Source organism: Colossoma macropomum, unplaced genomic scaffold, assembly GCF_904425465.1.
Source record: "Colossoma macropomum unplaced genomic scaffold, Colossoma_macropomum, whole genome shotgun sequence".
NCBI classification, from domain to species: domain Eukaryota; kingdom Metazoa; phylum Chordata; class Actinopteri; order Characiformes; family Serrasalmidae; genus Colossoma; species Colossoma macropomum.
The window spans coordinates 39,700,266-39,844,444 of record NW_023494803.1 but is presented as its reverse complement, the minus strand read 5'-3'; the positions used below and the strand labels follow the sequence as shown (position 1 = coordinate 39,844,444).

The 144,179-nt window shown below is 38.8% G+C and overlaps 4 protein-coding genes across 5 annotated transcripts in view; 3 read left to right on the top strand and 1 right to left on the bottom strand.

Annotated features, from left to right (window-relative positions):
- zgc:85722 (uncharacterized protein LOC407982 homolog) overlaps positions 1-51,826 on the bottom strand; it is a 61,023-nt gene extending 9,197 nt beyond the window's left edge. The window contains exons 1-15 of the mRNA XM_036593942.1: positions 51,391-51,826; positions 47,898-48,260; positions 44,697-45,188; positions 39,645-39,780; positions 39,221-39,402; positions 37,501-37,686; positions 36,108-36,230; positions 34,888-35,049; positions 32,226-32,347; positions 30,971-31,121; positions 20,587-20,799; positions 15,462-15,615; positions 9,877-10,004; positions 3,862-4,046; positions 129-275 (exon numbers count right to left, since the gene is read on the bottom strand). Of these exons, the coding sequence (XP_036449835.1) occupies positions 129-275; positions 3,862-4,046; positions 9,877-10,004; positions 15,462-15,615; positions 20,587-20,799; positions 30,971-31,121; positions 32,226-32,347; positions 34,888-35,049; positions 36,108-36,230; positions 37,501-37,686; positions 39,221-39,402; positions 39,645-39,780; positions 44,697-45,188; positions 47,898-48,260; positions 51,391-51,585 (2,939 nt within the window). The 5' untranslated portion in view covers positions 51,586-51,826. The remainder of the gene's footprint in view (positions 1-128; positions 276-3,861; positions 4,047-9,876; positions 10,005-15,461; positions 15,616-20,586; positions 20,800-30,970; positions 31,122-32,225; positions 32,348-34,887; positions 35,050-36,107; positions 36,231-37,500; positions 37,687-39,220; positions 39,403-39,644; positions 39,781-44,696; positions 45,189-47,897; positions 48,261-51,390) is intronic.
- Positions 51,827-59,854: 8,028 nt separating this feature from the next.
- si:ch211-266g18.6 (platelet binding protein GspB) lies at positions 59,855-84,639 on the top strand. Its single transcript, XM_036592651.1, is given in 16 exon segments — positions 59,855-60,060; positions 62,832-62,977; positions 65,559-65,637; positions 68,702-68,747; positions 68,859-68,901; positions 69,868-71,478; positions 74,577-74,656; positions 74,810-74,914; positions 76,518-76,616; positions 76,618-76,691; positions 77,963-78,059; positions 78,160-78,321; positions 79,875-79,953; positions 80,070-80,169; positions 81,615-81,820; positions 84,097-84,639. Coding segments are annotated over 16 exon segments (3,195 nt in total). The 5' UTR covers positions 59,855-59,932; the 3' UTR covers positions 84,237-84,639.
- Positions 84,640-87,846: 3,207 nt separating this feature from the next.
- On the top strand, positions 87,847-89,699 carry gja1a (gap junction protein alpha 1a). 2 transcript variants are annotated; one of them, XM_036593828.1, is made up of 2 exons: positions 87,847-88,001; positions 88,362-89,699. In XM_036593828.1, the coding sequence occupies exon 2, from the start codon at positions 88,414-88,416 to the stop codon at positions 89,491-89,493; it is 1,080 nt and encodes a 359-aa protein (XP_036449721.1). In that variant the 5' UTR covers positions 87,847-88,001; positions 88,362-88,413; the 3' UTR covers positions 89,494-89,699. The 2 variants fall into 2 exon arrangements, with proteins under 2 accessions (XP_036449721.1, XP_036449719.1); XM_036593826.1 differs by having other exon boundaries at positions 88,246-89,699.
- Positions 89,700-110,463: 20,764 nt separating this feature from the next.
- Positions 110,464-112,544, top strand: fabp7a (fatty acid binding protein 7, brain, a). Its single transcript, XM_036593744.1, has 4 exons — positions 110,464-110,625; positions 110,729-110,901; positions 111,909-112,010; positions 112,282-112,544. The coding sequence occupies exons 1-4, from the start codon at positions 110,553-110,555 to the stop codon at positions 112,330-112,332; spliced, it is 399 nt and encodes a 132-aa protein (XP_036449637.1). The 5' UTR covers positions 110,464-110,552; the 3' UTR covers positions 112,333-112,544.
- The last annotated feature ends 31,635 nt before the right edge of the window (positions 112,545-144,179 follow it).

Below are 144,179 nucleotides of genomic sequence, written 5' to 3'. Positions count from 1 at the left end.
GCTATTCATTTTAACACGATATGGGCCCTTTAAAAACATACATTTATGTACACATTCGATTCAACTAAATTCAATACATTCCTTTTTTTTCCCAGCGTAATCACAGATGCAGAAAAAGAGGAACTCACAGGATCTGGAGAGCAGAGATCTTGTCCTTCAGAAGCTCCTGAGCTTTGTTGAAATCTGAAAACATGATCTGAGTTTCTCTGTTATGGGACATGTTCAACTCCGCCAACTCCCTCTCGTGCCTCTTGGACAGATCCTGTTCATGAGCCCTGGAAACACATTTAACACAAACATCACTGTTCAGACCGTGAGGCAGGAGCGTGTCTATGGGCAGGCCCAGGAGGTCTAAACCCTTGATATTTCTGATCATTAAAAAAAGTTCCCAGAAGCCAGTTAAAAAAAGGTTGTTGTATTCTTATGTATGACTATTTTCCACCTTTAATAATTAAATGAGACTGAGAAAGTGCTCAGTGGACGCTCTCATCATGTTTACACAGCTGTTGGTTGCAAAAAAAAGCATGGAACCACACTTTTTACCAATAAACAAAGAATTAGCTTGCTCCACTGTTGCTTTTGATAGAGAGAACTTATGTGAACTGTACTAGTTCCTATAGGTTACTTGATAGCTAGTGAGTTGTAGTAGTTGACCGTGGTAAAGAAAAGATGGTTCAGTACTGTAAAATGATCTTCAATCATTCACCATAGACATCCATGCCTAATGCTGTAAAACAGAGTTCTGGTTTATTAGCCTTTACTAATTTCAAGGCAACCGTACAGGTTGTTTAACATTATTTTTTCTCTCTGATTATGGTAATGGGTGGGCAATTTTCTGCTGTAAGGAGGTTGTCTAGTTGGTGGTTGTCTCTGGGCCTTAAAGGGGAATTCCACCGACTATTCAGAATGTTGCATAATTCAATTCCTAAGATGTAAACAAAGTCATTAAGAGTGGTTTGATGATGGTTTTCTCTTCAATGATGGTGACAGGAACCAGAAAGAAGAAGCATTTAAAGCCTCTAAAAGCTCCTTCATAGAACGCTATTATATGAAATGGATATAAATATGCTGCCTGATGTCTGAGATATAGTTTTAGTAAATAAAATGTCTATATTTGTGTTGTAGTCATGGTGACCCCTGGTTCCTATCACCACCAGTGTATCACCATTCTACCTAATGAGGAAGTTGTAGCACACTTTCTTTAGATTAGCTACATAACACTGAGTTTGCACTGTGTTGCTGTGGCTAATTGAAACTAGGTAGGTTTAAAACAACAATGACTAATTTGCCACTAGGCAAACATTTTACTCTAAATGTAGGTATTGTGATATAAACTGAGTCTGTTCTACAGTTTCTCATTAGGTTGAATGAATAACTGGCTCTAAATGTAGATATTGTGATATAAACTGAGTCCGTTCTACAGTTTCTCATTAGGCTGAATGAATAACCGACTCTAAATGTAGGTATTGTGATATAAACTCAGTCCGTTCTACAGTTTCTCATTAGGCTGAATGAATAACCGACTCTAAATGTAGGTATTGTGATATAAACTGAGTCTGTTCTACAGTTTCTCATTAGGTTGAATGAATGACCGACTCTAAATGTAGGTATTGTGATATAAACTGAGTCTGTTCTACAGTTTCTCATTAGGCTGAATGAATAACCGACTCTAAATGTAGGTATTGTGATATAAACTGAGTCCGTTCTACAGTTTCTCATTAGGCTGGATGAATAACCGACTCTAAATGTAGGTATTGTGATATAAACTGAGTCCGTTCTACAGTTCCTCATTAGGCTGGATGAATAACCGACTCTAAATGTAGGTATTGTGATATAATCTGAGTCTGTTCTACAGGGATTTTTTTAATACTGTGCAGTAAAGTTTCAGTAGCTATGAAAAAACGAATAGGTCAGTCCAGCTCTGGTTCTAGAAGGCCTCAGTCAAACACACTGCTCTAACACATGTACAAAACCTTGACAGCGGTCAACAGTTTTGCTCAGTGGTCCAAACAGTGAATGTTTTTGAACATTTCCTTTCAACAATTACTGGGCCTTTATTCTTATTTCTTACAGTGTATTTCTTCCTTCAGCGCTCAGAGACGCCTCCTCATTGAAGAAAAGCTGAAGAAAATGTGTTTATTTGTCTGTGTGCTACACCTCCGCTGGCTGAGAGGATGTTGTGTGGTTTATTCTTATGAGCAGAGAGGGAGTCCTGTGTGTGAAGGAGGCTGCAGAGAGAGATACTGACTCACTCTGCCTAAGGGCCATGGCTTCTTTCGCCAGGAAATATCTCTTCGCCTGGTCTCCTGGTGCCGGCTAAATTAACCTCTACGACTGAGCGGCTGGAGATGCTTTCTCTTATGAAACAAATGGCCATTAAACTAAATAAACTACCACACTGAGGCTGTATGGCATAAATATTTTGTGAGTCCGGCTTTAACCCTCAAGGCTAGAGCATGCCAACCCAGTAAACATACGGAAAAAACAATAGTGCTGTGAATTAGGGGTTGGAAATATGGCAAAAACACGCATTTTCACTATACATATATACATAAATACACAATTTTGTTTTTTTTGAAGTTTGATAAGTTTAAACAGACTAAAAAAAAAACAATGGTGCCACATTTAAAAACATACTATGAAAAACTAAAAATACAATATTTATTTATTCAACATTTTACATGCTGTGCTGAACTAAATTCAATTAACCCAGGCTAAATATGACACTAATAAAGTCTGATACATCAACACAATTATTCCGGTGAACTGACAGACAGCAGTTCTGTAGATGCGACTTATTTTAGACATTTATAACCAGACATGACATGTAATGTCATTACTCACACTGTTCTAGAATATTCCTTCCTGTTCTCTACTGTTCTAGAAGCATCCTCCTCACTCACAGTATACTAAAGCTCTTGCCAATTCACTACGTTCTCCCCATTCACATTGTTCTAAAATGCTATCTCCTATTGTCTTCCTAATGTTCACCGTTCTAGAATGTTCCTCCCTATTCACTCTGCTCTAGAATGTTCCCCCGTTCATGTGATTTTAGAACGTTAGCTCCTATTCTTACTGTTCCAGAATGTTCTTCTATAATCACACTGTTTTACAATATTTCTCCCTATTAACCCAGTTCTAGAGGGTTCTCACCAACTCCCACTGTTCTAGAGTATTCTTTCCTGTTCTCACTGTTCTAGAAGCATCCTCCTCACTTACAGTATTCTAGAATGCTCTTGCCATTTCACTGTTCTTCCCATTCACATTGTTCTAGAATGTTAACTCCTTTTCTCAATGCTCCAGAATGTTCTTCCTTACGTACACTGTTCTAGAATGTTCCTCCCCATTCAGTCTGCTCTAGAATTTTCTCCCTGTTTATATGATTCTAGAATGTTCCTGTTCTCTCTGTTCCAGAATGTTCTTCTATACTCACACTGTTCTAGAATGCTTCTCCCTATTGGCCAAGTTCTAGAATGTTCTCACCAATTCCCACTGTTCTAGAATGTTCTCTCTCATTCTCACTCTTCTAGAAGCATCCTCCTCACTCACAGTACTCTAGAATGCTCTTGCCAATTCATACTGTTCGCCCCAATCACACTGTTCTAGAATGTTATCTCCTTTTCTCAATGTTCCATAATGTTCTAATAAGGCTTAGTTATTATTATCATCATACTGTTTAAATGTAATTTCATAATTTTGTGAATTTTGTGAATGATGGAAAACATTCTAGAACAATGTGAATGGGGAACATTGTAAAACAGGCTGAATTGGGAGAACATTCTAGAGCAGTGTGAATGGGGAGGAAAATTCTAGGTCAGTGTAAGCTGTGTGTGAAACTCCCGGCAGTGTCTTTGTGCTGACCTGATCTGCAGGTTGGCCTCACTGCGGATGCGCAGCACCTCTTTGCCCTTCAGCTCCAGCTCCTTGGTCAGTGTGCTGATGGTTTCGTTTAGCGAGTGGATCTCGTGGTCCAGGTCGGCGATTCGGTTCTTCCTGCAGTTCACCTCCTGATGCAGATCTGAGATACGACCCAGCAGGTCCTGCTCCTAAAACACACGCACGCTGTTTAGTGTCCGCACATTACCCTCTTAAACTACAGGCTTGGGACGTGTACCGGTATAAAAGTGACTGCTGTCTCATGATTTGGATTTCACCATATTGTGGACACTGTCAAGTCCAAAAGCAACAAAGCACAAACAGACTCACCTTCAAGACAAATAAACTTGAAGCAATGTTTGTAAAGTCAACAACATGCACAGCTCGTAATTTAAAACTGTTTACAGTGTTGACGCAAAACAAAAACAACAAATAATACTGTGCAAATGATGTTAGCTAAAGGTGGAAACGCCGGCAGCCTTTTCACCTCCTGAAAACCCTTCAAGTTACACTGTTAGAAAGCAGATACATTTCTGATTCATCAAGGTACAAACAGTGTAAATGTTCCCTCAAAGGTACAACAGTGGTTTTAAGGTCTGATTGTGAACCTTAACTAAGTTTTTCCTGGTGAAAAGTTCGTATTTGTACCTTTTCATAACCGAATGTTTTAAAACAGAACAGTAAAATAAAAGCCTGGAGACGAGACGGGGTGTGTGGAGTCAGTACAGCTTAGAACATATCATTTCAGTGGATTATGGTTCAGTTATGTTCCCTGACTAAAGGTACTGAGATGGACCCTTGAGAGTTCTGCCCCAGTGACAGTTTAGTACCTTTATTTCTGAGAGCGTACTACAGTGTTACTGTCTCACCAGGTTTTGTTTTAGAAAAGTTATAAACTGTATTAACTCTGAGGGTTTTATAAGATATGATTAATTTTGTTAATTAATTAGATTTTGGTACATTAAGATATAACTGATAGTTAAAAATACTATAATATACCCTTAAGTTCATTTCACTCACCCTTACATCTTATTTAGTAATAAAAACAATTTAAATATTAAGATAAATTATTAACATTTATGAATTACTCAGATCTACTTTTTGGGTGTAGGTGGATGCAGCCAAGAGAGCTCTCACATTGGTTAGGACTTCAGGAGTTGGACTGAAGGCCTTACACATTAGATTAACTACCAACATAACTGGGAAAGTGACAGAGGAATCAACCAATTACAATGAAACCAACTGGAACAAAAACTGCCCTTCTGGAAGTTCTAGATACATCACTGACTGTGAATACGAGCTGTAGTCTAAGCAGGCACTGGTTTGTTGTTAGGAATGGAAAACAGCGGCGGCAGTTCTATGTCAGGACTCTTTCCTGTAAAACTGATACATACAAGCTCTGATATGTGTTAATGTCTATTAGAAGCTTCAGATAAAACATATGGAATGTTTTTACACGCTTTAAATGTCTGTGTTTAATCTTAGCGCTAACATACCACTAGAATCTCACAGAGGCGCTGACATTATCGTAGGTGTTTTTTCTCATTTTTGACATTTATGGTCCGAACTGAAGGCCTAACTGTAACGGTAAAGGTTCATAGTTCTGAAAGTGAGAAACTGGATTTGCAGACACACATACAGAGTTTAAAGGGTTGAAGGAAACGTCCAAATGCTGTTCACATTGCTTCCAGAGATGAAAGACTGAGTGTCCAAAGTGAGCTTAGATTTGAACTGAAATGCTCAGTGCAGTGCAAATCCTTCCGATTTAACTGAAATGTTTCAGAATCTGCTTACAAAAGGCAGTGGTAGAGTTTCTGCCAAGCCCAGGGGCTTACAAAATATTTAACTAGGTCACATTAAAAGGAATACCATTGTGCTGTATTATTAACCGAAGTGAGCTGTACATGAGAGAAGGGAAGAGAGAGCGAGTGAAAGTGAGTAAGAAATGGGAAAGTGATATTAGAGAGAGAGAGAGAGAGAGAGAGAGAGAGAGAGAGAGATTAGGAGGCCACTGAGGAAACGGTGGTGTAAAAGCTTGAGCAGAACTCTCTCCTATCCTTTATTCATCATCTTGATCGTTCACTTTCCTGTAAAGTGCGACTCAACCTGCAGTGAATTCATCTCTGTCTGAGCTCCTGCTCTGCTCAGACCTTCCACTCTTTGCACCAGGAGAAAGCAGATACGTGTCGTCGCTTTGGTTCTTAATAAATTCAGCCAGGAAGACTCATATCTCTCCATCTCTGTCTCCTTCTCTATCTTCAAATCTGTCTCTGTCTCCAGAGCACAGATGAAATAAAGCCAGCCTGCAGGTCTTCACTTCTTCCACGCTCACTGCTGAACAGCACTTCTGTAAATGCTTTAACGGCACATATCACAGAGAAGTGAGAGCTGATGTACAGTTGTATGCGTAAGTTTAAACACCCCCTATCGAATGACATGTTTCGTTGATTTTCTAAGTGAAAGTAAGTCAACACATCCTCTAGCAGCAGTTGTTACGCCCATTCAGCCTACAGCAGTTCAGCCACACCCATTCAGTTTAGCCCCACCCATTCAGCCTACAGCAGTTCAGCCCCACCCATTCAGTTTAGCCCCACCCATTCAGCCTACAGCAGTTTAGCCCCACCCATTCAGCCAACAGCAGTTTAGCCCCACCCATTCAGCCTACAGCAGTTCAGCCCCACCCATTCAGCCTACAGCAGTTTAGCCACACCCATTCAGTTTAGCCCCACCCATTTAGCCTACAGCAGTTTAGCCCCACCCATTCAGTTTAGCCCCACCCATTCAGCCTCCAGCAGTTCAGCCCCACCCATTCAGCCTACAGCAGTTCAGCCCCACACATTCAGCCTACAGCAGTTTAGCCCCACCCATTCAGCCTACAGCAGTTCAGCCCCACACATTCAGCCTACAGCAGTTTAGCCCCACCCATTCAGCCCACAGCAGTTTAGCCACACCCATTCAGCCTACAGCAGTTTAGCCCCACCCATTCAGCCTACAGCAGTTCAGCCCCACCCATTCACCCAACAGCAGTTTAGCCCCACCCATTCAGCCTACAGCAGTTTAGCCCCACCCATTCAGCCTACAGCAGTTTCAGCCCCACAGCACAAGCAGCCTCACATCAGTTCAGCCCACATCCATTCAGCCTACAGCAGTTCAGCCCCACCCAAACAGCCTACATCAGTTCAGCCCCACCCAAACAGCCTACATCAGTTCAGCCCCACCCAAACAGCCTACATCAGTTCAGCCCCACACATTCACCCAACAGCAGTTTAGCTCCACCCATTCCCCTGACAGCAGTTTAGCCACACCATTCAGACGGCAGCAGTTTAGCCCCGCCCATCCAGCCTACAACAGTTTAGCCCCGCCCATTCAGCTTATAACAGTTTCAGCCCAGGCTGCTTTCTCAACAAGGTACAATACAGGGTGGCCAATCAGAAGAGACCTCATTTACATACAAAACTTGCTTTTCTCACTTTTTCAAATGTAAAATAGTTTGATGTAATATGTAAACATTGTTGTTTTCAAAACATACTGTTTACTCCACAGTCCATATATAGTTATGAGCAAAAACAGCCTGTTTTTCTTTTTGTGATGTCAAACCAGAAATCGAATCATTTACATATATTTGCCTATTCAGCCTTTAGCAGTTTAGCCCGCCCATTTACAGCAAAGCTACAAGAAGTGTTTCAGCCAGACTGCTTATTTATCAAAGCAGAGGTCAGACAATCAGAACAGAGTGCATCTACATAAATCAGCCTTAAAGGCACAGTAACAAAAACAGCCTGTTTAATTCTAAGGGCTATAAAGAGGCTGAAAAATGATCATAAAAATGATTTTGGTATATAAACCTTAAAAATGTTATAAGAGGAGGAGAAAAAAAAACAGAATGTAAAAAATGTAGGGTATGAGCCCATTTCATTGTTAGCAATAAAGAGAGGTTGGAATAAATTCCATGTAAAAATGAATCACAACTAAAACCACTGCAAAAAACTGTACAATATTGGCTCTTCAAACTGTACTCTTTATTCATTACGCAAGACAAACACAAGAGCAAATGTTTAGCACCCCTCCATGGTGCCGATCTACTAAACTCAAAACCCAACTAAGAACGAAGACAGAAAGACACTTTAAAAACTGCACTGAGATTTACTGCTGTCCCTGCATATGGAACACAGTGCTGATAGCAGGTATTTGAAGTATGAAATCTTGTTCAGGGTCAGAGAAACTGTTTAAAGTTGCAACGCGTCACTCGTCAGCAGTTTTTAATGTATTCCTACCCCCGAGTGTACGCTTTTAACTGATTCCCCCCGACCAGCACTCAGATATCCTGCCAAACAATGAATAAATCATGTCTGTTATGTCTTCAAGGAATGTGAGGGACCCACAAATACAGTATTAAACAGGGAAATTACAATGCAGAAGTGTTATCAAACAAAAAAATCATCAATACAGTACTTCTGTGACTGTAGTAGTTTAGCGTCTCTCAGTCCCGGTTACGGAACGCCACATGCACTCGTCACTTTAAAGATGCTCTCCAGCAGCAAATACTTCAATGGCGCATGATATCATGCACATTTTCAATGGATGCCTTTGTACAGTGCAGTGATGAGTAAGTTTTAATAGTCAGTTCTAATATAATGTTAAATTATTATATCATTCATATATATTCATAGGGCGGCACGGTGGCGCAGTGGGTAGCGCTGTCCCGGCCGGGTGACCAGGGTCGTTTCTGTGTGGAGTTGCATGTTCTCCCCGTGTCTGCGTGGGTTTCCTCCGGGTACTCTGGTTTCCTCCCACAGTCCAAAAACATGCAGTCAGGCCAATTGGACGTGCTAAATCGCCCCTAGGTGTGAGTGAGTGTGTGAATGTGAATGTGTATGTCTGTCTGTCTGCCCTGTGATGGACTGGTGACCTGTCCAGGGTGTATCCTGCCTTCCGCCCAATGACAGCTGGGATAGGCTCCAGCACCCCATCGCGACCCAGAAGGATAAGCGGTTTAGATGATGGATGGATATATATTCATATATATATATTCATAACTCATGAAGTAGAATTGTGTCCTAAAACCTGGAGAAACTGCTACGACATGTAGAGACAATCGACAGATTTTCCCGACTTAATACAGAACTTATTTCAGCAAACTTAAGCTTTTACTGTATGTGTTTGAACCTGTGGAGAGAAAGTGCAACTACTAATAGGACGGCATGTAAAGCGTCCAGTCATTTCATGAACTCTTCGGTTTTGTTTATGCTGTGAACCAGGTAGAGCTGTAAAATCAATCAAAGATCTACCTGTTGTGTCATTACAAAGCAATGTTTAACGCAGAAACCTTGTAATCTGTTTTATAAACAGCCTTTCACTGTCTGTTTAGTTACTAGAACAGTGCTAATTTCCGTTAGCATCCGTATAGGAACTTACAGTGTTGTTAGCGCCAAGCTAGCAGTGTTGTAATCACATTTTATGCCAATTCCAGGTAAATCACAGGCCTGTACAGTTTGTAACAGACACACAATTAGCACCTGTTTTACCGTGACTTTTCTATGACAGTCCATAACAGTCCTTATATATGTGATCTTATATCACATCTACGCTGCCTGTAAATAATGGTGTTTATCAGACTTGCTCTAGTGACTGGATCACCTGGCAGGTTCCTAGAGGTTTACAGAACTGGGAAATTCAGCTTTTACCATCTCTAACCATCTCCACTCAGCCTGCAACTGTTTTATTTGATGTTAGTTCTTTTACTGTTTTATTTTATTTTACTATTTTTAACATCTTTTATCTTAGTTGTTTTTATATACTATTTATGTGTTTTCATTCCTTTCTTATTGCTGTTCAATCTATCTTATTTAAGCTATTATTTATTTTTTAAATGTTTTTTTTGTTCATTAAGTCTTCTTTGTCTTGATTTGTTTTAATGTATTACATTTCAAACGTCAATTTCTTTAATTATTCCTACAATTCAAACAACAAGTTTGACTAAAATGACCCATAGTTACTCACGTGCTGTTCGCAGCGCTCCATAGTGTTGTCCAGCTCTCGCTTGGCCGCCGTGTTCTCCTGCAGGTGTACCTGTCGCAGGTGCTCTATAGCTGTGGCATGCAGGTGGTTCAGCTCAGAACGCAGGGAGGCTACAGCACACAAACACAGGAACAGCATCAAATAAACACTTCCGCACAGCCACATATTTATGTAATTTACACAGTCATATGAAAATGTTTGTGCGCCCCGGTCAAATTTCTATGTTTAACTGATTTTCTAAGTGAAAATAAATGAATACATCCTCTACTACTTCTGCACGTTTTAATGCATAATTACTCTTTATTTGCTGAACCTAACTTATTGGAAAAAAAAACAATAAATGTGGCCTGTGCAAACTTTATATTGTATATTTTATTATTTTCCAATATGTTAAACTCAGCAAATAAACAGAAATGGTGCCTAAAAAAAAACAGAATTTGATCAGGGGTGTTTAAACTTAGACATAGAGATGTTTACAGAAACATCTGCTCAACAAGACTTTAATACTTTTTATATTAATATTTTTAATTCTTCAAATGGTTTCTGCAAATTTGTTTGTATGCTGCTGCTTCTTTTATTTGCTTTTTATTTTTTAACCCATTTGAAGTCAGCAGATACTTTTTAGACTGTAAACATTTTATGGACGAACAGAAATGGTTTCTATTGGTCCATTTCAGTAGCCTCTCTCTGCAGCAATTTATTCATATTTATTTTCCGTAACTCTGTTAACAGCTGAACTGGGATGCTGTTGTCTCTCTCTGTGCAATGCTGTGACTGTGTTGAGCTGCTAGTGAGCAATGAGGGGGTGAAAAGGGTGAAAAACAATTCACACCTTTACACACAACTGCAGATTTCCTCGTATCACACAGTCATGCGCAACTGACACAATAAACAAACAGCATTTAAACACAATAACAACACTTTTAGAAATGTTGACCTACTTGGTCAAATACGAAGACAGTGTATCCAGTTAAATCATACTCATTTCCACTGAAGTATATCCCATCAACATTACTGAAGATACATACAAAAATGCACATTGCAAATGCTACAGAGAACACAGATAAATATGACATTTTAATGCAAATTTTAATGCACAATTTCTATTTATTTAACATGTTTAGCATAAAATGTAAAATATGGCACAGGCCACATTTTGTGTTTTACTTTTCCCCCAACACATAAAACTCAGCAGAGTAAACAGTAACTGTGCATGAAAGCATGCAGAAGTGTCTTCTTTGTAGAGGAACAAAACATTGAGCAGGGGTACCCAAACTTCTGAACGACTGATCATTGAAGTGAGGAATGCGTTTTCTTTTTGCTGTGAAGATACTGTCTCAGAGATACGAGGCTTTCTCACGACAGCAGTGATATGTGAAGCACTTTAAATCGTCGTTGGGTGTGAAAAATGCTATATAAATAAACCTGCCTTATCTACGGCGCGTTAGACTGACAGTGGACAGCGGTGGTTATAAACTCTCTTTAATGACCTTTAATGGCACTGGGTGAGTTGCCTGATGCCAGACTGTAATAGATTCTTGCCTTACACTCTGGAACCGTCCCATCCAAATTTCTGCCTGCCAACATCCTAATGAAGCTAATCCTTTGGGCAGAAACCTTGCTGGCTGGATTAGTGACGGCCAACTGTGGATCAGTCTGAGTCAGACAACAACAGTCACTGCAACACAGCCTCTCACTGGAAGAAGTGATGCACTGAGTTTAACTGACTGTAATGTGTCCAACATTTCTATATGAATATGACACAGTATATGTCTAAACGTCTGTAGACACCTGTATAATTTCATTCAATTTAAATTTGTCCCCCTTTGCTGCAGTAACAGCCTCTACTCTTCTGGGAAGGCTTTACACTAGATGTTGGAACATTGCTGTGAGGATCTGATTGAGCATTCGTGAGGTCAGGTACTGATGTTGGATGGTCAGTTCTGGTGACCTTAAATTAGTGGAATTCACACAGTACAAGAGCTGTCTGGACACTTTTGGACATACAGTGTATTTTACATTCACAGGAATTATTGCCAAAAGTAAATAAACCGATGCTATGCATTTTATTCATGTACAAACAATGTAGCATCTTTCTGACGTGTCAGTGGACCAATAACAATCATGGCTCTTTGGATTAACACGAGCGAAAGCATATTGAGAGGGCTGCATGGTGTAGCAGGGTGTCTGGCCAAGGCAACTAGCTGATCAGAGTGAACTTGGCAGCTGGATAAGTCTTCATGGATTATAGTCACGATTTCCACACGAAACTGCCTCCAGCTACACCATCTGGATACGACTCCCTCTCCTTTCATGCAACACTATATACAGACGACCCCAATCAGAACTGTGAGTGGGAGCATCACTTCGCATCGACCCCTAAGTTGCACCTACATGGCGTTTCCAATTTACATAATTTAACTGTGCCAACTGGTAACTCCAGAGTCCTGCTGGTGACATCGCGTATAAATAACGTGTGGCCACACCATATTAATGCATGGGAACGAGATCCTAATGCATGACCACGACTTAGTAAGGTGTGGGAAAGAGATAATTAAGTCATGGCCATGACTTAGTAAGGCTTGGGAATGAGATCATGCCTTATTAAGCTATGGTCAGGGCTCAATTATCTCGTTCCCACACCTTACTAAGTCGTGGCCTTGCATTAGGATGTCGTTCCCATGCCTTACCAAGTTGTGGCCACGCAGTGTCTCCTCATTTCCTAAACGCTTACAAAGTGTTGGTAAAAGAAGAGGTGATGTAGTACAGAGGTAAACAGGCCCCCGTCCCAACTTTTTTGGAACATGTTGCTGCCATCAACTTCAAAATGGGCATTTATTTTGCAAAAAACAATAAAATAGCATCTGATATGTTGTACTATTTTCAAATAAATATAGGGTTTAAATGATTTGCACATCATTGCATTTTGTTTTCATTTACACTTCGCACAGCGACCCAACTTTTTTGGAAATGGGGTTGTATCTTGTTCCCAAGTTGTGGCCACTACTTAATTATCTCATTCCCACACCTTATGACTTAGTCATAGCCATGCATTCATTTTATTTATTTTTTTAGATAATTAAGACATGACCACGATTTAGTAAGGCGGCGAATGAGATCATGGCTTATTAAACAAGGTCAAGGCCGGTGATCAAGGCTTAATTATCTCTTTCCCACGCCTTATTAAGTCGTGGCCGTGCATTAGGATGCTGTTCCCACGCCTTGCTAAGTCTTGGCCATGATTTAATTATCCTGTTCTCATGCCTTACTAAGTTGTGGCCACAACTTAATTATCTCGTTCCTTTACTTACTAAGTCAAAGCTACTCATTCATTTTATTTATACAGGATGTCACCAGCAGGGCTTCGTAGGTAGCAAATAAAACGTGCTACACTAACACAACCATGGCAAACGAAGTAAACTGAAGATCAGCAACTGAGCCAATATATGATGTTGTTGTTGGAGGAAAACCTTGTATCTCCATTTTTGACGTTTTTCAGTTTTTGACATAATTTGAAAATACCTGTTACCCTCTACCTTGTGTGCAAATTCCATGATGAATGGACTAAAAGAAACAGGCCAAAATTACTTGGTAAAAAGTCTGGTTCCATTGACTTACATTAAAAGTAAAGCAGGTTTTTTCCTTCTCCTGTAAAGTTACCATGTTGGGGATACGAGGTTTTCTTTCGACAACAGTGATATTTTATTCACGTCCAAGTGAAGTCAAAATGTATTAATTTAGCGCTTTTTACAACAGGAGCTTCACAGAAAATCTGAGCCCAAGCCCCAGTGAGCGTCGCCAAGGGCGACAGCGGCAAGAAAAACTCCCTCAGAGCAAGACGAAGAAACCTTGAGAGGATCCAAGACACAAAAGGGAGCCCATCCTCCTCTGGACCACACCGGACAGCAAACCAATATCACAACAAGAGCAATATGAATGGAGGGTAAGATTTTACAATTAATATACAATATTGAATATAGAGAAAAAGAAAAAAAGAAGCCAGCCTGTCACCGGACAGAAGTACATTAACCAATGATAACTAATGTTTCTGTTAGAGTCCCAGTAGTGTAACAATGAGAAACAAATCTATGTTAATATGTAATCAGTGAACACCAGTAACTACTGTCAGCAGCGTATCACAGTGAAAATGAGAGTTAAATCCATAAACATCAGGGGCTACTGTTAGAGGCCTCTCATGATGATCTGCTGGTATCAATAAGAGCAGAGCTCAGTGTGGTGAGGCAGGTGAGATGGTTCTAGTTTGAGTCTGTCCAACCATGAGAATCATGTAAATTTAATGCACCATTTATTTCAGTGCACTTGACCTAATGAATCACAGTCATTTGGTTCGTTAGTTAACCACATAAAGTGTTTGGGGTTATTGATAATTAAAAATCTTTAGAGCGTGGCAGAAAGTACGGCTTTACTGCGACGATACTGTTACATAAGGCAGTTATGATATAACTCGCAATACATTAAAAACATCAGCGGAATACCCAAAGAACATCTGTGATTGGTGAGGATGCTCACTGCTCAACAATGAAACGTTTAGTGAATGGTTAATCTGCATATTGTTGCCTCGTGCCATATCAGTAGGGTTGGAAAACACTGGAAGATATGATCACAGTACGACTGTACTGAAAATTTTAAAGATTTGCGATTTTTTCCCTCCATATCAGCAATGCGAATACCAACATCACTACAGCAATGAAGGAAAGATATACTGCGCAGCTCTACACTGTTAAAAATGAGAGGTCAGCTCAACTCAAAATGATATAGTGACTGATTACACGGCTTTTCTTGAGTCGACTCAACTTGAGGACACCAGAGTTCACCCAACTAAAAGTTCTTAGTTGAGTAAAAAATTCTCTAACTTTTTAGTTCCGCATCTCAGTTAAGTAAATAAAATGAATTTGTTTTTTATACTCAACTTCCCCACCAGCCAGGACTCTCTCCATCACACAATCCTGCTAGACAGCTTTCCTCTTCAGCGCGCACTTACGGATGGCTGTGGCATCACTGGGGCTCAAACTCACAACCTCCTGCTGGGGTGACGGCTTAGTCCACTGCAGCACTCAGGAACACATGAAGCAGCTCAGATTTAGTGTCTATAAATGTTTAAAACACTGGAAATTTGTTGTTGTTTTAGCTTTAAGGCATGACATCGTCTCATGTGGTGCAGCTGTCTAATAATTCATCACAACATCAGGAGGTTGTGAGTTTGAATCCCAGCAATGCCACAGCTGTCCATATCCAGAAGGCCAAGAGGGAAATATGCCAGATGGGACTGTGTGATAGAAGCAGCGCCAGCTAGTGGGGAAATGGAGTAAAAAAAACAAATTCAGTTTTGTTTATCTAACTGAGATGCAGACCCAGAAACAGTAGCTGGGAGAATTTTCGACTCAACCATGAAGTTTGAGTTGTGTGAACTCTGGTGTCCTCAAGTTGAGTCAACTCAAGAAAAGCCATGTAATCAGTGACTATGTCATTTCAAGTTGAGCAGACTTCTCATTTTCTACAGCGTGGAGGAAATCATGCTCACTAAGGTTTTATGTGATTAAGCTCACCCAGCATAGCTTTGCCTTCGTCCTCCAGCTCAAACCGTAGAGTCTGAAGCTCTTGGTCAGACTGCTGACGGAGGATCTCCAGCGTCTGTCTGTGGGCTTCTCTTAGAGCGTGTAGCTCTTCTCTCTGTTCCTGCTTCAGACGTTCCTCTAGCTCCTACACAAGGGACAAATGAAGAGCACCATCAACACTGAAAACAACTCGCCATCCATTTTAACAGAAACACCTCGTACTTCCACTCACTGGCCACTTTATGAGCTCCGTACCTTACAGGTCCACTATAAGGATGATTCTACTGAATTGGTTCAGTTACACATTTGGGACATTTAACTGATTTGGACTTTAGACTAAAATCCTTTTGCTTTGAGTGACCCTGTAACCTAACTATGCTTATTTTATTTACATAAATGATTGATCATTCCATTTTGCTGCTACCAAAACAATCATAACTCTACCCAAACTTTACCAAATGTTTCAGTAGTGACTGTTTCAGCAGTGACAATTTTAGCTCATTTTGAGCAGGACTCAAACACACAGCCAGTAGATGACCAGCAAACACAGCTTTGAACAGCTGTACACAAATTTAATCGTAATTTTTTTATTTAAACACAAAGCTTTGCTTAATTGCAAAATGAAATAATATCTAAGGTCTGAATACTTCATTATTTTTATTATTTTTTTTTACTGTGGGACCACAGTTTGAATTAATTTGGTAGAATGGTCCAAATATCTGCCGAAGCCAAAACACATCTATAGAATGTAGAAACTGGGATTGGAGTCACCTGATTTAGCCTTAAAGAGAAATATAATATTTCAATCTGTAGGGTTATAAATGCAATTAAATGAATAAAATTGAAAAATTTTTAGTGCGGTAAAACAGCATTGCCTAAACATTCTGCTCTACCGAGTACAATAAATAATATCATCACATATTGCATAAATATCTGATATGATACACAATACATACCACAATATTTTGACACAGAGACAAAATGTTCTAGTAGAGCCACATTTGAGTTTTTCTGTAAGTACAGATGACATCAACAACGGCCAGGAAAATAATACAATAACAGAATTTATCACGATAATGATAAAATATTGCCCACCACTGGGGAACATATTCCCTGGCCCACCAAACACATAAGCAATAAATGTAATGAAAACAAGACAAAAATGACCAGCGTAAACATAAACAACATGAACGGAACGGCTTCTGTACTTTTCCATTATGTAACACTGTATAATTTAGAGGGAACTGAGTGTGTGACCAATCCATGTCAGGTCACACGGAGCCACTCCTGCATTTCCCCCTCCAAACGTCTGCTGCATACCTGCCCTGCTGTATCGCAAACAAGCATAGCATTCCAACAGTCCACCCACAAAGCAGCCGTTCCACAGCTAAAGGCCCTCCAGCGCCTGTGTCATCAAATACATTCAAGGTCTAACATGCTGGGAGAGAGATGAAAGCCACGGCTCTTGTTTATTTATTTATTTATTGGTAATCCGAAGCGTGGCAAAAGCGGCTTAAAGAAAGGACTCTCTCGGCCACCGAGCTGGCGTTCAGGAAATGAGAAAAAGCCTGTTAGCCTCTGCGTGATGTCGGTGCTTCAAAGGCCGCGTCCTGCCCGCCTTCAATTACTCTCACTCCGGCCTGCCTCGCGAACTGAACTGCAGCGGCTCCGTTTCAATAACGTTTAATAGGGATGTAAATCTCTGACCTCACAACAATTCGATTAGATTCGACTCATTAGGAAATGATTCAGTGCATCATAAAATATATAATTTCACCATGATTTTGTTATTTTGGTATGGCATTATTTATATTGTAGTGGAACACAGACTATAAAAACAATACCCCAAAAGAATTAACAAAAAAGAAATAAAAAAATAAAAAATAAGTAAATAATGAGCGCATGGGTCAATATGATGTGATATTTTTTGTGTCCAAGTCCATAATTTTCTCTAAATTATTTAATAAATACATGACAGATGCCATATTACTGTACAATACCTCCTTTATGTGAATATATTTTCAGTATATCAAAATAAAAAGCGTTTATGTGTTCTCCCACAGTCTAAAAATGGTGTGGACTGTCCAACCAAAAACACATATATTTAGTAATTTAGTCATACAAAAATCGAAATAAAATAGTTTGATATCTATTTTTATGCTCTAAACCTTTAAAATTGTAAACATACGGCAGCTTTATAAGAATTCAACTCATTGAAACACAATTTCTCAAATGTCATGTGGCGCAACTGAAAACAAAGGACTTTTATTATGAAATTATTTTTATGAAGAGTGGGCAGGGTATTGCATCATAAAGAAGACATCCAGTGTGTCCCAATTCAGGGGCTGGATCCTTCGAAGGATGCGGTCTATGAAGGCGTGTCCTTCGAAGGCTGCTTAGACCCGCGAAGGCTGAACCGAAATGAAAATAGTTTTATTTTTTCATTTATTAGAGCTGGAGATGCTTCTCTCTGTCAGCTCCTTGCTCCCTAAAACAAAACGAAACGTTAGCGTAGGTTTTGCTTCGGACCACATTTACTGGCTTTTTTTAACATCTGTATCTTTAGCTATTCGAATCAGTTTAAACCCAATACATTCATTTAAACGTGTCTCCTCAGCCGCTTTTCACTTCTCTGTTGATGCCGCCATGTTCTCGAATCCTTGTCGGCACACAATGAACCTCAGGATAGGTTGGCTGTCACAAGATCCACCCGTGGATCCTTCATTGCCATGGAAAAGGAGGACACGTTTCTCGGCCCCATATGAAGGAGCCTCCGAAATGGGACAGTCTAGTCGCGCCACTGTGACGCAAACGGCCTTCAAACGCAGCCTCTGAAGGACGCAGCCCCTGAATTGGGACACAGCCATCAAGTGACCTTCATGGTGCACTTCCAAGGTCAGTAGCCATTTCACAAATTATGTAAAATTGATTATTTTTGTGTCATTGGTTAAGTTTGCCAGGTGGTGGGACTGCAGGAAAACCATAGTTATTATAATGTTTATGCATCTGTAAGAAATTTCTGTATAAATTTGAGTTTAAGGACAGTGAGTTTAAACATGTTTTCAGTAGCGGTAAAAAAAAATATATATATAATAATTCTTGTTGATGTCCAGTTGCGTGACGTTGTTGATGTCTAAGTGCTAAATTCCTTTTTAAAAATGAATGTATTCCTTCATAAAAGTATGAAACAAATATCAATACATCAAAAAGATTCTTGCAGATACAAAAATGCATTTTCATTTTGAAAGGCTTGTTTACCACTGACCCACATACTTTACCGAACATTCTTATCAATTAATACATTCCAAAATGCGACTGAATCATCACTGATGCATCATGATGCATTGATGCGTTCTTACATGTTAACTTCAACCTTTTGCAAGCCAGCTTCTCAAAAAGCATACAAATCCTCAAAGCTTTCAAGGCAACCATGCACCGAGGAACATTTAACAACGAGAGCCCAAAATCACCCACAAGCTTCCATTATTGAACAAATCAATTGGACAAATAAGAGCAAATTCGAGCTATTTTCTCTCTACAGTGCTCGAGTAAGAAGCTCCTTCTCAGACTCTTATTGTGCAGAACAGCAGGCAGCAGAAAAGCCTCTTTTAGAAACGAGGGTCATTTACCAGGAGCACTGTGAGCCTTACACGCAGCAGTGATTCACACAGAGCGGTCAGACACTGACATGGGGGAAAGTCCAGATAGTGACAATGAGTGAAAGGGGACCGGGGTGATTTCCTCGGCTTTGGGACCAGGATGGACAGAGATGGAATGGGAGTGAAGGAGAGTCAGTGAAAGCTTGTACATGTACAGTACTGTGCAAAAGTCAGAGACCATCCTACTTTTATTTTCCAATCAAAACAGCTATTGAGCTGAAGTTATTCATTTTTCAGCATCGTGAAAAAGTAAAAAAAACAGAAAATGACACAAAATCCTCAACAACTAAATTCAACATCATTTTTTTAGTATTTAGCACGTCACCCTCTACCTTTACTCCAGCTTCCATTCTTTTCAGGAGACTCACTTTCAGTTTCTTAAAGAATCTGCGGGGATATTGTTCCACACGTCCAAAGTTGGTTTAGCATTTTGTGCTTCTCACGGTCCAAATAATCCCAAACACATTCAGTGATGTTGGGGTCTGGACTCTGGGGTGGTCAGTCCAGTGTTCAGCTTCTTTGTTTGATGTGTCCGTCTCCTTTTGTCAGTGAGGTTCTTCTTGACAGCTACACATCCTTTCAGCCCCACAGCGCTGAGTCGTCTTCTCACAGTGGAAGGATGGACAGAAACACCTGTGGATGTTTTCAGATCTGAAGCAGCTTGATTTTCTCCTCTCTCTCAGAGATGAAAGCTTTAAGCGCTGTTTATCTGATGGGGGCAGTTTTGGGGTCTACCAGGTCTTCCAGGTGGTTGTTAGGAGCCTCATTTTTTCTGTAGCTTTTAATTATTTTATTTACTTACATCCTCCTTCTTTATGGAAGATAGATTATCTTAAATCTAATCTCCTCAGATCTCCTAAAATGAATAACTTGTACTGTTTTGACTGAAATTCATATAAGTGTATACAGTTTTATAAACCTCAGCAACAAAGTTACGCCTGACAGTGTCACTGCTGTGCTGAGAACCACCTAAATAATATCTGGTCAGTGGTGGTCCTATGGTGGTCCCTTTCCACTGATGAATGCAGAGGAGGGCTGATAAACCGTACAGTGCTAGGTGGGCTACACTCTGTAATTGTACAGGTATACAGTTCATCTATAAGGTAGGTGTTCTGATATAATGGCCAAAGTGTGTAGATTCAAGATAGGAATACCCAGTAAACTGGCAACTTGGTATATTTCATATATGACTATAACTACATATGTATTATTATGTATGTAAATTTACAGGGTCAACCCTAAATTGTGATTTGCTGGATTTGTTTTGTTGGATTACATCAATGCTTTTTTCCCTGAAAAAAACACCCACAGGAGCTAATCTGTGACAGGTAAGAGGGCTCATTTGCATATAGCATCTTTATATGATACCACTATTGCGAAGATCAGTACCATGATAATGATTAATGAACGATATATTGTGCAGCCCTGGTATGTAAGTGTGTGAGTGTGTGAGGTACCCTGAGCTCGAGCTGCCGTTCTTTGTCCAGGTCCTCCATAGCGCAGCAGTGAGCGTCCTGCAGGTGGCGCTCTCGGCGCTGGTGCTGCAGGGCCATCTCCTGCAGCTCCTGGGCCAGGTGCTCGCGCTCCTGAGCAAACTGAGCCTGCAGCTGCTGCAGCGCGGCCTGGGACTGAGACAGCTGCAGCTCCAGACTCTGCTTCAGCAAGGAGATCTACATAAACACAGAAAAACAGTGCCTCAAGACCCACACAGCGCTCTGCAGAACAGTCCCACAGTGAGGCCGAAACGAGGTAACCGTGGACAGCCTGGAGCAGAGAGATAAAGAGACAATGCTGTAACCACCTTGGTGTGCTGCGGAAAATGCCAAGCGCTGAGATGTGAAGCAACACTTAATGTGATAACTGCAAAAATGTAGAATTTACACAGTTTCCTCCCTCTTATCAAAAACGTAGTTGATTATAAAAGCAAGTGTTTGTGTCCTAGTGTTAGAAACCTCATAAACAGGTCTAATAGAGATTTCTCAATGAGAATTCCACCAATTTTACAATATTCCTGCATAATTAATTGGTTAAGATGTAAACAGAGTCATTCAGAGTGGTCTGGTGTGAAATACTCTGTTGTAGAGAAACTTACCGAGTCAGAATTGTTCACAGTGGTGGTGATAGGAACCAGACGTCCACCTCTAAAAGCTCCCTCACAGAAAGTTACTACATGAAATGGTTATAAATTCACTGCCTGATGACTGAGACACTGTTTTAGAATACTTTTGAGAAGGTTTTGGCATAAAACCTATTTTTTTAATCCATTCATGGTGGAGGGATACATGCAGGATGTTGTGAGGCAAAATATTATTATTACATTTTTTTTTTTCATATTTACTTCTATTTTACTTCGATCACCATTAAATTTAAAGGCTCAGAAGACACATGTGGGTTCACTGGTGGTTTTGGATGGTAAATAAAATGTCTATATTAGTGTTGTAGTCATGGCGACCCCTGGTTCCTATCACCACCACTGTAAAGACATCTGAGTCTCTACAATCAACCATTGATTTAGTTTTTGAAAAATCAGTGAAATTCCCTTTTGACAACTCCACAAGGTTTGAGTCAGTGTGTGATGATTTAGGCATGCAGTTAGCACGACGCCAAGTGGTGTGAGGTTCCGTTTCGTGTTGGCTACATTAACCTTTTAGCCTCAGTGCTAAGACTAATAAAGCAAACCTCAAACACCAAACATGTCTTGGCTAATCGACTACATTCAGCATTAGGAGAAAACTGTGTACTTTCGATTTTTGCCAAACTCTTGCTTTAATCTTGATCCCCGATGGCAGGAAAATCTAGGCTACAGAAATAAAAACTGCATAAACTCTGGATGACTTAAACCAAGCGGTCTACAACATGACTCATGCTGCCAAGGCTGTTCAAACAACTACAGCAAGATGAGCATCGTTTCTGTCCTTGAAGAAATCAATACACGCCCTGTGCTGCAGGAGACATTTTCCCCTCAAACATCTCTCTCCAGCACAGACTCCCTCAGACAGCATGTGCTTTTACAGATGTGGCATTTAGTAGAAAAATCATGTTAATGTGTGCATGATAGAAATACAATGATACTCGCTCTTAATCAGCTGAATTATTATGCAACGTGCAAATATACTGTTCTTCGTTTTCTATTCTTATTCTTCTGTTTTATTCTTATTTTTTTTTGCCAAATTCCTGTCATGTAACTCACCCCGCAGTTTTCGATATCAACACCATTCCAAATCCAGATTATCCGGTCTGACTGTGTGATTCGTACTTGTATGCAGCTTTTTGACCGGATGCACTTTGATTGTTTTCCTACAATCTTTGTTAAATTCCTAATTTTTTTCCAAAAGGAATGAATGGAGTGAAAAAATGCACAACAATCTACTGACACCGTTTCGCATATACTATTTCAGGGCAGGCCCCTGAGCACGAATTCAATGTTGTTCCAACCCACACTCATCCGTTTCTCATTTTTTTACATCCCTCATTTCTCCCATAGAGTCCCATTCATTTTCGCCACCACACAAACTCTATGTCTTCGTAGCCCTACAGCCACCAAACTACATGTACTCACTCAGGGCAGGTGCCCAACCTCTAATCCAAAGTCATACTGACCCACACTCCTCTATGTGTCGTTTTTTCATCCCTTGTTCCTGACTCCCATTCATTTTCAACAACACGTAGCTAACACCTGGCAACTCCCTACGAACAACTAAATACACACTCCATACACCATGGCAACTGCTTAGCGGCAATTTAGCAATTGTATGGAATACCATAGCAGCTGCTTAGCAACACCTTAGCAACCACCTAGGATACCATAGTAACTGCCTAGCAACAACCTATCAGGAAGTGCGAACCATTTAAGCTGCACAACCATTCTGTGTTTCCTTCAGGAAATACATGTTTCTAGTTTTATATATATAATTTTTATGATGTAATTGGAGGGGAATTCCACCAATTTTTTGAATTCATGAACAATTCAGTTATTTAGATGTAAACAGAGTCATTCAGAGTGGTTTGGTGTGAAATAGTTGATTGTAGAGACTCAGATGTTTTTACAATGGTGGTGATAGGAACCAGGGGTCGCCGTGACTACAACACAAATATAGACATTTTATTTACTATGCAGAACCACCAGTGAACCTACACGAGTCTTCTAGGCTTTTAAATATAATGCTATGATGGGAAAATAAGAAATGAACAAATACCATGAAAGGATTATAAAAATATGTTTTTATAACATGTTTTCATAAAGTTTTTATACGTAATGTTGATAGAGGAAAAAGGTAAATCTCAAAAAATGTGTTTTATTTGCTTTACATATGTTTTACACAAAAATTTATGTCAAGCTCTCGTAAAACAGAGTCTCACACATCAGGCGGTGAATTCACAACCATTTAATGTAGTAACTTTCTGTGAGGGAGCTTTTAGAGGTGGACGTCTGGTTCCTATCACCTCCACTGTGAACAATTCTGACTTGGTAAGTTTCTCTAGAACAGAGAAACCACTCTTAATGACTCTGTCTACATCTTAAACACTGAATTATGCACACATTTTGGAAAATCAGTGAAATCCCCCATTTTAATAATATTACACTAGGCTCCCTGGACCATAACCATTTATTATCAGTCCCCTATTTCTTTTATGTGAAATTAAAAGACATAATAAAAAACAGTTATGTGCACCTTCACTGCAGCAGGTTCATGGTCCTCTGAGGTCCATCGGTCTTATGAAATATTCACTTCATTCTTTCTGAAGCGCAGTGGCACTAAGACTGAGAAGCACTAAGATCTCCCTAAAATAGCTATAGGAACGTAATCTCTGCAGCAAAAACACAGAGAAAGGTCCTTTTGCCTGATCCTCACACAATCTGGAACAAGATAAAACTGGATTAAGGCCTGTGGGAACGTGGGAAAAGCACAGCTTGTTAATAACCTAAAACTAAATTAACAGAGAGCACTGTCCTGCATGCACAGAGAAGCAGGACTGAAATAGATCTGGAGGGAGGGAAAAAAAAAACAAAAACAAGGCCAATGCAGAGGTAGCTTTCTCTGCAGTCTTCTGGAACAATGCGCTTCAGGAAATATATCCCACCTACACTGCCAGAACAATGCACTGAATTTACCTAATGTACATCATGTTTTACATTAATAAAATACATTACATCAACGCAATCTGTCGTTCAGTTTACTTGGCATTAACTTGTAAAATATTCTGATAGTTTATGGATTTTTTTTGCTTTATTATTTATAATGTTCATATTGTTAATTTTGTGAGGATAGAGTTCATTTTTTATCTTTAGTATTATATATACACAGATCAGGCATAACATTATGACCACCTCCTTGTTTCTACGCTCACTGTCCCATTTTATCAGCTCCACTTACTATATAGGTGCACTTTGTAGTTCTACAGTTACAGACTGTAGTCCATCTGTTTCTCTGCATACTTTGTTAGCCCCCTTTTACCCTGTTCTTCAGAGGTCAGGACCCCCATGGACCCTCACAGAGCAGGTACTATTTGGGTGGTGGATCATTCTCAGCACTGCAGTAACACTGACGTGGTGCTGGTCTGAGTGGATCAGACACAGCAGTGCTGCTGGAGTTTTTAAACATACATGAAATGTTTCTTTTTTTGACATATGTTGGCATATCAGTATTTGATCATCAGCTAAATAGTATGTATCGATAAATCTTTCGTAATAGAACAAAAAACAAAGGAAATTAGACTTTGCTGTCATTTATTTAAACATAAATTTACTGAGATGTGTTTTTTCTGTTGAAAAAGTAAGTACACCCCAGTAACTGCTACTGCAGCAGCTATATGTAGGCGTTTCCTATAACTATACCAGTTTCTGACCTGTACTGGGAGAAATTTTTGCCCACTCCTTCATGCAGAATTGTTTCAGCTGTGCAGTATTTGAGGGGCTTCTTGCATGTCCAGCCCATTTGAAATGCCCCCCTACAACAGCAGGTTTACAACACCAAGCGCTGAAGTGTGTAAAAACAGCCTTTCTTCTGTTGAATCACTCACTACATAGTTCCAAACTGCCTCTGGTAGCAAGAAATGTGCATCAGAATATTCATGAAATGGGTTTCCATGGCCGAGCAGCCGCACACAAGCCTAAGATCACTATGTGCAATTCCAAGCGTCAGCCGGAGTGGTGTAAAGCACGTCGCCACTGGACTCTGGGGCAGCGGAAACATGTTCACTGAAGTGATAAATCACGCTTCACTATCTGGCAGTCTGATGGAGAAATATGAATCCAGCAAATTCAATACAATATTTTTTTTCCATGTGCTGCTGTTTGAATCATCATCTAAATGTAAATATTTGGGGGTTTAATTTTAGGATCAGAAGAAACGGCAGCGGGAAACAGAGTAAATATGTTTTGTTCTGTACTCTTGTCATGATAATTTGTGGCTCATTAAAGGTTTGAGAATCGTCTTTTGGTTGCGGAAAGTAATTAGTGGTAAACCTTATTCTCAAGGTGAAGAGGGAGAAGATAAAAGGGAACGTCAACTGTAGATGAACCGAAATAGACATCAAAGCATTCTGCGTTTTATATGGATGTGCAAAATGAAAAACTCTGGGGGTCTACAGCACTAAAGCCTCTATCTTTTAGAAGGCCGCTGAGCTATTGACAGATATTTAATGCTGCAGCTTTTCCAGGGCTCTGATACGAGGAGCGGTGATGCTCTTGCCCAAAGTGACAGTTAGACAGAGTGCAGCAGACGGCCTGTCATATTACTGCCCGTGAAAGCCACACCAGAGCCTGAGACAGCCGAAGACACGCCCAGGGCTGTGCTGCTTACGGCCTTGTGGAACTAGGAGTGGGAAATATGATGATGCGTTACAGTAATAGTAAATCATCGCTGATGGAGCAAAAACAATCTAAACTCTTAATGTAAGGTAATGATGTTATTCTAAGTTGTTCTGAGCTATTTCTGTTTGTCCATTAATTATGAAAGAGTGTACATGGCAAATTATGTAAAACGAACTGCAAAAATGAAGATACAACTTCTTATAGTATTAGTAATGTGTCAGAATCTTTGATTATACCATAGTTAGTTCTCACTTAACAGTGTGACATAGTCTAGCGCCCCCCGATAATGGCACTCTGAACTCATCTGTTTAAGGGATCTGTTCAATCCCCTTTCTTATTTTTACCCCTACCTCTTGTTTTGAGTGTCACCTTGCCCCTCGGAACTGAGTTACAGGGGGTAGTGGTTGAAATCTTCCCTCTGAAATGGGACCCTCAAATAAAAAGAGCATTACTTCATTAACAGCTACCAGCGCTGCTCTGTAGGCGACCCTGCCAGTCTGCAGTGACAGCAGAGGAGGGTAAAGTTCAGCTCCTCACTGCTGGGCTTTAGTTACATTTAGGGCATCATATGCCTTCAAAGAGGGGGGCAATTATTTATTATCACCCACCCCTAATTCTTCAGTGATATGAAGCTATTCGCCAGCTTCTTGTTCAAATTCTCTGTTTGACCGTAAATGAAGCAGCAGTTCTGACATCTGAGGCTCCAGAATGTAACTGCTGCACCATTTAAGGTGGAAAGGGAAACTTAGCTAGCTAGCTACTGAGACATCAGCATACTACTAGTGATTTTTTATGCTTGCTATGAAGAAAAGGACCATAATACATTTAAACAGCATTAAACTGAAAGATAATACAATAGTTATTGTAATTTTTAGTGGAGAAAATACTCAGATTTATGGGTTTCTTTGGTCGTTTGCGCTGCCATCTCTTTTTTCTTTTCTTTCTCGTAACACCCATTTAGAGTGTGCCTCTAAAAAACCTTGTTTGGAGGGCCTTGTAGTCCTAACACTTCACCCTACCCCTCCATCTCAACAAAAAATCGGGACACCCTAGACGTGAATGTGCAAAACGGAGGGATAAAGGCTGAGTGGTAGGGGTGAGGGGTGAAATGGGATTGGGTCTAAGAGTCACTCCACCTTATTTACATGTAACCTTGCAAAGACAATCAGCCATTCAAAAAAGTTAAAATGTTTCTGTCTAAGAGGAAAGCACTGAAAGACTACTGCAGCTGGCTAAAGGCTAGAGAAGCTCCACCGCATGCCGGCAGAAGGTCTCTGGCATCGGGTAGCAGATACTACAGAGCGCAGCTGGAAGTGCCGCAGAAAAGCACAGATCAACAAGAAGCTCGAGGTCTTTTTAGATTCTACTCATGCAGACTCATAAAAATCCCCATAGCAGTGATATCCTGCTGGCATAAGAAGCTACAGAAAGTGGCTGAAAAGTGCTGAAAGTGCGATTTTAGTGAAAGTAAAAGTCTGTAACTTGCCTGGGTGGCTGCAGTAGCAGTGGAGCAGCTTATGGACAATGGACAATGAGCGTAGAAACAAGGAGGTGGTCACAGTGTTATTCCTGATCGGTGTAAATATTAGGTTATTAACAGCTCTACAAAGCATCCACATTCAATTGTCAGAAAAATATGACATCTAAAGCAGATCATTTAGTTACCTCCCACAAAAATGTATCTCTCCCTTTGAGCGTCATTCAGTTTATACAGTAAACATTTTGCCTCATTCAGTAGCTTCGTAGCTAAAAAGCTAAAAATGTTCATAATAAAGACATTTAAAACAATTATAGAGAGCCTGTAAACATCAACAGTCAGTGTACAGTAACTGCATAAACTACACAGTAACATGTAGCTGGTCGGATAGTGGTACTCCATCTGATCAGCTTCATGTGATTATCTTATTTCTATCATTTATTTATTTCCTCCTGCTCCTTCTTAAAATGTCTTTTCCCAAGCTTTGAATAAAAATCACTGTTCTCATTTTTTTCAGTCCTGTTTGCAAACCTCAAAAAAAAGGAAATATTTTTGAAAATGCCTTAAAATTATGTTCTTTTTTTCGCTCACTCATGGAGAACTGTGAGAAATGTTTTATATTTAGCATTTTTCCCCACATTGAGCTTCAATAAATAAACAAATAAATAGATAAATTATAACACATAATCCGCGACAACATCAGAGCCCCAAATAGAACTTCATTTAGGATTAACGACTAAGTGATGGCTGAATTACAGCACGCTGGCTGTCGGCAGGCACCTAACGCAGTGTCCTCTGTTCAAAATCAGCAATGAGACAGAGCAGGACACACCGAGCCTGGACAGCGACTAAGAAAGATTTTCAAAAACCAATTACCGTTAATAGTCATTAATGACACTATTAATAATGTCCATCTATTAATGTCTGTGTAATTTGTCTCAGTGACGTCTGCACAGTTTGACATGGATGTGAAGGCCCACCGTTAAAGCAGAGCTGATGGATTCCTGTTAGCTGTAAATAATTGATGTTTATAGTCTGAGGCCAAAGCTGTTTTCTGTAAAACCCCTCCAATGACGGGGGCTGTGGACTGTATACCTCTGCAGGCTGGTCAGTCATTATTTAAAGCGATAGTCCTACTTACTGCAAACACAGTCAATCAATCAAGAAACTGTTACTCTACATATCCAAAAGGGTGTTAATAGTGAGTTTGTCTCCCTTTGCTGCAGTAACAGCCTCTACTCTACTGGGAGGGCTTTACATTAGATGCTGGAACATTGCTGTGAGGATTTGATCGAGCACTGATGTCGGTCAGGTACTGATGGATGGCCAGTTCTGGATCAGTCCAACTCATCCCAAAGGGGTGAGTAGTTGAAACTCACTTCAGAGAACGCAGCTCCACTGCTCCACAGCCCAATGCTAGGGGGCTTTATACCCCTCTAGCCCAAGCTTGGCACTGGACAAAGTGACCTCAGACTTATGTGCAGCTGCTCCAGAGCATCTCATTCTATTGGTCACTGCTTTTCTTTGGATATTATACAAGCTACCTATGCAGGCCTGGAATCAGAGGGTCAGTTAGTGGGGCAATGCCCCACCAACAAACCATTATGCCCTACTAAACCCACTACCTTTTATACAACAAACTAAATTTCAGATGCACTTCTACTGCTTGCACAATATTACTTTAGCCTTAAGCTCATGGGCAGCTGCTCTAGAGCATCCCATTCTATTAGTCAATGGTTTTCTAAGTGAACACCTGTATCAGGAATATTGTGTCCTTAAAAATGGACAGAAAATGCAGACAAAATTCAAGATTTAAGACTCAGGAAGTGCTGTTTAAGCTTTTTATAGACAACAGTGTGTTATACAGTGTCAGAAACCACATAATCAAGTCTCTCAGGCTACGTTCACACAGCAGGTAAAACTGGCCCAAATCAGATTTTTCACCAAACCGATTTTTTGTTCGGCTGTTCATGATAAGTTTTAAATGTGACCTGTATGTGACATCAGTCTGAACAGATCAGCTCCTAAACTGACCCACACGTGCAAAAGAACAGAGCGTCACGCTGCTTCACGGTCTCATCCAAAGGTAAACAATCGTGGCTGCCAACGAACGCCAGTCGCTCCCAGAGGGTTATCTTCACCAGCATCACAGGAGCCATCATGAAGCTTCACTGACTGACAGCTGGGCTCATCACCCAGAATGTGTTCGAGCCATAAAAAGGGCGCGGCCACTTCTTTGGTTCGTGTGCTCAGATTCTTTAAAGTTTGCTTTCAGACTTTTAACTGTTCTTTGACGCTGCAGCCTCGTTCTCCTACGGCCGCGTTCTGACATTTCTTTCTAAATCTCTTTGAACACAGAGGTGTTTTGGATGCGTCACGTCTAATTTTTAGTATACAAACATCAGCCCAGATGTTTAGGAGGTCTCAGCAGCACAAAGTCATGAAGAATGTCGAGTTGGACTGACATAAAAGTCGCATGAATTCCGATCTGGCTGTTCAGACTGAGTTGCATCACTGTATATGGGATACGGATCAGATTTCAGTACCACATACGAAAGCGTCTCAAATCGGAATTGAAAATGTCAGATTCAGTGTGTTTATCTGTTCACACTGACACACAGACACACATCTGTATCACATATGAAGAAAAAGATCGAATTTGGGCCACTTTTACCTGCTGTGTGAGCAAAGCCTAAGAGATACTGAACAACTCAACACAGATCGAAACAGGTGTGATGATTCAGCCATGCAGTTCGCATTAAGCTAATTGGTGTTGTATAAGCATTCATTATGTGTTTTCTACACTAGCTGTGTAGCCCTGGTGCAAAACTAAAGAAGAAAATTGCAGACAACCAACCTGTTTTGGCAGATTGTCTACATTTGCGGTAAGGGGGAATGTTTGGGGAGTGTATATTTGATTTTTTTAACCAAACTATCACTTTGAAACATACTAGAGGGATTTCTGTTTGCTGTAAATAATTGATGTTTATAGTCCAAGGCTGCTGCAGTCTTGGGCGTAGGCCTGCTTTTCTGTCGGCTGGTCAGGGTAAATATGGGAAGCCATTATTTGCAAGGTGACCTTACACAGCTTTGCAGCTGCTTTACAGGGCCCATAACATGAAAACAGTCGTCCCCCCTTTTTTTTCAACAAGAGTTTGTGCCATTTACTCCATACAGTCTATATGTAGAAATGAAGGCGTATCTGTGATGCCTCGAAAACCAGCACATTTACACATATCCACCTGCTCACCCTACGGCACTTCAGCTCCACCCATTCATAATGAAGTTTGCTCTTTGAATGAGGGCAGCCAATCAGAACAGAGCTCATTTACATATATCAGTCCTAAAGGCACAGTTACAAAAACAGGCTGTGTAATTCTGAAGGATAAAGAGAGATAATGTAAAAATGGATTATGACTGTTTTTGCTGTACATAGTCATACAAATGTCATAAGAGGACCTTAGTGAAAAATGTAAAATTCAACTAAGATGTATAATACGGGCCCTTTGAAGGCAAACTGCACTGTGTGAGGGTGGTCAGTAAACGCTACCTGTTCCAGAAGGTCCTCCACCTTCCTCTGCCAGCTCTCTCTGGCTGCCATCAACTCCAGATCTCTCTGCTGGGACACCTGAGTGAGGACCGCCTGTTTATCGGCCTCATGCTCATCTGTCAGCTCCTCTCGGAGGCTCTTCAGCTCCGCTCTGGAGATACAAACACAAAGAATCCACATGAAAATGGAAAATACTGCAGTATGTTGTCAATACATTTCATTGTATAAATATAATTAGGGCTGTCACTACCGATCATGTTAGCAGTTAAATAATCTAACAATATTTTTTGTAATTAATAGAGTAATTAGAGTAAAAAACGGACTTGGACTTTAACAAAGTTATAAAGAGAATATACTGTAATGCGCAGTACTGTGCAAAAGTCAGAGACCACCCTTTCATTTTAATTTCCAGCCAAAAGTACAAGTTACTCGTTCTTAAGGGTCGGAAAAAAACAGAAAATATATATTTACCAGAGAATTAAACAACTAAATATTGTTATTTTTTTTAGCATTTATTGTATCAACTCTTTATCTTTATTCCAGCTTCCATTCTTTTCAGGAGACTCACTTTCAGTTCCTCAAAGAATCTGCAGATCTTTCAAATCTCACATCCTTTCAGACCCACAGCGCTGAGTCGTCTTCTCACAGTGGAAGGATGGACAGAAACACCTGTGGATGTTTTCAGATCTGAAGCAGCTTGATTTTCTCCTCTCTCTCAGAGATGAAAGCTTTAAGTGCTGTTTATCTGATAGGGGCAGTTTTGGTGTCTACCAGGTCTTCCAGGTGGTTGTTAGGAGTCTCATTTTCTCTGTAGCTTTCTTTGACTTTCTCCTTCATATCTTATATCTGATCTCATAACTCTTGAAACGTGAATAACTTGTACTTAATGGCTTTTCTGACTGGAAATTAAATAAACGAAGGGTGGTCTTTGACTTTTCACAGCACTGTGCGTTAAACGTATTCCATTTTTGTATGGGAGAGAAGACTCTTTGGTGAATGCAGGTATTAACAGGCAGAAAAACGGAGCTGAGAAAGCAAACAAGCGGCGCACGGCACCACCCCCAGCTTAGCCAAACACAGCCGTAAGCCACTGTGAATATTAGACGCTAACCTTGTACACCTGTAATTAGCATATTTTAATCCACCTGCGAGCCTCAGCGATACAAGATTTGTCACGGCGTTTACAGCAGTGGAACCGCTTCTATTTCTGTTGCTCTTCTATTCAAATTACACTGCAGAACATCTTGTGCGCTACCTTAGAGCGTCCGTCCATTTGTTATCCAGCTCCTCTGTGATTTTATCCATTTTCTGCTTCTCCTCGGCTTTGATGGTGATGATCCTGGCCTCGTGGTGCTGCTTCTGGCTTTCTATCTCCTCCTGCGGAAAAGGTCAAGCAGAGGGAGCTCAAAACGGGTAAAACACAATCACAGCTGAAGACAGAGTGATTGGAGTTCGCTGTAGAGCTGATTACACAAAGCAGGATCATTAGCTATGCTTGCTCTTTCCGCGCTCCGCCTGCCAAGCCCACGCGCACGGAACAAAAGTGGCAGTTTGGGCAGCCTTCACAACTGAATGAGGCTTAATTTTTCTTTTAGCGCCCCTGCCATCCTGCATTATCCATCTCTCAAGGTGCTGAATTCCCTCATTTCTCTCATCGTGAGTGATGTGACATCCCAACAGTTACAGCCGTCCTTCTCTGAAAGATGTTAAAGCGCTGCTGATGTTCATGGGAGCTTTTGTACTTGCACAGTTAATCTACTCACATCTGTAGACTATTCACAATCCTATACACTATCTTTTTCCAACAGATGGATTCAACCACACAATCTGATGGGCTGAAAAGAGTTCCACCTGTGTTGATATATATGATAACAGCATGTTTTCATCATAAATGTATCATCCCACTGTCCACCTGCTGCCGTAAAACAATAATGGTTGCTTTACTCTTAGCTGTTGGAACTACTTTCTTAGGTGGAAGAAGCTTCCAATACTAAAAATATATATTTCAAACAATGTCGGGAGCAAATCTTAAATGAACTTTTCTCTTTTCAAATTTTAATTTTAAAATAGCTAATACACTTTTTTTTTCTTCTGAAAAAAAGGCAGTTTTAATGCATATATATGATGCTTATTTCACTGTAAAACATAAAAACTCTTGGTCACATATTTTTTCATATATATATATATATATATATATAAAATTTTTCAGTTTCTGACATAATTTGAAATACCTATTTACCCTTTACACTATGTGTATTTCATGAAGAATGGACCAAGAGAAACGGCCCAAAATGACTTGGGGAAAAAAGTCTGGTTCCATTGACTTACATTAAAAGTAATGTAGGTTTTTTCCTTCTCCTGTAAAGTCACCATTTTGGAGATATGATGATATATGATTTACGTTTATTTGCATTTATCTTCTAATGATATATGGTGTTTTTAGAATTAAAGTAAAATACTGCCAAAATAGTGCCAAAATAAATGGTTTTGAACAATGTGTTTAAATGTGTAATCATAGCTGTGTCATTCCACTTTCCACCTGCTGCTATATATCAACAATTACTGCTTTACTCTTAGCGGGTGGAACTACTTTCTTAGGCAGAAGCTTCCAATACTGAAAATACATGTTTGAAACAATGTTCAGAGCTTCTTTGCTTTACTTTTCTCTTTGCAAAATTGCCAAAAAAAGAACATAAAACATGGTAAATAACGATAAACATCATGGCCGTGATGATCTACTGTGACCAAATCACAGCGCGATGTTATTCGGTCATGTCTGGGTATTATTAAGAGCAGAAAGTGCTCTGTCACATTAGGGCTTTGAGAAACATCGCTGTCCTTACCATCAAAACCATTTCAGAGAAACAAGCGAGGACAAACTGGACCAGTGACATCACTGGTTCTGCATTAAACAGAGCAGTCAGGCTTTGCCTATTTTACAGAAAACAGGCTAAGTAGAGCTCTGCGCTGTTTTGGTTGAGCACGGGCTTGGCAGACATAGGCCCAATCCCATTTCACCCCTCGCCCCTACCACTTAGCCCTTACCCTCCATTTTGCGTGTTCTCACCTAGAGAAGGGTGTCCCATTTTTGTTAAGATAGAGGGGTGGGGTGAAGTGTTAGGGCTACAAGGCCCTCCAAACGGAGGTTTTTAATAGATACACTCCAAACAGTATTATGAGAAAAAAAGAAAAGTCGGCAAGACGGCTGAACAAGCAACCAAAGAAACCACAAATGTGAGAATTTTCACTGTTAAAAAATAACGATAACCATCGTATTATTATAGTTAATGTCGTTTTAGTGTGTTATGCTCCTTTTCTTCTTTTCTTCCACCTTAAATGGGTCAGCAGTTACATTCTGAGCGGAACGGGAAAATTCAAACAAGAATCTGGTGAATATCTGACTTCAGCTTCATATCACTGAAGAATTAGGGGTGGGTGATAACAAATAATTGCCCCCTCTTTGAAGGCATATGATTCCCTAAATGTAACTAAAGCCCAGCAGTGAGGAGCTGAACTTTACCCTCCTCTGCTGTCACTGCAGACTGGCAGGGTCGCCTACAGAGCAGCGCCAGTAGCTGTTAATGAAGTGATGCTCTTTTTATTTGAGGGTCCCATTTCAGAGGGAAGATTTCAACCACTGCCCCTTCTAACTCAGTTCCCAGGGGCAAGATGACACTCGAAAACAAGGGGTAAAAATAAGAATCAGGATTGGGTCATAAACGCCCCCACAAAACAAAGGAACTCTGGGAGACAGGAATAATAAATTATAGCGCCTATAATAAAACAGTTCATCATCTCTGCAGCTATAACTTTAAAAATGTCATGATTTTCTTACTGTTCGTTTGGTGGATTAGACACTGGGGTTAACTGCAGCTATTACTGACACCATTCTGAACAGTTTTCAGCACAAATCTTACCTGAAGATCAGTGAGGACATTGCTGGTCTCTCTCACTCTGGCCCTGGTGGCATCCAGCTCAATCAGCAGCTTCTCCTGGTTGTCTTTCAGACGGGAGATGTGGGTCTCTGCAGATTCCAAACTGTCCTCACCTTCCTTCACCAGTTCATTCAGATGAGACACCTCAGAGGAAGAAATATAAAAGGACATATCTGAGAGACACACAGAGATGACACGCATCTGAATATTAATCAGAGACCTGCAGAGGTTGCTGGATTGGATATTGGAGGAAAAAAGAACTAATGATGCAAAAACTCATAAAATAATGTTTAAAACTGTCTTATCAATCTGAACATGACGCTTTTAGATGACTGTATATAACACAGGACAGTAACACATTTTACTGTTTGATCTTATATACTATACTATTTCTATACTATAGATACTATATACTATATATTTCTATAACTATACACTATACTATTTCATTATCTTATTTTTTTTTGCTATATAAACAGCATTTATGGTTATTAGTTTTATATATATATATATATATATATATATATATATATATATATATATATATATATATACACATACATATACATATACATAAAAGAAACGGCCCAAAATGACTTGGGAAAAAATTATGGTTCCATTGACTTACATTAAAAGTAAAGTATGTTTTTTCCTTCTCCTGTAAAGTGGAAATACAAGGTTTTGTTCCAACTATATATATACATATATATATATATATATATCATATACATATATATATATATATATATATATATATATATATATATATATATGTGTGTGTGTGTGTGTATATGTACATATATATATGTACATACATACATATATATATATATATATATATACTTTTAATTACAATTAATCACAGAAAATTAATTCATCACAGAAAACATGTACACAGCCTTTTCTGTAGGTTTAAACAAACATTTCAGTAAAGCAAAATATAATAATATACACAATACTATATGTATGACTATTTGTGTATTGTGTATGACATATGCATTTATGTTTACTTGCATCTCTTCTAATGATATATGGTGTTTTTACTTGCTCACTGCCAAGAAAAATGGTTTTGACCAATGTGTTCAAATGTGTAAGACTTCTGCACATTACTGTATATTTTAGAAGATGTGCTCATTTGTAAAGTATTACAGTATTGCAGTGTCTCTCTCTCTGTCTCTCTCTCTCTCTCTCTCTCTCGCTACCTCTTGGTTGGCTATATTGAGTTTGGCAGTGAGCTCCTCGCGGAGGGTGTCCAGTTGCTGCTGTAGGTGGTTCCTCTGCTCCTCCAGTGAAAGGCGCCGAATCTCATACTGCTGCCTCATCTCCTGCACACACGGAACCAACAGGGCAGCGTAAGAACTTAATTATACCCAACATCCCACAGCGACAAGATCCTGACTGACAGATGAACCCATTTCTCATAATTCCTGTGAGTGAGATCCCACTGTGCTCAGAAATATTTTCAGAAAACAGAAGCGTGGGCAGGATTCAGAGCAGGCTGATTCACCAGCACTTCACAACGATGATGAATGCAATGTCAATACCCGACAACATAAGTCATGCCCTCTATTCAATCAATTACACCAAACACTGAATACATACATAATAATGTCATTAAAGGGCCCATATCCTGGATTTTTATTGTATTTATTTTCCCCTGAGGTCCCCTTTAATACATTGGGGTCATAATTAATTTGTACATGGCCATGTCCCAGCTTCTTTTAATCCCTTAAAATTAAACAGGCTGCTTTTCAGACTTACACAGTCGTATGCAAAAGTCTGCACACCCCCAGCCAAATTACATGTTTTGTTAAATTTTCAGGGAGAAGGTAAGTGAAAACATCCTCTACAGAGAACATGCTTCTGCACATTTCAATGCACAGTTACTACACAGTTTATTGCTGAATTTAACATGTTGGAGAAAAAATAAAACATAAAATGTGGGCTGTGCAGAAATCATCGCACATTTTATGTTTTATTTTTGAAACAAAGCAAATAAATAGAAACTGTGCAGTAAAATTGACTGACAAATGTAACATTTAAGTTTGTTCCCTGTTTTTTTCACTTAGAAAATTTAACAAAACATGTACAACCCCAATTCCAAAAACGTTGGGACGCTGTGTAAAATGTTAATGAATGTGAATAAAAACAGAATGCAATGATTTGCAAATATCATAGAGCCATATTTTATTCACAATAGAACATAGATCACATATCAGATGCTGAAAGAGAGACATTTTACCGTTGCATGATAAATATGATCTCTTTTATCTCTTAATTAGATGAACAGCGTGCAGACTTTCGCACACAACGCTATATGTAAACGATCTCTGTTCTAATTGGCTGCCCTGTTTTGAGCCTCATTCAAAAAACAGTCCAGACCGAATCACTCTTCATAACATTAGTGTGAATGGGTGGAGCTAAACTGCCATAGGCTGAATAGATTCACTTCACAAAAACTCAAAACCGGCTACTTTTGCAGCGTAGTTTCCATAAAAGGACTGCATGGAGTGGGGAGTGAATGGTACGTTTTAAGCGCCACCCGACCCTGCAGAGAATAACTCTACTGTGCTGTGTGTAAATATGAGCACTTGCGTTCAGTAGCTGGTTCTTCTCTCTCTCGGCGGTGGTCCGCGCGCTCTCCAGCTGCGCTCTGTGCTTCTCCATCAGCTCCTCCAGAGCCTGGGCCTGGCCTTCTTTCACACGGGCAGCCTCCTCCTCGTATTTGGCCCGGGCCTGAGCCAGCTCCAGCTCATAGCTCTGCTTCTCCTCGCGCAGGGACTGCCAACAGAGCACAGCTGGGCTCACACCGCAGGCAAGACTTTTACTGGCAGATGTGACAAACTGTGACAACCATGACACCCATGAAAACTGATCTTTATGAGTATCGGCCAAGGAAGGTGCTCACCCAAAACGATCTTACAATTACAGACTTTTTCCATATAAACACGGCAATGTACTGAAAATATTTAATGGAATATTTAAAATATATACAATTTATTACATACAACAATACAGATTCAACACCCCTAGCTAAAGTACACATTTTGTTGATTTTCTAAGTGAAAATTATCTTTTCAGGAAAATTAACAGCACAACTTTTGTTTATTTGTCGAGTTTAACATGTTGAACAAATAAAACATAAAACATAAAATGTGCAATAACTTTTGCTCAGGCCACATTTTTTTGTTCTCTGTAGAGGACGAGTTAACTTATTTTCACTTAGAAAATCAACGAAACATGTTGACCAGGCTTACAATACATTACTGCTGTCATATCAAAACCTCACAACTCTTTATTTGTTTACACTGTTTGAAAATGCCAGCTGCCCTTTACATTGTGTGGACACTTCAGAATGAATGGAGCAACAAAAAAAATGTAGGGCTCTGTGAATTCTGAGACGCATGAAACTGAATTTAGGCATAAAGAAGGAAATGTGCAGTTTTATTTAGAGATTTGGGGGAGATTTCAGATCTTTGCCTTCTCCCAAGTGTAACTGGCTGAAAAAGTGCGTTCATGAGATCCTGCTGGTGTGGGTTCGTACTGCTTTTCTCTACTTCTGAGAGGCACACAAAACCATTCGAGTGCTAACAGCACCCCCATGTGGAGAATCTTTAGGCTGCGACATAAGAATGAGTGTCAGTCCTAAAGGAATTTTATGGAGCCCTGCTGGTGACATATAAATAAAAATAATGCATGGCCACAACTTAGTAAGATGTGTGAACGAGATAAATTTGTGGTTACGACTTAGTAAGGCATGGGAACGAGATCATGCCTTATTAAGTCATGGCCATGCCTTAGGATCTCATTTCCATGCCTTACTAAGTCGTGACCACGCCTTAGGATCTCGTTCCCACCCCTTATCAAGTCATGGCCACGCATTAGGATCTTGTTCCCACATGTTAACACAGTGTGGCCGTGCATTATTTTTATTTACACAGGATGTCACCAGCAAGGCTCCGTAGAATTCATTCATCACTGCATGTTATTTCATTAAAATATAAAAGTATATATTTGAGTTAATATAGTATTTTTGTTCTTACTTTCTTACAGATAAATGAGTAAACATCTAAAAAAGCATCCTAATTAAAGAAGTAATTGTTTGTTAAGTTCGATAAAATGAAAAAATACAATTTTACACGATAAACAGATTTCATGGGGCACTAGAAATGGTCAAAAATTACTTTTCATAACGTTAAAATTAATAATTTTTTTTGCTTATTAAATAAAGTTGCCATTTTGGAGATAAAAAGATTTGCGACAACATATAAATTTGCTTGTAAAGTGACAGTAAAACAGTAACAAAGCCACATACTTTCTCCAGGTTGAGGATCTGCTGGCGCTGCTGCTCCTCCAGTGCCTGACTCTGGCTCTGCAGCCGCTCCTTCTCCTCCTCCAGCTGGACGATCTTCTCCTTCAGCCGACTCTGCTCCAGGTGCAGGTCTCTGATAGTGGCCTCGTGGCTCATCTGAGTGGCCTGCAGGGACCCAATGTGACCTGGGAGACAGATATCGAAGGAAATCCATCAAAACCATAACAAAAAGGCTCTGTTGGACATTTTAATGACATTAAATCCCTGATTTCCTATCAGCCATAACAGGGAGTTGATGATAATCAAGCGACAATTAAAAGGTAGAAATGAAGGAGTAGTAATTGGGCCATCCATCTTCTCTCCTACGAGATAGAGCGGTTCAGTGTGCGTGTGGGGATGTAATTGCGTCCCGAGGCGATTCATTTACTGGCTTTGTGGAGGATTTCGGTGGCCTGCTGCTGTACTCGATCCCTGCTCCCCTCCAACTCGTACTCGGTATCTTTCAGCTGCATCACCCAAATCTCTCCGTCCTGTATGGCCTCCTCCAGCTGCTTGTGTAACTCCTGTTGGGAAAAAGCAATTTTAATATCTCTCTGCTTCTGCGGACTAGAGATTACACTCCGCTGCCAGGGTTTTAGATACGTTCAACCTTTACTAAAGACTGTGATACAAACATATTTAAGATTTTAAGCTCTCTCTAACCTTCTATTTTAACGTTTAAAGCAATGGTTCAGCTAGAAATCTGTTTTCTCCCTACAGCAAACGTAGCTGCCAAGACTTGTTTGGTGTCTGAATTTGCTTCTTTAATTCTGCAATAGAGGCTAGTAAAGCTAACAAGTAATGAAAACTTACACTCCAACAATTAGCATGGTGCAAAGTGCACACTTAAACCACATAAACCTAACCCTAATCTGATTATGTGGTTTCTGACAATGTATGACAGTTATCCTGTGTGCGAAATGCCCCCTGGTATTTGGGGGGGTCCCATGTTGGCTGCTAACTCACTCACCATAGCGGTGCTGATGCTTCAATTGCATCAAAATGTTTGGTTTAACAATTTGGAAATGCTCTTTCCCAGTTTGGTAACGCAGTTGTCCACACATTGATTGAGATCTTACACATCTTCTCTTCTGTCTTCAGTTTGAGAAATGAGGAACAGTCACTCTTGCTGCGGCATATTGTACAGTTTTCAGGGTTATCCTGGGAATATAGTACGTTTACATGCTCTTAATAATCCGATATCGGCAGAAAATCAGATTTTTGTCAGTATTTTGATCAACACATTTACATGCACTTAAATAATCAGATAAAGGGAAAACTCCTGGCCTATATGAGTCAGACAGTAATCGGATTTCTGCTTTAGCAGCCAGCCAATAAACTCACAGAAAAAGACGTGACGTAAACATAATGTAAAACTCAAACTTTCTAGCCGCAATTTTTTTTTAAATCATCATGCCGCTTTACCTGAAAATATGAACATACATCATCTAGAAGACAAAGAATATTTAAATCCATAATTTCGTCAAGCATATAGTTTGTTTCAGTGTCGCTCCAAAAGTGTTTTGCTATGTCTTGCGGTGACGCTGCCCGCTTATTTCTGGTACCGCCGTCTGTTTTCACACATGCGCAGACTGAGAAATCCGAAAGAAATCAGAGTACGAGTTTACATGCACTGAGAAATCTGAATACTGAGCTAAAATCCAGCTCTCTTTATCAGATTTCTTTATCAGATTTCTAGACCTCACTCCGATCTAGAAATCGGAGTATGGTGTTTATATGACCATTTGAATAATCGGATAACTGCAGAAATCTGATTATGGTCGGATTATTGAGTGCACGTAACCACACTCACTTTCACAGTAGCTAGGCTATGAAGGACCAACTGGGTAAACCAATTTACTACAGCGCCACCCTGAGGCAGAGCAGTGCTGCACCTCTAGTTGGAAAAGAATATCAAAGACAGAAGCTCGCCGATTCGTGGATGAAGCAGGCTGAACAATGACCTTCCCCTGAACTTGTATTTGAGCCTCTATTTTACCCCTAACGAAGAGCATAATATTGTTTTCAGGAACCCCCAGAATTTAGATTTTGAGACATTCAGGGGGTCCAAGAGGTTAATTGGAAGTCCTGGACCCCCGGGCCACCTTTACTTCGAACCTTGCTGGTATCTATAAACATGGACTAAAGTATGTTGCATAGCCAGTAATAAATACAGCAGGGCTGCCCAAAGTTGGCTCATGAGGATGTTGGATTTGGCCTGACAGAAAGTTACTCTAACTCATCCCCCATACTCAACAAGAGAACATGGATATTTTATTCAGGCTGTCAAATGATTAAAATCAGCCAATCAAACCTTAATTAACCAATAATTAATAATTCATTTGTATTATTTGCTTAAATGTGATGCTAACGAAAGATTCAGTTTCAATTAAAAAGGCATACATTTTGTAACAGCTGTACGAGTGGACAAAATAATCCTCATCCAAACATATTTTTTACGTTCCATAATTTCAACAGCACTATTTTCATCGAGTGAACACAAAAACTAAGCATGAAAATCACAATAATATAATGAATTCATTTGTACTATTTGCTTAAATTTGACCCTAAAGAAAGACTCTGTTCTATGGATTTTGTTATAGCTGTACAAGTGGACAAAATAAGCTTTGTCTAAATTTATTTATTACTTTCAATAACTTCAATAACACTGTTTTAATCATGTGAACACAAAACCTAAACATGAAACTCATGTGAATGAGTGAACGGCTCATGTGAACGGTGTCTGCACGTTCCAAGCATTGAGTGTTTATGGATCATTCTGCCAAACGTCAATTTTGGACTTTTAGACTACAATTTACTTTAAGTGACCCTAAATCTTAATTATGTTTATTTTAAATATAAATAAATGATTGAACATTCAATTTTGTCATTACCAAAACAGTCATAACCCTTCTGAAACTCTACCAAATGGTTCAGTAGTGACTGTTTTGGTAGTGACAATTTTAGCTCATTTTGAGCAGCTTTACACATAAAATCATCATATTTTTCACTAAAATCTGTGTTTCGGTGGTGATAATTTTAATGTTCCACACTGATTTTCAGACTTTGGGACACATTTACCTCAAAACAATAAGATCTAACCGCTCACCATGTGGCCATGAGGGACAGGGATGCGGTCTCACTTTGCGCTCTAAAATGCAGGGGTGTGGCTAAAATAAGGCTCCGCCTACAGACTAAAACTCTGTATTTTGGTAGTGACATGAAAACATGGGACAGCATAAATAAATAAATAAATAAATAAATAAATAAAACTTATATTTAAAGATTAATCTCTGAGGTCCAAATAGGGATTTTATCAGGAGAGCTAACAATGGAACATGCCATTTAAAAGCTGTACTTAAATGAGAGTCACGGAGTCACAGTAATGTACAGGGTGGAACTACGGACGGTTTGAAGGGTCAAACTAGGAAAATGTATTAACAGTGTTAAAAATGATTAGTGATGTTAATAATTTATCATGTGTTATTAGCTTGTTGGGCGGCACTGTGGCACAGTGGGTAGCGCTGTCGCCTCACAGCAAGAATGGCCTGGGTTCGATTCACAGCTGGGCGACCAGGGTCATTTCTGTGTGGATTTTGCCTGTTCTCCCCGTGTCTGTGTGGGTTTCCTCCGGGTACTCCGGTTTCCTCCCACAGTCCAAAGACATGCAGTCAGGCTGATTGGACAAGCTGAATTGCCCCTAGGTGTGAGTGTGTGTGTGATTGTGTGTGTATGTCTGTCTGCCCTGCGATGGACTGGCGACCTGTCCAGGGTGTATCCTGCCTTCCGCCCAATGACAGCTGGGATAGGCTCCAGCACCCCACCGCAACCCAGAAGGATAAGCGGTCTAGATGATGTATGTATGTATTAACTTGTTGACTTGGTCACGTGGTCTGAGTGATGTGGACCAAAAATCATTTTCTTGGTTTTCTCTTTACAAACCAGATGTTCTAACAACCCATCGAGCGGCCCTACTGAGCATACACACATCACTACTATAGCGTAGCAAACACAACATGACAGCGTTCCCTGGATGCATATTCAGTAGCAAAGTGAATAAGGACCTTTTTAAGGTGTCTCCATACTAAAGATAATGGTGTTATTGAGCGGACACAGCGGAGTCCACAACACCACCTGAGCCCGTTTTACTCATTTCTTCCTGCATCACTTGCACTGCCGTGTTTAGTTCTGCTTCAGTGGTGCGACAGGCAGGGAGCTCATCAGAATATTAGGCCACTTCCAGACAGGTCTGAGACACGTCTGATCAGCGATTTTCAGTGTTTTTATTTTACTTCTTTCTTATTTATTTAATTCAAACTTTGCTAGATGTTTAATATAACACTCAGGTTAAATACTCATAATACAGAAAACCATATTTTTCTTCCTTTTTTTAAATTAACGAGTAAAAAGTCATAAGTAAACAATGTTAAAGTCTCAAAATATTCCATTCACTACCCACTCCACACAGTCCATATATGGAAACTAATCTGCGAAAACAGCCCATTTTGAATCGACTGCTTCTGTGACGTCATGAGAACCAACTCATTTACATATACCCGCCTGTTCAGCCTTAGCTCCACCCATTTGAACCATTTGAACCGGAGCATTTCTGTTCAAATTGTTTCTTGAAAGAAGCAGAATACAAAGCGGCCAATCAGTACCGAGCTCATTCATTTTATATCGATCTTAAAAGCACAGTAGCAACAACTGCCTGCTTAGTTCTAAGGGATGAAGTGAGGTTGGAAAATGGTCATTTGAAAATTAATTCTGTACAGACAATCACATAAATATTAGAAGTGGACATAAAGGGAAAAAATGTACGATAATATATGGACCCTTCAACCCTTGTGTGGTGTTGGGGTCTGTGGTTCCCATTTTCAATGTTTAGCAAAAGAAAAAATGATGCGATTTATTATTATTTAAACCTCAGATTCTTGGCCTTTGCTCATTTTCTTTGAAGAACATATAAAATAACCCACTTTCAGTGTCTTCACTCTGTTCACCTCCCACACATTCATATTACACATGTGGTGCTGGGTGAACCTGTGGGGAATAAAAGTGTGGAGGTGCTGTGTCCTTCACTCTGTCCTCCTCCTACATGGCCTGCTGTTAGTGTGTGTGTGTGTGTTTGTATATGTGTGTGTGTGAGGGTGGACAACATAAACAGGCTCCTGACTGGCTACAGCTGCTAAAGGAGAACCCTACGCTGGACACTTGTGATATTTTAAACATCTGGTATTTTTTCATTAATTGTTATGGCTGTATGATTTAAAAGACCAATAATGCGGTGGGTCAACCAGACCACTGAGTAACAAACACATCAACACCACATAAGGGTTAAGTATCAAACAAGACACAAAGGCCCTTTTCCACCTTTTTTGTGTATTTTTTCCACTGAGGTCCACTTGTAACATTTAAATGGAAATAAAGGGAGCATCACCTTGATTGTGACTTCGGCGTTGTTGAGTGACGCCTGCAGCCTGTTGGTTTTGTCTCTGCTTTCTCTCGCCTCCTCCTGCGCTCTCTGCAGCTCAGACCGGAGCTTGCAGAGCGTTCTCTGCAGGGCAGCCTCCTGGACCTGGAACTCCTTCCTCAGCTCCACCTCCGTCCTCTTCCAGGCCAGCAGGTTCTCGGTGGTGAGCTGCTGAGCGCGCCTCATGGCCTCCAGCTCGCGCTCGTAGAATGCCTGGGCCTTGCCCAGCTTGGCCTCGTACTCCTCCACCAGTCGCACTTTGTCCTGCGTGAGCTCCTCCACGCGCTCCATTAGCGCCTCCAGCTCGGCTCGGTGCAGCTCTGCCAGCTTCTCCTGGTCCAGGCAGCTGGAGGCGCTCTGGCTCTGCTGCGTCTCCAGCAGCTCCTGCAGCTCCTGCCGGTGGACGGACTTCAGCTCCTCCAGCGCACGGTGCTTCTCCTGATCAAACTGCGCCTGTACCTGTTTACAGAGCAAATCAGCAGAGGCTGTAAATCTCCGTTTGACTTGTGCTATTTTGCATTTTTATTTTTATTGCTATTCCCATTTACTTTCTCCTTATACAGTCATAAAAATCCAAAGAGTAGTAAAACTGCTCACATAGATCCAAATTTCTGTTGTTGTCCAGCCAAATGTCCCATAATACTGGGCTGTACAAAAGTTGTCTAAAACTACACAATAAAAATTATTTGGGAAATGGACACTCCCTCGAATTATTGAGCTCAGGTGTTTCAGCCACACCCACTGCTGACAGGTGTATATAAGTCAAGCACATAGCCACACAGTCTCCATAGACAAACGCTGGCAGTACACACTTAAAAAAGATGGTTCTTCAAGGTTTCTTTAGTAAGGAAAAATGCTTCCATATACAACCATGAACATTCAAAAACCCTCTGCATGATTAAAGTGTTCTTTGCATCTTGAAAGGGTTCTTTAGATTGATGGAGATTGTGCTCCATCAACCATTTCACTCAATGCACAGAACCCTTTAATAATGCAAAGCTTTTTTGAGTGTTCACGGTTCTACACAGAACCTTTTTGAAAAGGGTTCTCCTATTGCTACAAGCTTGACATCATAACAATAGAAGAACCCTTTTCGGTGCTATATAGAATCCATTTCAAAATGGTTCTATATGGAACTACCTACAACACGTTCTGCATCAATATGAAGAACTATTTCACTCAATGCACAGAACCCTTTAATGATGCAAAGCTTTTTTGAGTGTTCACAGTTCTACACAGAACCTTTTTGAAAAGGGTTCTTGTATTGTTCCAGGCTTGACATCATAACAATGGAAGAACCCTTTTCGGTGCTATATAGAACCATTTTCAAAAAGGTTCTATATAGAACCATCTACAGCACATTCTCTCTACTCTCTGTTGCATCATTCACTGCAGAGTCCAAAACTGCCTCTGGAAGCTTCACTAAATGGGCTTCAACTGCATACAAGTCTAACATCACTATGCGCAGTGCCAAGCGTTGGCTGCAGTGGTGTAAAGGACGCCGCCACTGGACTCAGTGCAGTGGAAACATGTTCTCTGGTATACGTGATATTCAACAAGCTCAAACAGGCATGACGGTCAGGTGTCCACATACTTTTGGCCATATAATGTATTTGGGCAGTAAGTGTGTGTTGGCCTGTAACTTAGAATAAATGCAAATAAACATAAATACAATAAAGCATAACAGGGTTTTTTTGTTATTAATAAGGTTATTAATGTGTAGAAGAACACAGGTTTGGATCCTGACTCTTGCTGCTCTCCAGCCATCGCATGGCTTTGTTCAATTCCATCAACAGCACCTAATTTGAACTTGATGGGAACTGTAAACACTGGACTTCCTTGAGGAGAGCTTCGGAAATGGTTAAGATAAGGCACTCACACACAGATCAACCACAACGTTCTATTTATTCTCACGTTAGTGTTTCATAAATAAATGTTTTTTAGTCAGATGAATTAATAAGCTTAATATAGCATTTTCTCAGATCTAAGATCTACGAGTTTTGCACACTTCTGTTCATCAGCCAGTTCCAAAACTATTACCTTCAGATTTGACCTCATATATATTAAACGTAAACACTGAAAACATATTTGTGGGAACTTCAAAAGCTTTGATATTGCATGGACCGCAATTTTTACACTGTTTTTTTTCTTTAAAATGGAGCACAGGAAATAACTTTTGCCACAGGAGGTCATCAGATATCCCATTTCGGTCAATCAATTTCGACCGAAACAGCAATATACTGCATTTGTTTACTCACTACAAGAGACGTGATACCAGGTAAACATTGTTAAAATCCCCAGTCATAACATTCACTGCAGTCCACCTCAGAAAGCTAAGCTCCAAAAACAGCCTGTTTTGAATTCACTGTTTATGTGTATTTACAAACGTCCACCAATTCAGCCTACAGCAGTTTAGCTCCGCCCCTTTCACGCTGACGTGAAGGATTGTTTCAGTCCTGACTCCTTCTTTTACTTAATGAGGCACAATGCAGGACAGCCAATCAGCACAGAGCTCATTCACATATCACTCTTGGGTAAAGAGAGGTTTGTGTATTTTTGGTACACAAAACCACACAAAATGTTCAGTAAAAAAAATTATTCAAGGACAATATAAGATACAGTTGTGTGCAAAGGTTTGGGGGCGCCAGTCAAATTATATGTTCTGTTAATTCTCTTATTTTTTTTATATCTTCTACAAAAATGATATTTTTGGGCAAATTTTAGTGCAAAGTTCTGATGTATTTGCTGAGTTTAACATTGAAAAAAAAAATACAAACATATAAAATGTGCCTCATCTTTTGCACAGGCCACATTGTATGTTTTATTTTTTCTCTAATATGTTAAATTCAGTAAATAAACAGTAATTGTGTATTAAGATGAGCAGATGTGTGTTCTCTGTAGAGGATGCGTTTATTTATTTACACTTAGAAAATCAACAAGATGTGTCATTTGGCCAGGGGTGCACAAACTTTCGCATATGCCTGTATCCCATACAGTGAAAAGAAGAAAACGTCGACTCAAGGTTTTCGTGTTATTACTGGAAAGGAAAAGTAGTTTCATGCCATCTGCACTTGTTACTATATTTGTCTGGGAGCGAGTTTCTGACAGATTTCTTGCGAGTGACGACTTTCTCGGCCAATAAAACTCAGTCTGGTGCTGACTGTGTACCTGGCTGAAGGAGCGCAGCTTCTCCTCGAAGTCGTGCCTCATCTCCTCCACCTCTCGGGACATGGACACCACGCGCTGGGTGTGTTGCGCTTCCGCGCACAGCTGCGTGTCCTCCATGCGCTGGCGGTACATCTCGAACTCGGCCAGCGCCTGACGCTTCATGTGCTCGTGGAGCTCCACGGATTCCTCCAGAGACTGCAGCCTCCGCTTCAGCTCCGCCTCATCGCCCATCTTACTCTTATACTGCAGGATCTTCTCCCGCGTCTCCGTCAGGATGTGCTGGACCTCGTCCTCGTGCGCCTCCTTCAGAGACTGGATGGCCTCCTCGTGCTCGTCGTTCTTGGTGTTGAGGGCATAAATGACCTATATGGATTCAGCGGAGATGGAAGAGCCGTCACTTCAGGGGTTTTACACCACTGCATTGAAAATAATAAACAAAGCTTAACCCTTAGAAGTCAACAGCAATTACTGCTGTGCGCTACAATGGCATTATGTGATTCATTTATAGTTGCATAATTAAATATATTTTACATTCAACTTCCAGTCTGGATGGACAGATTTGCATCTGGACACAAAAAAAACACAAAAATATAGCAAAAATGTATAGAATGCAATACAAGACTCTATGTACAACAATAGCTTTCCCTCAAATTAAACTCATAACAAAATATCTCCTCTTCTACTCACATACATCAATGTGGTATGAATGGAATCTGCACTTTCCACACGATCTAGCTACTTGTTTCAGTGAACTATGAGTCAGAAATAACTCATATAAAATTACAGCATACTTTTGTGATCACAGGCAAATACAGTGACTTCTATGGGTTATTTTAACTATGCCACATATAATTCAAACCAATACAGTACAGTCAGCAGATGTGGACGTAATGTTCCCTCAACATTTAATATAACTGCAATTAATATGAACATATTTTCAGTTTGTGAGACAAACTCTTCCAGTTTTGAGTGTACAGAGTATGAGCCCTCTGCTTGTAGCAATATTAACAATAATATCAACTTTTTCTAAAGTATAAACCTTAAAATCTCAGGTTTATTACATACCACGAATTATTAAAAGAGACTCTGGCCTGTTAAGGGGTTAAGGGGCTCTAAAAGTCTGTATGTGGGTCAACACTTGAATTCCTCAGTGTCATAACTACAGAACTTACCCAGTAGTTTCACATTAGATACTGAATAACTTACAGTAATTAGTGGGTAATTTGTAGTAAAGGAGAAAAATGTGGGGTAAAATGTAACATACATTTTAAATAGTTCAACAGGTTCAAGTAGAATGTGCTTTTAGTCATGTTCTCATAATCTCAGAGCAAAGTCTGTAAATTTTGACAGCAATTAGACAGATATTTCTCCAGATTCACCCTGTTGATGTTTTTAATAAGTGAGCTGTGGGTATAAGTTATTGATGGTCATTGAGGATCTCCCTCCTTTCACTGCATGTAGACAGCTGACAGTGAGAGCTAGCCAGGCTAAAGTGCAGCCTCCACATGGGGGGGTTAGTTTAACACCATGTAACTCAGCCTACCACAGTAAACAATCAGAGAACGCCCCCTCCCCCATACACACTCAACACAGTTCATTTTTTGGAAGTTTTTATCCATCGATTCATTTAAAACTTGCTCTAAATTTCTTTTAAATAAAATATATTTCAGTTTATCATGCTAATATTTGCTGTTCTTCTTTTCTCTTTTCACTAATCATGCAGATATTTTATGTGTTTAAGTTGGAAAGCTTCACTGGTTCAAACAACAAAGAAGTTTACTGAATTAACTGTGTTTTGCATAAATTTACCAGACTTTTTACAAAAGAAAAAGCAACATAGTTTGTGTTTTTATTTGTAGCAGAAATGTGTAGGTTGCTTGTATAAAGATAATACATCTTTCCCAAACACTTTTTAAATTATTAAAGAAATTAAATGTGTTCTATCCTAGTTTTTAATAATTTATTCGTAATTTATTGAGTTTTAAATATGTGGCTGAAGTGGTTTGAATAACAATGATCTACATCCTGCACTGAAAATGTGAAAAACATCACATCAGCAAAAAATATTGCCAAAATTAAGCAAACTGAAAGACAGCAATTGCGTTAATGTGATTTGTTTTATTATACATTTTAACATGTCTACATATGAATCAAGTAAATTCGACGCATTCCTTTTCTACTCTGCGTTATCTCTGAGAAAGTTTGCTGCATTTTCCACCAAAAACTGTGCCCATTCATTTCACAGATACCTCAGTTCTTCCCTACTGTCTTCAGGGCTGCTTCGACTCGCTGCTGTGTCAATTATTCTCCTTTTCATCTTTAATTCATCCCACACTCTGTCTCATCTCGTGCAATTAGCATACTGTAAGCCATTCTATTTGACTCATTGTGCCTTCAATTTATGCCAATTCATGTTTATCACAACGTTCTCTCGCCAGTCCAAATAAAAACTCTCATCGGTGAATCTTTTCAGCATTGTGCAAATGAGCTCATTATCAGCGCTGGGACGGATCAGTTTAGGTCTGAGTTATGTAAGCAGATTATGCAGAGAGTGTATGAAGTATGTGATGAAGCTCGGACCGTAACAGAAAACAGCAAGTTTAGACGGGGCATGTTCTGCTGCCTGGAGGCAGGAAAGAGATTAATGGAACATACAGGAGGGGATCACTTACGATCAGAAGGGGCGCAAAGCATGATCACATGCGAGATGAGGATGGTTTTAGTGGATGAATTGCCAGTGGATAAATTATTCTGCTGTAATTATGCGGTCAGGATACAAAATGAAAATATAGGGCATCACTTGCACAAGTGGGACGGGGGGATTAAGATTAAGATTAAGGCCATTAGAGCTGGGCAATATGACAATATTTATCGTTATCATGATAAATTACATCACAGTATGTCACAATATGCTTTTCTGAGTATATATTCTGGATATCGTCAGGACTTAAAAATACTTCCCACCTGCACATTTGATTACAAAGATTGCATAATTAGTCTGGTTTAACTGGATTTAGTGCAGTACAACATGTGAAATGTTGAATACAAATCATGTTTTAAATATGGCACTACTATGTCTATCTTAGCAAATTAGTTTATATATATATATATATATATATATATATATATATATATATATATATATATATATGTCAGAACAAAACATTGTATCTCCATTTGAAAATGCCTGTTGTCCTTTACATTGTGTGTAAATTTCATGACGTATGGACCTAAAGAATTGACCCAAAATGACTTGGAAAAAAAGTCTGCTTTATGCTTTATATATATATATATATATATATATATATATATGCATATATATATAGATAGATAGATAGATAGATAGATAGATACACACACACATATATAGCAGTAGCCTGCAAAATTCTCAAATCTGCATGGCCTTAATCTATATATATATATATATATGTTTACATATACAGATTTCTATATGTATGTATGTATACATAAGAACGTCTTTGTGAGCACTAACCTTTGTTAGCTGTGCTATTTTCTTACTCATCTTCAGGTGCAGGTCCTGCGTGTACTCCATGGTCAGTCCGGATTCATACAGCAGATGGCTGGCCGTTGATGAGGACGGACTGGTGGCTGCTCCGGGAGCGTTAGGAGCAGCAGGAGAAGCCGTAGATGAATTGCTAGGTCCCTGCCACCCTGCTCCCGTCGCCATCTTCAAGCAGCTCTCTCTTCACGACTCAAACAACACTAATAATACAGAACAGACCCTTTACTAGCAGCCTCAGCGGCCCATTAGCGCCACGCGCGCGCTACCTGCACCGATACGCCACCGTACACAGCCATGGCGTGCGGTTCGCATGTAAATCGCAGCACGCACCCTACAAACCGCGCACGTGCAGCTCCTAAACGACTGGCAGGTCCACCGCAAAGGCGAGGCGTGCGCGCGCGGAGGCTGCGGAGGGATAACACTGGGCTAACATGCCTGAGAGTGAGAGAGAGAGAGAGAGAGAGAGAGAGAGAGAGAGAGAGATTGAGAGTGAGAGAGTGAGTGAGTGAGTGACTGAGTGTGTGTTGTAAAGCAATGACGTCAATACAAATCAGACTAAACCCCTCCACTCATCAACATGGTGTTCATTGTGATGCATTCTTTTGAAATATGATTTATTATGCATCGACGAGTTTTACATTCACTGAAAAAAGGCTATATACTATACTATAGATACCATAAAGCAATAATAATATATAATAATAATATATAAAATACAACCCATCACAATATCATAACGTATGCATGTGTGTGTGTGTGTATAAAAACAGATATATATATATATATATATATCTGTTTTTATACACACACACACACATGCATACGTTATGATATTGTGATGGGTTGACACACACACACACACACACACATGTGTGTGTGTGTGTGTGTGTGTACGCATATGTATATACACTCATATGCACATATATATATATATATATATATATATACAACTACATATAATAAAAACATGTATTACAGTTACATGTAAAATCTATGTGTAATAATAATGTCCTATATGTGCTGCTTAATTCCAAATGCTGTGTATCCAAAATGCTATTTATTAAGAGGTTCGAAAAGATCATTTACTTCTATAACAAAGGTGGTGTTAATTATAATATGGAACTGATATATTGATAATGCTTGTATGTGTTGTTTATTTCATATAGGTTTCTTTATGTATTTTGCTAGATGTGCATTTTGTTATTGTCTATGATGGGTTATATCTCACATGTACTATGATAAGTATATTTTTTAACTTAAGCTTTTTTTTAGGGTGCCTTCTGACATCTGACCTGGGCAGCAGATGAAAATGAGCCTTTTTGCCTAACTCTGCCTCATTTGCTCTTTTGTTGATACTGTTTATTGATGGGCATTTTCCCTCACAAATAAATTACTAAGTAAACATATAAATATGGCATTTATGGTTTTACATATTAGACAAAAATAAAACATAAAATTTGCCAAATTCAGTAAATGAACAGTAGTTGTGTATTAAAATGTGAAAAAGTGTTCTCTGTACAGGAAGTGTTCACTTATTTACACAAATAGATGTCATTTGACCAGGGGCGCCCAAAGTTTTGCATATGACTGTATATATGTTTAAAACAACTTATTTTTTCCTGTGTGGTTTGTATTGAAAGGAAACCACCTCCATGTATATACACTCACTGTCCATTTTATCAGCTCCACTGACCATAAAAGAGCACTTTGTAGTTCAATTACAGACTGTAATCCATCTATAACTCCAGCAGCGCTGCTGTGCCTCACACAGTAACACACCACCACCACGTCAGAATCACTGCAGTGTTGAGAATGACCCACCAGCCCAATAATACCTGCTCTGTGGGGGTCCTGACTATTGAAGAACAGGGTAACAAAGTATGCAGAGAAACAGATGGACTACAGTCTGTAATTGTACAACTGCAAAGTGCTCTTATATGGTCAGTGGAGCTGGTAAAATGGACAATGAGTGCAGATACATAGAGGTGAGACAAACAACCTGAAAATGACCTTAATATCGCTCATTTTTCAGAAATCATAAAATGATCAGTGGCATTAAATGTAAATTAAATCTGATTCTTGTGTGTTTTTCGTGGTTTATTTCCATCCGTCTTTCAGTCTTTGCACATCATCACAGTGACCACAGGGCCTGAAAGCCGACATTTAAACAGCATGCTGTAGGGTTGTGGACGGCCAGATCAGGCAGATATCTGCACAAATCATGACTTACTGCCTTCTTCTCCTGCTGTTGAAATGGGAATTCCACTGTTATTTCTGCATAATTCAACCGTTGAGATGTAAACAGAGTCATTCAGAGTGGTTTAGTGTGAAATGGTTGATTGTAGAGACTCTGATTTCTTTATAGTGGTGGTGATAGGAACCAGGGGTCACTATGACTACAACACTAATGTAGACATTTTATTTACTATCCAAAAGTTGATGATGGTAAAACACCCTGCAGGTACCTCTCCACCATGAATTGAGTTAAAGTAGAAGTTTTAGGCCAAAAGCTTTTCCTAACTGTCATAAAACAACGAAACCAATGTTCCCATTTCATGTAATAGCTTTCTGTGAGGGAGCTTTTAGAGGTGGAGGTCTGGTTCCTATCACCACCACTGTAAATAACTGTGACTCTAAGTTTCTCTAGAACAGAGCGTTTCACACCAAACCACTCTGAATGACTGTGATGATTTCGTTTTGCAGAAGTTTTGAAACGTCAGTGAAATTCCCTCTCATTCTGTAGATGTGGTTTCAAGTCATACATCCTGGCCTGCTCTCAAAGGAAGACACAATATGCAGAGAACACAGAGAAGTTCATTCTTTAATGATTTTTGCTAAGCCTGATGATGTAAACATGGGCAGTTTTTTGGTCATTAATGCCATCTGCTGGTAGTTCAGTATATTAAAGACCATTTTTTTCTGTTTACTCTTGCACTTTAATAGTCATAATATACACCGATCAGGCATAATATTATGACCAGTAATTAACCTTGTTAGTTACTGAACACAGTTGCAGTTTGTTGCTTATTACTGTATAGACAATATACACTGATAATAACATTATGACCACCTCCATGTTTCTACACTCATTGTCCATTTTATCAGCTCCACTTACTATATAGGTGCACTTTGTAGTTATACAGTTACAGACTGTAGTCCATCTGTTTCTCTGCATACTTTGTTAGCCCCCTTTTACCCTGTTCTTCAGTGGTCAGGACCCCCATGGACCCTCACAGAGCAGGTACTATTTGGGTGGTGGGTCATTCTCAGCACTGCAGTAACACTGACGTGGTGGTGGTGTGTTAGTGTGTGTTGTACTGGTCTGAGTGAATCAGACACAGCAGTGCTGCTGGAGTTTTTAAACACCTCAGTGTCACTGCTGGACTGAGAATAGTCCACCAACCAAAAATATCCAGCTAACAGCGTCCTGTGGGCAGGGTCCTGTGAGCAGCTGATGAAGGACTAGAGGATGACCAACACAAACTGTGCAGCAGCAGATGAGCTATCGTCTCTGACTTTACATCTACAAGGTGGACTGACAAGGTGGAAGTGTTTAATAGAGTGGACAGTGAGTGGACACAGTGTTTAAAAACTCCAGCAGCACTACTATTCAGAATGTATTTGACCCCCTTAGAAGTCATCAGATTCATCTGGATTACAAATGACACACACATTCTTCCAGATAACATTATTATTGGTAACAAATATGCTCTTCAAGTAAATCTTCAAGGTCAAAATTCCTTATTTGTCAACAGATCTTTAAAAAAACTGAAAAATGCTGCTTGTATAAGTGTTCAACCCCTTCAGACTCGTGCTCAGTAGAAGCACCTTTTGCTGCAGTAACAGCTTTAAGTCTGATGTGGTGAGTTTTCCCAGCTTTGCACACTGTGTGGGAGAGATTTTCACACATTCTTCCTGGCAGATTTGCTGCAGGTGGTTCAGGCTGGTTGGATGATTCTTGATTGGATATAGATCTGGACTTTGACATGGCCACTGCAGAACTTTCACCTCTTTGTTGTTCAACCACTCCTGTGTTGCTTTGGCCCCGTGCTTGGGATCACTGTCCTGCTAAAAATGAAGTTGCTCCCACGCTGTAGTTTTTAGCAGACTGAAGCAGGTCGTCTTGCAGTATCTCCCTGTATTTTGCACCATTCATCTGTCCCTTAGTTTTAGCAAGATGCCCAGTACCTGCTGAGAAAAAGCATCCCCATAACAGGATGCTGCCACCACCATGCTTCACTGTTGGGATGGTGTTTGTGAGGAATCTTAGGTTTGAGCCACAGATAATGTTTTGAATTTTGGTCCAAAAGCTCCATTTTTGTCTCATCTGACCACAAAACCTTTCCAACATTTTAGCTGGGTCACTCTGATGCCTTTTGGCAAACTCCAGATGTGCTGTGATGTAGTTTTTCTTTATTAATGGCTTCTTTCTGGCCAGTCTGCTACTCTGGCCAGATGTATGCAGGACTCCTGATATTGTTGAGTGGTGCACCTTCACCCCAGTTTCAGCCACTGAGCTCTCAAAGTGATTATTGGCCTCTCTTTGGCTTCCCTTCTTGCTCTGATGCTGAGTTTTTAGGGAGGCCTTGTCTAGGCTGTGGCTTGGATGGTATGATACCGCTTCCAGTTCCTCACAGTTGATCCAACTGGGATATCCAAAATGATTTATTTTGTGCATATCTATAACTTCTGTACTTGCTTTAGAACACTCTTTGATCTTCATTTTCACAGTTTCCCTTCACATTAACAGTCTGATCAATGGATTAAGGGGGGTCTTTTATCCAGAAAAGGTGAACCTTTGAAATGATTTCATTGACAGAGGCAAATTGTGAGAATTTATGCCCTCGTCACGGCAATATCGTTCATCTGTTTACACTATCGGAGCTTCCACAGCATGGGGGGTTGAATACTTATGCAAATAACATCTTTCAGTTAGTATGTTTTGTCAAAGAATATTTTCTTTGTAAAACCTGTAACTTCAAATTAATTAATGTCTTATTAAAGTCTTATTTCTAATTGTGACAAATCTGATGACTTTTAAGGGGGTTAAATACTTTTGCAAGGCAATGTATCCTCCTATCAGCCTATAGCAGTTTAGCCTCACCCACTCATGCGGAAGTTATAAGGAGTATTTCATCCTGGCCTGCTTTCTGAATGAGGCAAATATAGATCAGCCAGTCAGAACAGAGGAAATTGACACATTTAAAGGCACTGTAACAGCTTGTCCAATTCTAAGGGACAAAATGAGGTTAAACAATTCAAAGTCATGTGAAATGATGGATGTTTTTGGTCAAATAATAGCGAATAAACATCATTAGAGGGTCTGTAAGAAATATATAAATATGGACCATTTAAGCCAGAACTCTACAATTTACACTTAGGTTAGAACTAAACTAATCAGATTAAGCAAGATCTAACAGGATCCCACCTGCAATACCAGAATACTCATCATAGAGGGCGCAACACTTCTGTTTAGATCCCACAAAGGTTCTTATGTGCTCTTAAAGAACATTAGATCAGCACATTGTCAATCATAGGCATAATTCATAACCATAAGTCAAGAATAATTCAGTCAGTGAGATGTAAATAGAGTCATTCAGAGTGTGAAATGGTTGATTGTAGAGACTCAGGTTTCTTCACAGTGGTGGTGATAGGAACCAGGGGTCGCCATGACTACAACACAAACATAGACGTTTTATTTTCTATCCTTCCTTCCTTCCTTCCTGTGTGAAATGAACAAAATGTAAAAAAAAAATGTAAATCTACTACTAATAATAATAATAGTTATAATACACCCCGAACAGAAATTGACATATTATGTTAAACTACAGTACTAGCAAAGTCAGAGATGATCCTTATGTTTAATTCATTTTCAGTCAAAATGATCAAGCCATGAATGATGACAAGCACAAACAAATTTTACTGCATTACGCAATGGCCTCTGAAGAGCGTTTAATCAAGAAGAGCTTATTTCTACAGCAAGATAACGACCCCAAGCACATATCAAACAAAGAAGCTGTTGGTGTTCTCAGAACTATTTACTGACCACCCCAGAGTCCAGACCTCAACATCACTGAATGTGTTTGAATACCTCAGAAAATGATCAACCAGCTTCTAAGACTGAACTTTGGAGGCGTGTCTGCAGATTCTTTGAGGAACTGAAAGTGAGTCTCCTGAAATGACTGGAAACTGGAATAAAGGTACAGAGTGACTCACTCAACACTGAAAACATATGTATGTTTTCTGTTTTTTCTCATTCTGAAAAAATGAATGACATACTTTTGATTGGAAATTAAACAAATGAAAGGGTGGTGACTGTGTACCTCCTCACTCAGTAGGCCTGTGTTAGTTGTTATCTGCTGTTAGTAGTAGACGTTTTGTACTGTAAGCTCATAGGCATCCCATAGGGCTCCTGCTGCATTTACTTAGAGGGCGTGGTGTATAACTTCACCAGAGAGCAAACTATAACTTCACTTTGCCCAGAGGAGGATGGGCTCCCCCTTGGAGTCTTGATTTCTCTCAGTGTTTCTTCCTCATACCATGTCAGGGAGTTTTCCCTGTGTTTCCGTGTGTAAAGCTGCTTTGCGGCAGAGTCCGTTAAAAAAGTGCTATACAAATAAAACTGAATTGTATTGAAACGTAACACAGAGATTATAGCATGTCTAATCTGTACATTGTAAATCCACACCGTTCCTTGTGTTCCTTTTTAAGGGCTTATATTTCCAGCAAGGCCTCCAGGGCCTCATAGTATTTGAGCTGCTTTCCCTGTATGTAAGGAGCACTTGTTTCACTCTAGCTAAATATTTGTGGCATTTTAAACCCAAACCAGTAACTCCACACTGAAAAATGCAGCTTTTGCTCATCTGTAATACCGGGCGTGTAACATATGAAAGTAACTCAGAGATCATATCACCTCTTTCATGTAGTTTTGTAATAAGACTCGCCCCTGACTAATCGCCTCGCTGCCTCCGATTCACAGGAAACCATTTGAGGACGTCAGATACAATCTTATAATCTCACTGCCTCGCCACAAAAGCATCCTGATCTCTTTCTGGTCCTTTCTCCTTCCCTTTTATACATCATTTCAGACTCTCGGCTAGTTGCAAACATGCACCATTAGCATGTTTCAGCACGAAGAAGGTGTGGCATTTAGAAAACATGCCAGAGCTTCAGGGGCTTCACTGAAGCACAAAATATCTGTTCTGATTTCTCACCCGAGAACAAAACAGCTTTAATCCAACATGAACATATCAGTAATGCGTTAGTCCCACCTACTGTACTCTGATTGGCCAATAGTGGCTAGGACTTCTACAGCGCTCTATCATAATCTATAATAATGTCACCAGAGGTGAGCAAAGACTACTTACATTCACTCAGTTACATTTACTTTAAATACAGTTCCACGATTTTTCAAAATTTTTAGCATAATTCAACCGTTGAGATGTAAACAGAGTCATTCAGAGTGATTTGGTGTGAAATGGTTGATTGTAGAGACTCTGATTTCTTTGTAGTGGTGGTGATAGGAACCAGGTGTTGCCATGACTACAACACAAATGTAGACACTTTATTTACTATCCAGAACCACCAGTGAACCTACATGTGAGCTTTTATATGGAATGTTGATGATGGTAAAATAGTGGCAAATCTCAAAGAATTCATTTTTTTTTCTACATTATTTTGCCTCACAACACAGTACATGTACATTTCAACATAAACTGAATAAAAACAAATGGTTTTTGGGTACAAATTGTAGGTCAAAACTTTCGTGAAAAAATGTCTCAGGCTGTGTATTTATAACCATTTCATGTAGTAACTTTCTGTGAGGGAGCTTTTAGAGGTGGACGTCTGGTTCCTATCACCACCACTGTGAACAGTTCTGACTCTGTAAGTTTCTCTAGAACAGAGAGTTTCACACCAAACCACTCTGAATGACTCGGTTTACATCTCAGCCATTTAATTATGACGAGATTTTGAAATATAAGTGGAATTCCCCTTTAATTCTGTTTTGTGTTTTGCGCATTTTACTGCACAGTTTCTATTTATTTACTGAGTTCAGCAAAGTGGACGTTTTGTAACGTTTTATTTATTCCCATCAACTTAAATTCAGCACATAAACAGTAACGGTGCATTAAAACGTGCAGAAGTGTGTTCTGTGTAGAGCATGTCAACTTATTTACAACTTGTCCAGGGGTGCACAAACTTTTGCAGACGACAGTATACTAATCAACAGGCTGATTGCTTGGGAGACTAGCCAATAGGAGTGTTGTTTGTGATGTGTACTAACCAATAAGCGGACTTTCTGTGAGTATAAGTTGATAGCCAATCATAGCGCACGAGCATGGAACTTGTAGCCAATCACAGAGCAGGAGGCGGGATACTGATAGCCAATTCCAGCGCAGCAGGCGTCAACCTCACCTACTCTGTCAGACTGCAGTCTGGAGAAGTTTGGTGGTTTGTTAGGTGCACAAGCCTAGGTCCAGTCCCAGGTCCAGGTCCAGGTCTAGTCTGCAGGATGAACTCATTTAAAGACGCGACTCTGTTTATCGACCTGAGCTTCCTCTCCACCGAGGAGGAGGCGGTAATCCGGCAGGTGCTTCTGAGAGATGAGGACTTAAAAAGGCTCGAAATTGGCCGTGTGAGGTAAGAACATCTGCTCTGCTCTCCACAGCGCTCATTACAGCAGCACTGACCCACACATGCAGGAGAATGCGCAGCAGTGCTGCGTGCTGGACTTTAATGAGGACAAGGGCTCAGTTTTACTGTTTACATTTTGTCCTTAATCAGATCTCCTGGTTAGGGAGGAAGAATGGATCTCCATTAGAAAGCTACTGCATTCATGTGAGCCTGTGCTTCAGATTTGACTTGGATGAAAAGTACAGGGAGTCCAGAATAAGCAGATTAAGTGGAGGTTGAAGACCACCCTTCATTTATTCCAGTCGAAATGGCTTCTAAACTACAAGTTACTCGTTTTTCATCAATGCGTATTTAACAGCAAACTGCACAGAAACCTCAAAAACTTTTCTCCATACTTTACCTTTATTACAGCTTCTCATCTTTTCAGGAGACTCACTTTCAGTTCCTCAAAGAATCTGCAGACACACCTCCAAAGTTCAGTCTTAGAAGCTGGTTGATGATTTTCTGAACTAATCAAACACATTCAGTGGTGTTGAGGTCTGGACTCTGGGGTGGTCAGTCCATTGTTCAGCTTCTTTGTTTGATGTGTCCGTCTCCTTTTCTCAGTGAGGCTCTTCTTGACAGCTACACATCCTTTCAGACCCATAGCAGAAGCATAGAAGCTTGTTTTTTTGCACTTTGATTTTCCTTTTTCTTGTGTAAGTGTTCTCCTCAGAAACATTAATAATAATAACTTGTACTTAATGGCTATTTTGACTGAAAGTGAATAAATGAAGGGTGGTCTCTGACGTTTGCACAGTATGGAGAGGAAAGAAGGGAGAAAAGCGACACACCTTAGTTGCTCTGATTGGCTTTACTCTTATGACACATTTGACACTTATTACACAATTACACATTACCTCTATACCATATGACAGAATAGCATACAGAGCTCTGACGTGTCAGTAAATTAAAAAAAAAAAAGAAATTAGTGAGTAAAATAAATGTAATTTACCTGATGTGTCTGGAAAGTGTTGTATCACCTTTGGCCTCTATGATAACATGTTTTGATGAGGTGATTTTAATACATAACATCTCTGTGCCACCTTTTTCAAGTGATGTCCTTAATCACAACTGTGAACTGGAAAAAAAAAAAAAAGCAAAAGATGTCTTATTGTCTGTAGTTAAATTTTATCCTAACCCCAAACCTTCTTTCTGCAGGCTCATCACTTCTGTTCCAGGTGAAAGGGAAATTCCATCAGTTTTTAAAATTTCTTTATAATTAAGTGGTTAAGATGGTTTGGTGTGAAATGCTCAATTCCTGAGAAACTTACCGAGTCAGAACTGATCACAGTGGTGGTGATAGGAACCAGACGTCCACCTCTAAAAGCTCCCTCACAGAAAGTTACTACATGAAATGGTTAGGTATTCACTGCCTGATGTCTGAGGCCTTAAATGTATTCTTTAACACCATTCATGGTGGAAGGATACATATGAGACACTATAAGGCAAAATAGTTCCCAAAAAGTTTTAAGAATTAGCAATATTTTCACTTAATCAACATTCCATATAAAAGAAGACTCGTGTAGGTTCACTGGTGCTTTTGTATAGTAAATAAAATGCCTATATTTGTGTTGTAGTCATGGTGACCCCTGGTTCCTATCACCACTACTGTAAAGACATCTGAGTCTCTGAAATCAACCGTTTCACACCAAACCACTCTGAATGACTTTGTGTACATGTAAATGACTGAATTATACAGAAAATTATGGAGAAATGTATGGAATCTCCCTTTAAATCCACAGGTTATAGTCCGTTATAGTCAGTTTTCATATGAACTTTCACTGAAACTGCAGATTTGTCATACTTTTAAGTCAAAGTAATAATTGAATTAATTTAGTTTCTCTCTTTCTACGTGTGTTATTAGTGTCAGAGAAATTATGACCTCAAGGTAGCATGAAGATCATAATAAGTGTAAACTCTTAAAAGGTTCCCAAATGGTTTTTGGCTTGTACGTATGGTTCTAGGAAAAACCTTTAATTGGTATAGAACTTTTGCATTATGTAGAGATTCTTTAAACTCTCAGTTTACAGACAAACATCCCCAATGAACCACCCATTAAAAGTGAAGGAAAAGTTGTTGCTTTATAAAGGCACCCTTATTTTTTAAGATTGTTACCCTAAACTCTCAGAAATAAAGGTACTAAACTGTCACTATGGCAGCACCCCATGTCACTGGGGTGGTTCCTTCAAGGGTACATCTCAGTACCTTTAGTCAGGGAACATATCTGTACCATAATCCACTGAAATGATATGTTCTAAGCTGTACTGACTCCACACACCCCGTCTCGTCTCCAGGCTTTTATTTTACTGTTCTGTTTTAAAACATTCGGTTATGAAAAGGTACAAATACAAACTTTTCACCTGGAAAAACTTATTTAAGGTTCACAATCAGACCTTAAAACCACTGTTGTAGCTTTGAGGGGACATTTACATTGTTTGTACCTCGATGAACGTAAAATGTACCTGAACAGAACCTTTATTTCTAACCGTGTATGTGTACTTTAATATGAGTGGATCACTAAGAATTTACTGTTTCTTAATCAAAATCGAAGTCAAATGGAAGAACAGCACCGTTCAAATCTTCTAGTTGAATTAACTGCAGTTATTTATCTGCTTTCCTTGAGTTGTGCTTTCTTCACAGCCTGACCTCTGAATTATGGAGATATTTTTAAAAATCAGTGGAATTCCCCTTTAAGTGTTATGCGTTTAATCCAGCTTTATGGTTGTTCATACCAGGAGGCTGAGGAATTCAGTGCCTGACTCCAAGCAGCTGAAGGTTCTGTCAGGAGAATGGTTTGAGGAGCTCAGGTCGAAGAGATATGGACGACAGCCGGCTATTTCAGCGGTAGTGAGGTCTTCAATGAGGTGGAAGAAATCAGCAGGTACCTGATATTTCCCTTAAGAAGCTTAAAGAAAGAGAATTTCCTTCTTTCATCTTTCACTGCTTCAGCTGCGTAAGAGATAGCAGTCCTCCACTCAGCTTTTCCATGTGCTCGTTTGTTCCTATATGTAGACAGTGGCGTTTTTCATGTTAGAACAAGCATATTTGTTGATAATTTTACTAGATAAATTGACTTAAAGGGCCCACATCCAGTTTTGATTATACAGGGTGATTTAAAAAGATTCATCTGATTTCAAACTTATTTATTTCACTTGTAAATCATTACAGATCAATGCAGTGAACTGTAAATGGTTTAAATGAGCATAAAGTTTATTATGTAACTTTATAAGTGCTCAGTATGAACCTCCTCCAGCTGTACGGACAACATCAACGCCATAGTCACATTCATCCCATACTGGATTGAGCATGTCGGGTGTCGCTGCACTCACGGCTCTTTCAGCGCGATTTCGGAGATCATCCAGTGTTGTGGAACCAACGACGAACGCTCTAAGCTGTTGGAGCTTCACTGCCCACGAAAATCACACTGCACAGTTATGACAGATTCACTCTTATTGAAGTGGAGAACGCAGAACGCTTTCTGCTCAGGGGTCTCATCTCCTCTCAGACTGAAGGGAGCCATCTTCCACTGACAGTCAGAAACTCTATGACCCCCTCTTACAATTGGTATGTGATTGGTTCCTAGGCGCCTCACGCTTGTAAAACTATGGCGCTTCGGATGAAATCAGATGAATCTTTTTGAATCACCCTGTATTTTATTTTCTCCTGAAGCTGATTTGTGTGTGGTCTTATGTACTAAAAATAATCAACCTTTGTTTACCCCTTAGAACAAAACAGACTTTTTTTTAATTGTGCTTTTAATGCTATTCTATGTAAATGAGCTCTGTTTTGGACGCACTGTATTGTTTCTCATTCACAAAGCAGTCGAGGCTGAAACACTCCTTATAACTTCAGCATAGGCAGGGCTAAACGGCTGTAGACTAGTGAATGGTCAGATATGTGTAAATGTGTTGGGTTTTTGTGACCTCACATAAACAATGAATTCAACATTGGCTGTATTTGCAGCTTAATTTCCATATATGGACTGTATAAACTGAGCAGTGGTACATTTTTAAATTTTAACAATGTTTACAAACTACATCAAACTCTCTTATTTAAAGGGAGTAAGGAAAATTCAGTTTTCCATGATATGAGCCCATTAAAATGGGCAAAATACATAGAGCACATGTGTCAAACCCCAGGCCCGCAGGCCCGCGGGCCAAGTCAAGTCTTATTTGGCCCACAAAATTATTTTAATTTTCTTTTAATATTAGCCCATTTCAGCATGAGCTGCACTACAGTTCCCAGCATGCACTGCAATGTAATGTGTGCTGCCCACCCCCTCCCCAATAACGATCTATGGGACAGATGCCAACTGTCTTGTACCATCGAATGGGCAGTTTTAAAAACCTACTATACACTGGGGACATTTAAAGAGGTTTAACAGTATCTGCAGCTAATGTAGTCACTGTTTTATATAAAACAGTTCGTTTTACTTAAAATTATTTTTTAATAGCTGAAGTATTCAGTGTCAGTTTTTGCCATTGTAGTTTTGGCATATTTTGAACAAACAATGGCCAGTTGGGGTCATGGCAAAATGTTAAGTCAAAATGAAATAAAAACACAGCTGGTGCACAGATTAGTTGAGATTTTTAATGTGGCCCGTTTTAGTGGTGGAGTTTGACACCCCTGGCCTAGAGGTTAGTTGAATTATGCTAATATTTTTACAGCAACCTCATAATGAGACTTATATACTCATTATATATAACAGGGGTGTCAAACTCAACCACTAAAAGGGCCATATTAAGAAATCTCAACAAATCTGTGGGCCACATTTTGCCACATTTTGCCTGCAAAAAACAGGCACTGAATACTTGAACGATTAAAAAATAATTTTAAATAAAAACAAACTGTTTTATATAAAACAATAGACTACATTACCTGCAGAGAACTGTTAAACCTCTTTTAATGTACAGTAAGTTTTTAAAACTGCCCATTCGCTTGAACGGGACACCTGGGGGGTATTCCACATAGCAGGATTTCTCAGTTTAGCTAGATAATTTAAACCCAAAGTCAAGCCTGTCCAATAGGAAAAGAGCTAAGGGGCATTCCCATTGGACAGTCCTCATCTTTGGGCTTAAGTTATCTGGCTAACTAAGAAATCCTGCTTTGTGGAATACCCCCCTGGCATCTTTATTTTTGTTTGTTTTGTTTTGTTTTTGTGGTGCAGTCCTATAGATGTTGTTGGGGAGGGAGTGGGAGCACTTATTTTGCAGTGCATGCTGGGAACTGTAGTGCAGTTCATGGTGAAATGGGCTAATATTAATAGAAAATTAAAATAATTTCGTGGGCCGAATAGGATTGTGCCACGGGCCTTGTGTTTGACACATGGGAGATATAAGACGCCTCCTCCTGCTGTTATTTTTGCAGCCTATGGAAATCCTCTTATAAGTCATTGCTTCTCCTGATTGTAGAGATTTGCCCCGCTTTACTTTGTTGCTCACTAAGCTCTCTCTACTCTCTAGGCCATAAACCGCTGCCCTTCCTGAATGTTGTGCCTGAGGAAAAAGACGGTGAAAAGGAAGAGAAGAAGACTCGCCCAGAGTAATGCGCGTTATTTTGCCCTAATTATCTCCAAAGGAAAAGATATGGGGTAGTTGAAAAATGAAGTATCACGCAGCACCACCCACTGTAAACACACTGAACAGTGGTGGAGGGTGTGTGCTGCGTTCACTGTTTACACAGAAACTGAGCAGCCTCACATGCCACTGGTGTGGAGCTGTAGGAATAATGTGAGAAGCTGCTTATCATCAGAAAAGTGGAAAACACTGATACTGTTGTAATGATTTACCAAAATATCATGAATGTATATTATGTATACTTAGGAAGCTGTGAAACAACAATCTAAATGACTGATTCAGTCAAACCAGAACCAATTAGCCTGGCCACTTTCTGTTTATCCCAAAATAGTCAAAAACATGACTGCAGAACACTAGACTGCACCCGCGAGAGCGTCCTCAATGAGTGAGAATGAAACAGCCAAAAATGAAAAGTTTATTAAGTAAAAGTTTGTATTTCATTAAAAATCAGAAAAATCTCACCAGTATCTTTCCGTTTTCCTACAGCAAACAGGTTTTGAGTTGTAGGATTACTAGAATTACTACTATTGAGCCCTAAATGGTTGGCATTACTGCTACTGAGTGCTGACTGGTTAGCATTACTGCTACTGAGCACTGATTGGTTAGCCTTACTGCTACTGAGTGCTGATTGGTTAGTGTTACTGCTACTGAGTGCTGATTGGTTAGCGTTACTGCTACTGAGCGCTGATTGGTTAGCCTTACTGCTACTGAGTGCTGATTGGTTAGCCTTACTGCTACTGAGTGCTGATTGGTTAGCCTTACTGCTACTGAACGCTGATTGGTTGGCATTACTGCTACTGAGCGCTGATTGGTTAGCATTACTACTACTGAGCGCTGATTGGTTAACGTTACTGCTACTGAGTGCTGATTGGTTAGCGTTACTGCTACTGAGTGCTGATTGGTTAGCGTTACTGCTACTGAGCGCTGATTGGTTAGCGTTACTGCTACTGAGTGCTGATTGGTTAGCATTACTGCTACTGAGTGCTGATTGGTTAGCATTACTGCTACTGAGTGCTGATTGGTTAGCCTTACTGCTACTGAGCGCTCATTGGTTGGCATTACTGCTACTGAGCGCTGATTAGTTAGCATTACTGCTACTGACTGCTGAGTAGTTAGCATTACTGCTACTGAGCGCTGATTAGTTAGCATTGCTGCTACTGACTGCTGAGTAGTTAGCATTATTACTACTGGGTGCTGATTAGTTAGCATTACTGCTACTGACTGCTCAGTAGTTAGCATTACTGCTACTGACTGCTGAGTGGTTACCACTAGTGCTACTGAGTGCTGATTGGTTAGCATTACTGCTACTTGGTGCTGATTGGTTAGCATTACTGCCGCTGAGTGCTGATTGGTTGGCATTACTGCTACTGGCTGCTGACTGGTTGGTGAGCTGATCAGCTCATTGGCAGTTCAGGTTGACTGATTTCAAGAACATACAGGAGACGCTGCTAGGAAGTCCTGTAACTGGAGTTCAGAAGTGCTCAAATTATAACAGCAGTGTTGAAATATGTGCTGTTCTTCGTTTATTCTTCTATATAAACAAATAAGCATTTACACACTAATATTTTGCACAAAAGCTCCATAGGAACCCATTTATTTTGGACACACTTGGCAGCGCCCTCTAGTGTTTGATAAACCTGATATTGCTGAGTGGCAGTTCTCCTCTCAAAAAAATTCCTTGGTCAGATATTTCAGACCAGTCATGGACACAAAGGTCTGAGGTCCCCAGCCTCTGCTCTCTGAACTTTTTTGTTTCTACTAGCATTTCGTTCCTATTCAGCATCACACAACAACTAGATGAGAAATGTATAAACTTGTAAACTTATCACTGCTAGTTCACATTTTAAACAAAATTGGGATACACACATTGCAAAAATAATATCTTGGCAAGTGAAATCTTTCCAAAGTCTGTAGTCAAAATATGTTATGTTAAGATTATTTAACTTATTTCTAGACATTTTCTACTTATTTTAAGACATTTTATCTAGTGGATGTCTTATTACCATTGGCAGATAATTTTACTTTTTTCAAGAAATAATCTTAGAACATGCAACATTATCCGCCAGTGGAATAAGACACTTTCAGAAGATAAAATTACTTAAAAAAGTAAGATATTATAGTATAAGATATATACTGAAATGATATGTTCTAAGCTGTACTGACTCATCACACCCCGTCTCGTCTCCAGGCTTTTATTTTACTGTTCTGTTTTAAATCATTCGGTTATGAAAAGGTGCGAATACGAACTTTTCACCTGGAGAAACTTATTAAAGGTTCACAATCAGACCTTAAAACCACTGTTGTACCTTTGAGGGAACATTAACACTGTCTGTACCTTGATGAATGAAAAACACACCTGCAGAATGGGAAATATTAGATGTAAGACTAGACTAGATTAGACTAAAATAAAGATGGCTTCTCTTGCCAAGATATAATTTCTTGCAGTGTAATAATACATATTTTTGTCATTTTCTTGCCTGACGCTGGACAGTGTACACATCCACGAGAGACAAGCTTGGGGCGACATTAGTGACTCGTCGCATGCATTCACTGCAAAAATTACATCTTGACAAGTGAAATCCTAAATCTAGTCTAAATATCTAATATTTCTCATTGGGAGATGATGAGTATTGAGACATAAGAGTATTACAAGATCAGTTATCTCTAGATTTTTTCTTATTTTGAGTCATTTGACCTCTAAATTTTAAGCATTACCTCTACAAAAAGATTTTAGGCATTATTTCTTAAAACACACAAAAATTATTAGACACTTTCACTAAATAAAAAGACTTAAGGAAGAAAAGGTCTTAAAATGAGGAATATTAGATATTTAGAGTAGATTTAAGATGATTCCATATGCCAAGAGATGCAGGATTATGCAGATATTGTGGTAGATGTTTGCAATATTGCCTAAATGATCTGTGCTTTACTCATTGTCCTTTCCTTCCTGGAACATAATACACTTACGTTACTGAGCCAAGTATTGATTTATTGAAAATGCCAAAGCTTTTTTTTTGGTGTTATTTTAGATTATCAGTTGACCCCAGATCGATCCATCCTGCTTTGAGTGTTGAGGTTTGTCATATTTCATCAGTATTCTCATTTTCTAACTGGCACAAGATAGCAGCACTAGTATTAGCGTAGATATTGATTTTGTACTGTAAACACAGCTGTTGATTTCTCCAGGTCTCCCGGGAATACAAAGATGAAGACATCACTTTGGAAGTTGGTGAGTTTCAAATTGAAGTGTAACATTGTGCTTGTTTATGCAATGAAGGTGACTCTGAGCCTTTTGCATCAGTTTGGGGTGCAAATAGGACGCAGTCTGCTAACGTGTGTGTATATATACACACGTTAGCGTGTCAGTCAGGCCAATTGGACATGCTAAATTGCCCCTAGGGGTGAATGTGTGTGTGTGATTGTGTATGTATGTCTGTCTGTCTGCCCTGCGATGGACTGGCGACCTGACCAGGGTGTATCCCGCCTTTCGCCCAATGACAGCTGGGATAGGCTCCAGCACCCCACCGCGACCCAGAAGGATAAGCGGTCTAGATGATGTGTGTATGTATGTGTGTATGTATAGTCCAAACTGAATAACAGCAACAGCAAACAACAGGAGAAATTTAGCTTGGAATGCAATTCCAGATTTTGGGAGCTATCAGGAACAGGGCTCAAAGAACATTTACCAGCAGAATAACACAATTTCATCAGAAACCTCTCAGGGCCAGATTCATATTTGCATTGCGGCCCTTATGAGGCTCAAAATACGCTCCCATTCTGTGTATTGTTACCCAAACTGAGTTTTTGAGTAAAATCACAGCTCTGTAATCACATCAAAGGTGTTTTGGTAGGATCCTCATTTCTAACAGAGTGTTAAGTCTTCGTCACTCAACTTGCAATTTCTCTGTCATGAGCTGCACGTTTTAAACCCAGCATGTCTTGAGTGTGCAGTTAGTAGGTGGTCATGTGCAGTTTGTGTTTAGTGAAAGCATTAGTAATTTAAACATTCATTTCACATGCAGTATTATCACAGGTTGGGGTCGCATCAGGCACTATATGCTGACTGTGCATGAACATGCGACTGGCCCTCAGCATGACATCTTATAGTAGCTCCTTTTTACATTGACATCATTTGTCATGTTTACAATCAAATGCATCATTTATTTATCCAGAACTATTTCTGTGACATTTTCAGAGACCCAGTCAAGTCAAACTCCAGCCAAGGACGTTCTACCTGGACGTCTCGTCACTGGCGCCACCGTCCCGGGAAGTCAGTCAGCAGGAAAACCCAAAGAAGTGTATCAAGAAAAAACAGTTCTTGTCCAGTCTTCTAAACTTGAGCCTGTGCTGCAGCCTAAGTCTAAAGGAGCTGTAGCTACAAGCACCACAACAAACGCTACAACAGCAAATCCTGTGCTGAACGCTGCCACACTTGGCGCAACAACTAGCGCCAAACCAAATGCATCACCTAGCGCAGCAACTAGCGCAAAAACAAGCGCAGCAACTAGCATCACATCAGCAAATGCAGCTAGTATAGCAACTGCTAGCGCAAGTGCAACAACTACCACTAAAACCAGCACTGCAACAACTAGTGCAGCAACTAGTGCAACAACTAGTGCAACAGCTATTACAACAACTAGTGCAACAACTAGCGCAACAGCTAGTGCAACAACTAGCGCAACAGCTAGTGCAACAACTAGCGCAACAGCTAGTGCAGGGCCCAGAAGAAAAGTGTCTCTCCCTCCAGCGCTGCAGAAAGACGCATCGTTTGAGGAGAACTGGGTTAAGATCTCCCTGGAGGCCAACACAGTGGAATCAACAGCAGTGGAGATTAAACCTAAAGCGACAGATGGAAACATGCCCGTTGAAACGCTGGCGATAACATCTTTCAGTGAAACGCGGGACACATCAAGTCAGGATCAATCAAGTCAGCCTGTCAGCAGTGCTGACTCAATTAGCACTGGGCCAAAGGTGGAGGCTGGCGAAATAATAAGCTCGAGGAAAGTCACAAAGATAGAAGTGAAGCAGACGCGCACAGTAACGGAGCTGGCGATGAATAAGGATGGCTCTGGTTTGGGAGAGGAAGTGGCCCAAAGTCAGTCATTACGCGAGGATCCAAAAGGGGCTCATGAATTACTCATCGGTTCTCTGCAGGGACAAGAAAGTTCTCCTAAGCTCTTCACTCTTTCCTCTGTGGAGATGATGAAAAAGCAGGCACCGGCGAGCAACACTGTGCCACAAAAACAGAAGGAGGAAATCATAATTTCAGATTTCAAAAGAACGTCTCCGACAAGGATGGATGAGTTGGATGTAAATGTGGAAGAGAGCCTTGAGTACAAAAGCACAGGACCTGCTGTTGACCTAAACGTGGGGAAAGACACCAGTTTAGCCCAAAATAGGTCAGCAGAGACGAACAGGGACAGACCGGCAGGGGCCGAGGTGGTTATTAAAAATGCAGTTCCTGAAAGAAAAGATGGCTTTGATGTAGAATTGGGAGATTCTGAAAGTGCAGATAAGAAAACTGTGGAATTAGCGTTTGTAACAAAGATAGATAAAAAAGACGAACTCCCCAACACAGAAGAAGGACGTACTTTTTCAGATATGGCAGATGAAAGTAATGCCTCCAAAGACGAGCGCAGGAGCGAAAGCGATATTCTCGCCAGTGTATATGCACGGGCCCTCAGGACAAAGTCCCCATCATCTAAGAACACTTCCATCCAAGACCCAAAGCAGGAAAAGGCAGAGGATGTGATTCCCTCTATTGTGATTGTACCATCTGAGTCATCAGAGCCTAAAGACGTGGAAAGTAAGTGCTTTATGTTTGCTCTTGTCACTTTGGTTGGTCTATACTGTGTATCAGCAGCATATTAACATTTCACAGTAACCATAAAATTCAATTTCCGCCTGGAGTTCCCCCTGTTAGGCTACACATGATGTAATATAATATTTTGCTGTAAGTTCACAAAACCAGAGGCAAAACATATTTCTGTCTTCGATGGTGAGCAAGCAAGTCAACATGTATAGAAGTGTACACCGATCAGGCATAACATTATGACCACTTTCTACGCTCATTGTCCATTTTATCGGCTCCACTTACTATATAGTTGCACTTTGTAGTTCTACAGTTACAGACTGTAGTCCATCTGTTTCTCTGCATACTTTGTTAGCCCCCTTTTACCCTGTTCTTCAGTGGTCAGGACCCCATGGACCCTCACAGAGCAGGTACTATTTGGGTGGTGGATCATTCTCAGCACTGCAGTGACACTGACATGGTGGTGGTGTGTTAGTGTGTGTTGCGCCGGTCTGAGTGGATCAGACACAGCAGTGCTGCTGGAGTTTTTAAACACCTCAGTGTCACTGCTGGACTGAGAATAGTCCACCAACCAAAAATATCCAGCCAACAGCGTCCTGTGGGCAGCGTCCTGTGACCACTGATGAAGGACTAGAGGATGACCAACACAAACTGTGCAGCAGCAGATGAGCTATCGTCTCTGACTTTACATCTACAAGGTGGACTGACAAGGTAGGAGTGTCTAATAGAGTGGACAGTGAGTAGACACAGTATTTAAAAACTCCAGCAGCACTGCTGTGTCTGATCCACTCAGACCAGCAGAACACACACTATCACACCACCACCACATCAGTGTTACTGCAGTGCTGAGAATGATCCACCACCCAAATAGTACCTGCTCTGTGAGGGTCCATGGGGTCCTGACCACTGAAGAACAGGGTAAAAGGGGGCTAATAAAGTATTCAGAGAAACAGATGGACTACAGTCTGTAACTGTAGAACTACAAAGTGCACCTATATAGTAAGTGGAGCTGATAAAATGGACAAAGAGCATAGAAACAAGGAGGAGGTCATAATGTTATGCCTGATCGGTCTTTATGTGTTTGTGTATATATACACAGATAGATTTTCACAGCAGGGGGTTCTCACTCCTCCCCTTTCACCCCTTATTGCTCACTAGCAGCTCAACGCAGAGTCACAACATCTCACACACAGAGAGAGGCAACAGTGTCCTAGTTAGAGCTGCACTATGTAAGATTTTGTTTGTTAAACTCATTACTGAGTAAGGAGAGTTAAGTAGACTGAGTGAGAAGATCCAGCGCGATGTTTAGGTCCCAAATGATCTCAAAATCAACATCATACTGATGAAGATATGATGACAATAGTAGATAATTCACTCACATCCTCAGAAGACGCTCCTTCACCAGGTTTAGACTGAGTTCTCTTTTAGTCATCAGATTCATCTGCTTGGGGAAGGGGGCAGACGCACAACCTGTATTACAAAGTGTTCTTCTGCGCAACGCATGCATTTCCACCAGAGAAGTCTCCAAATCCCCAAAACTGAAGTGGTGTAGTTTTAATCTAGTAAGAGTTACCGTATTAAGAGTACCTAATAAGAGTTATTTTATTTGGAATATATAGCACAGTGCTATATACTCATTTTCTTTTTGATCTGATACTAAGTGATGCAAAATATCCCAATATCAGTACCTGTGTACTGTGTAAAAGTCTTCTCGTGCACATCAAAAAGGAAATGCTTTGTCAGACTGTGTAAACCAGTAAATGAGGACATTTAATAAACTGACTTTTCAGTGGTGTGAAATAGCTTGATATGATCTGCCGTTATAGAGCATTCACTCCGTCTCGTGTGGCTGCTTGTGTTTGGGGGAAAGAAAAGTAGTTCCTATTACCTTTTATTTATTTATTTATATTATTTTTTTATATTATTTATTTACCTTTTATTTTTCCTTTTTCCTTTTATTACCTACTTATTTTTTGCTTTTTCGCTTGTGCACATTCATATCATTGCAGTCATGCAAAAACCTTGATTCTCTGATTTTTAGGTTGTTAATGCATGATTTGAAAACCCCAGTTCCCTCTGCATTGTGGCAAGGCAAGTTTATTTATATAGCACCTTTCAAACACTGCTGTCATTCAAAGTGCTTTACAAATGAGAAAATACAGAGTCAGATTTGGTTAAAAAAAGTAAAGTAAGCACAAATAGAAAAACAACATTAAAAACATAATTAAAAACATAATTAAAACATGATTGAAGCAATAAATGTAAAAGAGAAAATCATTAAAAATCAAATTAGAAATAAAATTAGTAGAGTTAAATAATCAAAATAAAAACTAAAAGTTAGATTAGGATTGGAAAAAAGTGCCGTTACAGAGAAAAAGGGGCTAGAAACACGAACAGTGTTAAAACTGAGCTGAAAGCTGCTCAAATAGGAACGTTCTGAGCCTGGATTTAAAGTGTCCAGTGTCGGGGCTCTTCTAATGCTCTCTGTCAACTGGGTCATTTAAGAGCAGCATAGTAGCAAAACGCTGCTTCTCCATGTTTAATCATTGTGAATCAATTTTGTGAAGAATGGGCCAATAGAAGTGCTCTAAAACCACGTTTTACAGTTAAATTTACACTAACTTCCATTGCAAATGAAGAATTTGTTGCCTTCCCCTGTAAAGTTACCATTTTGGAGATACAAGGTTTTGTTTCAGCAGTGATGATGTATTGATATTTTTGTGTGATGTAAGATTCTCAAAAGAAAACGTCAAGGATCGGACGTGTCCTTTAGCCCTTCATTACCCACCCTGAACATTCTGTCACTCTTTTCATTAAAAAAGAGTATTGAGGGTGTTCCCTCCCTCACTCCCTCACTCTACAGCACTGTATGCTTTGTTTATATCTGGTATCTCACTTTCAGAACCCGTGCATAAGCTTTTGGTGTCAGGTTTATTTGGTTTCAGCTCTTTCCTCTGACGTTTTAGTGACATTTTAGAGGAGACCTAAAACCTCTTGGCATTGACCCACCCAGTATTACGTTACCAGCCTGTGCTCAAACTTCGACACATTAAATGGTGATAGTTTGTGATATTCCCTATTTTGTTTCACAGGTGTGGAAAGTGGGACATCTGCCCCAGAAGCACCTGCAGAAACACCTGCTACTCCCTCCTTTGTGGTCGACACCTGGGAGGTCAGCCTGCATTCATCCTTTCTTCAGCTCTGAGCACCTTAAACGTCTGATGCTGTTTGTTTGTGGCCTTGATCAAAGCGAGCTGCTTGTTCTTTATGTATAATCAGCTGTTCTGATTTGAACGGCTGATCTTTGTTCCTCTAATCCCTGCAGGATGAAGGCGTGGACTCGGAGGATGATAGCAGCTCAGTGTCCAGCTATGGCTCTGATCTCTCTGGGAGAAGAGGCTTTTCTGCTAGTACGCTCTCAGTCACAGAGGTGAGCCAAACATATTAGAAAACGGACAGTTCTGCTTCTTTAATCTGATTGGCTGAGCCACGTTCTGAGCTGTTTTAAAACACATCAGTTTAATTCTGTATTAAAGGGTTTTACATGATATCTATATCATGTAAAACTTCATTTTCCATAAAAGAGCATACATACCCCAGTCCATACAGTCTATTTATGGAAACTAAGCTGCCAAAACAGCCTGTTTTGAATTCACTGTTTTTGTAATGTCACGAAAAACCTAAATGTGTACATACAGTGCTTAAAAGTAGTCTTAGGGCACTCTGAATACAGTTTATGTCTTGCATATCTATTACTTTCCAAGATAAAGTTATCATTTAGTCATTCATATCACAATAAAAAGCTACAACAGCCAGGTTTATTAACTGAAACTCAAAATTATCCCAGTAATTAACTGAAAAGTAATGTAAGTAAAAGTACTAAAACACTCGTGTCTCGTTCCACTGTGTAGGTCAGTATTTAGTATTTTATTTAGGTCAGTATTTTGTTGCATGTCCCTTCTTTTAGATGTCTATCTAATATCTTATGGGGTGTATGAGTGTGCAAAACTGATGCTCAGCCAGGCTTGTTGAATTTTCTCTTTTGATGACCAGACTGTGGCAGGTTTTGAACACTTCAGCTCTTTTTCCACAACTTTGGTCCTTTTTTTTCACATTTTAGAGTTTATAAAGTATCTGTTCTCTTTCTCATCGACATTTTGTAAAAAAGAGACAGTATTTTTTGACAGATTCAGTTCAGCTCAGTATTCAAGATTAATGCAATTAAGTCTTTTATGTTGGGTGTCGCTTTCCAGGAGCAGCGGTGGAGATCTCAGGTTTGAACGTGTGCATTTGGATTAATGTCCTGACGTTTGTTTTGAAGTGAATTGGGGGATTAGGTGAAAGTTTTTTAGTTTTCTATTGTGCAGTTGGGCCCAAAGTATTGATAAGTTATAATAATATCTGTAATAATGCACATTTGAATACACTAAATCACAATACATTAACAAATTGTTAAAAATACAGTTGATGATAGTGGCATTCCAAAGAGCACTGCATATTTGCCTATCCAGCCTACTGCAGTTTAGCCCCGCCCACTTATGCTGAAGTTATAAGGAGCGTTTCAGCCCAGACTGCTTTTTGAATAAGGCACAATACAAGACAGCAAATCAGAACAAAGGTAATTTACATATCAGTCTTAAAGGCAGAGCAAGAAAGCAGCTTGCTACAAAGTAGAACCTTCAAAGTGCCTTCAGAAGTGATTAACTCTGTCCATATTATGTGTGCTGGTATTGTAACACTGAGTGCTTTTACATGCACTTAATGATCAGATAACTGCAGAAAATCAGTAATCTGATCAAGAAAATCCTAAAGAAATCAGAATAAGAGTGCACATGCACTGAGAAATCTGATTACTGAGCTAAAATCCAGCTCTCCTTTATCGGATTTCTAGCTCTTACTCTGATCTAAGAAATCAGAGTGTGCTGTTTACATGACCATTTGAATAATCAGATAACTGCTGAAATCCGATTATGATCGGATTATTGAGTGCATGTAAACGCACTTATTGTCTCTCCTGTTTTCTGTTTTTTTAGCGCACTGGTAGTTTGCTGAGTGTGTACAGTGATGCGGGGGATTTCGGGAACGTGATGGTGCAGGGATCTGTGGAGTTCGCTCTAATGTACAGTCCCTCTGGGAGAACTGGTCATTATGGTGGAACAGTGTCAGGACCTGGCCATCGCAAACCCACGCAAACAACGGACAGACCCGTGAGTTCTGTCCAACAAACTGGCCCTTTTTTCAGGAGCTGATTTCTGCTGTAGGCTGTCAAGAAAAAAGTAGTTTAGTCCTCCAAAATACAAACTATTCGTATGTACCTTCATATGTACAACATTGTCTTTTAAAGTAATAGTTTGGCAAAAATCTAATTTGCATGATTTTCTAATGGACACAAATGCAGTTGATCAGCTAAGACATGTTTGGTGTCCAAGTTTTGCTTCTTTAGTTGAGAATTGGAGCTGCAAACACTGCAAATATGGTGCTAACAAGCACTGGAAGTCAGTGGTCACCCAAACCGTTTCCACAAATACCAGCTAAAATCCAGTTATTTGCTCCAGTTTACACTGGTTTTGGTAAAATGGCATGGAAATACCTCATTAACACATTAAGCTGAAATTGTAACTATGTTATCAGCCATATAATGTTCTGCTTTCCATCCTTCAGTCTCTGGGAGGCCGAAGCGCAAGTGCATCTTTTTAGCTACATGGAGACATTTTTTCCCAATTTTTATAGTTCATAGTGAGTCATACTGTGTTTATCTGGGGTTGACCAGAGGAGGATGGGTTCCTCCCTTGAGCCTGGGTTCCTCTCGAGGTTTCTTCCTCTTACTCCTAGGGAGTTTTTCCTTGCCACTTTCGCCTCTGGCTTGGACCTGGATTCAGTTTCTTTATGTCTGTACATTGACTCCTTTTTTATTTTTATTTTATTTTCTTTTTATTCTTTTGATAACCCTTCCATAAAAATTTCCCTTCTATAAACTGCTTTTCTGTTAAGCTGCTTTGAGACAACACTAGTTGCAAAAAGCGCTATACAAATAAATGTTGTTGTTGTCGTTGTTGTTTATCTGCGCAGCCTGAATTAAGATCTGGAGGCAGTTTGAGTGGGTTGGCAGAGGTTTTGGGGGTGTATTTAAGGAAACGGTTGGGTGACTATTGACTTCCAGTATTTGTTATGCTTTGAACTCTAGTTCAAAACTGAAGAAAGCTGAATTTGGATGACAAAAGTCTTGGCTGGTCAGCTACATCTGGGTGAAGTGGAAAATTATATAAATTTGATTAAATTTTTTGCTGAAATATCCTTTTAATGTCCAGCTTTGTACCTGTTTTTAAAGTGCATTATGTTCATTTTTCCAGATGGAAAATTAACATTTTGTTTAACAAGAAAATTACTCTGGCCCTAATCTAGACGTCTACTAGCCTCCATTTTGAAGAATAATGTGAAAAAGTGAGTTCATGGGCTGTTTACTGTACCTTTGCGCTAGATATGTGAAGACCTACCTCTATCCAGACAAAAGAAGCAAGAGAAAGACTTCCATCAAGAAACGCACAGTGAACCCCGTCTTTGTGGAATCTTTGAGAGTATGTTTCTCTATTATTTCTTTTCCATGACACTTGGTGCGAAGTACAAGGTGGGATTGCTGGAAGTAATTTGAGCTATTCTCTTGAATTCCCCACACAGTACAAAGTGAAGCGTGAAGAATTGCCTGGAAAGACTCTGAACTTGTCTGTGTGGCACAATGACTCGCTGGGCAGAAATGTCTTTCTGGGTCAGGTGGAGCTCAGTCTGAAAAACTGGGACTGGGGACATCAGGCGCTCACCTGGTACAACCTCCAGCCCAAGGTGGGGAAAACAATTAGTTCTAAATGCAGTTAATTGATTTTTAACTATAATTTTATTAATTAACTGATTGGACCATTGTGCCCTCTGCAGTTACCTCTCATTTTGCCCTCTGAGAACACCAGCATTCCAAAGTCCATCTATACAACCAGCTATTTCTTTCCTCCATAGTGCAACAAAACAATTGAACCTGTGTTGTGGTGTGTACAGTCAGTCTGTCTGATTGAATGCATTTAGCATTTACAGGATTGTGCCAATAACTTTAGCACCTGAGAAAATTATATTTAAAAAGCTCTCTATCTAGGTAGCATAGTATTTGCTGAGAAAAACACTAATAATAGAGTAAATACAAATAACATTAATGCAATAAATAGTAATTTTATATGTCGCTGTTGTCGGAAGAAAACCTTGTCTCTCCAAAATGGTAACTTTACAGGAGAAGGAAAAAAACTGCTTTACTTTTAATGTAAGTCAATGGAACCAGACTTTTTTCGAAGTCATTTTGGGTCGTTTCTTTTAGTCCGTTCATCATGAAATTTACACACAATGTAAAGAACAACAGACACTTTCAAATTATGTCAAAAACTGAAAAACATCAAAAATGGAGATACAAGGTTTTCTTCCAACAATAGCGATACGTTAATGTGTTTAACACTTGGTTTAGTTAATCAGTTCTTTGTTATATTAAATCAGGTGTGCTGCTGCTGGAATTGAACACATTTTTATATAATGTCTTTAGGCGTCCAGATAACAGCTACTTTTTTCTTGTTATTTTTTAATGCAGTGTTTATTGGTATTTATCCTAATGTTTTGTGGTGTTTCACTGCCAAATACAATGTAAATAAGTTTTAAACAATGTGCTTCGCTGCCAAAGAGATGTGCACAGTACTGGGAATAATATGAGTATTAAAGGAAAGTGTCACCTTGTTTCTATATATATATATATATATATATGTTATTTTAGTTTTTACCCGATTTTCTCCCCAATTTAGTCGTCTCCAATTCCACCCGCTAGTTAGGACTCCCCCAATCACACGATGCTATCAACGCTAGGAGGGTGAAGGCTAACACAGGCTTCCTCCGAGACCTGTGAAACCAACAACCGCTTCTTTTCGAGCTGCCGCTCACGCAACGTCACTGGACAGCCGAACGCACTCGGAGGAGAGCGCCACCCGCCAGACCTGTTACGTCAGCTAACAGACGCCTGCGCTGACTAGTATCGCGTTAAGCGATGGGGGGAGAAGGAGGGGCCATCCTACCCACCCAGAGAGAACGAGGCCAATTGTGCTCTCTCGGACTCCCGGCTACGGACGGCTGTAGCATCACCAGGGATCGAACTCGTTTCTATATTTTTAAATAAACAGCACATCAGCTTTTCTCATAATTGATATCCAAGGCTGATCAACTTGTTGGCCAGTGGAATTGGTAGTTGATCCCACAGTTCTAGGCAAATAAAATCCCCATTATTTTGTGAATTGTGTGGTATTGTGTATATTTTCTGCTTTAACTGTTTCTGGATTTGAAATAATTCTTAATGTATTATCTTCCTATTATAGAATGCTGATAATCAGGAATCCCAGGAATATTGCGGACTGCTGTCTGTCTCTCTGAAATATATACCTCCAGAACCCAGAGGTACTTAAAATGCAGCTTTCCTTTTGAGCATTTTATATCAATATAAAACAATTCTGTTTCAAATATTGCTGATAATTTGAATGTACACTGTCTCGTCTCCTGTGGTCTCACTGTAGGGAGCTCTAAGCTCGGTACAGGAGAGATTCATGTCTGGCTGCGGGAGGCGAGACAGTTACGTCGCCTGAAGGCTCAGGGAGTCAACTCGTTCGTGAAGTGGTGAGTGTGTCAGTGTATGTTTAATGCAGGGGTGGTAGATCGGCTCTTTTCTCGCGTTAGAAAGAAAAGCGCCTCTCATTCACTGTTCAACAATAGTGTAAGAGCTCCGTTTGTCAGAGACCTGACATGCATGAAAACGAACCTGCTGTTTGTTTAAAGGGCAAATGTACACACTGACTCTGTTTACTCTCTGAATCATTCAGTTCTCAGCACAGGCTTAAACTCAGGAGTGTGAATGGACACTGCGGGAAGCCTGATTAGCGCTAATACCTGGCATTGTGTGTCATATAATGAATTAGTTTCACAGTCATATTAGGTAAAGCCGCTACACCAGCATCAAACGTTTAGAAAACGTGCCATAATTATTTTTAAATATAAGACTTTCTGGATATTAATCTTGTTACAACTTCATTCATGTATAATACATTTGTTAAAATGTTTAATTTATTACAGCTTAATTCTGGATATTAATTTTATTACGACTTCATTCTTCAGACAATAATTCAAAACATACAGTGTAGAGTTAAATTTTAACACCAAAAGGTTTTTAGATGTTTGAATATATATATGTATGTATGTATGTGTATATATATATATATATATATATATATATATACACACACATACATACATATATACATACACACACATACATGTATGTATAATTGTGTGTGTGTGTGTGTGTGTGTGTGTGTGTGTGTGTGTGTGTACGTATATCTAATGCAAATAGTAATTAAATGTATTTACAATACGTACATATTTGTGAAGTTATTTCCTTTGATCACTAATTTTGTAACACAAAGCATTCTGGATATTAATTTTATTACTGGATATTAACTTCATTCTTCATACAATAATACAAAACATACAATGTATAGTTAAATTTTAACACCAAAAGGTATTTAGATGTTTAATTTAACATTAATTTAATGTTAAATTAATTAAATATAATTAAAAAATAATAAATAAATAATTGAATGTAATTGATATATATAAAAATAAATATATATATATATATATATATATATATAGCTGTTGTCGGAAGAAAACCTCGTATAACTACAGAATAAGGAAAAAACCTACTTTACTTTTAAAGCCAGGCAGTGGAACCAGACATTTTTCCAAGTCCAAGTCAAATTTTAATAGAATTTCATGGATATTCATTTCATAAGATTTCCATTTTAAATATTAATTTTATTCTCACTTAATTCTGGATAATAACTTTGAATAGAACTCCATTCTTGACATTCTACACATTTCTTGGTTATTTTAGAATTATCTTCAGCTCTGTTCATCCTTCTGGAGACATCTCTAACAGTTTCTAACTGTCTAATTATTAAAGGACAGACATATTTAATCAATTTTATACATGCATTTGCAACCAAACTGCTTTTATATTATTTGAAAACATTGATTCTAAACTGTTTAATGTGTCTTTTTGTAAGTTACATGTTGCCGGACACCAGTAAGAAGAGCCGTCAGAAGACCCGCGTGGTGAAGAAATCTCTGAACCCCGTCTATAACCATACGATGGTGTACGACGGCTTCAGACCAGATGAAGTGCGCGAGGCCTGCTGTGAACTGACCGCTTGGGACAACAACAAACTCTCCAACCAGTTCCTCGGAGGGGTTCGCCTCAGCCTCGGCACAGGTAAACACCACTCCTTTACTTCAGACCAGCTAATTACCTGTGTCAGTTACATTATGGGATAGGATGTTTTTCTTTATTGGAAAAAAGTCAAAGTAGGAAGCTTTTAAAAAGACTTTAGGAATCACTCGGTATAAAAAATCACTGCTGATTGATCTAGAAACTACATTTTAATGGATTATTTTGAGTTTAATCAAGTAATTGTGACCACTTTCACTGCAGCAAATGAAGTAAATGAAGTGATTTTATGTAGTAAAATTATCTGCCAATAAACTTTGATAATTTAACTTGATAGAACTGCTTGAAACAAGTAAAAAGAAAGAAATGGGCTGGCCTGAACAGTATTTTACAAGCTTTAAATACTCCTTGGTATTTCCAAGTACCTGAATACTCATTCTTAAAACCACTCTTAACAATAATTTGTTTCATTCATATCCATAATTTTAGAAATGTTCCTTACTACAGTTAATATGTCCAGTAGATGGCAGTAAGAGTGAAGAGTGATACAGCTGAAGCCCAGCTGTATGTTACAATGATAGAATCAGTGGTTGTAAACCTCAAATAAAGCAGTTATGAGTCACTTTTATCACTTGTTAAGTCTTTGATTCATATCCACTAAAAGTGTGATGAATCAGATCTGTTGTTTTAATCACCATCCTGGTTATAATTTTAGTTAGTTGTTTTTTATTCGCTATATTGAGTTATTTTATTTGGCAAGTTCGCCTTTTTTTAGAATGGAAAGCAGCAGTGAGGGTGGCATGCAGGTGGAGTTGAGCTCCGTCATAGCAGAGCTACAGAGAGTTTAGTGAAGGGTTGAGGAGTTTTGGAGCTACAGGCTCGTCTAAATGCAGCCTTAAATCTACATGGACCTCCTGGACCCGGTACTGAGCTCAGAAGACGCCGGCTACAAGGCAGTGGGACCATGGAAACTATGAGCACTTCCACCCTCCAGCATGCGACTCTCACTCTAACCTCAACCTTGCAGCCTAAAGTTGCTTGAAACTTGCATGAAACAAAAATTTATGAGTCGCAAAATGTAAAGACTTCTGCAGCTCCTTTGAAACTAAGCCACAAGCATCTCAATTTCGTGAAAAAAGTTTTATGAAACAGCCGATCAAACTGCTGATAAAGCATCATCACGTCAAATGAAACAGTTTTAAAAATAATTAATTTCTGTGAAACAATGGATAAGAAAATGAAAAAGAATATGGTGTTTTAGACGGATGAAAATGAGACTTTCATCACTGACTTGTTGAGATATTAGTTTTCCTAAACCCTGACAAAAAAAACAAACATACGTTTATTCTACGTTTCTGTAACCAGCTGGATTAATCAGCTAACGCTAACTGCTTGTGCCAGAGTTTTTTTTGTTAGCCTGCAGTTAGTGTGATCTACATAACTAGATACAGTATCTCCTTTCAATGCTGCCTAATTTTACCCAGAGCTCAAACATCAAGTACAAATGTAATGGCCACTTAAACATTATTTTTCAAAGGCTTAAAATTGAAACACACAGGAGAGAAAAATTATATACTTATTATATTTCATATATATATATATATATATATATATATATATATATATATATATATATATATATATATATATATACATATAAATAATAGAGTGTTGACCAAAAATAAATGTCAAAGAAATTAAGGGTAAAATAAAAGTGTGGTCCCTCGCACCAAACTCACCGCCCACAACATAATCACAGACCCTCCCTTCACCCATCAATCCAAAACTGCCTTTATATAATACATTAATCATAATAATTAAAACAAACTAACTAACTAAGTAATTAAGTAAACAAATAAGTAAGTAGAAAGAAAAAAAAATAGGCACAAAATAAATTTTAAAGAACCATGGATAGATGGATGGATAAGACTGCGATGGTAGCTTGAAAAATTATACAAAGACAATAAAAATGCTGTAGATTTGTAAATGTAAATAACATTATAGATCAGTTTATATAGCGAGAACGTGAGCTGGAGGAATCACAACTTTGATTGTTTTTTAAAATGGCTTTGTGTACTGTCAGCTCAGCTTTAAGGGCAGAGAACCGAATACCAGCATCATGAACGAATCCTCGAGAAGTGAAGTCATTCAGGCCAGCCCTAGAAACTGTCTGAATAACAACTACAGCAGCCTCATGAGAAATATTAGATACATCGACTAGATTTAAGATGATTTCACTTATGATCAGACCTCAGATTCCGTGTTTTGCAGTGTTATAGAGCGCATTGCACACAGTTGTCCTCTCCTCTGTCCACTTGCAGGGCAGAGTTACGGTAAGAAGGTGGACTGGATGGATTCGGCGAATGAGGAGGTTGAAGTCTGGCAAAAAATGATGGCAAAACCGAACAGCTGGGTTGAGGCTGATCTTCCTCTGAGGGCTTCAATGACTCCCAGGAAATGAGAGAAAATGAAGGCAGCGGTGATTCAGGCGGTGTACAGCCTTATTGATTGATTATTGTGGATGATTCAGAATTATGTAAAACAAAATGTCTCTCCACCAGGAATGGATAAATAACGTGTTTTATACTTCTTAAAAATATGATAAAACAATGTCTCCGACATGAAGAAGTGAATTCATAACTATTTCATGTAGTAACTTTCTGTGAGGGAGTTTTTAGAGGTGGATGTCTGGTTCCTATCACCACCACTGTGAACAATTCTGACTTCTCTAGAACGAAGCATTTCAGGCCACATATATCTTAATTGGGCAGAAAAATTTAAAAAGTGGTGGAATTCCCCTTCAACATTTGGAAATGGGCAGAATTTTTTTGTATTTGCGAATAAAATGAGATGATGGATGGATGGATAGATAGACAGCTGGATAGACGGATGGACGGATAGATGGATGGATGGATGGATAGATAGACAGCTGGGTGGATGGATGGATGGATGGATAGATAGACTGAAGGATGGATATATGGATGGATGGATGGATGGACGGATGGATGGATAGATAGATTGGGCAGAAAAATTGTAAAAATTGGTGGAATTCCCCTTCAACATTTGGAAATAATCAGATTTTTTTGTATTTGTGAATAAAAGCACATACATTGTTAAATATTATTGTAATTGATGATTTTACATTATAATGTCACATTACAAACTTACTGTAGATGAATCGCTGCCTTTTAACACCATTTTACCTTTAAATCTCACTGTCTGAAATGTAGCGTGTATGAATGTAGGCTGGCTTTGTGGAGATTCAGCTCTGTTCTGAAAGGGATTTAGAGCTGAGAGTTTTCATTTACTGCCTCAGTCTGTGTCTGAATTATCCCGTGTCTGGAAAATCAAGCTGAAATACCACAGATAATAGAGGTAATATCGAATTTCCATCCAGTGGAAGATGTGATCATAATCATCATTGAGCTTGTGTTAAGGATTCATTTGCAGCAGTGCTCATTTAATTGGCATGGCTGAAAGAACCAACGTAATATGTAATAAAATGCATAGAATTTGTTTGTCTCTGTTCCAGATGAAGGGAATTGTGCTGTTTTATCTGTTCTAGTTTGGTTTAGAAGGTGTAAATGGTGTTAAGTACTGAGTGAGGCTGTGCATTAGAGCCTTCTCTGTGAGCACTCCTGGGTTTTTGGAAGCAGTTATAAATAACTTGGGTGTGTTCATGTCCGGCTGAATGATTCACAGAGCCAAATTAATCATTAACTTCGACAAACTGCGGAGAGTTTTACATGAAATAGTTCTGTATCTGTAATGCATTGACCTACTTTCTACCATTCATCAAAAAATGATTCATTATTTGATATGAAGACTCTGATTGAGCTTTGATTTAGCTTTTATATTCCAGTCAGGCTTCACTGTAAAGAGAATGTGATTAATCTCTAATCTGTCTTATTTAAACGAGCCTGACTGTGCAGGGGGTTTAAAGTTGTTCCACTGGGTTTACCATTCACACTTGGTACTTTTGTCACTTGAAAATAAAATGTGAAACTAGTGATTTAACTGAATTATTGAATGTGTGCTTTTTAACAAGGACACACTGTGATGTGAAGCACCAAAAGCTATGAGTGCTAACAGCTCCCCCTAGGGGGTGGGTGAGTGGGTGAGTGAGTGAACGTGGGAGAATGGGATTGAATGAGGTTCAAACCAGGTCAGTGAGGTGCTTCACATCTAAAAGCGTGTCCCTTATATATGCTTTAAGTCAACATTTACATTGTTCATAAAATACAGAAGAAGGCTTCACTTCTGAGCTGCATACTCGAACTTTCAGTGCCAGCATTTTGACCCCAGATCAGAAACTGTTGTTTTTCAGCTGTTCTTTTTGAGTTCCTCTGTCCTGCAGATTTTGGTGTTCTCATGATGGATGGATGGATGGATGGATGGATGGATGGATAGACAGACAGCTAGATGGTTCAATGGATGGATGGTTAGATGAATAGGCGGATGACTGGATGGATACATACATACATACATACATGGATACATGGATGGATGGATGGATAGACAGACAGATAGATGAATATATGGATGGATGGATGGATAGAAAGACAGCTGGATAGATAGCTAGTTAGCTGGACAGATGAATATGTGGATGGATGGATGGATGGATGGATGGATGGACGGATGGATGGATGGATGGATGGTTAGATGAATAGGCGGATGGCTGGATGGATACATACATACATACATACATACATACATGGATGGATACATGGATGGATGGATGGATAGACAGACAGATAGATGAATAATGAATATATAGATGGATGGATGGATAGAAAGACAGCTGGATGGATAGATAGACAGCTGGATAGATAGCTAGTTAGCTGGATAGATGAATATGTGGATGGATGGATGGATGGATGGATAGACGGATGGATGGATGGATGGATGGATGGTTGGATTGGATGGGCGAAAAGGTGGATAGACAGCTAGAAGGATGGATGGATGGATGAATAAGTAGATGGCTGAATTGATACAAACATGGATAGACAGACAGACAGATGGATACATGAATAGGTGGATGGATGGATGGATGGATGGATAGATGAATAGGTAGATGGCTGAATGGATACATATATTGATGCATGAATGGATGGATAGATTTATACATGGATGGATGGAGATGGATTGGATGGACGGATAGGTGGATAGACAGCTGGAAAGATGGATGGATGGATGAATAGGTAGATGGCTGAATTGATACAAACATGGGTAGACAGACAGACAGATGGATACATGAATAGGTGGTGGATGGATGGATGGATGGATGGGTAGATGAATAGGTAGATGGCTGAATGGATACATAGATTGATACATGGATGGATGGATAAATAGATTGGTACATGGATGGATAGATAGATTGATACATGGATGGATGGATAAATAGATTGATGGGTAGGTAGATGGATGGATAGATCGATGAATGAGAGGGTGGATGGATGGATGGATGGATGGGTGTACATAAATATATATAGTTGTGTGCAAAACTTTTGGTGCCTGTGGTCAAATGCGATTTTGTTGTTTTTCTCAGTGTAAATAAGTGAATAATCCTCTACAGAGACACACTACTGCACATCTTACTGCACAATTAATGTGAAGACAAAATGTTCCCTGTGCAAAATTTATGGCACAAATATGTATTAGATTTTTTTTTATTTCAGTGCTTTAACTTAAATGGTTGAAAATTAAATTATTGTAAATTGTGCACCAAAATTTGCAGAAAATAACATATTTAAGTTATTTCTTTCTCTACAGAGAGGACGTGTTAACTTATTTCCACTTAGAAAGTCAACAGTACATCTCATTTGACCAGGACTGTTTAAACATTTCCATACGACTCTGTACAGATAGGTACATGGGTGCTGGACGGGTGAGTAGATGAATGGGTGGATATACAGATTCATGGATAAATGAATGGAGATTCTTCCTCAACACTGCTGTGTTAAGCCTCTGCCAGCAGATGGCTCTGTACTGCTGTGCTGCTGGAGATGGAGCCCGACAGCTCCTCCAGCCTGGAGTCAGATGACCACAAACTTTTTCCACTTCGACTGAAAGCTCTCAGATGGATGTAAAGCGGCACATTTAGGGCCTGAAGTCCACCAAAAAACTCTGGACAAACACACTTTCTTTAGTTCTGACCTTTTGGAGACGATATATCATGATATTGGGACTTCATTTTTGATGAAACTGACAAGAGAGGAAAGTTCAGGTAAGTCCATAACGTTGCTTAAGTGAAGGAAGGTGCTGGAATGTTTCTGGAGTTAAATTAGACTGATCTGATTTGAAAACATGAGTCTATGGTAAAGATTTATTTGTGGCCCGAAGCTCCAGGAAGTAGTCCGTTAAGCTTAGATGTTCTGCTATAAGAAAGATGTTTGAAAGCCTGTTAAAAAGGTTCAGAGAATAATAAGCCATAATGAGTCCTAAGAATGTGTGCCTATTTTTATTTTTAGCATCTTAAAGGGGATTTTAGAGTTCGGCCAGGAGGAGAAGAAAGGAAGAGCAGCGTTTGAGCAGACAACATTTGAATATTTTGAGTGTTCTTGATGAATTTGCTCTTATCCTGAAGGCCACACCGAGTCCCCTGTTGGAGAACCCAGAACTTATCTCAGTTCCTCATCATGGGAGACTGGAGTGCCTTGGCGAAGCTGCTAGATAAGGTCCAGGCGCACTCCACAGCTGGAGGCAAGCTGTGGCTTTCTGTTCTCTTCATCTTCAGGATCCTGGTGCTGGGCACGGCTGTGGAATCGGCCTGGGGGGACGAGCAGTCCGCCTTTGAGTGCAACACCCAGCAGCCTGGCTGCGAGAACGTCTGCTACGACAAATCCTTCCCCATCTCCCACGTGCGCTTCTGGGTGCTCCAGATCATCTTCGTTTCTGTGCCGACCTTGCTCTACCTCAGCCATGTGATCTACCTCATGCACAAGGAGGAGAAGCTGAAGAGGAAAGAAGAGAGGCTGAGGGCCGTCCAGAGCAAAGGAGAGGACACGGATGCCAAACTGAAGAAAATCGAAACCAAGAAGTTCAAGTATGGTTTGGAGGAACCTGGCAAGATCAAAATGAGAGGAGGCTTGTTTTATACTTACATAATTAGCATTGTGCTCAAGTCTGTCTTTGAGGTTGGGTTCTTGCTAGTACAGTGGTACCTTTATGGGTTCCGGTTGTCTGCGGTTTACACATGCGAGAGGTTCCCCTGCCCGCATAAAGTGGACTGCTTCCTCTCGCGGCCCACGGAGAAGACCGTCTTTATCCTCTTCATGCTGGTGGTGTCCCTGATATCGCTTGGTCTGAATGTCTTTGAGTTTTTCTACGCCGTCTTCAAGAGGATGAAGGATCAGATAAAAGAATCAGAGAAGCAGTTTGCCAGCCACAGCAACATCACGCCTTGCCCTGGCGACATGTCCAGCTACGGCTACTACAACCACTGCTCGGCTCCGGCTTCGAACCTGGGCTACAACCTGGACGGGGCAGAGAAATCGAACTCCTCAGACAATTTTGACAAACAAGCCAACGAGCAGAACTGGACGAATTACAGCACGGAGCAAAATCAGCTGGGCCAGAGAGAATTCTGCCAGTCCCAGCCGTTCGCATATCCAGAGAAAATGACTCTGGGAAAAGATCTCATGCTCCTCAAGCAGATTGACCCTCGACCCCACAGTCGCTCCAGCAGTCGGGCAAGGCCTGATGACCTGGACATCTAAGAGCAGCCACTTTACAGCCGCAGGCTTTAACATTTAAGGGGCCCATGTCCTACGTTATCCCCCCCCAGAGATCCATTTAGGGGGTTTATGTACCAAAAACGTAATTCGCTCTTACATGATCATTCCCAGCCTCCCTTTATTCCCTTTAAGTTAAATAGGCTGTTTTTGTCACTGACTGGTATATGTAAATTAGCTGCATTCTGATTGGTTGCTCTGTATTTTGCCTAACGCAAGGAGCAGTCTGGGTTGAAACACTCTTTATAACAAGGGTCGACAACCCAAATGTTAAGAAGAGCCATTTAATCCTTTCAACAAAAACTCCCTGGGGGCCACATTTTATATCCACTTTACCGTCTCGGCTGTAAACATGTCTCAGTATGTGCTAATATACTAGTGTAGGCTAAAAAATATAATATAAATGAAAATGCAGACTTACTTTCCTCTGCTTTAAGCTTTAGCTCAGCTATAGCCGCTTTTCTCGCATCTCCAGCAGGAAACTTTTCCAAAAGTAGAACAGTTTCTTGTAAAATGTCTCTTGTTTGATTTTTTTTTTTAGCTTAAGTCGCTTCTCATTCGGCAGCTTCTTGTTCAAATTCTCCCCGTTCCACCTTAAATGGCGCCTGAGGTGCCAGAATGTAACTGCTGCATTTTTTAAGGTGGAATGGGAAAATTCGAATAATAAGCTGGCAAACAAGAATCTGACTGCAGCTTTGCGACTTTTTAGTGTTTGACAGTTTCTTGTTGCAGATTAAACGTATCAGGAAACCAGCTGGAGTGATTATAAATGCAAATAAGTCCATCTCCAAAATTATCGATGATCATCTTAAATTTTCTCTTTGCCTTTTCGTTAGCTACTAGCTAGGTGAGACTTCTGTGTTTCAGGGTTAAATTATTAAACTCCAGAGTTTAAGACCATTTATTGTTAAACTGTGTTGAACGATCAGCAGAGCTTTATTTTACTGTAAAGGAGGATTATTTTATTTTTACCTACTAATCTAATTCTGCTGTGGAGCCACAACAGGACAGTAAAAGAGCCCCATGTTGCCGACCGCTGCCTTATAACTTCACTGTGAATGAGAGGGGCTAAACTGCTGTAGGCTGAATGTGGTTGTATGTAAATGTGTTGGGTTTTGTGACGTCACAAAACAGTTTAAAAACAGACTGTCTTTGCAGTTTTGTTGACAGCATGGACTGGGGAGTGAAGATTTTGAATGCTTTTACTAAAAAAAAGGCAAGAACATTGTGGTTGTCCATGATATGGGCCCTTTAAATGTCAAAGATAAGGCTGTAAAAACTGTAGGCCACTTAACTCAACCTTAGAAATGTAAACATCTGATTTCAGTTCTCAGTTCTCAAATCTCAGATTTCACCACACTTTTAAAAATACACTGAATGCCCAAATGTGCCAGGAGGATCTATTTACACAATAAAAACAATACAACAAACTTTTTTGGGGGATTTTTATGTTTGAAAATAGCCACAGGCTTTTATTTTGTCCAAACAATAAACACAAACATCATTGAATCGTCATTTGAAACATTTTTACTCCTCTAGTCTACAAAGTGGAATTAAAGCACTACAGAAGTATCGCTAGAACACTGCTGTGGCTGTCCTTGGGGCTTTTTTATCAGAGAGCATGAAAATACTTGTAATTCTCAGAGGACGTAGTCTTCTACCATCACTGTTTGAAAGGCTGTTTGTTGTTGAAAAGCTGCTCTTTCACTTACGGTTGTTCAACACCTTAAAACATTGCAGTGACAAGCAATTTGTTATTATTAATATCTACTAAGTGATATTTTCAGTTTTTTTCTTATATTTAAAAGCCCCATTTATTAGTATTTGCCTTTGATTTGTGCCAAATCATAACAATGTTTTGCTCTAAGTCATACGTCAAATGTGTGTTTTAGTCTGACTGATTTAATGTTACTGATAGCATTGCACAGTTTGCACTATGTCTGGTTGCCACTGGTGTTGAAATGCAGAGTGGACTGTCCAAAGACATTGTTATGGTCATTTTTTTAAAAGCTGTCAGTCTTGGTAGTGGAATCTGTCGTATTGTGTAAGTGGCCTTTGACCTAGTTTAAGTATCACTATGTAATTTCAACACCATTCAGTATGAAACCCACAGGGGAACGTGTTCAGTCCCACAGCAGAGAGCAGCGCTTTCCACATCACTTCTCTTCAGTTTCTGCTGGGGGTCAGTGAGGCCTGGACTGAGGAATCTCAGTGTTGCTTCAGTGAGGCCACGCGCATGTCGTTATAGAGACATGAATCTCATGTGTATTTGATAAACAGTATTGTGCAAAAGTTTTAGGCAGCCATGAAATTGGTTTAAAGCTGTGGATCTCAGCAGTGAAGCCAGTGGTAATGCTGAAATGTCGCCCTTTGATGGCTCAGGAGAGTTAAGGGTGATTCTCCTATGAAAGCGGTAAACAAAAACAAGACATCAGACACAGGAGAGATAAAGGAGAGATGAGTATTTAGTTGCAGATAAACTTAAATGTTATTGTCTTGTGAGGTTATTGAGTTTCACAGTTTACATCTGAGCAGCAGGAGAGACTTCAGCTAAAGTCTCTCGTCTTTCCCTCAGATCAGTGTTTCTCAGTCCTGGTCCTGGGGGCCCACTGTCCTGCACATTTTTCCTGCTTCAACACGCCCCCTTCAACTAATAAAGCGCTGTTAATGAGCTCGTTAGTTGGATCAGGTGTCTTGAGAGCAGGGAAAACACTAAAAAGTGCAGGGCAGTGGGCCTCCAGGAGCAGGGTGGCTGAGAGACACAGGCCTAGGAGGAAGTTCAGAGATATGTAGGAGAAGGAAATACACTATGGGAGCATCTGCCAGTCAAAACACAATATAACATTAGAATAAACTCAAACAAACAAATACACACACACACACATACACACACACACACACACACACACACATCCTCTAAACTGCTTATGTTTCACAAACAAATACAGTAAAACATAAAATTAGTATGTTGGTTAAGAAGAACACGGGTTTGGTTCCTCTTATCAATGCAGCTCCAGCCATTTAATGGATTTGTTCAATTCCACCATCAGCAAAACTGATAACTTAATTAAGCTGATATAACTTCAAGAAAGATTGATTAAACTGCTATAACTTAAAGAGGAATTTAATAAATTGGTTTAAACTAATGAAGGTATGATTAAACTGCTGTAACCCAAATGATTGAATAAACTGATGTAATGTAATGAAGGTATGATTAAACTGATATAACTTAAGGAAAGATTGAATAAACTGATTCAATTAATATACAATTGATTAAGCTGATTTAAACTTATGGAAAGCTCAATTAACTGATATAAAGTATTAAACTGATTTAATCTAATGAAAATAGAAGGATTGAATAAACTGATTCAATTAAACAATTAAGATGATTTGAACTTATAGAAATCTTGATCAAACTGATTAAACTTGATGAAGGGTTAATTAAATGTAATCAAGTGAAGGATTGATTAAACTGACATAATTCAAAGAAGATTTGAATACGCTGATGTAATTGAATTAAAGGTTGAGTAAACTGATTTAAAATTGTGGAAGTAGTGACAAAACAGGTTGAAATTTATTGATGGATTGATTGAACTGATTTAATGTAATGAGGAATTGATTAATTTAATTTAATAAAGGATTAACCAAGCCTTCTTTAAGTTATATCAGTTAAATCACACCTTCGTTGGATTAAATCAGTTTATTCAATCCTTCTTTAAGTTATATCAGTTTAATCATACTTTCTTTGGATTAAACCAGTTTACTCAATCCTTCTTTGTCATATCAATTTAATCATACCTTCATTGGATTAAATCTGTTTACTCCATCCTCCTTTAAATTGTATCAATTTACTCGTACCTTCACTGGATTAAATCAGTTTACTCAATCTTTCTTTAAATTATATCAGTTTAATCACACCTTCTTTGGATTAAATCAGTTTACTCAATCCTACTTTAAGTTAGATCAGTTTAATCGTACCTTCACTGGATTAAATCAGTTTACTCAATCTTTCTTTAAATTAGATCAGTTTAATCATGACTTCATTGGATTAAATCAGTTTATTCAATCCTTCTTTAAATTAGATCAGTTTAATCACGCCTTCACTGGATTAAATCAGTTTACTCAATCCTACTTTAAGTTAGATCAGTTTAATTAGCCTTCATTCGATTAAATCAGTTTATTCAATCCTTCTTTAAATTAGATCAGTTTAATCACGCCTTCACTGGATTAAATCAGTTTACTCAATCCTACTTTAAGTTAGATCAGTTTAATCATGCCTTCACTGGATTAAATCAGTTTACTCAATCCTACTTTAAATTAGATCCGTTTAATCATGCCTTCATTGGATTAAATCAGTTTACTCAATCCTTCTTTAGGTTAGATCAGTTTAATCGTACCTTCACTGGTTTAAATCAGTTTACTCAAACCTTCTTTAAGTTAGATCAGTTTAATCACACCTTCATTGGATCAAATCAGTTTATTCAACCCTTCTTCAAGTTATATCCGTTCAATCATAACTGTACAGATCACTTTTCCTAGATGCCTAAGACTTTTGCACAGCGCTATATGTTCCTAATACTTGACATTTGTATGATTGAGTTGTGAGTTATGTGCACATTTTGGATATGTGAAATATGCGAGTGTTATACTGTAAATATAATCCTCCAGAGACAGCTCCCCGTCTTACCTTACTTTTTCCATTACAGGTGGAGGATTTTTCCGAGCTTTTGTCTTTTTTTTATGTTTTTTCCACTGAGGGATGGTGGCCAGCACAGAGCCCTGAGCCAAGAGTACAGAACGCACAGACTGACTCAGCTGCACTTCAGCGCAGTGAAGTCAGACGTGGGCATTGTAAATTTACTGTAGCGGCTCAATAACGTCTCTTTTCTCATTTCATACATTTCATAACTGGCTGAACGATCGCTGCTGGTGATAAATGGAAGCCTTTTTAGAGGCCGAAATTAAAAGGAGGTAATGATATTCAACTTTTCCTCTGTTCTCAGACTTTCCTATTTATCCACACGGCTAAATGAAAACACATGTCTGCGCTGGGCTCTGCCAGCCGTGCGGGCCGTGGTTGGAAAGGAGGAAAAAAAACAAAGGCGTTTGAGCTGCGTACTCACACTGCACTCAGACACACATGGAAACTTTCTCTGTGTATGAATTGCATAACATACTTAATTTAACATGAATCTGTCTGAATCAACACTCTTAAAGGGCCCATATTCTACATTATTTTTGTTTTTTTCCCTCTGAGGTCCACTTTGTGTTATTTTGTACTGAAAACAGTCATAATTTTAAACAAGCTGTTTTTACTGTGCCTTTAAAACTGATAAGTAAATGAGGTCTGTTCTGATTGGCTGCCTTTATGGTGCCTCATTCAAGGCTGAATCACCCCTTATATCTTCAGTGTGAAAGGGCGGGGCTAAACTGCTGTGGGTGCATATATGTAGCTGAATGTAATTGTGTGTGTGATGTCACAAAAACAGTGTATTCACTGTGGACTGGAGAGTGAATGGAAACACTGTTTATATAATAAATCAAACTCTTATTTAATTAAAAATAAACACACTTACAAATTATGGTTCTTCAAGGGTTCTTTAGTAAAGAAAATAGTTCTATATAGAGCCATGAACTCTCAAAGAACCCTTTGCATTGGTTTTTTGCTTAGTGAAATGGTTCTTCAGATTGATGGAAAATGTGTTGTAGATGGTGCTATAGAGAACCTTTTTGTAAAGGGGTTCTATATGGAACCATCTACATCAACATTTTCCATCAATCTAAAGAACCCTTTCACCATGCAAAGAACCCTTTAATCACGCAAAGGGTTTTTTTTAACTGTTTATGGTTCTATATAGAACTATTCTTTATGAAAGAACTCAAAGAACCATAATTTTTAACCCCTTTGCATGGGTTCTTTACATGGTGAAATGGTTCTTCAGATTGATGGAGAGTGTGTTGTAGATGGTTCCGTATAGAACCTTTTGGAAAAAGGTTCTTCTATTGTATCAAGCTTGACATCGTAACAATAGAAGAACCCTTTTTGGTGCTATATAGAATCCTTTTCTAAAGGGGTTCTATATGGAACCATCAACATCCACATTCTTCATACATTTGAAGAGCATTTTTACCATGCAAAGAACATTTCAATCCTGCAAAGGGTTTTTTGAGTGTTTATGGTTCTAGATAGAACTATATTCTTTTCGAAAGAACCATCATTTTTAACCGCTTTGCATGGGTTCTTTGCATGGTGAAATGATTCTTCTGATTGATGGAGAGTATGTTGTAGATGGTTCCATATAGAACCTTTTTGAAAAGGGCTCTTCTGTTGTAACAAGGTTGACATTGTAGCAATTGAAGAACCCTTTTCTAAAGAGGTTCTATATGGAACCATCAAAATCCACAACATCCATCAATCTGAAGAACCCTTTCACAGGGCAAGGAACCCTTCAAAGGGTTTGTTGAGTATTCATGGTTCTATATAGAACCATTTTCTTTACGAAAGAACTCCAAGAACCATCATCTTTAAGTGTGTAGTGATACTTGGCTTTGAATGCGCAATTCTATGAAAACTTTAAATGGTGTAGAACCTTTACATTATATAAAGGGGCTCTTTAAGCTTTGAAACAGTTCTTCTCACTCACATCTCGTTTACAAGAACAGTTCTTTGAACAATTCTTTGTTCTTAAAGGAACCAAAGGTGGTTCTTCCATAGCACTGACCCAAAAATCTCTCTTTGGCATTTTTAAAGGGCTGAAACTTCTCTGCTTCTTCAAATTCTGTGTAATAAAATGATTAAGATGCAAACAAAGCCAGTTAGAGTGGTTTGGTGTGAAACACTCTGTTCTAGAGAAACCTACAGACTCAATATTGCACACAGAAGAGTTCACTGAAGTTTAATGCCACTGAAAGCTCCCTCACAGAAAGTTATTATATGAAAGGGTTATAAATACACTGCCTGATGTCTGAGGCATTGCTTTAAGGTAAGCATATTTTTAAAAAGCCATAAAACCACAGACGTCAGAAACACATGCAGGCTCATTGGTGGTTTTAGATAGTTGTTGAATTTCTTTACAGTGAACCAATTCACATCAAATCACTCTGAGTGACTTTGCTTACATCCACTGAATTATGCAGGAATTTTAAAAAATTTGGTGGAATTCCCCTTTAAGACTGAACACTTACTTTCCAAGTCAGACGTGACCTTAATACGGTGATGATCAAAGGAAGACTGTGAGGGCTTTGAGCCCAGCTTTCTGAAATCCACAGCCTTTGTGTGGAGTAACGTTATTAAATCTCAGAACCGCTGCAAACATGTTTGATACTGAATCTCTGGCATTTTAGCGAAGCTCCGAGTCTCTGTTTATCCGGCTCGCTGTGGCTGACTCCACGCTGCCAGCATCCACCATAATTACACGTCTTAAAGCTGCACTCAACAAGCTGCATATTGGTTTGTACTCTGTCAACATGAAGCGCGTTCTAAGAAAAGCCTGGTGTCGGCCTTTTATTATGAGCCTGGAGCGACTGAAATATCATACTGTGCTTCTGAGTCTCTTTACAATGCTGCTTTAATGTGAAGCTGTTATGTTGTGGTTTGTATAGAGATGTTTATTTGGTACAAATGATTAGGTGTATTTCAAATAAACAGTATGCATTTTAAGGTAATAAGTGGGCCAAAAGTAGCACACCCAGTCAAAGCCTTGCTCAGCAGTGTGGTGTTTGTTGGTGGGATGGTTGGAGAAGCCTGACTTATGAACATTTCTGAAGGTTCTCCTCTCAGTCGCATGCTTGGCAGGTTTCAGTGGAGCCGAGTACTGGCCTTCATCCTCCCAGATTGCTGAGGATTACTGCACTGGAACTGATTAGAGAGAAACTTTTTAAAAATCTACCGTTGGAGAAAAGGTGTTTCAACTACAACGTACATTTGGATTGATTGTATTGGGCCTGAGTGTTTGTAAAAGGACTCATAAAAGAAAGTAGGAGCACTAATTTAGCATGAGACGTTCTTATTAATAATAATAAGCCTAATTAAGCAGTGAGGAACCCTTAGTGACCTTCTGTGAAGTACCTGATTTTTTTTTTTATTTTAATTAATACGATCATAAAGATTTGTTTTATTTAAAATCTGCAAGGATTAGTACTTTATTATTAACTTTGGTTGGAAACAACAGGGTTAAATTTCTGAAATGACCAACAGAAACTTATCCAATCAGGATTGTTTTCTCTGTGGTATCTATGTAGACACAGCTAGGCAAGCTCTCCCATTGGTTAGGACTTCAGGAGCTGGACTGAAGGCCTTACACGTTAGATTAACTACCAGCATAACTAGGAAGTGACAGAGGATGCACACTTTGATCTAAAATAGGACCAATTTAGTGAGGGAAAATGTCTCATGGAAGCTCTAAATACATCACAGTCTGTGAATTCGAGTCACAGTCTAAGCAGGTTTTAGTTGTTATGAATGCAAACAGTGGCGGCAGCTCTAAGCCAGGTCTCTAAAAAAGATTTGTTGTTTTAACTTACAATATAACCCCTAAATTAAACGAGCAAACGCTGGTGTGTTACACCATCTATACACTTATTATTTGAACTTCAATCACATCTAAATAGTTTTAGATTTTTGCTTTAATTTAAAAGTTAAAAAGGTCCAATCAGTGTTTACAGTGAAGAGGAATTGGGCAAGACTGTGAGGACATATTAAACATTTGGTGGGACAAACTTACAGTTTGTTTTTTCAAAACGAATTTCCTGCACTTTAAATGTGCTTTTTTCTTCTTGTTATTATGATTATTAGGGTAGAACATGTGTGTCCGGTTTATGTTTGAGGTGAGTTTATAATGAGGTGAGTACACATTAAATAAACACTTTATGAAAAGCATACAGAGGTGACAGAGGACTACCTAAACAGCCTGGAATCAGCCAGAAATGAACCGAATGCCATTCGCCAAACGTGTAGTCTGATATTCAGAGTCTGACCAAATCAGACTGAGCCATAAAACTGCTGCAATATCAAGTTTAGCTCAGTTTTGTCAGTTTTTGCCAGATCAGTATTAATGTTGTTTTGTTCCAGCCAGTCTGTAAAGCATCTTATAGCCCATTTAGTTTGGCGAATGGTATTGGGTTCATTTCTGGCTGATTCCAGGTTGTTCAGCTGTTCTTCTGTCACAGCTGCCGACTGAAAAGCTGCTCAGTGGTGATGACAGTTTGGGAATTTAGTGTCGTCTCATCTTCAGAGTCTGACCAAATCGGCTGTCGGTCAAATGTGATCTTAAAAGTGTCCATTTTCTGTTTGTGGCAAAGTAAGAAGTAAAAACGTTCGAATACCTTGAGTGTCTCCTACAACTGTCAAACTCGTTGCTTAGCAACGGTGTCTCAGCGGAGTGATATAGTGTTTGTGAATTAAATGTAATGTTATGGTGAAATAACAGCACAGTTAGAACGCTTCTCAACCAATCAGCTTGCGTGGCCGGAACTAGCTGTTGTATAAATATGTATATCGCTGTTTCTCCAAAATGGTGACTTTACAGGAGAAGGAAAAACCTACTTTACTTTTAATGTAAATCAATGGAACCAGACTTTTTTCATTTTGGGCCGTTTCTTTTGGTCCATGCTTCATGAAATTTACACACAATGTGAAGGGCTAAAGGTATTTTCAAATTCTGTCAAAACTGAAAAATGACCAAAATGGAGATACGAGGTTTTCTTCCAACAGCAGCGATATACAAGTTGCCAATTACTTAACTAGTAAATCTTTAAAAATCTTTTTTTTTATTTGTTTCAAAATTACAACCCTTTCTTTTCTTTAAAACATTATCTTCTCCTTGCTTTTGCAAATAAATTATTTAGTCTTGTTACTATGGTTTCCATGGGTGGAAATACAGTTACTAAAAGTATTAATTTTGACAAAATAATAATTGTTGGGCTGGTTTTAAACTGCAGGCTGTATTTTGCCGTTGTGTAAATTCTGGCTTTGTTTCTACATTTCATTGCAGATGAAAGCAGCGTGAGTGAATGAGGAGCTGTGTCTCCGGTTCCTCAGGGGATGGAGACTCAGGCGCGTTCGTAAGCAGATCATGCTCTTCATTTGTGCAAAAATTAGTTTCAGTTTGACCTCAGCGATCAATGGGGCTGCATCCAGAGCTTATTTGGTTCCTCAGGGGACGCAGAGGGGCCCTCATCTACCTGTGATTTTTGTGTCAGTAATGGAAGGGGTTTTAGTGCTCGGGGGGATGAAGGCCTCTGTGTCTGCTTCCCTGGTGAGTAGATAGACAGTCATGATGGCTTTGAAAAGAGGGAAGAAATCCCTGCTTTCCCGTAGAGTTTGATGTTGGCTCATCCTTCTGCTCCCGAGTTACAGAAGGTGAGCACATGGGTTGCCACATTCTGAGCTGACACGAATACCTGTGCATCATCAGATTAACAGTGACAAAACCTCTTTCTTAACTAAGTAAGTTTTAAAGCTTGTCCATTAAAATATCATGGCTGATTGGACTGAAATCTGCTCTTAAATTCACCAGAAGATGGACATTTCCATTACATTTCAGAGGCAACTCGTAAATCATTGACCACATATACAGAGTTTTCTTCTTATACTTACTTAAAAAAGAGCTTTTTCCCAGAAATCTTAGATTGAAAAGTAGAGTTCAATAGGACAATTATTGGAAAAATCAGAAGGATGAAGATGTGGTGTGTTATGTAATGGTTTGATAAGGCTAACTTAATTATATTTATTAAAGGCTTTACCTTTAGGATGTGGTTGATCTAAAGGACATCAGGCTATGTACCTCATTAAGACTAAGAGAGCTGAAATCATCAAAGCGTTCTGGCTTCTAGACTGTCTGCCATGGTGTAGTAACCAGAGGCAAACCATGACTGTTAGAGCTAGGCCTTCAATTTGGGACGTAAATGTCAAACCCTAAACCTTAAACCCTCTATGATCTTCTGCTAGGACCCCTATGGGATTCTCCTGATTTGTTAGCACATAAACACTTTTGGCCATTCTAGATTAGGGTTGTTAAAGACATTACAAATTTTATTTAGCTTATAACATACACTGATCAGGCATAACATGATGACCACCTCCTTGCTTCTCCGCTCATTGTCCGTTTTATCAGCTCCACTTACTATATAGGGGCACTTTGTAGTTCTACAGTTACAGACTGTAGTCCATCTGTTTCTCTGCATACTTTGTTAGCCCCCTTTTACCCTGTTCTTCAGTGGTCAGGACCCCCATGGACCCTCACAGAGCAGGTACTATTTGGGTGGTGGATCATTCTCAGCACTACAGTAACACCGGTGTTGTGGTGGTGTGTTTGTGTGTGTTCTGCTGGTCTGAGTGGATCAGACACAGCAGTGCTGCTGGAGTTTTTAAACACCTCAGTGTCCACTCACTGTCCACTCTATTAGACACTCCTACCTTGTCAGTCCACCTTGTAGATGTAAAGTCAGAGACGACAGCTCATCTGCTGCTGCACAGTTTGTATTGGTTATCCTCTAGTCCTTCCTCAGTGGTCACAGGACGCTGCCCGCAGGACACTGTTGGCTGGATATTTTTGGTTGGTGGACTATTCTCCGTCCAGCAGTGACACTGAGGTGTTTAAAAACTCCAGCAGCACTGCTGTGTCTGAACACACCACCACCACATCACAATAGTACCTGCTCTGTGAGGGTCCATGGGGGTCCTGACCACTGAAGAACAGGGTAAAAGGGGGCTAACAAAGTATGCAGAGAAACAGATGGACTACAGTCTGTAACTGTAGAACTACAAAGTGCACCTATATAGTAAGTGGAGCTGATAAAATGGACACTGAGCGTAGAAACAAGGAGGTGGTCATAATGTTATGGCTGATCGGTTTATATAAAGCTGCACTATGTAAGTTTTGGGGATATGGAGACCTCTCTGGTGGAAATGTGTAATTGCATGCAACGAGTGGAAGAACATTTTGTACCTGGGCTGTGCTTCAGACCCCTTCCCCAAGCGGATGAACCTGATAATGATTTAAAGAGAACTCCGTCAAAACCTGGTACTGTTATCATCATATCTTCATCAGTATAGAACGATTTTGCATTTGAGACCTAAACTTTGAGCCGAACCTGCTTTTTGTGTTAATACGTAATGACGTATGATGTGGTCCGAAACCTCGACCTGATGCCTCTGACTTTTAAATGATTATTTCAGGCTTTACAGGGCGACTCACAGCAGTGCACACTCAGCATATTTTAGCTTGTTTTCATTCATCCTCACTCAATAATGATACTACTTTCAGTTTTAATAAAAAATTCTTACATAGAGCAGCTTTAACATAAATTACACCTTTTTTGCAATTTTATAGTGACTCATTTAGTGAAGAGGCCAGGCTACTTCTTGTATTCACAGTCAGTGACATATCTAGAACTTTCAGAAGGACTAGAGTTATGCTTTTTTATCAAATAATTAGTCCAAATAGAAATCAAAGTGTGATTGGTTGATTCCACTGTCAGTTCTTAATCATGTTGAAAGTTAATCTAATATGTAAGGCCTTCAGTCCAGCTCCTGAAGTCTTAACCAGTTGGAAAGCTCGCTTGGCTAGATCTACAGTATCAAGATACCAGGGAGAAGGAAATTCTGATTGGCTCATTTTAAGTAGGGTGTTTCAAGAATTTTAGCGATTTAATTCCAGCCAAAACTTAACAGTAAAATAAGAGCTTTGCTACAATACTTACACATTTTAAATACAACATGTATGATGATTGTATTAAATGAAAATGACCTAAAAATTACAGACACAGAAATCATTAGGCCTTCTTTGCAGGCCTAGAAGGCCCTGAGGCCTCCTCAGTGGTGGTAACATAGAGAGCAGGGGTGTCAAACTCAACCCCTAAAAGGGCTGTATTAAAAAATCTCAACAAATCCGTGGTCAGCTGTGTTTTTATTTTATTTTTTACATTTTGCCACAAACCCCAACTGGACATGCCAAAACAACAATGGCAAAAAATAGGCACTGAATACTTGAACAATTCAAAAATAATTTCAAATAAAAACAAATTGTTTTAATTAAAACAATAGACTACATTAGCTGCAGAGCTAATCATGGTTGTGGGCTGGACATTAGGGAACCAGCCTTGTGACCGGAAGGCTGGTTTGATCCCCTGAGCCGACAGGACATGACTGAAGTGCCTTTGAGCAAGGCACCTAACCCCCAACTGCTCCCCGGGCGCCGTGGATGGGGCTTCCCACCGCTCCGGGCAAGTGTGCTCACTGCTCCGTAATGTGTGTGTTCACTAGTGTCCATATATGTGGGTGTTTCACTGCACGGATGGGTCAAATGCAGAGGTGTAATTCCTCTGCGTGCAAGCACAGTTGGTCAATTGTTCTAAATAAATAAATAAAGAAAGAAAGAACTGTTTAAACTCTTTAAATGTACAGTAAGTTTTTTAAAACTGCCCATTTGTTTGAACTGGACACCTGGCATCCTTTTTTGGTTTTGTTTTTATGGTGTAGTCCAATAGATAGTTGTTGGGGAGGGAGTGGGAGCACACATTATGTTGCAGTGCATGCTGGGAACTGTAGTGCAGTTCGTGGTGATAATGTGAATATGAATAGAAAATTAAAATAATTTTGTGGGCTGAATAGGATTGTCCCACGGGCCTGACTAGGCCCGCAAGCCTTGTGTTTGACACACTGGATATAGAGGATTAGTGATAGCCTGATGATGAATTTTTGACTTTATGTTTTCTATTCTGTTACTGAGGAACTTCAGCTCTGATCCTGCATGATCATAACTATGTCCTTTGTCCTTGCATACAGTTTTTTCAGTGGACAGCTAACTTCCACACTGTAATATCTCTGTGTAATGATAACCAGCCTCTTTCTCCTTTTTGGCAGCCTGTAAATCTCAGGCAGCCGGACATACCACTCCGACTGGGAGCCTAATTGGAAACAGCACAGGCTGTTTCTCGGTGTGCACAGTACACACAGCAGCGAGCGAGGGCATAAATAGTGGGATTGCAGTGTGTCAAACATTGTGGAATGGTCCATATTTTATCCCTTCACATTAATGACCACAACGTCCTGTCTATAAATACATGTGTTACACTCAATAGGGCTGGTGATTTAAAGCTATTGCACTTCAGTATGTGGCCTCTCACTGTATGTGGCAGAAAAATAAATGACTGTGTGCAAAAATGTAATGTAACATACTTAAATACTTGCAGTTAACAGAAACAGAATTCACAGAAGCTCTCGCAGACCTCGTCCTGTTGACTCTGACAAAGAACTTCTTCATCCTGCCTGTGGTTGATGGTAAAAGTCTGCGGTAACACTGGGCTTTATTCAGCCTGTAGTCATTCAGTGCAATCACATGGTTTTCTCTTCTATTCCAGCCCTCATTCTTACAAGATGTAAGAGATTAAACCACATTTGAAAGGAGCATTTATTATTCCAGACTTTTTTGGTCCTATAAAATCCATCACACCTAAAACTGCTATTATCTAATCATAATGGATAATACCACTGAAGTATTGGTGTCAGAAGTGGGCAGAGTAGTGAAAAACTGTGCTCCAATAAAAGTATTGCTACTTTAGTGGAAATGACTCAAGTAGAAGTATGTTTTCAGAGTGGTTTGGTGTGAAATGCTCTGTCAGAATTGTCACAGTGGAGGTGATAGGAACCAGACGTCCACCTCTAAAAGCTCCCTCACAGAAAGTTACTACATGAAATGGTTATGAATGTCTGAGACATTGTTTTATGACAGTTTTGAGAAGGTATTGGTTTTTAAAAGCCATTTTGGTGGAGGGATACGTGGAAGGTGTGGTAAGGAAAAATTGTCCCCAACGAAACCTATTTTTCAGATTTATTGCTATTTTACCATCATCAATATTACACACAAAAACTCAGACGACACATGTAGGTTTACTGGTGGTTTTAGACAGTAAATAAAATGTCTGTATTTGTCTCCTGGTTCCTGGTCATCACCACTGTAAAGAAATCTGAGTCTGTAAGTTTCTCTACAGTGAACCATTTTTCATCAAACCACTCTGAATGACTTTGTTTACCACTCAACCACTAAATTATGGAGTGGAACTTATTAGTTCATCCTGCATCTATCAGCACAGGAACTGAAGAGGTTCTTCTTGTTTTGGTCTAAAATAGAATGCTAAAGCTCCAAGGTGGGAGTACAGCTGACCCAGAGCTGGACCAACACAACAGAAGGAAATTAAAGGGCCCATATCATGAAAAACTGAACTTTCATAGATTTTTCTGAAACATGCGAGTTTGTTGTTATGTAAACATTGTGAAAGTTTCAAAATGAGCCATTCACCCCCAGTCCATCCGATCTATATCTGGAAACTAAGCCAATTTTGAAATCATTGTTGTTGTGATGTCATGAAATTCAACACATTTATATACACTGACGTGGTGGTGGTGTGTTAGTGTGTGTTGTGCTGGTCTGAGTGGATCAGACTGCAGTGCTGCTGGAGTTTTTAAACACCTCAGTGTCACTGCTGGACTGAGAATAGTCCACCAACCAAAAATATCCAGCCAACAGCGTCCTGTGGGCAGCGTCCTGTGACCACTGATGAAGGACTAGAGGATGACCAACACAAACTGTGCAGCAGCAGATGAGCTGTCGTCTCTGACTTTACATCTACAAAGTGGACTGACAAGGTAGGAGTGTCTAATAGAGTGGACAGTGAGTGGACACAGTGTTTAAAAACTCCAGCAGCACTGCTGTGTCTGATCCACTTGTACCAGCACAACACACACTAACACATCACCACCACGTCAGTGTTACTGCAGTGCTGAGAATGATCCACCACCCAAATAGTACCTGCTCTGTGAGGGTCCATGGGGGTCCACTGAAGAACAGGGTAAAAGGGGGCTAACAAAGTATGCAGAGAAACAGATGGACTACAGTCTGTAACTGTAGAACTACAAAGTGCACCTATATAGTAAGTGGAGCTGATAAAATGGACAATGAGTGTAGAAACAAAGAGGTGGTCATAATGTTATGCCTGCTTGGTGTATATCTGCCGATTCAAGCCCCCCACCCTCGCAGCCCAGCCCCATTCACGCTTAAGTTACAAGAAGCTCAGGATGTTTTTTGAATGAGGCACAATACAGGGCAGCCAATCAGAACAGAGGTCATTTACATATATCTTATATTAAATAAAGGTACTGTAACACAAATAGCCTGCTTAATTCTGGGGGATAAAGAGAGGTTGGGAAATGGTCACGTAAGATGAATGATGACTGTTTTCAGTGCATAAAAGCACACAGATGCACAAAGATGACCTCAGGGGTACAAATAAAAGACAGAAAAATTTAGGAGACTGGCCCTTTAAACCAAAAAGGGATTATGGACTAAAGATTAATGGCTAAAATGGAAATTAGGAAAAAGTACTCACTAATATACTTGAGTAGAAGTAAAATTATCATATGAAAATACTCATTAGAGCACAAAGTGACTAATCTGAGTGACTAATCAGAGCTGTTGCGTATGCGGGAGAGTAAGAGAAAGATGGTTTACCTCACATGGTCATATGGTCATGCGGTGATTTAGTACCATGTAAGGCTGAAGTGATGATGCCGGGCAGTTTGTTCTCCCTAGTGTTTAAACCTTATTAGTAAAAATAGTTGCAGCCTTTATCACTCTGCGCTTTCCCCACAGAAATCCTCACCATATATGAGAATAAAAGCTGCCTCCAGATTAGTGCTTTACTGATGCAAATATCTGAGTTTTATTATCTACATTCTATACACAAAGCAATTCCACTGAAATGAAATTATATTACATTACATGCTAAATAATAGATGATATTATAAGGCTGAGGATGACATGGTTTTGAATAGGCTGCTGCATTCCTGACCTTTTTTGTGTGAATTCTTGAGTCTATTGTGTTTTGAATGCACTTCAGTAACAGTAAATAAAAGCTTGAAAACAGTTCTGATTAAAAAAAAAAAACTTTAAGGAAATGAAGCCGTGTGAAACACCACTGACATCTAGTGGAGAAAGTGGAGAACTACAGGGACAAAAAAGTCTATCAAATCAGATTGCTATAAAGAGAATCTTCATCATTTAAAGGGAAATTCCACCTGTTTTCCAAAATTTCTGAATAATTCAGTCCTTGAGAGACTCAGATGTCTTTACAGTGGTGGTGATAGAAACCAGGGGTCACTATGACTACAACACAAATATAGCCATTTTATTTACTATCCAAAACCACCAGTCAACCTACACAAGTTTTTATACGTAATGTTGATGATGACAAAATAGAGCAAAATCTGAAAATATAAGTTTTCTTTGGGGACTGTTTTGCCCTACAACATCCTGCATGTATCCCTCAGCTGTGAATGGATTAAAATAAATGGATTAAAATACATTTTAAGTCAAAACTTTATCACAAAACAACCGTAAAACAGTGTCTCAGACATCAGGCAGTGAATTCATAACCATTTCATGTGATAACTGTCTCTGAGGGAGCTTTTAGAGGTTGACGTCTGGTTCCTATCACCACCACTGTGAACAATTCTGACTCGGTAAGTTTCTCTAGAACAGAGTGTTTCACACCAAACCACTCTGAATGGGGCAGCACTGGGAGGCCAAAGCCTAAATCAATTCAAAAGCAAAATTATTGTGAATTTGATGAACTTTATAACTGTGGGTTACTCAGGTGCGTCAGCAGCCAATCAGAGTCCTGCTGTTTAAGACATGCAAAACTCAGACTGCAAAACAGGCAAGGAAGTTGAACACTTTAGTGCTACAGTCAAATGCAAAAGTGTGGGCACCCCTGGTTAAATTACATGTCATTGTTGATTTTCTAAGAGTAAATTAGTGAACGCACTCTCTACACAGAGCGTAGATATATATATATATATATATATATATATATATATATATATATATATATTATATATATTTATTTATTTACACAAATTGTTAAACTCAGCAAATAAATAGAAATTTTGCACTAAAATCTGCAGGAAATATGTAGTCATATTTAACCTTGTTCCCTTATTTTATCCCTTATTCCCTTACGTGTTCACTTATTTTCACTCAGAAAATGAACAAAATATGTAATTTGACTGGGGTGTTCAAACTTTCCTCGTTCATGCAACCATTTTTTGTTTAATAATTTGGTCTATATGACAGAAAATATGTTATAAATAATTTCGGCCAGGTGCCTTTTGTGACCTTTTGTGATCCCCAAAATATCACATAAATTCAAAAGGAGACTTTTGTAGCTGTTAGGCCTGGGCAATATCTAGCAATTTTTTATTAGCATTGCTTTTTAAACAATCTTGATTGCTAATAAAAAATTGTTAGATATTGCCCCACACAAACACATACACATGGGACTACTGTGCTCACGTATGTCATAATCTGACTGTATATACTCACAGATCACAGCATGTTAAGTAATCTTTGCACCTTATTCCACTGCCTCATGCTCAGAAGTGAGTGCTGTGTCGGCACTGCACTGTCCTGTCTGTTTACTGTGTCTAATGTCTGTTTTATTTATCGCATTTATTGTATTGTTTCTGGTTTAATTTTTTTGCACACTCACGTCTGGACATTTACACTTTGTACTGTCTATTTTGTCCCATGTTGCACTGTGTTCCTTGGAGGAATGTAATGTCACTCCACTGTGTACTTGTACGTAGATGGAATGACAATAAAAGCCTCTTGACTTGACTTGGTCAGTTGGAGGTTAGACAATCTTCTGAAAATCTGTTATGAAAACCGTTATTTTTAAATGACTTGATTTTTTTTGTCTTATGCCATTACAAACCTGCATTCTGACAGACATAAAAACACTTACAATTTGCATGCTGTTAGCACCCCCTGCTGGAGAAACTGGACAAACAGGCTGTGTGGAGGGGTCTAGAATTCAGCCACAGATGTCTGAAGGAAACCATAAAGTATTATATTTTCATAAGTTTCTTATCTGAACCATCATGGCACTTAAGCTGTATGGATAAATGCTCTCTGAGAAACTCCCAGCAGAAACAGTGGAGAGTGCACTGTATTAATCCTCTGTATTAATCCATCGTTTTAACAGGAAAAGGGAATAGAACGCTATATGAACATGTTATTAAAGGGCCCATATCCTACATTTTTCTTGGAATTTGTTCAGACGTTTGTGTGGATTTATGTACCAAAAACTGCTGTATTATATTCCTTATAACTTCAGTATGAGTGGGCGGTGTTAAACTGCTATAAGCTGAATAGACGGGTAAATGTGTTGGTTTTTCATGACATCACAGAAACAATGGATTCGAACCAGGCTGTGTTTGCAGCTTAGTTTCCATATGTGGGCTGGGGAGTGGATGGTACCTTTAGAAAGTTTGACAATGTTTATATATTATATCAAACTCTTTTATTCTAAAACAGCAAGAATTTTTTTTATAGTATGGGCCCTTTAATATTATTTAGTAAGCTGTTTAAATGGCATTAATCCTCTCTAGTTCCCTATCACTGTACCTACACAGTGATTTTTGCCTTTGAAGCGTCGACATCAGTCAACCTGTCAGTTATTGCCAACTACCCCGGGCCTAGTAAATATACTCCTTGTTTCTACGCTCATTGTCCATTTTATCAGCTCCACTTACTATATAGGTGCACTTTGTAGTTCTACAGTTACAGACTGTAGTCCATCTGTTTCTCTGATACTTTGTTAGCCCCCTTTTACCCTGTTCTCCATGGACCCTCACAGGGCAGGTACTATTTGGGTGGTGGATCATTCTCAGCTCTGCAGTAACACTGACGTGGTGGTGGTGTGTTAGTGTGTGTTGTGCTGGTCTGAGTGGATCAGACACAGCAGTGCCGCTGGAGTTTTTAAACACTGTGTCCACTCACTGTCCACTCTATTAGACACTCCTACCTTGTCAGTCCACCTTGTAGATGTAAAGTCAGAGACGATAGCTCATCTGCTGCTGCACTGTTTGTGTTGGTCATCCTCTAGTCCTTCATCAGTGGTCACAGGACGCTGCCCACAGGACACTGTTGGTTGGATATTTTTGGTTGGTGGACTATTCTCAGTCCAGCAGTGACACTGAGGTGTTTAAAAACTCCAGCAGCACGGCTGTGTCTGATCCACTCAGACCAGCACAACACACACTAACACACCACCACCATGTCAGTGTTACTGCAGTGCTGAGAATGATCCACCACCCAAATTGTTCCTGCTCTGTGAGGGTCCGTGGGGGTCCTGACCACTGAAGAACAGGGTAAAAGGGGGCTAACAAAGCATGCAGAGAAACAGATAATAATGTTATGCCTGATTGGTGTATATATTAGTATGTATGGGAGGTAGGCCTGAAATTGACCGAACACATACAGGTCGCTTTGGCTGCTGCTGACCAGCAGAGGGCGCCAAACACTAAACTCGCTGCTGACCATCATTAGTATTTCAGCAGCGTGGTGTGGATAAGAAAAGAGCCACTGGCCTCAGCAGTCATTTGCATCTTTGTGGGGCTTCTTTAGTGTGTAAATGAGTAGAGCATTGACAGGCTGCCTTTTCTCGGCCCTTTAAAATACCTTTGGAAAAAGAAGTTGTTGTGATCTGCAGACTGAAGACCCTTCTCTCATTTAAGGGGCTCATATAAGTGAGAAAAGTGAGTTTTGACTTTCAGGCTGCTCTTACAAATTCCCTTTAAGTGTTTTTAAAAAAAGTAAAAAAGCACTTTTTGGTTAAAATAACATTTTAACTTTTTGCACAGGTTGCTCATCTCGGTGGGGAAATCATTTAAAAATATAATCTTATGCATTTAATTTTATATGCAGCGAATATGTGCTTAGTCTTCACATTTGGTTAAATAGGCTACTGTGCCAATCCGTTATTGGATTAAACTCTTGAAATTACAGTACCAGTTCTCACCATTTATCTGAGCCAATCACACCTCATGAAAGTCCACGAACCGTCCAATCAGGAGAGGCGGTGTATGTCCCCGCCCCCTCTGTACTATTAATTAGATGGGATTGTGCAGTTTAGTGTCTGTGAGGGAAGCAGAAGGGAACTTGTCTTCATCACACTGCCTGGACTCTTCACCTTCAGCTCTCAACATGGTTGATGCATTCTGCGCAACGTGGAAACTCGTGGACAGCCAGAACTTTGATGAGTACATGAAAGCGCTGGGTGAGTTGAATTTGATGTGGACATGCAGGTGACCCAAAGCTGGGTGTGCATGGACAGCAATGCATACTGTGCTGGTTTAACTGTGCTGTGGTCATTTTCACAGGTGTGGGGTTTGCAACCAGGCAAGTAGGCAATGTCACCAAGCCCACTATTGTCATCAGCCATGAGGGGGACAAAGTTGTCATTAAAACACTGAGTACCTTCAAGAACACTGAGATTTCCTTCAAGCTGGGAGACGAGTTTGACGAGACCACTGCAGATGACAGGAACGTGAAGGTTTGTGCACTTTTACTGGCCATAATATCGGAAACACTGGTGGTCACCGATGCATGCTGTTGCGCTCTTTGTTTAGGCCGTTATCTGGAATCAATACATTAATCAATCCGCACAAATGTGCGCAGAACTAATAACCAGCTGCAGTGCGTTTTGTAGTATTCACATGGTCTGCATGCTGGAAAAAGTGATGCATTGAATTTCCCTCATTTAAATGTTTACAGATCTATAAATTGTCACAGGACAAAAACTTGCAACTAAAAAGTTGTAACTTTACAGGAGAACGTTCGGAATTTTTAATATAAGTTATTGTAAAAAAAAAAAAAAAGATTTTATTCACAGTCATTTTGGACCATTACTGTATATCTAAAGTTGTGTGCAAAAGTTTGAACACCCCCAGGCAAATTGCATGTTTTGTTGATTCTCTAAGTGAAAACAAGTTTCACATAACACATCCTCTACAGAGAACACACTTAAATACAGCATTTTTGGAAAGTTTCTATTAATATAAAATCTAAAATGTGCCATCACTTTTGCACAGGCCGCATTTTATATTTTTTTATTTTCCAATATATTAAATTGGGTTAGGATGTTAAATGCATTAAAAAGTGCACTTGTGTGTTCTCTGTAGAGGATGTGTTTACTTATTCACACTTAGAAAGTCAATAAATTGGCAAGCATTTGACCAGGGATGTATATATATATATATATATATATATATATATATATATATATATATATATATATATACATATATATATATATATATATATATATATATATATATATATATATATACATTGCATTGCAATTCCAAAATCTAATGCAGATATCTTTCTCTGTAGGTAAAAACATTATATTAGATATACTGTATTTAGGTATATTAAATTATAAATGTAGCGTGTAGTTCTTTAAGATTAGTTTCAGCTGGAACAGTCTGTTTACTGTCAAACAGTAACTACTGTAGCAGAACCAGTAATGTGCTCTGTATCCGCTCTCTCTGATAACAGTCCACAGTAACCTTGGATGGAGACAAGCTAGTACACGTTCAGAAGTGGGACGGAAAAGAAACCAAGTTTGTCCGAGAAATCAAGGATGGTAAAATGGTTATGGTAAGAATCCATTCACAAACATTCCTATACTACTACTGCACATCACAGTCATGTCTATATTAACTTTGTAACTTTCAACTCTTTAACTTGAGACTTTTTCATCATATTGCTTATCATTTAGTAACATTATGGAAAACTATAAAATCTGGCTCTGTTTTTCTGCAGATAGAGGGTTTTTAAGAGGTTAATAAACATCATCTTTACAATTATGTCCATTTAGCACCTGTAAAAACTTAAATACACTGTTAACATCATTTGTTACTGTTCGCAGACTCTGGCCTTCGAGGGCGTCCAGGCAGTTCGTACATACGAAAAGGCGTAAACGTGAAACGGACAGATGCTTCAGTCTACTCCTGGCAACTTGACATCGTTAGAGCAGCATTTTTGTTCGTTATACGATTAGTCGGTCCCTTTTTAATACACGGGGCACCTTTTTTAACTACTTTTTATATCAAATGCATGAGTTGTGGAGTTACTTTTTGAGTCATCTTTGGGTGTTTGTGTTAAACTGACTGAAATACATACTTGATGACATCTTGAGTCTCTGCGTCTTTTTGTCCTTTTCTTTTTGTCTTTGCAGCTGCAGAAGTCATATGTGGCATATCTTGGTGTTGTATCTGATTTTATGCTATCAGATTAAATGCTAAATGGTGAAGGATCGGGATTAAGGCTCGCTTATCTCAGCACAGCATGTTTATTTATTAACAAAGAGATTGCGAGGTTTGATAAATACACCGAAACCTTTAACACACATTAAATTCAAACACATTTAACTATGTCAACAAATCACAGTTTGCAGGTTACCTTACATGTGTCGACTACACTTCACTGAGATTCTAACTAAACGGCGTCAGAAAAAACAAGATAAAATTATTTTTGTAATTTTATTGTTATCATTATTATTTTTACTATTGTCATCATTTTATAATATGCAACCACTGATATATAATATATGACATTCAGCAGGGGTGGAAAATATTTGAGTAAGTGTACTTAGTTGATGTGCTTAAGTGTTATTTCGGAAGATTTGTTCTTTAATGGAGTTTTAGTGAAGTTGAATACTTGTACTTTTACTCAATTATATTTCCAAGAGAAAAAAAAAACCATAATTTTTATTCCTTCAATTTTCATTTAGACCTTCACAGTGATATTACAAAACTCAAAGACCAGCAGATTTTAAAATGAAGCTGCTCAATGTACTTCAGTATATTTTTGACACTTTACTTGATGACATGTAGGACTTTCAATTGAGTATGCATTCACTTAAAGGGCAATTCCACCAATTTTTCAAAATTTTTGTAACATTTAATCACAAAACAAAGTCTTTCAAAGTGGTTTGATTTGAAATTCTTCGTTCTTGAGAAACTTACTGAGCCACTGGTTGTAATAGGAACTGAGCGTCTCAAGAGTTTAATGCGTCTGAAAGCTCCCTCACAGAAAGATATCACTCCAAATGGTAACAATTACATTTCCTGATAAATGAGACGTTGATAAGACAGTTTTAAGAAAAATGCCTAAAATGCATTCTTAACATCCATTCATGGTGGAGGGGTACATGCAGGGTGTTGTCAGACAAAATAGTCCCCAAAGAAATCTTATTTTTCAGATTTACCAGATGGAGGTTAAAGGAGAACTCCACTGATTTTTCAAACTTTCTGCAAAATCCAATCGTTAAGATGTAAACAGAGTCATTCAGAGTGGTTTGGTGTGAAACGCTCTGTTCTAGAGAAACTTACCGAGTCAGAACTGTTCACAGTGGTGGTGATAGGAACCAGACGTCCACCTCTAAAAGCTCCCTCACAGAAAGTTACTACATGAAATGGTCATGAATGTCTGAGACATTGTTTTACAATAGTTTTGAGAAGGTTTGGTTTTTAAAATGCATTTTGGTGGAGGGATACATGGAAGGTGTGATAAGGAAAAATAGTCCCTCCAAAAAACACATTTTTCTGATTTATTGCTATTTTACCATCATCAACATCCCATATAAAACTCAGAAGACTCGTGTAGGTTCACTGGTGGTTTTGGATTGTAAATAAAATGTCTGTATTTGTGTTGTAGCCATGGTGACCCCTGGTTCCTATCACCACCACTATAAAGAAATCAGTCAGTTGATTTTTCTACAATGAATCACATCAAACCACTCTGAATCACTCTGTTTATATCTCAATGATTCAATTATGTGAAAATGCTGAATTCTACTTCAAGTATAATTTCTCTGTACTTTTTACACCCCGATGTTTGGTTTGTGCTGTGATTCAGGACAGCAGAGTGTTGGTACCAACAGAAAAAGCTTGGCGTGTCAGTATGTTGATGATGAGCATATCCAATTGGCTTTCGCTGTGTGGGAGAATTGTGGCTGCCCTCTGCTGTTGGACACTTCCAGTGGAGTTTTGGATGGGACAGCTTTTTCATGCCTCCTGAGCCACGTTCCAGCGTACCATAAACTCTCAGCTGACATACATCCTGCTTAATAAAGTAAGATAAAGGACCTGTAGGTTGAGTTGCCTCGGTGGCGCATTACAAAGTCTGATTTAGTCCAATGTAGGCCACCGAACCAAACTTTAATATGGAGAATCACTGGTGATAAACGTGTGTCTTCATCTGCACTCATAAGAAACTAAATCGAATTTGGCTACCAACTATTTTACGGCCAGCTTTGATGTAAAGGTTTTAATTAGTGATGCGCTGATACCACTTTTTTCTTTCCGATACTAAAACTGATACTTGATCCTTAAGTTTCGGCTGATACCAAGTACCAATACTGTTACTAATTCTATCCAGCCTAACTGCACTCTTAAAAAAGAGGGTCCTTCAAGTGTTTTTTAGTAAAGACAACAGTTCTATATAGAACCATTTGCATGCTTAAATAGTTCTTTGCATGGTGAAATTGTTCTTCAGAATGATGGAGAATGTGTTGTATATGAAGAAGCATTTTTGGTGCTATATAGAACCATAGAACCATTTTCCTAAAGGTTCTATTATAGAACCAAGTTCTGATATGTACACTGTTACACTTTTTAAATAATCTATTTTGGTAAAAGCTGCATTCAGGGTCACAAATAAAACATTCCAACCTTAAATAAATAGCTTATATGTCGCAGCTGTCTGAACAAAACGTCGTATCTCCATTTTAGATGGTTTTCAGTTTTTGACATTTGGAAAATGCCTGTCGCTCTTTACATTGTGTGTAAATTTCATGATGAATGGACCAAAAGAAACCCAGAATTAAAAGAAGGCCCAAAATTACTTAGAAAAAAGTCTGGCTCCATTGACTTACATTAAAAGTAAAGTAGGTTTTTCCTTCTCCTGTTACCATTTTGGTTTTGTTCCAACGGCAGTGAGATATATATATATATATATATATATATATATATATATATATATATATATATACACACAACCATTTTAGATGCTTAGTAAACTTACTTTTGCTTATTACTATATATAATTAGTATTTACTACTTTACTAGTATTTATTATTACATTATTCATAATTAGTAATAAGAATCACATTAAAAAACTGAAGTAAATGTAAACAACGTACAGATAAACCTGTGGTGTTTATGTGTTCTTAAGTCATTTGTCTCATACAGGCATCCTGTGCACTCATGCTTACATCTCTAATGTAGTAAATATTACATATTTTTCTGTAATTTCTCATTTTTCTGCATATATTACACTTCAAAGACATTTTAAACCACCTAAATGTGAATTAAAACCATTACTATGGTAAAACCACAGTTAAACTGGGGTAAACTTTCATTAGGGATCTCTAAAACTCCACATCCATGGTCTTGTCTTGTCAAGACTGTTGCTTAAATAACAAGATGAATCATGCGGGTTGCTGAGTCTGTGATCAGAAGCAGTGACCCAGGGCCGAGCACTCGCCTCACTGTGCTAACCTTTATTCTTCACTTTGATTCACTCTGTTTGTGAATCTGTGAAAGCTGGACTCGTTTGAAGAGTGTTGCAATCGGTTAATGAGTGTAGCTGACTTGCACATACAGGTCTGGGATTTTGGTAGGTCTTCAAAAGCCTGAGGCAGAGAAACTGCCAACTTCATGAACATCAGGTGTTTGATAAAAGTGTTGGTACTTGCTCTACTGTGTAATACTTTTTGTTCTATGGCACTTTGTGGCGTTCTAGAAAATACAACCCAAATTCGGAGATCTAAACTGTCTGCAGTGTCCCGATCTGAACCGATTTCATGCAGCCTTCATCTAAATCTTCATTTGCATTTCTGCAGACTGCTTCAATCATGTGTTCAAACAGCATAAATAGACTTTTTTGTTTGGCTGCTTTTTTTTTCATTGGCAACTGACTTAAAAAGACCGAGACCATTTAGTGTCGGCCAACTTTATCAACTATTGAGTCGCTTGAAAAGGGCAGTCTGGGAGAGGACAGTCTGGCCTCTGTGTAACGTGCCTTCAGCCGAAATCTATGAGTATAAAACAGCAGAAGACTAGAAGGAGAACACAGAACAGTACACACACAGTACATAGATCATGTGTGCACACTCTGAAGAATAAAGCTTGGATCTATAAGGTTCTAGGAACAATTAGATTATGTGGAAACTTCATACTTGCAAGAAAAGGTTCTTCTGCTGGTCTGTCTATCTGTCTGTCTTTCCATCGGTCTATCTGTCTGTCTATCTATCTATCTATCTATCTATCTATCTATCTATCTATCTATCTATCTATCTGCCTGTCTGTCTATCTATCTATCTATCTATCTATCTATCTATCTATCTGTCTGTCTGTCTGTCTGTCTGTCTGTCTGTCTGTCTGTCTGTCTGTCTGTCTGTCTGTCTATCTATCTATCTATCTATCTATCTATCTATCTCTCTGTCTGTCTGTCTGTCTGTCTGTCTGTCTATCTATCTATCTATCTATCTGTCTGTCTGTCTGTCTGTCTGTCTGTCTGTCTGTCTGTCTGTCTGTCTGTCTATATATCTGTCTGTCTGTCTCTCCATCGGTCTATCTCTCCATCGGTCTATCTATCTATCTATCTATCTATCTATCTATCTATCTATCTATCTATCTATCTATCTATCTATCTCTCTGCCTGTCTGTCTGTCTGTCTATCTATCTGTCTGTCTGTCTGTCTGTCTGTCTGTCTATCTATCTATCTATCTATCTGACGAAACTGAGCTTGTACTTGTCATGCTCTGTTGGAATGGACTGACCTACAGTAGCCTTTCCAAGGCGTGCACTGGCCATGAGGGGACTCGTCTGCGGCCGAAGGTAATCTCATAATCCCTGGTGTCATTACGTAGAGCATCATTCGATTGATTTGGCCAACCATGTGTTCAGACGCTGCCAGTGAAGTTAAGAGTGCAGTCTGAGTTAAGAGTTTCTTCAGTATGAGATACAGAGCATCGTATGCTGTGCTAAACTGTTTACCTGCTTGGACATTTGGGTGAATAAACTGCTATGCTTTGTAATTGATATTTGATCCTTATGCTATATTTTAAAGTCTTGTGTTGCGATTATTTGTCCAAGGCTGTAACTGTTCAAGAGGCTTTTACATTAAAGATGGTCCCCAGCGACCATTCTAGTGGTCACACAGCAGGCTGTCTGTGAATGAACTAATTCGTACACAAAAGCGTCGTAATTGGAGTGGAAACTAATCGGCTATTGTCCTCTGCATTCACCTCTGACCAAAAGTGGGCAAGCAGAGCCGCTAACTGCACATAATGATGCCATTGAAATGGTTCATCTGAGAATCTTAATATAAACCAGTCTGATCACAATAAACCAGCGCCGCTAATATTGGATATGATTAGTCGCATGCTTTTGGAAGGGCCTCTGCAGCCGCATGAGCTGTTATGTCATCTTTGTTTGCTGTGGTCTCCTAGTCTCCAGTGGCCTGGTGTGCCTTCAGTGTAAAATGTATGTCAGTGTGGCCTCACTGGTGGGGCCTCTGCATGCTAATCCTCATTAGGAAGTGCTTCCCAGGCTTTTTTCCACATCTTCCTTAATACAATCCCCTGCCATTCATTCATGCATTTGGTTCCTGGCCTATTAAAAACTGTCCTATGTGAATTTTCACATGCATATTTTTGTGCATTGTGAATCCATGTGATTGAGTAACTCTTTTTTCGGCTTGTGGCTTCTGTAGCAGTTTGTCACCCAGCATGAATGCTTGCCTTAATCATTTTTCCCCCCTTTTTAGCATCCTGCTGGTCTAACCTTAAGCCGATTTTGGCTCGTCTTCGTGGACTGAGAGTAGCCCGTTCCCTGCTGGCCAATAGCCTTCGAGCGTTAGAGTGACATCACTGTCAGATGATGCCCTTGCCAAGTATCATGAAAGGAACGAACCCTTTTGTCCTGGTTGAAAAGAAAAGAGGCAGCGAAGGTCTGGGAAAGACGGGAGCCTCCTCCTCCGCTCGCCATGGGAACTACTAACAGCGAAGGAAAAATATTTCAGTGGACAATGGGCAGATTGTAATCAGGCAGCGGTCCAGGACTACAATGTAGCCCACCAATGAGGGGGAGGCTTCAGTGTAGTGCCACTTATTACTACATCAAACCCTGCAGTGATTAATGACATAATGATAATGATGTAATAGAAAAGCTATTGTTTCAAAGCATGACATTAACTATCCCACTCACTGGTTACAGTTACTGCAATGTACTTTACAAGCAAAAGCATCGTTTGGATTATGAAGCCACTTACTTAAAAACAAATCTCATTACATTAACTTATGCTAAAAGTTTGGTCCCTTCTTGTGTAAAGTTCCCATTTTGGAAATATGAAATATCGGTCTGACAGTGACAATATATATTTATTACTTTTAACCCTCTGTTGCATGATGTTGCCTCAGGGCAACAAACTCATTCATTTTCCTCACTTTACAATAACATTGTGCATATTTAAAGACAACAATAGGGTGAACAATAAAAGGAAGAGTTTGAGGAAGTCAATAAAAAGTATGTACTTGGTCATACTATCACTTAGTGGGCACATTTAAACCTCTTTTTTAACATTCAGTATTCAGAATTATTTTTTGTTATGAGAATGCAGAAATGTGTTTGTTGCCTAGAAGCAACATTGTTTGACAGTGGAATGGATTTAGCCAGTCACAAGCCAGGTCTGACCACTTCTATCATTTCTTCCCATTGTAAAGCAACGTACTCCAAAATGACCCCTGCACACATTATTTTTTTATGTTTTTGAATTTAATAATTGGGTCATAAAACATAAATCAGGGACCGTTTATGCAAGAAAAGTGAGTTGAATATTTTTTAAATTGCTCTCATAATGTGTGCAGCAGAGGGTTAAAAAGCATCTTAAAGCACACATTTATTACAGCATTTAAATAGGAAAAGTGTCCTTTGTGTTCTTATTTATCAGTTTTCTAAAATGTTATTGTGTAATTGTGCAGTTTCCCCTGTCTGTCTTTTACAGATACACAGATGCATCAACAACTAAATCTAACAAATGTTTTCAGTATTTACTGTGTCCACTCTTTACCATTCTTTTCAGGAGACTCACTTTCAGTTCCTCAAAGAATCTGCAGACACACCTCCAAAGTTCAGTCTTAGAAGCTGGTTGATCATTTTCTGAAGTAATCAAACACATTCAGTGGTGTTGAGGTCTGGACTCTAGGGTGGTCAGTCCATTGTTCAGCTTCTTTGTTTGGTGTGTCCGTCTCCTTTTCTCAGTGAGGTTCTTCTTGACAGCTACACATCCTTTCAGACCCACAGCGCTGAGTCGTCTTCTCACAGTGGAAGGATGGACAGAAACACCTGTGGATGTTTTCAGATCTGAAGTAGCTTGATTTTCTCCTCTCTCTCAGAGATGAAAGCTTTAAGTGCTGTTTATCTGATGGGGGCAGTTTTGGGGTCGACCAGCTCTTCCAGGTGGTTGTTAGGAGTCACATTTTCTCTGTAGCTTTTAATCAGCTTTTAACTCCAGTTTTGGAAACTCCTGTATGTTCATGTTGACGTTCTCCTTCATTATGCAAGTGAATTATTTAATCAGAAATATCTCCTCAAAACGATTAACTTGTTAATGACTGTTTTGCCTGGAAATGAATAGCTGGTCACTACTTTTGCACAGAAAATAAATGAGACTAGTTTTTAATAAACTTTTACTTTAGTTTGAACTTAATTGCATGTTTAATTCAAACATATGGTGAACTGGAGGGTATTTTCAGGACAGCCTCAGTTATATATTGTTCCAGTCAGTGCTTTTCTCTATAATGTGTGGGACTATTTAGACCTGCTTAGCATGCCAGAGCCCTGACACACTCAGAGTCCTGCAGTGCATACCAATAGACTAAATCAAATACCTCCAGTAGAGTTCACTGGTCTTCTTCTCAACACATCTGAGTTGCATATTTACAACAAGTACAGTCAGCAAGTTCTGCCACTTTTATCCCACTTGAATATTTGGGCTTTAAAACTGAAATAAACTGATTTTAGTTTTATTGCTTTTCAGTTTTCAAAAGGCTGTTTGAGTTTATATTGTAGAAATGTTTAAAAGGCCTCCGTCCTGGACCATGTGCACTCCTATATTGCCCCCCTGTGGTTACTCACTGTTCATGCAAGTTGGTCTGCAAACAGGATATTAAATATTTTGACATTTTGTAATCATTATGGTGTTTTATTAAAAGCCCATCAAGGAGCAAACATTGCAAATTAGCACATAGTGGTATCACTTTATAAGAACAGGCCCAAATAAACATGAATTTCATAATTAATAATTTGTTAATGACTGTTATATAATAGTTACAAATACATTAATATATATGTCTGTAAGTAAATGGTTAATATATAATATAATATAATATAATATAATATAATATAATATAATATAATGCAGTTGGTAATTAATAATGATTAATTCATTAATAAATGGTACCATTTTAATTATTAACCATTTACTTACTGACAAATGAATAATCATTAATTAGACTGAACTGTAGAAATCTAATAATTTATTCAAACTCAGTGAAAAATTGTTTAGCACTTTTTATCCTCTAATTAATAATGACTAGCTCTACTGTATTATATGGAACAGATCTTAGTGAACTCTTGCTAGCTCTGATGCAATAAAGTCCAAAAGTCACATGACACTATTTTTGTGTTAGGTTTTATTTTAGTATTTTTTCATAATTTTTTTGTATATTTTAATGTGAAACTCAGCAAATAAATAGAAACTCTGCACTAAAATTTGAAGGAAAATGTCATATTTCAGTGTGTTCTCTGTAGAGGATGTGTTAACCTTATTTTCACTTAGAAAATCACAAAAATAAATTTTTTAAATAAAAATAAAACATAAGATGTGCCATAACTTTTGCACAGGCCATGTTTTACATCCTACATTTCCTCCAATATGTTAAATTCCTCAAATTAACAGTAATTTTGCCTTAAAATTTGCATTTCACTTAGAAAATCAACACAAACAACATGGAATTTAACCAGGGACACCAAAACTCAGAATACTGTTTGGCATTTATAGAAATAATAACTCATGCCAGTTGCATTAATGACTATTTATTGCAGCAGAATTTACAGTTTCAGGGTTATATACACCTCATTTTCTTACAACTTAAAATAATTACAGACATTGCTTCAGTTATATGTTGTAATTTGGATTTTGAAACAGTACCATACAAGGAGTTCAGCAGATGTAATCATATTTAGATTATAACACCCAGTACAAAGCCCATCGATCAAATAAATGAAGTGATTTATTACACTGGGGCTCTTTCAGGGAAGTTTTCGTTCATTTTGAAATAAACATAACTCCCAAACAATCCGCGGAATCTGAGGAAATAACATTTGTGGAAAAATTATACTAATTACAGTTCATTCCAGACTAATATCATTCTCTAAATCACCCAGTTTGTCAGCTCAGATGCACTTTACTACAGATTTACACAAAACTAGTCAGCAGAAAACACCCTTCATGCAGTTCGGTTGAAAATGTTCTCCTTAAAGTAGGCGCACATATATATACACGCCTGTTATTACTCATTAATACAGTATATTCAGGCCAGTGGTAGTGCTTTAGTCTTTAAAGGTAAAACTGGCTTTGCAACTTTGTGTCGTTCACCGATCCTGGTTAAACACACACTGTATAAACACCACTGTGGCCTTCTTCACTATTCTCAACAACACCATGTTGAGCTCATTTAAATAAAGCCCAGCTTCTCCATTCACTCCACCCATGTTCATAGCGCTGTGCTGTATGTGAATACAGACTCCACGCGCATATATCTTCGCTTTAAAGTAAGAAATGACATTAAAGCCACAAAACGTGACATTGTTGACAAAGTCATGTAAACAGTAAAGGTTAAAAGGGGAAATTCCAGGTAGTTTTAAACATCAAAGCTTTTTCCCCTTTGTTTCATTCTGAAAAACATTGTTTTCATTAAAATGACAGACAGAATCAATAACATCGCACAGCCTAACATTCAAAGAACTTTTATTCGGTACTATATAGAACCCCTCTCGCTGAGACTGTTGCTGGGCCGTCTGCCATTGCATGGAAAAACAATTCTAATTTGTCATTTATCAATTAATAATATAATAATTATCAGAATCATCATTATAAGTCCTTTCATCTTTATATATATCTCGCTGTTGTCGGAAGAAAACTTTGTATCTCCATTTTTGACGTTTTTTCAGTTTTTTACATTATTTGAAAATACCTGTGGTTCTATATGTTGTGTGTAAATTTCATGACGAATGGACCAAAAGAAACGACCCAAAATTACTTATAAAAAAGTTTGGTTCCATTTACTTACATTAAAAGTAAAGTAGGTTTTTTCCTTCTCCTGTAAAGTTACCATTTTGGAGATACGAGGTTTTCAGAGATATATATTTATGTACATATGTGTGTGTGTGTGTGTGTGTGTGTGTGTGTGTGTCTGTGTACATATCCCCTACAACTTTAATATTTCATTGCAATTTCTATTTCTTTGCTAAGTTTAGAATTCTGAAGAAAAATGAAAAATAAAATGTGCCATAACTTTTGTAAAAAGGCCACATTTTATGTTAAATAATTAACAGTAATTGTGCATTAAAAAGTCAATAAAACAATTTAACCAGGGGTGCACAAACTTTTGCTTCAACTACACTGAAAAAATTAGTTTTATTCACTCTAAATAAATACTTTGATTATTTCAATCCATACAATTCAAATAAATAATTATTTCAGTCAATATAAATTTGAGTTGAACTAGTTCCATTTCTTGTTACTACATTAAGTATTTTTTTTAAGTTGATCTGAGGAGCCATTTGTTACAGTGTTTGTCTCCCCCTCTACCATCTTCAGTCCACAATCATATTATTTTGAAAATATTGTTTTTAACTTCAATCAAAAATAGAGATGGCATGATACCATTTTTCTTTCCTGATGTTTTCAGCTGGTACTGATATATAAGAACATCGATATCCACTATTTGTTCTTTAAAAGCTACTAAGTTGTACAGTGAGCTGTTTTTCACTGAAGCACTTCTCTTAATATGATGATCTAAAAGTGGTCTATCGCACTAAAACTACTCAGTCGCTCTATAAATTACGCAAAAAGAGCCACACAGCTAACGTCACGTCACACAGAGTGAGTGAGCGCTGTTTCAGAGTAGGATTCATTCTTTATTCACTCCCAAATCACTCCCAGCACTTATATCAGCTGATATCAGCTCGATGCCCATCAATATGGAGATACCATCTCGAGATAAAACAGTGAAAACTGAAGTTTGGTCAAGCAGGCTTAAAGGAATCAGTGCTGGGTAAAGACCCGAGACTCATACTGATCCCACTTCAAGAACATTTTAAGTTCAAACAAAGCATTTAAGCAATTAAAGTAAAATTTCACGAAAAGGTCTCTGGCTTGACATCATTTTCTTTCTGTGCTCAGCTGGTGTGAGGTGAGGAATGGTTGTTATTAACAGAACAATACTTTTAATGTACCATCCGATCACATACTGTACAAACGTGAAAGGGGAATTCCACCAATATTTCAAAATTTCTGCATAATTCAGTGGTTGAGATATAAAAAAAGTCATTCAGAGGGGTTTGATGTGAAATGGTTCACTGTAGAGAAACTTACAGACTCTTTTCTTTACAATGGTGGTGATAGGAACCAGGGGTCACCATGACAACAACACAAATATAGCCATTTTATTTACTATCCAAAACCACCAGGGAACCTACACATCTTCAGGGTTTTATATGTAATTTTAATGATGGTAAAATAGCAATAAATCTGAAATCTTTGGGGACTTTTTTTTTCCTTACCACACCTTCCAAGTATCCCTCCACCAAAATGGCCTTTAAAAACCAAAACCTTCTCAAAACTATTGGAAAACGATGTCTCAGACATTCATAACCATTTCATGTAAAAGCTTTCTGTGAGGGAGCTTTTAGAGGTGGACGTCTGGTTCCTATCACCACCACTGTGAACAATTCTGAATCTGTAAGTTTCTCTAGAACAGAGCGTTTCACACCAAACCACTCTGAATGACTTTGCATTTTAAAGGTTGAATTATGCAGAGAGTTTGAACAATCAGTGGAGTTCCCCTTTAATGCTGATCTCAGCAATAATTACTATGTTTTTCTTTCCTTAAAGTTATAGTTCTGTTATAAGCTGTAATCATTCCAGCGGTACATATTGATGGGAGTGAATAACACTTTTTAAAAAGTTCAATAGGAGCAAAAATACATGTAAATCGATCCTTGATAAAGATAAAAATGGAGCAATGTTCAGTTTTCAGAAGTAACGCAGGTACCACTCATCAGTGCAGTGACACTCATGGGGACGCACTGCATTAAAAGCAACATGAACAGCTCAAAAAATCTTTTCTGACAATATTCTGACTTGGTTTTCTACATATTAGGCCACATGATCCATGACATCAATGATGCCACCTCTGCTTTTGAAATGATGATGTAGGAAACGCCTCTCTGTCCATCATTTTGATAGAAAACAGTGGAATGCTTTGAATCAGCACCCTATCAAAATGAGGAACTGTACAAAGCAAGGTCATCAGTTTACTTGTGAAACCTTGACCTCATGCTTCGTTGTTAAAACCTTGTCTTTCACCACAGCGCAAAGTTTTCTGTGATCAGACAAGCGATTTTTTTTGCCTTCACCTGTCGGAACTTTCATGGACTGATAGAGTTCCATTGCTTATTAAAAATACGAACAACAGAATAAACAGAAAACGAGAACAGAGTGACATTTAACCACCAGGAAGTGCAGTAGTTAGTGATGTGAATGCATACTGGCTTTGGAAAAGGCTTTAAAGGGCCCATATCATGGAAAACTGACTGTTTTTTAATAAAAAAAAACTTTGGTGTAGTATGTAAACACTGTTAAAGTTTCAAAGTGTAGTCCACACAGTCCATGTGTGGAAACTAAGCTGCAAAAACAACCTGTTATGAATTCTTTGCGTTTGTGATGTCACAAAAACATGCATATATTTACATATACCAGCTTATTCAGCTTATATGAGTTTAGCCCCGCCCATTCATGCTGGAATTATAAGTAGTGTTTCAACACTGCTTTTTGAACAAGGCCAGCCAATAAGAACAGAGGTCATATACATATACCAGTCTTAAAGGCATAGTAACAAACAGCTGGTTTGATTCTAAAGGATACAGAGACGTCATGTAAAAATGAAATATGACTGCTTTTGGTAAATAAACCCAAATAAATGTGATAAGTGGACCGCAGAGGACAAAAAAATCAAATACAATGTATCATATGGGCCCTTTAATGCAAGCAAAGCCTGCAAAGTAAACTACAGCCTGATGCCTTCAGAACATCAAACTTACTGAAACACTGTCATTTTAAGACAAAAAGGAATCAGGTCCATCTTCGAAAGCTCATCGAGGATTAAATGAAACTTCCCTCGGCCCTTGTTGGTGTGGATATAGAGGACCAGCCGTGTATCCGCTGGTAGCTGATGCCACCACTTTTAACGGTCGTTGTGGCCGTTTAGCGTGACACATAACTTGTTTCAGTTTGGCAGTCATAAATAGGGTGGTGAGAACGGGAAGAAGGGATACTGCACGTCATATTCGTCCACATAGAAGCACTGGAAGTATGGCACGTCCTCTGAAAACGTACATAAAATAAGACTTGTTATTGCTAATCATTTTAAAAGAAATCATTCAAGGTAGAAATCATCAGTTTTGAAAAGATAACATCATTTCCTGAACAGACAATTAAAAAAAAGCCAGGTAGAGAGAGCCCGCCCACTTTCTATTTGTCTCAATTTACCAAAAACAATACTGCATGCTAAGACTTTTATTTAATAAGCTTCTATTCATTCACACAGGAACTGTCTCCGTTTTGGAAAGCAGAAGGATGTACGTATGACATTACATAAAAAAGTGTTTCTGGTTTGTTTGTTTTTAAGGGGGCATTCATACGAGGCCTTTTTAAGCTCTCTTAAGTGCAACTCATTGTTGTCTATGAGGCAATACGCACCATGACTAAAAAGCACTCCTCTAGCCTGAACAATGTTCTTCACATTTTTAAACATTTTGAAGCTACTTTTTTAAACTGTAAAGTTTTGTGCTGTACTAAATGTTATCCAGAGCTGGCCAATATTTATAAATATATTATATTTATATGTATAATAATCAAGGATTCCTCGTCACGCCCTTAACTCCAGGAAAAGCTAGTTTTGGCTGTTTTTGAACACAATGGATTGTATTCTTCACATTTTCTTTTATTTGTATGTTTTATTCATTATTTCATCTTCTAAGCCGCTTATCCAGGTCGCCAGCCCATCACAGTGTATGTTTTATCATAGAGATATTATGTTTGTATTCTATCTCTCTCTCTCTCTCTCTCTCTCTATATATATATATATATATATATATATATATATATATATGTGTGTGTGTGTGTGTGTATATATCAATTTCAAAATCTTTTGCTAACATGTTTTCCTATCTGTCAATCAAACAGTGAGATAACCGTCCCTAACAAACACAAGAAATCAGTTAAACAACTGAGCCACAACTGAATCACCAAGATAGTGTGTTTATGGAAGAGTCACGGTCAGAGAGAAGCTCCTGGTCAAAACCAAAAGAATTACAGAAGATTTGTCCCCAAAAAAGACGGTTGGTCCATTTTGTTGGTCAACAGAGTACAAAGACGTTAAAATTCAATGGTTCATACCTAACTGTGATATGAATAAACAAGAGAATATTAACATAAATGCCTAATAAATGAGAAGGAAGGAAACCCATATATGGCCAAAGTATTCACCTCACGTCTGGTATGTTAAGGCTGTGATGGCCTGTAGCTCCAAGGTCATAAACAATGGTCGACTGTCATGTTGTCCCTTAGCTAATCTCAGGATGAAACAACTGAGATACAATTTACATCTAAAGTGACGGAGGAGATGTTCAGGTCCTTTCATTTGTAGCTCACTAACACGTTCCAAGACCTCAGGTTAACCTTCAATTCAAACACAGGTCAATGAGAGGTCAATGAAAGTTCACTATAGAGTGATTATGTGATAAACTAAAAGATCACCCATTAAAAAGTGAACTGTGACCACATCACTTCTAAACAGGCTCATTTTGCTTATGGCACATCCAGTTTAAAAAGGCACCCTGCCGCCGCCCCCAAAGCAGTTCCCACTCACTGATGTTATCAGTATAAATCACTGGTCACTGTTATAAAGTGCTGTAACTGAAGCTAAAAGTATTAAAAATGCAACACGAAACATTTTATGCGAAGATAAAAGGCTCAGATTCATTTTGGACTCTCTCATGAGTGCCCCCTAGTGTCTGACAGCACAGAGGACACTCACTGAGAGTTCTCCCCAATTAGACATTCTCTGGCTGGAGACCACTGCCTGTTTGGCTGATGCATGCTGGGAGCTAAACTAGAGCAAAAGGGTTACAGTCTGGACTGTACATCTTCTGGAGGTTACCGGGTGGGTTTTGTTGCCATTTACACCACACCACGCTAGAACATGCCAACAGAAACTTAGTAAAAGTTTACAACGATGACAAAAGTGGTACTGGAGCTATTGTACTGAATGGAACTTACCTTCTTCCACTTGTTCCTCCTTGGTCACCTCAGGCTCTTCTGAAAAAAAAAAATTAGAGTGACAGATTAGTGCACAATAATCTTTAAATCTGAATGAGAAACCAACACATTGCAACAAACAATGCCCTGAACTCTCGTGATATTTACCTTTTGTTTTCACCTCTTTGGTCACTTCCTTCTCAGTGGGCTTTTCTGTGAGGGGAAAGGGAAAGTCTACTGAGCTTCAGGAGGAACCAGGTTTGCTGAAATTTGTTAAAAGTCCAGCTTTTTCAAATAGATTGGCCTTCATTCCCTTTACAAACCATTTTTGTTAGAATGTCTATATTATTTTACACTGGGGGTAAACAGAGTAGCTGTCATCTGTCAGTTTACATGCAAAATAATTGTAAACATTGTTCTCTTTAGTACCTAAATGTTTACAGTAAATACATAATAAGTGATTCTCAATTACCTTCTACTTTGACTGCCTCAGATTCTAAAACAGAAGGAAATTATAGTCATTAGAAACCAAGGAGAAAAAATTGACTCTGATATATTCATTTTATGACATGTTTAAGACATTTTCAGAATACATGATATACACCAACTGTCCCCTTCATTAAAACCACCTCCTTGTTTCTACACTCATTGTCCATTTTATCAGCTCCACTGACCATATAGGGGCACTTTGTAGTTCTACAGTTACAGACTGTAGTCCATCTGTTTCTCTGCATACTTTGTTAGCCCCCTTTTACCCTGTTCTTCAGTGGCTAGGATCCCCACAGGACCACCGAAGAGCAGGTGTAAACACTGTGTCCACTCACTGTCCACACTATTAGATACTCCTTCCTTGTCAGTCCACCTTGTAGATGTTAAGATAGCTCATCTGCTGCTGCACAGTTTGTGTTGGTCATCCTCTAGACCTTCATCAGTGGTCACAGGACGCTGCCCACAGGACGCTGTTGGCTGGATGTTTTTGGTTGGTGGACTATTCTCAGTCCAGCAGTGACACTGAGGTGTTTAAAAACTCCAGCAGCACTGCTGTGTCTGATCCACTCAGACCAGCACAGCACACACTAACACACCATCACCACATCAGTGTCACTGCAGTGCTGAGAATGACCCACCACCCGAATTATACCTGCTCTGTGGGGGTCCAGTGAGGGTCCTGGCCAGACTAGACTAGAGTCAAATTACACGTAAGTGCACACAGATAAATACAATTACTGTAGAATCTCTAACACGTTAAAGCCATTTTCTGAAGCAGAGTACCTTTCTTTGCAGGTTTCTTAACTGGGGTCACTTTTTCCTTTGGGATTTCTTGTAGGAGGAAAGAAATTAATATTCAAATACATGCTAATTTTAAAAATGTATGTATTGTGGACTGCAGAGCAGCGAGCAAAGCACTTCCAAAAATATACCTCACAAATGGCTTAAGTAGTTTTATTGTTCAGCCTAAATATGTGTGTAATTCTGAAATATTTACCTTTCTTTTTAGGTTCTGGCTTGATTTTTTCTGTTGGAGCCTCTGCTACATTGGGAAAGGTTAATTAAAAAAATAGATATTTGTTAGATTTGAACAATAACTATATTGATACTTTAGTACATCAGTAACATCAAAAAGTGCCCAAAGAATTTGAAGGAAAATTATTCAAATTTTCCACATAATTCAGTTGTTGAAATGTAGTCAGTCTGAATGGTTTGTTTACATCTGAACAATTTAATTATGGAGAAATTTTTGAATTCTCCTTTAAGAAACACAATCACCTTTCTTTGTGGTTGCTGGTTTAGTGATGTTCTTCAAGGTCCGTCCTATATGGGGGGGAAAATATGCTCTGGTTATGATATCATAGTGTAATTTCCTCATGATATAATTCAGCTCATTCTATATGCATACCTGTCTTTACAGCTGCTGCTTTAGTGATGTTTTTCAAAGCCTCACGTCCTGAAAGAGACAATTGAATTAATGAACAATTCACAGTTTTGTATGTAAAACGTTGGTTGAAGTTTGCTGAGTTTGGTACCTTTTACTACAGTGGAGACCTTTAGCTTCTCTTTCAAAGGCACAGCTCCTGTTTAGAAACATACATTGATTAAAAGTTTATTTGTTGTGTGAATACAAAGATAATTGTGGAGTGATTTTAATCCAGTATGAATCTGCAGTGTGTGTGTTTTACAGTCTGACGGTAATAATTGTGGAGCGATTTTAATCCAGTATGAATCTGCAGTGTGTGTAGTTTTTACAGTCTGACAGTAATAATTGTGGAGTGATTTTAATCCAGTATGAATCTGCAGTGTGTGTAGTTTTACAGTCTGACAGTAATAATTGTGGAGCGATTTTAATCCAGTATGAATCTGCAGTGTGTGTAGTTTTACAGTCTGACGGTAATAATTGTGGAGTGATTTTAATCCAGTATGAATCTGCAGTGTGTGTAGTTTTAAAGTCTGATGGTAATAATTGTGGAGTGATTTTAATCCAGTATGAATCTGCAGTGTGTGTAGTTTTACAGTCTGACAGTAATAATTGTGGAGTGATTTTAATCCAGTATGAATCTGCAGTGTGTAGTTTTACAGTCTGACAGTAATAATTGTGGAGTGATTTTAATCCAGTATGAATCTGCAGTGTGTGTAGTTTTTACAGTCTGACAGTAATAATTGTGGAGCGAGTTTAATCCAGTATGAATCTGCAGTGTGTGTAGTTTTACAGTCTGACAGTAATAATTGTGGAGTGATTTTAATCCAGTATGAATCTGCAGTGTGTGTAGTTTTTTACAGTCTGACAGTAATAATTGTGGAGCGAGTTTAATCCAGTATGAATCTGCAGTGTGGTGTAGTTTTACAGTCTGACAGTAATAATTGTGGAGTGATTTTAATCCAGTATGAATCTGCAGTGTGTAGTTTTACAGTCTGACAGTAATAATTGTGGAGTGATTTTAATCCAGTATGAATCTGCAGTGTGTAGTTTTACAGTCTGACTGTAATAATTGTGGAGTGATTTTAATCCAGTATGAATCTGCAGTGTGTTACATGCAGGAATTAAGATGAAAGCAGAAACAGACTTGTCGCTGAACTAAAGCACTGGTCAGTTGCTGTGGTCAGCCACTACAGAGCCAAATGTTAAACTGGTCTCAAAATGTGTAGCATCTCACCTTTACTGGTAGAAGTTCTCAATATACAAGTTTAAAACAGCACTCTCTCCATACAGAGACATTATGTTGCTCAGGGACAGAAACCATGTAGATGACATTTTTAATGAGACATGACCTTTTTCCCTGTCACTCTGTCCAAGCGAGTAAATGTCAGAAGGTTGTACTGGGTCACTATGGAAGACTTTTGAAAAGCAAGCTGATACATACAGACAAAGGCTGTACTTACTGTGTGGGGAAATTAAGATTTGATATTTTACACCTATTTCCGAGACTTGTAATTTTCTGTTAAATACATGTTTTCTGCTGTCTTCCTGACTCTGAAAAATGGCTAAATTTTCTATTTTCTAAGATGCAAACCTTTCTTGATCACTGCAGGTTTCACTTTCTCCTTCAGATCTTTGGGCTCTGAAACAAAACACACACATTATTAATCTCAAGAAAACACTTTTAGAGTGTTTTTCAGTGGTGAAGATTACTTCATATGGTATTTGCCTTAAACTATGCTTACTGCTGCAGCCTTTCGGGAAGATTAATATGTCATTTTGTTCAATGTTCTCAGTGTATCTATCATCTAAATGAATATGGGCTGAAAGGTATGCTGCACAATTTTCATAACTGATCTTTAAAGACGTCTACAGTCATGCATCTTTATGTACTCAGTGTTAAGCTTAAACACGGAACTCTGGGTCTATATGCTTTTCTCAATGGTAAAACAATAAAAAGTAATAATTGAGTGATTTTAATCCAGTATGAATCTGCAGTGTGTGTAGTTTTACAGTCTGACAGTAATAATTGTGTAGCGATTTTAATCCAGTATGAATCTGCAGTGTGTAGTTTTACAGTCTGACAGTAATAATTGTGGAGTGATTTTAATCCAGTCTGAATCTGCAGTGTGTAGTTTTACAGTCTGACGGTAATAATTGTGGAGCGATTTTAATCCAGTATGAATCTGCAGTGTGTGTAGTTTTACAGTCTGACGGTAATAATTGTGGAGCGATTTTAATCCAGTATAAATCTGCAGTGTGTGTAGTTTTTACTCTGACAGAATTCTGGGGTTAATGTTATTCGGTAATTGACAGCATTACAACTAATTACACTGCAAAACCTCCTCTGGATAAACTAATCCAGGTCCAATAGTGCTTTAGTCATACCTTTGAGGGTTCGGTTGTCGATCCTTAACTGATCAATCTGGCTTTGTGTGACCTCCAGGTCAGATCTAATTTCACCAATGTCCTTCCTCAGTAAATCCAGGATAGACAGTTTTTGGTTGATGGCTTTCAGCAACTCTACCTCCACACCCATATCTGTAGACACAGAAAAATACTTAAACCAGCTGTTCAGTAGTTTTAAATCAGCTGTGCCAGTTATTTTCAGAAGCAGGCCATTATAACTAACTTTGAACAAACCTGCAATATTCATATGTCACTGTGGACTGCATTAGTTAAAATATGAACATCTTAGAGTCAGTAGACTAATACATGGAAACACTGCAGAAGCAGGTTAGATGAGCTTTAACAAACTTTTGGCAAGAGGAAAGAATGAAAACCTTCACACCCAACAACTCATGCAATGAAAGCAAGGTGGCACTGCAATACTGCAGATTTAGCAGACAGACTAACAGGTTTCACAAAGAAGATTCTGGTTTGGTATTTAAAGCAAACATTCAAAGATGTAATGGGAAACAAGTCACAGGTGTCTCTAAAACTCTATCTGAAATCTATACTGTATGCATGTATTATATTTCCTCATAAATATCTGTTGTGCTTATAATGTACTTGAGCAAAGTCTGCAGCTGGTTTGATATTTAAGATATAAAATGAGGACCAAAATTTCAGCATCTTAAGAGGGTACTAAAAAAGGTACTAAACTGTCTCTGGGGCAGTTTCCCTCTTGTCACTGAAATGATATGTTCTAAGCTGTACTGACTCCACACACCCCGTCTCGTCTCCAGGCTTTTATTTTACTGTTCTGTTTTAAAACATTCGGTTATGAAAAGGTACAAATGCGAACTTTTCACCTGGAAAAACTTATTTAAGGTTCACAATCAGACCTTAAAACCACTGTTGTACCTTTGAGGGAACATTTACATTGTGTGTACCTTGATGAACATGTATGTACCTGCACAGAACCTTTATTTCTAACAGTGTATGCTTGAAGCTGTGGTCTTCAAACAATGACAAAAATCACACTAGCATACCTTTGGGAGCGGGATACACCACAGGGATGGGGGCTTCTTTAGTGACCTCTGGCTCTGAAAGAGAATGGTATTGATCATTTCAGCAACACTGAGTTTTCACACAAATCCTACATTTCTAGTTATCTAAACTGACTTATGACTGACTATTTGACAATACTGAAAAAATTATAAAACATTGCAAAACAGTGGAAAAATTATGGTGCATTTTATTATTTCTTCCCAATAAAACTCAGCAAATAAACAGAAATTAGGCTCAACAATTTGAAGAAAAAGAAATAGTACAGTTACAGTGTAATCACACGCAGCTCAGTAGTGCGAATGCAAAGGACCAATAAGCCAACAAGCTCAATTCACAGTTTAGAAAAGAAAAGCCTGGATATACATACTCTTCTTTACAGCCACTGGTTTGACCTTCTCTTCTGCAGCCTCAGGTACTATAAAACAACAAAAAATGATATTTAATCTTCTTTTGCAGGTCAATCTCAAAACTCTGTGTAGAGAAACGAAGGATGTTCATGCAGATTAAACAAATGAGTTTTTGCTTTCAGGTTTGACTCACAAGAAGAGTGTGAATGCCTTTATTTGATGCTGTTGTTTAATGTTAAGATTAAGCTTATAATTGTAATAGAAATAATAATGAAAAAAGGCAGGAGCCGATGAATATTATACTACTTTTACTTTATAACATTTTAAGCCATTTGCACCAGTTTCTTAAATTTCTGTGTATTTCAGTGGTCAAGATGCAAACAGTGGTTTGCTGTGAAATGCTCCGTTCTAGAGAAACTTGCAGAGTCAGAACTGTTTACAGTGGTGGTGATAGGAACCAGATGTGTAACGCCTCTAAAAGCTCCCTCACAGACAGTTATTACACAAAATACTTTGCATGATGTCTAAAACATTGTTTCTTGATAGTTTTAAGATGTGGGTTTTGATTTTCCCCTTTTTAGCATCATAAAGCATATAAAACTCAGAAGACTCGTGTTGGTTCACTGGTGGTTCTGGATAGTAAATAAAATGTCTATATTAGTGTTGTAGTCATGGCGACCCCTGGTTCCTATCACCACCACTGTAAAGAAATCTGAGTCTCCACAATCAACCATTTCACACCAAACCACCCTGAATGGCTCTGTTTACAGCCCAAACACTGAATTATGCAGAAATTTTGAAAAATCAGTGGGAGAGGATTTGCTGCACTATGCAAAAGAGGCTTTCTGTGTTCAGTGGATGTGTTTTTAATAGTCTGAGCAGCACCTCACTCACAGCTAGCACCTTGTGTCCTGATTAAAAGAGAAAAATGAACAGCCTAGTACTCCAAACCTCCTGATTTTGATAGGGCACCTTATCCGCAGTAAAACGGGCGGCTTATTAAGATTGGTAGCTTTCAGAACATGAAGCTTAAAAGAGGGAAATGCCTGCGTTTGTAGAGGCAAATAAAGGCTTAGACTGACTGTTGTCTTAATCCAAAAACTGTGTGTAATGGCATGTGAATGTCATCACGGCTTTGAGGATAAAAACGAAAGCTTCTTGTGAGTGACTGTCCGAGTCTGTATGAACATGCTTCCTGCTGCCTCTGTCTGTGTGTGTTTTTTAAACCAGAATGTTTAATCAAAAACACTGCATGTTTTGTAATAAAATACAAAATATATGATCTTTTATTAAATTATAAATAAGCTGTTGTGTTTCCTCTTGGTTAATAATGCTCAGTTACTGTTAGCAAGAGTGATGGGCGTTACAATGATTAAATAATTTCATGACAGTTATTATCATCCATACCTTTCTTAGAAGGTACTGGTTTCACCTTGTCTTTGGCGACTTCAGGTTCTGAAAGACAAATGACAAAAAGAAGCTGAAATTACTTGCTAAGGTGCCAAGGACGACTATTTTCTTTAATTAAGGTTAATTTCATTAATTTTATTACATTTTACTGTTTCATAATCAAAAGTGTGTCAAAATAGATAATTCAGAAACAGTAAGGCAACTTTTTTGGGCATTCGGACCAAAAAATTGGAGTTTAATATGCTATTTGTGGTATTATGCAGTATATTGTTTAGCGCAAAATTGTATCCCTCCCCAGTTTGACAGAATCATAATTTTATATTATTTTCATATTTTTGTTCATCCATGTTCTCCAACTACAATACCCAGCATGCATTACGTAAATGCATAATAGAAATATTGGGAATCCCTGTGGTGTCAACTGTTAGCCTAACCACTGTTAGCCTAGCCACTAAGCTATAGAATAACAAATACAACCAAGCTAGCATTAGTTTAATTAGTGTAACTCTTAATAGACAACAAAAATAGTCATTTTCCACAGAAGTCCGGAGAGGCTGTGAGCTGTTGCTATAATTTTCGGGACTGTTAACTAAAGACAACAAGATAACAACTTTGTTGTCTTGAGATCACAAGATAATTAACTCTTTATCTCAAGATAACAACTTTGTTGTCTTGAGAACACAAGATAATCAACTCTTTATCTCAGGATAATAACTTCATTATCTTGAGATCACAAGATAGTTAACTCATTATCTCAAGATAACAATCCAGAAAACTATAACTACATCATGGCCTTCCAGAATTCTGTACTTTTCTCTTTATTCAACACAAAATGGACACCAGAGATGAGTTTTCACCCTTTCAGTCAGACAAAAGAGGCCAGACTGAGGTAAGACACGTAGTTAGCCAGATAGCTACCTTGCTGATTTAACTTTAGCTTGAAGCTTTGTTGTCCTCATCACCTGATGAGCCATTTCTGCTGTCAGTATAATCCATTCTCTCCATTGTTAAGGTGATTTAAAGACTGTCACCACAGTCATTATGGTATTTGGCTTAGCAGTAATGTTAACTATCTGCCTTCCACATTCACCACATGGGTGTTGCTGCATTTTTAAAAATACTTTAAGGCCCACAACCCAGATTTACCTTCTCAGCTGAGTAACTCTGGACTCTCAGCTTGGCTTAACAGAGGGATCAAAAACATTTCTTATATGTTTTCTGGTAGTTTGCTCAAATCGTTTACACAATTGCAAGAAGAATATGAGTTACCTAGGTCAGATTTTTTCAAATATCTTCAGATTCGTCACCTGATCACCTCAGCCATTAAGGATGGGAGATTTAGAAAGGAATTAACCGATCTTGAAGTGTTGCTAGCTAAGAAGGACCAGACTAGAGGATTGATTTCACTAATTCATGGCATTTTGCTAAAGAGTGTTAAACCATCGTCAGACACTCTGAGGGGAATTTGGGAAAGGGACTTAGACCAACCTATCTCAGAAGAGGACTGGTGCAATATTTGTAAAGGTCTGTTTCCCAGGTGTACCTCATCTGGTGTTCACGAGCTTAACTTTAAATTCATGAATAGGATATACTTTACACCTGTTCGCCTACAGAAGATGTTTCCAGACAGAACTAATTTGTGTTTTAAATGTAAAACTGAAAAAGGAACGTTTTTTCATGCCTTTTGGCAGTGTAAAAAAATTGGCATTTTCTGGGATAGAGTACACATCACGGTAGAAAATATCCTTCAGACACAATTTCAGAAATCCCCTGCCCTGTATCTTTTGGGAATAGGAACAGAACATATTTTTGATACTGATGGCAAATTTTTGTTTCTAATGTTTTCATTTCTGGCAAAAAAATGTATCCTAATTCGATGGGCCAGCCCCTCTTCACCATCTATTGAGCAGTGGCTTTCCCAAGCTGCAACTCTGCTTCCCCTGGAAAAACTGACCTACGATCTACGTCACCAGACGGACAAATTCTGGAAACTTTGGGTCCCACTGTGGACTTACGTAGAAAATCTTTCTTAAAATCCTATGTATGTTGGCCTGCTGTGTGAGATTTAAATGTATAATTGTTAATACTGAATAGAGTGCAATAAAAAAAAAAATAAAAAAAAAAATACTTTAAGACGTCATTTGTTTACTATGAGTGCTGTCAGTGTATAATGGCCAGTCAAAATCATAATGCTCTTCTACGTATTTTCTCAGCCTTCCAATCACTGTTTAGCAACAGTTGCTATCCGCCACTGCCTCAAGCCCTCAGTTCTTTATCAGCACACCAGCATTTGAATCTCCAGCTATGGTCAAAATCTGAATATGTTGGATAGAGTATTCCTACCCATTCCTACCCATTTCCAAAGCCAAAAAATGCTGTTGTTGTCAGTGATCTGTTAATTCAGTGCTTACATTACACTTTTACTATGAAAGCTGAAAGCTGAGTCAAAATGTCAAAGCAACTGTCTACTTCGCCTAATGCCTAACATTAAAGGTAAGACATAAATGGTCCATACACATTTTTCATGACCTGCTGTGATTGTAAGTTATGCTTTAGCCTAGGATGCTTCGATTTAGGTTTCTAAGTTTGCTGTGTTTATTTTTCTCATACATATGTACATCTCATCTGATTTTGACTCGGTTATGTTGTCTTCATTTGGAAGAGGTTGTGCCTGTGGTCAATGGATATAAACTTTATAGTAAGGGGTGCTGCAGTGTTGGTTGTGTTTATGTGAATCCAGCATTATGGTGGATGTGAACACAGTCTTGCTGTTGTTTTGTATCAGATGCATTGGAACAGATGAATGCACTGCTGTCATGAATAGACCTGATAATAGGAATACAGCCTGATGTTATGACATTGCAGCACATTAGCATGTTTGGAAATTCTGTCTACCTAGTTGGCCTACTTGCTTTTTCACAGGCCTACCAAAAAATGTATTTCTGCCTACGCCACTGATTCACCAGCTATCGAACAAAAAACAACAAAAAACAAAAAACATTTTAAACAGCCCACCCCCCAAAAATCCACCCAAAGCAGTTATGTTCTTTTAAAGAACCACCTCAAGATGCATCATCAGAAGGGTTTTTCTAGTGATGGTTACAGTTTCTGTTCATTTTAGCTGGAGTACCCTCTCTTTATATATGTTTTTTTTTCATTTCATGAAGAAATTAACATCTTGAACATACAAATTCTCTCAATTGGCATACATGTTCTAAAGCATGAATGCTTTTCTGACAGGTCTGATTTTCTCCATATCTCAGCCTCTGAATCACAAATGAGTAATGAAATAAATAATTTATTAGAAAAATATGACTCAGTGGATGCAGGTGAGGCACTAAAAAGAGCTTCCGAGAATGGAAAAGGCCACTGAGTGTGAACTAAGTATGAATACCTTTTATCACAGGAGCCGGCTCTGCTTTTTCTTTTACAGCTTCTGCTGCCACATCAAAAGAAAATAATCATACATTAATGGAACAGAATTTTGCTGCAATTATATAAAAAACAATTTGACTTCAAATCATCTCAAAATACGTTTCTTCCTCTTTGTTTTGTATAACGGAGCAGGATTTACATTAGAAGGCAGATATTTACCTTTCTTTGGTGGAACGGGCTTCTTCTCTTTAATAACTTCAGGTTCTGCAAAGGAGCACAGGCTAAATTAATTCTCCACCAAGAATGCAGATAAAGCCTCAAAGGAAAAAAATTCTGCTGTTTCAGGGTTGGTAAGTTACAGAAACAGTCATATGGAAAAGTTTGGGCACCATTGGTTAAATGATGTTTTGTTGATTTTCTAAGGGAAAATAAGTGAACCCACTTCTGCACATTGTAATCCACAATTACTGTTTATCTATTGAATTTAACATCTTAAACCATAAATGTGGCCTGTGCAAAAGTTATGACACATTTTATATTTTATGGGTTTTTTTCCAATATGTTAAAGTCAGCAAATTTGCAGAAAAAGGCCATATTTCAGCGTGTTCCCTGTAGAAAATCAACAAAACATGTCATTTGAACAGGGCTGTTTTGTACTTGTGCATACAACTGTATGTTTCACTCCTGTTGCTTGTTAAGACTTTCAAAGTCATTGTTAGATTTTAAAACTGGACAGAAGCATAGAACGACTGAAAGAGTGTTTTTCCACTCATTGAAATATACCTTTCGCTGGTTTGGCCTTTTCTTTGGCAACTTCAGGTTCTGCAAAACATTGAGTTATACTAGCCTAAATATGAATATATTCATGTACATAAGCTTCTGTAGGCACTCATACCTTTCTTCACTGTGACTGGTTTAGCCTTCTCTTTGGCAACTTCAGCCTCTAAAATTTTCAGTAAAGATGATCAATATTCATCAGAAACTCCTTTACAGATACATTGTCATTCTTCACATTAATTAATGAATACACAGTTAATACGTTATGTATTGATTTTCTTTGGTAGATAATCATACCTTTCTTTACTGGGACTGGTTTAGCCACTTTGGCAGCTTCAGCCTCTGAAACAATAACAAAGAAAGCCATTACATTAATTACATTTATGTGAGAAATGTAAATAAATGCTGGGTAACTTATAGATCCAATGAAGATACTATTTAAAGTATACTGAAACATAATTATGCTTTTCACTCTCTGTTCAATCATGCTATGAACCAGGTTCTATAGAAGAGTGTACATTTATTGTCTAAAAATATTAAGTATCTAAATGGAAATCAATATATGAACAGTATATTGATTTACAAAGGCTTGTTTTATACAGCGATCAGGCATAACATTATGACCACCTCCTTGTTTCTACGCTCATTGTCCATTTTATCAGCTCCACTTACTATATAGGGGCACTTTGTAGTTCTACAGTTACAGACTGTAGTCCATCTGTTTCTCTGCATACTTTGTTAGCCCCCTTTTACCCTGTTCTTCAGTGGTCAGGACCCCCATGGACCCTCACAGAGCAGGTACTATTTGGGTGGTGGATCATTCTCAGCACTGCAGTGACACTGATGTGGTGATGGTGTGTTAGTGTGTGTTGTGCTTGTTTGAGTGGATCAGACACAGCAGTGCTGCTGGAGTTTTTAAACACCTCCGTGTCACTGCTGGACTGAGAATAGTCCACCAACCAAAAATATCCAGCCAACAGCATCATGTGGGCAGCGTCCTGTGGGCAGCGTCCTGTGACCACTGATGAAGGACTAGAGGATGACCAACACAAACTGTGCAGCAGCAGATGAGCTATCGTCTCTGACTTTACATCTACAAAGTGGACTAACAAGGTAGGAGAGTCTAATAGAGTGGACAGTGAGTGGACACAGTGTTTAAAAACTCCAGCAGCACTGCTGTGTCTGATCCACTCAGACCAGCACAACACACACTAACACACCACCACCACGTCAGTGTTACTGCAGTGCTGAGAATGATCCACCACCCAAATAGTACCTGCTCTGTGAGGGTCCATGGGGGTCCTGACCACTGAAGAACATGGTAAAAGGGGGCTAACAAAGTATGCAGAGAAACAGATGGACTACAGTCTGTAACTGTAGAACTACAAAGTGCACCTATATAGTAAGTGGAGCTGATAAAATGGACAATGAGCGTAGAAACAAGGAGGTGGCCAGAATGTTATGCCTGATTGGTGTATGTACTCATACCTTTCTTCACTGGGACTGGTTTAGCCTTCTCCTTAGCAGCCTCTGAAACATTAAAGATGAAGGATGTTATTTTTTACTTTCTGCAATACATTTTAAACATTACAACAAAAACAACATCGGCAGATTTTCAAGAATTAAAAAACACCTGTAAGAAATCAAACATACCTTTCTTCGGTGCAGGTTCAGGTTCAGCCTTTTCTTTAACAACTGAAGGTTCTGTAAAGCATTGAGTTAGTTACTCAGTCTCTTTGGCACTTTTTGTAAGACATTTTTTACTGTTATTGGCATGGACTTGCAGTCACTATTATGTGATTTCATTTAATTATCCGATCTTTAAAAAAAAATGAATGAAGAATGAAGCTTAGCAGTTAGTTTATGATTTGAATGATAATCAGGGTATCCACTTGTCATTGTGAGGCTATGTTTAGTAGACTGAAAATTGTCTACAAGGTGGAGCTATTACGCTTAAATCACTTTAATATGAATCACTGAAAGAGAGGAAACCCACACCAGCAGGATCTTACAATGCATCTATAGAGGTGGTACTCAGGCTACTAGCAGTGTCAAAGCAGCATGTAATTAAAAATGACTTAAAAGGCAACTAAATGTGTTAAATTGAATTTTTCCATATCTGGAAATACACTAATGATCCATATTTTAAATTTAAATCCTACAGTTCTTTCTAACAGTAAGAAACAAAACCCAAAAAATGTAAAATTCTCATTAAGAGTGTTTTTTCATATATAAACTATTTTCAAAGGCCTTTTTCAGCAAAGTACTCTGAGTATTTGAAATGCTCTGTGTATTGTCTATTGTTCAGTTAAGCCCATTTTTTTTTTTTGTTTGAAAAAAAATGAAAAAAATGAATGGTGATGCGTGTTGGCATATTCAAACAGTTCCTGCATTGTGAATTTCATATTAATCAGCTGTTTGATTATATTGTTTGCATGTTATATTTCCAAGCAGCCCTGTGTAAGTCACTGTACATTCATGTGGAGATGACTAAATAAATGCACATTGAAAAATGTCATTAAAATGGTTTTCATAATGTAAGCAATTCACAAAGGTCATAATTTGGTATGATACAGTGGAGTCTTGTTTGCATACTTTTTTTGATACAGCAGAAAAGAGAAATGCCTGGAAATCTGTCTTATGTTAAAATGTTAATGTTTCCATTTTTAGTTTATTAGAGTTATTCAACATATAAAGTCCTGTATATTATAAGGATTATGTGAGGAAGACATTCATATAATTTCTCTAAAAAAACAATACAGCTATCTATTTCTAAATTGCTGACACACAATCTTGACTCCCTCATTAGATAATCATTCACTGTGAGAAAACATATGTAGGAAAATATGACCTACCTAGTTAGCCTAGTCTTTTATAATGGACTAAGATGTAGTCATTGAAATGGGACTGTGTTAACTGTCCTATTAGAGTGTATTACTTCAGTATTTGATATTGGCTGCTAATAATCTGCTAATGTTAAACCAGAGCAGCTTAGACCAGTATGCTGTGCACCTTTGGCACCAGTTTTTCATATTTGCTGTTGCCATTACAAGTCAAAATACAACATGTTCTATTTTATATTGCAAAAAATTTAAGGTGCTAGGCTGGATAGGTAGACTTTTGTTAGCTGAAGAAAATAAAATTAAATTTACAAAATGAATAATTCTGGTCAGAATATCTGATTGATGATGCAGAGTTTAAAGACGCTACAAAATACTCAACATACGCACACTTGACTTACAAGCTGCTCACAACAACCGAGTTCTGTTTTAAAGTGCCAAGTCACTAAGTATCACTGTGCTGTGAATGGACTTTTACGCTGCTCACATGGACCACCAAGTGTACCGACAGATGAAGTAAGAACCCATTTTGTTTAAACTGAGGGGCTGATAACTTTTTTCTTAAGAACTGGGTTAAAAGATATTAGGCTAAACCACGTCTTCATTAATATTCAATGATTAACTGCAAAACTGAAATATAAGAAAAAGAATACGCTGCTTTAATGTTTTACACACTTCAAATGTCAGTGTTTTGGTTAAATCTGTCTTAAGCAGAATTAAACTTGCGTGAAAACCAATGTGTGGAACCATTAGCTTGATGCTAACACAACACAGGAAATTGCTTAGAGGTGCTTTGGTGGAAATCAGCATTATTAAGAAATTTTAGGTAATTGATGTTTGAATATATTTTAAAACAAAATACACTTCAGAACAATGTACATACGGTAAACAGTATGAATAGTGAATTCTTTCATATGGACTCTTACCTTTCATCACCAGCACAGGTTTAGGCTTCTCCTTGGCAACTTCAGCCTCTGAAACATTAGGCCATATTTATTTTAACCAGGCAGAATGTTTAAAGACCGCTGTTAACCTCAAGGTGTGTCCATGTAGTAACATTAATATTCAAATAATTTTCAAAAATGTGAATTAATGTCGAAGTGTCAAAATTCAAAGCAATGAAATTCTCTGATTCTTAAAAAAAGAAACAGAAAGAAAAAATCAATAGGCATACAAATACCTTTCACTGTAACAGGTTTTTTCTTCTCTTTTAGAACTTTGGGTTCTATAAAACAGAGACAATATATTGTCTATGAATATCGAACAATATTTATGAATAGAACAATATTCGACCAAATGTATTTGGATGCCCTGTTTAATTAGAAGTGGTGTAAAGCACACCATTGGCCACTGAAGCAGTGGAAATGCATTCTCTGGCATGGTGAATCACCATCTGGCAGTCTGCTTGGGTGCCAGAAGAATGGTACCTGCCCAAATGCATAGTGGCAACTGACCTCAAACCCTTCCAACAGCTTATTTTCTGATGAACTGCAACACCAACTGTGAGTCAGGCCCAACATCAGTGCCACCTCATTGATGTTTGGGATGTAATGTTTGGGTGTCCACATACATTTGGTCATATAGTTGATTTTCATTTCATAACCACTTATACCTTTTTCTGGGACTGTTTTAGCTTCAACCTCTAAAATATGAAAAAAGATTTTTCTCAGAAAAAAATATTATCTATAATGTTTTAAATATGAAGGAAAGTGGTTTTCACTTAGATTGACCACAACCATGAAAACACTTTAGAAAATGACCTTTCTTTGGAGCAGGTTCAGGTATTGCCTTTTCCTTTGGAGCAGGTTTAGGTTCTGTAAACATTTGGAAGTTCTAAATTAAAGTCATTTACGTAAATTTAGTTAACCTAGTTGTTGACTTAGTTGTCAACAAAAATTAAAAACATCCTATGAATACAAAATTACCTTTTTTGGGAGCAGGCTCAAGCTTTGTCTTTTCCTTTGGAGCTGGTTCAGGTTTCACCTTTTCCTTTGGAGCAGCTTCAGGTTTTGCCTTTTCCTTTGGAGCAGGTTCAGGTTTC

Excerpts from the sequence above, each read along its gene's own strand:
- fabp7a (XM_036593744.1), top strand. The coding sequence starts at position 110,553 with ATGGTTGATGCATTCTGCGCAACGTGGAAACTCGTGGACAGCCAGAAC. Across the intron at positions 110,902-111,908 it reads CAGATGACAGGAACGTGAAG|TCCACAGTAACCTTGGATGG; the intron begins GTTTGTGCACTT and ends CTCTGATAACAG. Across the intron at positions 112,011-112,281 it reads AGGATGGTAAAATGGTTATG|ACTCTGGCCTTCGAGGGCGT; the intron begins GTAAGAATCCAT and ends TACTGTTCGCAG.
- gja1a (XM_036593828.1), top strand. The coding sequence starts at position 88,414 with ATGGGAGACTGGAGTGCCTTGGCGAAGCTGCTAGATAAGGTCCAGGCG.